Below are 144,179 nucleotides of genomic sequence, written 5' to 3'. Positions count from 1 at the left end.
CCCATCCCTATTTGCTGTCGTCCACTCCCTGGGCTTCTTGGCTGCTGGTCAGCCTCAGAGGTTGCTTAGTTTTAAAATATCCCTGCTTAGATGGCTAATGTTCCGTGGTGGGACGCGTGGATTTTTTTTCCTTCTGATTTATGCTAGGATCAAAAGAAGCTTTAGAGTCTTTCCTGTTGTTATCGACCCATTGAGATCGGCTCTGCAGCCAGAGGCCTCGCTGTGATCCGCCGAACGCCAGGGATTAGCGAAGATTCCACAAGAGATTTGAACAGTACCCAGCGAGTACACCTTGCGTTCGTCTTTGAAAGTATATCATGGACCCAAAGTGGTGTATCACCCACAAATTCTTCCCCCTCCTTTTCTTTCTAAACTTAGGGGAGCAAGGCATTAATTAGTTAAACAGTGGAGCAGCTCAAAGGCTTCTTTTCAGCAGCAATGGCTCACGTGGCTGCTTCTCATATGGACAGGTTGCTGCTGCCAAGTGGGGGTAAGGGCGGGCAGCACTTACAGGGAGTGCTTGTTTAAACAAGGCCAATTTCCAGCCTACTTTGCAATGCAAATACTTTCAAGAGCATCCCGATTGCTCCTCAGAATTAGCTGGAATAAAGACACTTAGGAGGGATGTAGCTTGGTTTGTTTCCAGCCTTTTCTTCTTATGGCTGAAACCAGTTTCTTCAGATTATTATTTGGCTTTGATGTGTTCAGAGTTTATATCATAAGGAAAATCATTTTATTCTACAAGGCAAACAGTTTAAAATGGGAATAATTTAATGTTGTTTTTGTTTCGTTTTAATTTAAAAAATAGTGTCTTTTAAATGGACCTTTTAAAACTGTATGCCCTTGAAACGTTACTTTCGTGTGGCCAATTTCAGGCTTCTTGGGCTCTTGGTCATCATGAAGCCATCCTGCTTGCAGAAGCCTGTGGGAGGCCAACGTGGTCTTAGCATTTCTGTGTCTGTCCAGGTGCGTGCCAAGCCCACAGTAAGCCCTCTTTAAATAACCCCTTTGGTGAATTATTTATGGTGCAATTGAATTCATCTTTTAACCCTAATTCACACCCTAAAATGTTGGTTTGGCCATTTTGCAAATATTTGTCACAAATGAGCGTTTGTCCTGTATTCGTCGGTTAGAAGTTCAACCAAAAAGTGTTACCATGTACTAGATTATATTCTCTGGTTAATTTAACTTATTACTAAATTAATACCCTTACGTATTACTAAGATTGTCAACTTTATGATAGTTCTTCCAGCAGTGATTCTCAAACTCCTAAGTGCAGTGAAGGAGGCACAGCTTTTTTTGTCAAGCTTAGTAATATTTTTAGGTGTACTCCTAAAAAAAAAAAAGCATTCTGGGGCATTTCATTAATTCTTTCGCTCATATATTGACACAAGCATTTTTTTAAACATTTGTAGAAGTTTTTTATTGAGACAAAATTGTACATATTTATGGAGTACATGTCATATTTTGATACATACTTACAATGTGTAATGATTACATCAGGGTAACTGGAATATCCATCACCTCAAACACTTAGCATTTCTTTGTATGGAGAACATTTCAAATTCTCTCTTCTCATTATTTTGAAATATACAATAAATTATTGGTAACCACAGTCACCCTACTTTGCTATCCAAAGCTAGAGCTTACTTTTTTTTTTTTTTTTTTTGAGACAGAGTCTCACTCTGTCACCCAGGCTGGAGTGCAGTGGCGTGATCTTGGCTCACTGCAACCTCCACCTCCCAGGTTCCAGCCATTCTCCTGCCTCAGCCTCCCAAGTTGCTGGGATTACAGGTGTGCACCACCACCCCCAGCTAAATTTTTGGATTTTTAGTAGACATGGGGTTTTACCATGTTGGCCAGGCTGGACTCGAACTCCTGACCTCAGGTGATCTGCCCACCTCAGCCTCCCAAAGTGCTGGGATTACAGGCATGAGCCATGGCATCCAGCCAACTAGAACTTATCCTATCTAACCATATTTTGGGGCCTTTGTTTTTTAATAGAGATAGAGTCTCACTGCATTGCCCAGGCTGGTCTCAAACTCCTGAGCTTAAGCACTCCTCCAGCCTCAGCCTCCCAAAGTGATAGGATTACAGGCATGAGCCACTGCACCTGGCCTAACTGTAGCCATTAACCAAGCTACCAAACTCTCTTCATTCCCATCACCCCCATACCCTTCTCAGACTCTAGTAATTATAATTCTTCTCTCTACCTCCTTAAGATCAACTTTTTAAGCTCCCATATGTGACTAAGAGCATGCAATATTTATCTTTCTGTGCCTGGCTTATTTTACTTATAATGTGCTCCAAGCTCATCCATGGTGCTGCAAATGGCAGGATCTCATTCTTTTTATGGCTTAGTAATATTCCATTGTGTATCTACATCACGTTTTCTTTATCCATTTATCCATTGATGTACACTTAGGTTGATTTCATATCCTGTCTATTGTGAATAGTGGTGCAATAAACAGGGGAGTGCAGCTATCTCTTCAACATACTGATTTCCTTTCTTTTGGGTATATACCCAGCAGTGGGATTGCTGGATCATCTGGTAGTTCTATTTTCAGTGTTTTGAGGAATCTCCATACTGTTCTCCATAGTGGTTGTACTAATTCACATTCTCACCAACAGTGTACAAGGAGTGCTCCCCTTTCTCCACATCCTCACCAGCTCTGTTATATTTTGTCTTTTTGATAATAGCCACTTTAACTGGAGTGAGTAATATCTCATTTTGGTTTTGATTTGCATTTCCTTGAAGATTAGTGATGTTGACCATTTTTTCATATACCACACAGACATTCATTGAGTAGACATCAGCTCTCCCATGAGAAACCCATAATCTAGGGAAACACATAAGCAAATGATTACAAAATAAAGTGATAATGATGGCAATTTTCATAGCTTTTTTATTTATTAAATATCACCATTGGGTTGACTCAGTAGCATCTCATATACCTACCTGATGGGCTGCAGCAGATATTGGCACTCAGACAAGCCAATTTTAGGCATCAGAGCCCTGTATCCGTGGTAGCCTCACCCCTGTGCTGGACGGGAGGCAAGTCGGCTGAGCAGAGGTGCTGGAGGTGTGTGTGGTACCAGGACTGGGCCGCAGGAGCTGCACAGCCTCACAGCACGTTAGCCAATGGCCCCATGCCAACCCCCTTGGCTGGGTTTTCTGGAACAGGTACCTCCTTACCATTCCAAGAAAAAGTCTCCTCCTGTCCCTCAAAAGTGGGGGGCAGGTGATCCAAAAGATCACTAAGCAAATGCCTGTTTGTCCTTTGGAATACTCAACCCTGATCAGTGGTGAATACTCAGTCACCAACTATGTGGAAGAGGCACAACCATGGCAGACAACGGGTATGGAAAGAGCAGGAATTCTTCTAGCAGGAATTCTTATATCAAATGCAATGGTGGCCATGCCCCCAACAGCTCTGCAGTTGGAAAAATGAAGCCTTCAAGTAAGGCCAAAGTCCTACTCTTTGAGGGCAATTCATCTTGGCCAAATCCCTCAGGAGCAGGGCCATGCGGGGGTTACAACTGTTCATGCAACACAACAGATTGGGCTTAAGCTGGCCAGGGCAGTGATGGGCTTGTTATCTTAATTGTAGTTGTCTGTGTCCCAAGAAAATGTTATCAGCTTTTCAGAAAAACTTTCAAGAGACTCGAGCAAGTCAAACCCAAGCTGCCCTCCTTGTCTGCATATCCTGCTCTGTTTTCCCATTTGGGAAATGAAACCAGCAGCAGCTGAGAGGGAGAAGGTTCTACACTCACTGGTTTTCTCCACTCCTACCACTCCCTCCTTCCCCCTCCTCTCTGTCACCCTGAAGAAATCTCCTTCTGGAATAAGGTGTCATTCATCCTTGTCACCTCCAGTATAGTTCTGTCAGATGCAGTGAGGTGCTGGATTTAGATTACAAGAAGCAGGAGGATTCTTGCAAAGAGAGGACAACATTTGCTTGACTATGCCAAGGGTCCCCTTGTCCCCCTGACCAAGAGGGCTTTCATGCTCCCTCAGCTTGACTGAACTTTAGGCAGGATTCTTCCTAACCTCCCTTTTTTTTTTAGAGCATTTCTTGTCATTGTACATTTTTTCTCTGCCCCTTTGAGATGTATGTAAATCTCTTCAAAAGCCTCCTGCCAGTTCTACAATCCAGGAATGTCTTTCTCAAGGACCTGGGAGCCCTCCCTTTGAAATGTAATCATCAAAGGAGATGGCATCCCTGTCTCCCAGTCTTTGTGGAGAGTTTTTGTGGGAGTCTAACTTCAGCAGGACACCTTCCTCCAAGTCATAAAACCATCCCCTGTCAAAAGATAGAAGTTTATTAGCAAACACAAATGGCCTACGACCTCTTCACAACATCCTCTGGCATGTTTCACTAGCCTTTAAAAGCCTTTAAAAACTTTGCACCCTCTGCATCAGCAGCATTGAGTTCACACTGAGTTCTAGTCCCTCTCCCCTGTTGCAATAACTTCGGATAAACTTCCTTGCGTGTTTAACTTTTCCAGGCAAGTAATTTTTTTTCTAATACTAATTAGAAAACTTTGCTTTGATGTCCCCCTCCTTACACCTCCAAAATCTGTCTCATTTCTTTGTAGCATTGGTCCTCAAATTTCAAAAAGCATGTTTTTAAATAACCTGGAGGGCTAGTTAAAACACATTTCTGAGGATGGACGTGGTGGCTCACACCTGTAATCCCAGCACTTTGGGAGGCCGAGGCAGGCGGATCACTTGAGGTCAGGAGTTTGAAACCAGTCTGGCCAACATGGTGCGACCCCGTCTCAATTAAAAATATGAAAATTAGCCGGGCATGGTGGCACGCACCTGTAATCCCAGCTACTCTGGAGGCTAAGGCAGAAGAATCACTTGAATCCAGGAGGCAGAGGTTGCAGTGAGCCAAGATCGCACCACTGCGATGTGATTACCAGCCTGGGCCACAGAGCAAGATTCCATCTCAAAAAACAAACAAACAAACATGTTTCTGAAGCAGGAGGCCTGGGATGGGGCTTCAGAATGACATTTTCAACAAGTTTCCAGATGAATTGTGGCTGGTCTAGAAACCACACCTTTAGAATGACGTTAGCATATTTTTTGCACAGACAATCTTAACTCCCTGAATTCCCTTTAGTTAATGGAGACTCTAGTACACCATCCTGCAGTGGGGCCATTTCCATAGCTGGTGAAGAAATTTTCTTTCCCACAGTCTTCTTCCTCTCTTTTTCATACTTTTCCCTCTTTTGCTTTCTGGCCATACGCCTTCCTTTGCTTTCCTCCCCTTCCACCTCTAACTCACAGCAATGCTCTTCCCTCTTCCAACCAGCCTGTTCCAAAAAAAAAAAAAAAAAAAAGGTCCCCTTTTATTCCTTAGGGTAGCACTTGTTTTTGTTTTTTAACATCCAAATCCTTCTTGGAGCCCCTTCGCATTCTATCTCTGAGGAAGACGGAGGGGGCTTCCCTCATCCTCCCTTGTTACCTAGCAACTTGTCTTCTTCCTGACAAGTCACCACCCTGCCAGGATGCCAGCTGATGCACACACAATAAAGGGAAAGTGAGCGGACACCACCACTCCAGTCCGCTCACAGAGGACCCTCTGCTCATTAGCACTCCGATGAGTGGCTTGCTATGGGCAAGTCCCCCAGACGCCTCTCCCCCAGTAAGCTGGCCACACTGCTCCTCCAGGGATCTCAGAGAGATGGCAGCTTGTCAAGTTCCTGAGTCGCTGGGTATGTACTGGGAATTTCAGATTTAATCCCTAATTACATCCAGCTCATCACCTTTGTAATAGGAGCCATAATCATCTTTTCATTGTTGTCTTTGAGTCACTGGGGCTGTGTGGAACACTATATCCATATTCATGCATGTGTTTTCTATTTTGCTACTACATCCTCTTCCTTAGACTTCAAAATGAAGGGGGATTTTCTTTTCTCCTGCAAAAGCCTTTATGAAAGAAGGTGTTTGCTTAACACTTTCAAGCTTCCCCATTGACATCCTTTGTTCTTTCTCTACACATTCATGAATTAACTACTTTGGGTCCAGCCATGGTAACCAACTTCAATTTGTCACAGAAAATGTAGATGTTTTTAGGTAGGGCTTATATAGTGGAAAAGATATGGACACAAACTCCCTTCCTGGACCAACTGAGGAAGGAAGATTTCTCAACCTCACTTTCTGTAATCCTAAAAGAAACGGTAGAATAGGAAAAGAGGAAAGGAGAGAAAGGTAGAAAGAGAAAAAAATTAACTCCACTCTAAAAAGGCATTCATAGCAATAATACTTATAACAGAGAACAATGGAAAACTACCCAGATGCTTGGCCAGGCGCGGGGGCTCATGCCTGTAAACCCAGCACTTTGGGAGGCTGAGGTGGGTGGATCACGAGGTCAGGCATTCAAGACCAGCCTGGCCAAGATGGTGAAACCCTGTCTCTACTAAAAATACAAAAATTAGCCAGGTGTGGCGGTGCACACCTGTAATCCCAGCTACTCAGGAGGCTGAGGCAGGAGAATTACTTGAACCCAGGAGGTGGAGGTTGCAGTGAGCTGAGATTGCGCCATTGCACTCCAGCCTGGCAACATAGCAAGACTGTGTCCCCACCACCAAAAAAAGAAAGAAAATTACCCAGTTGCCCAATAGGTAAATGGACAATCATTATAGCAATGCAACAGAAGATAATTAGATCAATTTCATAAATGGCAGCCTATGTAAATGGACCATACAAATCACAGAGGTATTTTAATATATATTTAAATATACACAAGCATGCAATGTATAAATATAACTGACATATATTTTAATATAATAGTTTATGGGAAAAGAATCCAATAGAGATTAAACACACTGGTTAGATTCATGCAAAAATACATTAGACTGTTCAGAAAACTTAAGAACAATATGTGAAAAGGTATGAGTAGTATAGAGCTGTGCTGTCCAATATGGTAGCCACTAGCCACATGTGGTTAACTGAGTACTTGAAATGCGGCTAGTCTGAATTGAGATTTAAGTGTAAAACTGGATTTCAAAGATGTACTATTAAAAAATATATATATAAAATATTTCATTAATAATTTTTATGTTGACTCTGTTGAAATGATCTTTTAAATATATCAGATTAAATAAAATACATTGCTAGAGTTAATTCCACTTGTTTCTTTCTACTTTTTAATGTGGTTACCAGAAAATTTTTAATTACATATTAATTAGTGACTTGCTTTGTGGCTTGCATTGTATTTCTATTGAACAGTGCTGGTTTAGAGTTTAATGTTTACTAGTTCTTTTGTTCTACAAAATTACCACAAAACTTCCTGCTTCGTTTGTATTTATGAGGTATATGAGTTGTGGAATGTGGAGTGATTTGAAAGCAATATTTCTGCACAGACCAATTCTAGGGTTGGCTTTTTGCATACTATAATAACTCTAGACAAATCATGGAAATTGTGACTTCCCCAGGAAGATGGGGACTGGGGGGAGTGAAGTATGGAGGAAGGGAAAGGAGGCTTGGAAAGGAAAGGAAGAAGGCCACATACTCCAGAGGCGATAGGATCACTGAAAAAAACTAAATGTGTGGCTTGCAAGAAGAGGTGGTGGCCTCCTTCTAAGATGTCCCTTGTCATTCTGAAGAAGACTTCCTTCCCAAACCAACTCTTTCCCATTGGGCAGTCAGCTTGATCTCTTGAAGTTGAGGAAGGCCCTGCTATTAATTGTCCTAGGAGAAAGAGTATATCCACTGAGCTATGAGTCAATGATCTGTCTTAGGGTGGGATTTATTATTTTCATTATTTGTGTGTTTGATTTTCTTGTTAGAGTTCTTTCCTTAGGACTGTTTGTTGCCCACGGCTTTTAACGAGGTGGATGGGGGTGGTAGTGTGCTGAGCAGAGCAGTGCTGATGCTGACAACAACACCACAGCAAACAGCAAACAGGACATGCAAAGCAGGAGGCAAACTCGTCTTCCCAACTAACATTTAGCTGAGGACTAGTCAGGATGTGTGGCTATTATGTTCTAGTAGCTAGGAGAGTCCCAGCATGTGCTCTTAGAGGCCATTTTGGAGAGGATGAAATAGAGAAACTAGACACATTATTCATCTCAGAGACTCTCTGGACCTGAGAGAGAACAATAACTGTATTCAGGCCTAATCCCTCAGGTGGCTGCCTTGGCGGCCACTCTGTTTACCATGAAAATTGCCCCCCAGATGGAAACCTCTTGAACTTGGAAAAACCTCTTTATTTCCAAACAGAAAAAAAAAAAAAAATCACTATATATTTCTTCTTAAGAAAAAAAAATTGTTATTCAACTACTATGTCCCATTTTCCCAATAAACATTAATTGAACTGCTAGTGGGCACCATTCATCCATTTAACAAATACTGAGCCCCCACTATGTAGCATATAGTGTAAATGAGACCCTAGACTCTGAAAGATCCTGAATTCAAATTTTGGCTCTACTATTTCCTGTCTGAGTGACCACGGAAAATTACTTAATCTCTCTGAGCCTTTCTTCATCTGTAAAGAGGGGAAATAATTAATACAGTGTTGTTCTGAGATTTAAATGAGTTAATACATAAAAAAATACTTTAAAATACATAATAGGCTAAGTGCAGTGCCTCGCGCCTGTAATCCCAGCACTTTGGGAGGCTGAGGCGGGCAGATCACTTGAGGTCAGGAGTTTGAGACCAGCCTGGCCAACATGGTGAAACCCCGCCTCTACTAAAAATACAAAAATTAGCCAAGTGTGGTGGTGCATGCCTGTAATCCCAGCTACTCAGGAGGCTGAGGCACAAGAATCGCTTGAACCCAGGAGGCAGAGTTTGCAGTGAGCCAAGATCATGCCCAGCCTGGGCAACAGAGCGAGACTCTGTCTCAAAAACAAAACAAAACAAAACATGATAAATGCTTACAATGTGGAAAATACTGGCACAGAGTAGGTGCTGTAAAAGTATTTGTGGTTATATGCTAGCTAGTGTCTTAAGGATACAAAGATGAACACAACACAAACTTTGCCCTCAAGGAGACTCCACCTGGTGGCCTTTCATACACACTACTTCACTGAACCTTCACTGCCAGACTGTGAGTTAACATTGTTAATCTGAGGTTCAGACAGATTTTTTTTTTCTTTTTTTGAGGCAGAGTTTCGCTCTTGTTGCCCAGGATGGAGTGCAATGGCACTATCTTGGCTCACCGCAACCTCCGCCTCTCTGGTTCAAGCTGATCTCCTGGGTCAACCTCCCAAGTAGCTGGGATTACAGCCATGCGCCACCACACTCAACTAAATTATTATTATCATTATTATTATTACTATTATTTGTACTTTTAGTAGAGATGTGGTTTCACCAGATTGGTCAGGCTGGTCTCGAACTCCCGACCTCAGGTGATCCACCCACCTCGGCCTCCCAAAGTGCTGGGATTATAGGTGTGAGCCACCACACCCGGCTGGTTCAAACAGATTAAATTATCTGCCTGAGATCACACAAATAATAAATGGCAGGTGTGATTCGGAGCTAGTTTTTCTAACCCTAAGTCCAGGGCTCTTTGCTCAAGAGTATGCTGCCTTTTTAGTCTTCTAGAGGCCGAGTCTTAGCTCAGCCTGTGAAGCAGAAGTCTCTAACCCCAAGAGCCTTAATATAGATATTTTTCTTCTGGCAGTATTAGTTAGGGTGTCTAGGGAAGCAAGTAACAGAAAATCCTAACTTACACATTAAGAAAAATTAATTATCTCACATTTTTACAAAGTCTCAATGTAGGTTGCTGCAAGGTTTGATGCTTTAATGACATCATGAAGGACCCAGATTCATTCCATCTCTCTGCTCTGCATTCCTCAATGTGTCAGCTTTGTGCCAGAGTCACAAGATGGCTACACTCCTCCAGGCATTGCATGCAGATATAACGACATACCCCAAAAGAAGAGAAGACTTCTCCAGAAGCCCCCCAGGGGACCTTCACAGATGGCTTATTAGATCAGAGCCCCTCCTTAAACCAATCACTAAAAAGGAAAATGGAATTGCCATGAGTGGCTCAGCAAAATCATGATTTACCCCTGGATGGGAATCAGGGTCACCTTCAAAGAGCATATGGACATGTGAAGGAGCATAAACACAATCACAATATTGGGGCTCCCACCATCGATCAGTTGCAGAGGCAGTCGACAGTGTCTGCTACAAGTGACATCAAGTAGCATCTATCAAGTGGCATTACTTTAACAAATATTAACAATAGGGTCCTCATCTCAGTTTAGAAGAAAAATCCAAAATCAAAGTAGACTGAAGATAAGGTAAACGGTGATGTTTGCCACACTAGTGGTGAGGTTTTCATAGTTTTGCCCAAACCAGTTTTTATTTTTAGTGCTTGGTTGGGGTCACTGAAACTTCCAGGTTGTCCTAACCTGTTAAAATCTTTTAAAATATTATTTGTGACTGTTTCTCTTTGGACAGTGCTTTTTGTTAATCACAAAAAACAGGGTAGAAGGTAATAACATATGCAAAGGGATGTGTAGCAATCAAAGGGAAATGTTACCCTTCCTAGGAGACAGGATTTATGGGATTCCTGGATCTTTTTTGTGTCTGATTGTTAAGGTCTTGACAGCCTTTCAATTGAGGAATACGGTCGTGTCTGTTAAATTAATTGTAGCTGTTCACTCCACTATATAATTTTACAACATTTCAGCTTCAAATAGAATGGCTTCAATAAACATAAAGCAGACTGACACATCCCAGATTTCTGCAGTTTATTTTACACCAAGAAATTACATTTAGAGATTTCCAGACACATACTATAAATGAAAATTCAACAGGAAGTTTCTTTCATTTCCTCTAGATCTGACCTATATTTCAAAAATATATGAGTGGGCTATAACCAGGAACTTCTTCTCTTGTTCCCATTATTCACACCGTTTTCTGAAGAGTTTTTTTCTCGTCCGCGACTCTAATGGCCATTAAGGGAATTGCAGACATTGGAAGACTATACAACCCTAAGTGAAATGAGTGAAATGATAAATGTTATCCACAAGATGGCCAAATTGTATGGTTCTGGGCTACCTATCTCCATCAGACTAACTAGAAAAGCTAGACCTCCTCATGCTTTTAGCATGAAATAGACAACACTCATCCTTTTCCATTTATACAACCTTAGATTTTGTTTATTTATTTATTTTTGAGATGATGTTTCACTCTTGTTGCCCAGGCTGGAATGCGATGGTGCGATCTCAGCTCACTGCAACCTTTGCCTCCTGAGTTCAAGTGATTCTCCTGCTTCAGCCTCCCGAGTAGCTGGGATTACAAGCGCCTGCCACCATGCCTGGCTAATTTTTTGTATTTTCAGTAGAGACGGGGTTTCATCATGTTGGCCAAGCTGGTCTAGAACTCCTGACCTCAGGTGATCCACCTGCCTCAGCCTCCCAAAGTGCTAGGATTATAGGCGTGAGCCACTGCACCCAGCCAAGCTTAGATGTTTTTAATGTGAGCAGCCATTTGGTAGCTACTTCCACAGATCATATACCACCCATCTAAAAGAAAAATGTGATGATGAATTAGATCCAGTGTATGTAATTTCTATGGTTTGAATGTATGTGTCTCTTTAAAATTGTTAGAGCTTAAATCTTAAGGTGATAGTGTTAAGAGGTGGAGGCCTTTGGCCAGTATGACGGCTCACACCTGTAATCCCAGCACATTGGGAGGCCAAAGCAGGCGGAACATTTGAGGTCAGGAGTTCAAGACCAGCCTGGCCAACATGAGGAAACCCCATCTCTACTAAAAATGCAAAAATTAGCCAGGCATGGTGGCGCATGCCTGTAGTCCCAGCTACTCAGGAGGCTAAGGCAGGAGAACTGCTTCAACCCAGGAGGTGAAGGTTGTAGTGAACCAAGATCCTGCCACTGCACTCCAACCTGAACAACAGAGTGAGACTCCGTCTCAACAACAAAAAAAGAGGTGGGACCTTTAGCAGGTGATTAAGTCATGAAGGCCTCATCCTCGTGAATGAGATTAGTACCCTTCTAAGAAGGCTTGAGGGAACTAGCTAGGCCTTTTGCCCTTCAACCTTCCACCATGTGAGGATGCAGCAACAAAGTATAATGTTGGAAGCAGAGAGCAAGCCCTCACCAGACACCAGACCTGCTGGCACCTTGATCTTGGACTTCCCCAGAACTGTAAGAAATAAATTTCTGTTCTTTATAAATTATCATTACTAAACAAGATCTAGTATAAAAGAACAGCTACGAGAGGTTGAGGTTTTTGTTGTTTGTTTTTATTAGAGATGGTGTATCTCATTATGTTGCCCAGGATGGAGTATGGGGCTTTTCACAAGAGAAATCATCATAGACTGCAGCCTTAAACTCTTGGGCTCCAGTGTTCCTTCCACCCCAGCCTTCCAAGTAGCTGGGATTACAGGTGTGCATCACTGCTGGACTGGAAGATGGCTGCTTTTTAAGGTCTTGGGTATTTCTGCTTAAAATTCAACTAGCCAGGCTCTACGTCAGATAATGTGTAGAACATGGTGTGCGCTAAGACTCATACATAGTCTTGGGTTAAATGAGACGTTGCATGTGAAATCTCTCACAGTGCTCATCATCACATAACAACAACAACAGTAATAACCACCAACACTCATGCAGTCCTTACTACGTCCCAGGCACTCTTCTAAGCACTTTACATATATTAACTCTTTTTTGATACTCAAAACAACTTTATGAAGTGGACTCTACCATCTTATAGGTAAGGAAAGAAAGGCTCAGAGTCATACTATTAAGAAGTGGTGGAGGTTAGATTTGAACCAGGACAGATACTCACTCAATGCTTCTCTACTAAACTTAATATTATTTGAGCTTCAGAAGGATTTCAATGGCTTACTCATGATCTGGGGATCACATTAACCCTAATTCAATTGATTTAAAGCTTGAATTTCAATCTTTAAAACATTTTTATAGTAAGAAATGCATTTTCCTCATAATCCAGTACACAAAATACACAATACAATACTCACCTTCACAATATGAAATGCACAGGCATTTTTTATTCTTTCCTATTCTGTATCTTTTCTTTCAACCTTGTCACAAATAAATTAATTTCTGTAATTTGAAAATCCCTAATAAAAGAATTTTTTTCTCAGCCCAAATGGATATATGGGTCAAACATTGATTGACATGATATACAGAAAAAAAAACCTTCGTAAGAATTACCACTATTGCCTGATTTTTACCTCCCAAAAATAGGCATTAGCATACTAGCAAAATAGTGAATTCATGTCACTCTCTGCAAGCACAAATACCTCTTTCACAATTGTCATAGTCAAAAAACAATTAGTATACATACAGCACCAAAGTTCTGTCCTTGCAGCAAAATCTCACATTACTGTCCTCTATTCAAATGTCACTCAATATATCTAACTTAAGTCAGCTAAATAAAAGAAATTCACTTTTTTATTTTTATTTTTTTGAGATGGAGTCTTGCTCTGTCACCAAACTGAAGTGCAGTAGCGTGATCTCGGCTCACTGTAAACTCCGCCTCCCAGGTTCAAGCAATTCCCCTGCCTCAGCCTTCTGAGTAGCAGGGACTACAGTCACACGCCACCATGCCTGGCTAATTTTTTTTTATATTTTAGTAGAGACAGGGTTTCACCATGTTGGCCAGGATGGTCATGATCTCCTGACCTTGTGATCCGCCCGCCTTGGCCTCCCAAAGTGCTGGGATTACAGGCATGAGCCCCCATGCCCGGCCGCTTTCTTTTCTTCTTTCTTCATTTATTTTTGGCCTTTAAAATTTCTTTTCTTCTTTTTTCCTTTTTTTCTATTTTCCTTTCTTCTTCCTTCTTTTTTTCACTGCAACTGTAATAGATAAAACTTCTTTCTTTTTTTTCACCCTTGAATTCAACAAGTAAGTATTGAGCATCACCCAGACAGGCACATTCTCTGCCCACATGAAGCTTACAATTCCAATGAAAGAATAAAACAAAGTAGGCAGTTAGCTCAGATAGTTATGTATTTTGTTTTTGTTTTTGTTTTGAGATACAGTCTCATTCTGTCACCCAGGCTGGAGTGCAGTGGTGCAATCTTGGCTTATTGCAAACTCCGCTTCCCAGGTTCAAGTGATTCTCCTGCCTCAGCCTCCTGGGTAGCTGGGATTACAGGAGTGCACTGCCACACCTGGCTAATTTTTATATTTTTAGCAGATATGGAGTTTCACCATGTTGGCAAGGCTGGTCTCAAACTCCTGACCTCAAGTGATCTACCCGCCTTGGCCTCCTAAAGTGCTGGGATTACAGGCATGAGCCACCACACCCAGCCTTTATTTTATTTTATTTTTTAGATATTTAGATGTAGATGCCAGTTTAATTCCCTCTTTTTTTATAATTGACACATCAAAATATCTCGAGGTCGGGCATGGTGGCTCACACCTGTAATCCCAGCACATTGGGGGCCAAAACGGGCAGATCACTTGAGGTCAGGAGTTCGAGACCAGCCTGGCCAGCATGGTGAAACCCCATCTCTACTAAAAATACAAAAATCAGTCAGGTGTGGTGGTGCTCGCCTGTAATCCCAGCTACTCGGGAGGCTGAGGCAGGAGAATCACTTGAACCCAGAAGGCGGAGGTTGCAGTGAGCTGAGATGGCACCACTGCACTCAAGCCTGGGTGACAGAGTGAGATTCCATCTAAAAAAATATATATATATATGTGTATATGTATATATGTGTGTGTGTATATATATATGTATATATATGTGTGTATATATGTATATATGTGTATACATATGTATATATGTGTGTATATATGTGTATATATGTGTATATATGTATATATATGTGTATATATATGTGTATGTGTGTGTGTGTGTGTGTATATATATATATATATATATATATATACAGTTCAATACATATTTTATGTTAAGACACCAGGCATCTAAAGTGAAAACAAATACAAAACCCAATATTTCTCATGTATTATTATGCCTTTTTCACTGGAAGAGTTCTGCACAATAATCAAGACCAGAGAAGAAATACATATTTGGCTTTAAAGTAACTTCTCTTCTAGTTCCCTAGGTCAGTTACCTGTGATTGTTTATCTTTTTTTTTTTTCTTTTTTGGTAGAGACGGGGGTCTCACTATGTTGCCCAGGCTGGTCTTGAACTCCTGGCCTCAAGTGATCCTCCCACCTCAGTCTCCCAAAACACTGGGATTACAGGTGTGAGCCACCATGCTCAGCCCTGATTGTTTATCTTGTCCTTGAGTTTTATAGATATCCTTTGGATTGAGTCCACAATACATATAAATCAGATATACTGGAGGCAGCGGGGAGGGACATCTCTGTTTTCACCTAATGTCCAAATAATTGAGACCAAGCTGTATATTATTGGTTACAGTTTTCAGTAACTTGATAATTTAAGTTTGGGTCCTCTGCTTAATAAAAATTCCAAGTAGCCTACAGATGGTACTGTAAGTACAACATCACCCTATAAATAGTAGGTAGCAGATATTATACTGGTGAAAATTTCACTGATAAATTTTTACAACTATAGAAAAAGAGGAATTGGATATGAGCCCAAAAAACCTGCTCTCCTCCTTCAATTGTTGTCCAAATGCCAGGCTCTCAATGAAGCCTGTCTACGTAGACCCACTCCCCGTTCCCCTGCTCTCTTCCTTTTTTTTCCCCATTGTGCTTAACACCTTCTAACATATTTTATGATTAATTTAATATGTTTATATGTTATTATGCTTACTATATTAATATGATTAGTATGTTGATTGTTGGTTGTTTATTATCTTGGCCCCCCACTTCATCCCCACTGGAAAGTAAATCTCCAATAGAACAGGAGTTTTATCTGTTTTGCTTATTGATGTACACCAAGCCCAATAAATGAACACCCTGATTGATTGATTGATTGATTGGATAAATAAACAAAGACTGCATCTATTGACTATCTAGTATAATCCACAGTGCAAAGTAAGGGCTTTGGAATCAAACTGCCTGTGTTCAACTCCCAGTAATTCTATTTATTATAATGCCTCAATGCCCCAGTTTCCTTAACAATAAAATAAGCACAATAATGATACCTAGCTCTCAAAGATGTTGTAAGAGTTAATTAGAATAATTTTCCTGATGCAGCACATAACTAAATTCTCAACAAATGTTAGCTGTAATTAAGTGTGTGCCTGGTCTCTCCACACACCCTATTTAATGCAGGATCCCAACACTGTGCCAGTGGAGTGCCCCGAAGAATTTTATAAGGACTCTTGGCTGATCTGAATAGAACCCCCAATTTGGGGATCCTTGGTAAAACCAGAATAATTAAAGAATGATCTTAGAATCACATGGAATTTTATGGGAAAGTAGGAGGTACTGACTTTTCTTTCCTCCAAATAGCAAAGAATGAATTCACCAATCATCTATCCTACATACTAACTTCCCCAAATAGGGGCTCCAAAGTGAAATTCCTGTAAAGATCAGCAAGAATAAGGTTGTGAATACAAGGATAGGTTCTCTTATAGTAAAAATAAGTTGGTCAAGAGCACATTCCAGAAATATTGTCCTTTCAACTGTAGACAATTAATGAGAAAATCACATGTAACCGGCCATTTTCCATTGACGACGGGTCAATACTAAGAGAACCAAATGCTAATACTGTCCCAGCTATGAACATGCTCAGTGTAGGGGCTGAGTGAAATGGAGAGACTGTAATTATTTGCCAATTTTTTTTTTTTTTTGAGATGGGGGTCTCACTCTGTCGCCCAGGCCAGAGTACAGTGATGGGATCTTGACTCACTGACTGCAGCCTCTACTTCCTGGGCTCAAGTCACCCTCCACCTCAGCCTCCCAAGTAGCTGGGACTACAGGCACATGCCACCATGCCTGGCTAATGTTTACAATTTTTTTGGAGAGACAAAGTCTCTCTGTGTTGTCCAGGCTGATATCAAACTCCTGGACTCAAGTGATCCTCCCAACTTGACCTCCCAAAGTGCTGGGATTACAGGCATGAGCCACCGCACCCAGCCTATTTGCCATTTTATGACAGGTAGGGATACTCACCACCATACTAACAAGGAAGACACTTTGCCAACATTTTAAAGTGTCAGAAATAAGACTTTGTACTTTGTTTTCTGCTGCCTATATTTAAAATAGCCCTTTAAACGCCAAACTTCAGGGTTTCCAGATAAATAACCTGCTCCAATATTTTAAATGTGTTTATAAAACATGAATATGAGTCATTATTCCAATGTTTCACTCCAGTCCCTATATCTCCTTACCAAGAATTGGCACTCTGAGCACGTGGAGAGGCAGACCACCTGTGTTCCCCCGGGAATGTGGATTACTGTGGCTTCATCGTAGCTCACTGGAGGAGAAAGGGCAGACACACTTTGACCAAGAATATCTTGTGTTTATTTCTTTTTTCATTTTCTTTTTTTTTCCCCACTCAATTCCCTCTTCGGAGAAGACCAGGAATTTCATTTCTAGAATTTACTCTGGGCATGTAATCTAAGACAGGTCCAATGAATTGCCCACAAGAATATTTACTAGAACATTATGTATTTTAATTTAAAAAATGGAGACAGCTGGGGGCAGTGGCTAACGTTTGTAATCCCAGCACCTTGGGAGGCCAAGGTGGGCAGATAACTTGAGTCCAGGAGTTTGAAACCAGCCTAGGCGACATGGCAAAACTCTATCTCTACAAAAAATAAAAAATTATCTGGGCCCACTGGCACCCACCTGTAGTCCCAGCTACTCAGGAGGCTGAGGCAGGAGGATTGTTTGAGCCTGGGAGATCAAAGCTGCAATAAGCTAAGATCATGCCACTGCACTCCAGCCCGGGCCACAGAGTGAGACCCTGTCTGAAAAAAAAAAAAAAAAAAAAAAAAGAGAGAGAGAGAGAGACAAACTGATGTTGCGCAATTGGAGATTACATAGATCAGGAGTCAGAAAACTACAGCCCATGGACCAAATCCAGCCTGCCTACCGGTTTTGTAAATAAACTTTTATTGGAACACAGGCCCGTCCATTCACTTATGTATTGCCTATAGCTGCTTTTGGTACAATAGCTGAATTAAGTAGTTGTAATAGAAATCACATCTGTTTCCTATTGCTGCCATAACAAATTACAACAAACTTAGTGGCTTAAATAATACAAATTTATTCTCCTAAAGTTCTGGAGGTCAGATATCCAAAAATCAAGGTGTTGACAGGGCTGCATTCGTCCTGGAGCAACTAGAGATCACCTGCATTCCTTGGCTCTGGGCCCCATCTTCTATCTTCAAAGGAAGTAGCACAGAATCTTACAATTTGTCTCTCTAATCCCTCTGTGTCCCTCTTACAAGGACCCTCGAGATTACACTGTGCCCACCCCGATAATCCAGGATAAACTCTCATCTCAAGATCCCTAATTTACTCACAACTACAAATTCTCATTTGCCATATGAAATAATACATTCTCAGGTTCCAGTGATTAGAATGGGAACATTTTTTGGAGGGCCCATTTTTCAGCCTGCCATACCCTATAACCCCCAAAGCCTAAAACATTTACTATCTGGCTCTTTACAAACATGTTTGCTGATCCCTGCCTTAGACCTTGGGACTGACACATCAGAGCAGTAATACATGGCCTGTAGAAAGAACTGCTCTGCCACGTAAACCCACAAGAGCTCCCCCCTAAGCCAGTCCTCACTGGAAACACTTACCTGTAATTAACTATGAAAAACCTCAAAAACATATTTAGCATTAGAAGAAAATCTAAATTTTCAAAACATAATCAGGGTTGTTTTTGGCTAAACGGTGCCCTTTTTCTTGACTTAGACATCTATTTTTTTTTCTTCTCAATAATATTGGCAGGCATAGCTAATAGCTTAATCAGTATCCATTTTCCTCTTATTTCTTACCAATGCAACCTCAATTTTTAACCAGGTAGCAATATGCCCAGTTTATATTCATCTCTCCAGCCTTGCTTACAACTAGAGATGGCTCTGTGACTCATTTGATCAATGAGTTAAAAGCAGAAATCTGCTGAATGGAGCCTCTGGGAATACTATTGTTTTTATAGCTTAAAAAGAAATGGTGCTGACTCACTCAGTTAATCCCTGCTGCCCTTCACCACATCACACTACCCTGTCCTGCTGCCTGCACTACCCTCTTCTTGCCACTTCTATTCAATATTGTACTGTAGGCTCCAGCCGGGGGAGTTCGGCAAGAAAAATGGAAAAAAAAAAAAGGGCATCCAGTTAGAAAAGAAGAAATAGTTGGCCAGGTGCGGTGGCTCATGCCTGTAATCCCAGCACTTTGGGAGGCCAAGGTGGGAAGATCACCTGAGGTCAGGAGTTCCAGACCAGACTGGCCAACATGGTGAAACCCTGTCTCTACTAAAAATACAAAAATTAGCCGGGTATGGTGGTGCACGCCTGTAATCCCAGCTACTCGGGAGGCTGAGGCAGGAGAATCACTTGAACCCAGGAGGTGGAGGTAGCAGTGAGCTGAGATAACGCGATTACACTCCAACCTGGACGACAAGAGCAAAACTCTGTCTCAAAAAAAAAAAAGACAAAAAAGGAAAGGAAGAAATAGTTACCTCTATTTGCAGATGACATACTCTTGTCTACAGAAAATCCTAAATAATCTGCAAAAAAATTGATTGCAGCTAATAAATGAATTTGGCAAAGTTGCAGGATACAATATGAATATATAAAGATCAATTACATTTCTATACACTCACAATAAATAACTCCCAAATGAAAACAAATCCATTAGCAATAGCATCAAAAAGAATGCTTCTGCTTTACTTGTTTCCAAAGTTCTCACCACTCCCTTTACTCTCTCTGTCTCTCTCTGCCTATCCAACCCCTACACCATAGCCTCCCAGCCTTCTACTTTCCCCGCTTTACACACACACACACACACACACACACACACACACTGAATTTGTATCACAACAGCAAACAGTTTATTGAAAGCATGGATTTGGATTTGGACTGATCTAACTTTGAATCCAAGTTTCGCTTTTTGTTTGCTTGTGTCCATGAGGCATGTACCTAAGCTCTCTAAGCTGTTTCCTTGTCCATAGAAAGGGGATAATAAGAACACCTACCTCATGGGGGTTTTGTGATGTTTAAATTAGATGTATATAAGATGTTTAGCCCAGAACCTGGCACACTGTGTGTTCTCACCTAATGGTGTATAGTAGCTGTGACTGCTGCAACTTGCTAACCACCAGAGATGTTTGTAAAAACAAAACAAAAAACTCATCCTGGACTTGTTTCACTCTGCTGAAGATCAGAGAAGAAGAGACCCTGGCTTACCCATGGGATGGCAAGAATTATATCTGTAAATAATAATAATAATTAATAATAATTCCTTGTTCCAGTAGAAATTTTCCTAGACATAATACTCCAGTGTTAAAGTACTGAACTGTCTTTAGATGCTCTTAGTAAATACATGGTTCTATCAAATCTGTTGTTTCTTTTTACTTTTTTTTTTTTTTTAGACGGAGTCCTGCTTTTGTTGCCCAGGCTGGAGTGCAGTGACGCGATCTCAGCTCACTGCAACCTCTGCCTCCCGGGTTCAAACAATTCTCCTGCCTCAGCCTCCCAAGTAGCTGGGATTACAGGTACATGCCACCATGCCCGGCTAATTTTTGTATTTTTCATAGAGATGGGGTTTCACCATGTTAGCCAGCATGGCCTCAATCTCCTGACCTCATGATCCACCTGCCTTGGCCTCCCAAAGTGCTGGGATTATAGGCATGAGCCACCATGCCTGGCCCAAATTTGTTGTTTCTTAATAAGGAGACTTTTTGGCTTACATATAAAATTATTAAGGGATAGAGCAATAGATACTCTGTGAAAGAGATAATAGGAGCAGGATGTGGCTTGGAAGAAAGAAGGCAAGATATGTGAAATTAATAATGGTCTTCAATAAGGATTTAACAACCTATTATGAAGAGTACAGTGGTCAGTTCTGCTCCATTTCCACTAAAACACAGATGAAGTATGAGGCTTAACTGTGGCATTTAAAGTAGAGATTTAGTCAAGTCTGGATTATACATGCTTAGAAAAGGGAGTCAAGGAATGGATAATGAGGACCATTTTATAATCTAAAACTGCGTTTGGCCTTAAAGTGAAGTCACTGACATTTATTCAGGGAATGTCTTTATGAAAACAACCATATTGATTGTCTTGAAGATTTTTTTTTCTTGTTGCAGTTGCATTCATTAATTGCACAATTGATTAGATCACTCAGTAGATCATTCTTGGTAATTTTTCATGCTAAAGCATCTGGTTAATTAGGTTTTATCACGATTAAAAAAAGAGAAGAAAGAAAGAAAGAAACAGCCCATTCTTAGACTGGTTTGCAGACCACGGTCAGCCAAGGGGCACATTCCTGTATTCATCCCAGCCTCCTGGGACCAGGACTTCTCCACTCGCCTATAAACTGCTCCATCCAGGCTCCTGTCTTTCAGTGAGGATTTGGGCTCTGGCTTTGAACTCTGTCCTCCTCAAGTACCATCAGCATCTTAGGTGACCTGAAGCCTACCTCAAGGACCCATCACACCTGAGTTCCTCACTTCTTTGCTTTTCTTCTCCCCTTCAGCCGCCAATGAGTTAAAAGTACAAATCTGCTGAATGGAGCCTCTGGGAATACTATTGTTTTTATAGCTTAAAAAGAAATAGTGCTGACTCACTCAGTTAATCCCTGCTGCCGTTTACCACATCACACTACCCTGTCCTGCTGCCTGCACTACCCCCTTCTTGCCACTTCTATTCAATGTGGTACTGTAGGTTCCAGCTAGGGGAGTTCAGCAAGAAAAATGAAAAAAAAAAAAAAGAAAAGGGGGGCATCCAATGGACACACCTTAATCTTGTCGTCCCAGATCCGCTCCTCTTCTGAAATCAGAAAACTGAAACTTCTTACCCTTCCAACCAGGCGACTCAGTTACTTCCCAGACACCATCTCCTTGACCCCTGCAGCCCCACCTTGTTTCTTGAGTCAACTCTCCTGATCTCCTGCTTCAAATCTCCACCCTTCAATTCTGTCAGCCCCACCTCACCCTCTCAGCAGATCACCCCAGCCCATCAGAAGAAAACAGATGCTCCCAGAAGAGAAGAAGTGGAACACGTGCCGTCATATCTCTACACTGCTTCCGCCTTCTTCCTTCCCTTCCGTTATGGCAGAGAAAGTCACTCATCCGTCCTAGCTCCTGGACGCTGGACCGCTCCTCAACTCCCTGCTCAGGGGGAGACTAGCTCCTTGTGTTATGTTCAGTCTCTACCTTTCTCTACAGAAAGGCAGGAACCAGGGAGCATTTAAACACATTTGTTTTTTCCCAATTTTGAAAGTAAAATCAAAGCCCCTTGTCAAACCCCCCTCCAAATCCTAAACTGTCTTTTTCCTCTCCATGGAGAGTCGTCTCTTCTCTCCCTCTGCCGCCCTCCCAAGTCCCACGGCAGCTGGGTCTTCATCTCTCCACTGCACCCAGAGCCACACGCTGACCCAGATAAAGCTCAATGCAGTGAACACTCTTGGGTGTGTATCTGTTTTACCTCCAGGCAACTTTTGTTGCTACAGACTACTCCCTGTTCTCTTCCTTTCTGTAATCCAAGTGCTCTCTAGGTCTCATATTCAGTCTCCCTCCTAGACGCCTCCACACTGGAATAATGTGTTTCGTGTTTTTTCTTAGGGCTGTGTCCTGCGTTCTTTTCTCTTCTCGCTCTTCCAGCTCTCACTGGCTGCATTTGTTTCCTCTCGAGGCTTCATTTACAATCTGATGTGTGACAACCTTCAGTCCTTTTACCCTAGAGTAGACTTTTCTCCAGAGCTCCATGTAGCTAACTAACCACTGGACATCGCTTCTTGGAGCCAGCTCCTTCAAACCGCTCAACTCATCCTGTCTCCAGCAAAATCATCCTTAGCCCTTCCTTTCTCCCAACTCACCCTGCAGGTTCCCTTGCTCCTAGTAATAACGCCATTGTTTACCCTGTTGCTCAAGCCACGAAGTTAGGAGTTACTCCTAAAGCCTCCCTCTCTTGACTCCTCAGATCCAATCAATCATCAAGTCTTCAGTTCTCTGCTCTAGATATCTAGCTAGCTATTTCTAATCCCCACCAGCCCTTGCTTTAGTGTAGCAAAACCCTCCTAACTGGTCTCTCTGGTTCCTGCCTGGCTCTTGCACACAGCTTTGAATCTATAAAATGTTAATCCAATTGTGTCCTGCATTCCCTCCCCTTCATCTGAAACCCTCTAAGACTTCTCATGGCCCTTAAGGGAAAAGGCAGCCTCCCAAAGAGGGCTCAGAAGACTCCTGGGGCTCTGCACAATTTGGCCCCCTTACCCAAGCACCGGCCTCACTCCTCTGCACTCTCTGCTGCACTCCACACCTCACTCCAGGGCCTCGTTGCGCTTCCCGCCCTCTCTAGACAGTCCTCCAGTACTCCTCTCCTTTCCCAACTAGGCTAACCCTTACTCAGGCTTCAAGTCTCAGTTTAAATGTCACTTCCACGTGAAGCCCTCTGTATTGCGTGGAATGATGCCCTCTTACTCCTCCCCTCCACAAAAGCTATTCCACATCCGGGCCGGGTGGCTCACACCTGTAATCCTAGCACTTTGGGAGGCTGAAGTGGGTGGATCACTTGATGTCAAGAGTTTGAGACCAGCCTGGCCAACATGGTGAAACCCTATCTCTACTAAAATACAAAAATTAGCCAGGCATGGTAGTGGGTGCCTGTAGTCCCAGCTACTCGGGAGGCTGAGGCAGGAGAATTGCTTGAACCTGGGAGGTGGAGGTTGCAGTGATCTGAGATCGAGCCACTGCACTCCAGCCTGGGTGACAGAGTGAGACTCTATCTCAAAAAACAAAAAAACAAACAAAAAAAATGCTATTCCACATCCTAATCCCTGGAACCTGAGACTATCATCTGATATGGTAAAAGACATGATTAAACTAAAGATCTTGAGAGGAAAAGCTTTTCCTGGAGTGTCTGGGTGGGCCCTGTCTCAGTCTGCTCGAGCTGCTGCAAAAAGTACCACAGATAGTGTGGCTTAAACAACAGAAATGCTTTTCCTCTTGTTTCTGCAGTCTGGAGGTCCAACATCAGGGAGTTGCTGGGACTGGTTTCAGGTGAGGCCCTGCTTCCTGGCTTGCCTTTTCTCTGTGTCCTCACATGGTCTTTCCTCAGTGCTTGTGCAGGGGGAGAGGGAGGTCTCTGGTGTCTTCCTCTTCTTATAAGGGCACCAGTCCTATTGGATTAAGGCCTCACCCTTTTGACCACATTTACCTCTTTTAAGGCCCTGTCTCCAACTACAGTCACACTAGGGGTTAGGGCTTCAACAGATTTGATTTGAGGGGGGCACGATTCAGTCCACAACAAGTCCTAGATACAATCCCATGTATCCTTATCATGTAGACACACGGAGGAGGAGACACAGAGAGAAAAGGAGGCAGTGATGTGACCACAGAGGCAGAGATTGACATGATGCAGCAGCAAGGTGAGAATGCTTGGAGCTGCCCAATAAGGGAGAAGGAAGGACCTGATTCTCTCCTAGGGCCTTCCAGGGGAGTGCCACACCTTACTTCAGACTTCTGGCATCCAGAACTGTGAAAGAGTAACTTTTTGTTGTTTTTAGCCCTCCAGTTTGTGATAATTTGTTACAGAAGCCACAGGAGGCCAACATACTTCCATGACCTCATGGATAAGATTAGGTCCCCTGCCAGCTGCTCCCAAGGTCCCAGTACTGTACTTTCCATAATCCCCACCACACTCAATGTTTAAAGTCAATCTTGACCTGTAGACTTTAAAGTCATGAGGACAGGGACTTTGCCTTTCTTGCACACCACTTCTTCTCCAGGGCTTGGTACATAGTAGGTGCTCAATAAAGATATGTGAGATGGATGAATTCATGAGCTGATATTGAGAAGCTCTTGGCTGGGAGAGTAAATAACCAACTAGCCTATGAAAACAAGCTAGGGAAGTTCCTTCCTGTAGGAGACATTCTCAGTCCTTTGAAATAATTAGGTGAGGTCTTGTCTGCAGACCACAGGAATGACCTTTCAGGGAGTTTTCTAGTCCCTGATACTGTGACCCTGTGGTTTTCAGTTTTCCTAGCAACTTGAGCTTTGGTGCCCTCTGGTGACAGAAATTACTTGTCTCTTGGTCTCTTGTTCTACATCTGTCAAGACTGACACAAACGTAGTTACCTGTTGCTGTATAGAATTTTCTCATTATGGAGAAATTGAATTTTGTCTGTGCAGTTACAAGAAATCTGCTAGAATTGTGTGATTAACCAGTCTGTAAAAGTTTCATAAAGCACATAACCTCCAAAGACCTTACAGATGCCCATTCAAGTGTTTCCTTTTGAATATGAAGATTTTCTGATGAAACACAATGTTTCAGGTTACGTTTGCTACCATACTTTTCTCCTCAAATAGCTATGTTTTTAATGTGAAATTTAATTACCATTTTGAAAACCAACATTGTATTAAGTGGCTGCTTATAATCACTGGAGGCTTACAGTGCTTTCCAACGCCTTTAAACCTTTATTGTGACTGAAAAGCAAGTTGTTAGAAGATTGTGTGTGTGCTGTTTGTAAATGAGAAGTTATGGGTCTGGCTGCCTGTCCGTAAACAGACTTGCTTTATCTCCTGAGCTCGTGCAAATGCTGACAGCTCCACACTCTTCTGATTTTAATTCTGAGTGAGTGAGTTGTGATCCAGACTGTTCCACATGGCAACTGCATGCACAAGTGTGCTAGGCTTCACACCAAAGACGTGTTTCTCAATGTGTCATTTCAAGACGATTTGAGAGGAGGCAGTAAACACAATTTTCTTTCCTCACGGACGACATAATCCTCTTAGCAATAATTTATCATAATTTCTTTGAGCTTCAAAGGGACAAATGGGTTTGTAAATATTTCAGTTTGAGGGTTTTCTGACCCCAACCACTTAGTCAAATAAATAAGTTGCTATTTCCAGGAATTCAACATTCGTTCCCTTAGTAAACTGAAGAATCCCTAATATAATGTAAACAACCACCCTCTCATTTTGTTTGTATATTCTGAGTTTCACTTTCCTATTTATATATCTGTACCTACCCACAAGACACTGATGTCCCCAATCTGCTTCTTACAAAGAGACAGAGTTATGCAGGCTTCACGATGCAACTGCTTCTGGAAAATGCAACTGCGTGCATGGTGAATCTTCAGCTGGTGAGATATTACAGGTTTCTTTTAAAATTTTTTCTAGAGAGAAATGGGTTAAGGAAATAAAGATATTGGAATGGGGCGGGAACGTGACGTGATTATTTTAAAGACTTGGGAGGGAATAGAGTATAATAGTTGAGTATAGCTTCTAGAGTTAGACTGCCTAGGTTTGAAAGCAAACATTGCTATTTGCTAGTTCCGTGCCCTTAAGAAAGTCACTTAAGCCCCTGCACCTCATAGTCCTTACTTGTAAAATGGTGGTAAAGACAGTAGCTATCTTTTAAAGTTGCTGTGAGAATTGAGTGACTCAGTGTTGTAAAGACCCTCGAATAGTGTCTGGCACATAGAAATATAGATATAGTACATATAAAATTATATATATATAAAATATGTACATATATAATAAATATATAAACATATACATACATGTAATATGATATGATATATAAAATATATCATATAATAGATAAGTATATACATATAATAATATGTACATATTTATTTTATATATTTATTATATGTATATATTCATAAGCATATATGTATTTATTTATACTTATATATACATGTATTTATATATACTTATATACATATATATTTATAAATATATGTATTTATATATACTTAAAATGTATATATTTATATATTTTATTATAAATTTATACATATATAAATTATATACAATATATCACATATATAATATATAATTGTTATATGCATATATATGTTTATGTAAATTATATATAAATATGTATATGGGCTGGCGTGGTGGCTTATGCCTGTAATCCTAGCACTTTGAGAGGCTGAGGCAGGTGGATCGTCTGAGGTCAGGAGTTCCAGACCAGCCTGGCCAACATGGTGAAACTCCATCTCTACCAAAAATACAAAAATTAGCCGGGCATAGTGGCACATGCCTGTGATCCCAGCTACTACTCAAGAGGCTGAAGCATGAGAATCACTTGACCCTGGGAGGCAGAGGTTTCAGTGAGCTGAGATTGTGCCACTGAACTCCAGCCTGGGAGACAGAGCGAGGCTGTTTCTCAAAAAAATGTTTATATATATATAAAATCCTTCTCCCTCAGTTACTAAACAGCCTTCCCTGGACCTGACTATCAGCAATGAGAATTACTCTTCTTTGCCCCGTTTCTCTCCTTCTGCCTAAGCCAGAACAATCACTTCTCCTGGAGACAGATTCCTTATGAAAGGACTTTAATTCTGGTCTGGCAGACTGCTTGACATTGGAGTGAATTCTCAAGGCTTATCAAAATCATCTCGTGGAATGATGAGTTGACTTGCACCCACTAAAAAGGGGGCAAATCTCCTTCAAAAGATCATGCCAAAGACTGTGTGGGTACCGGAAAGGCTGTGTGGCAGGGAAAAGGTTTGCTCTAACCTAGAAGCCTGCAAGGTCCCCTCTGCACCCCCAAGCAGGGGGCCCGAGTTCATTATGGCCAGCAAAGCCAACTGACACCACAGGAAACAGAGCTCGTGGGACACCCCATGACATGAAGTTTTCAACCTCATTGCTTCCCCCTGAAGTCAAGTTTAGTTACCTGTGCTGTGCTGGACCAGCCATGAAAGTAATGAGGGAACTGGATCACTCCAGGGAAGCCCAGGTGGAATAATAGGTGTCACTCAAAAGTACAGCCTTCAACTTAAAAAGGAAGGAAATTCTGATACATGCTATGTGGATGAACTTTGAAGGCATGATGCTAAGTGAAATAAGCCAGTCACAAAACAACAAATATTGTATGATTCCATTTATATGAGGTACTTAGACTAGTCACATTTATAGAAACTGAAAATAGAAGGGAGGGTGGTTGCCAAGGGCTAGGGGAAAGAGGGAATGAGGAGTTAGTGTGTAATGGATGTATTTCAGTTTTGCTAGATGAAGAAGTTCTGGAGATTAGTTGAACAATGTGAATGTACTTACTACTGAGTTGCAGACTGAAAAATGGTTAGTATGGGCCAGGCGTGGTGGCTCACACCTATAATCCCAACACTTTGGGAGGCCAAGGTGGGCAGATCACTTGATGTCAGGAGTTCAAGACCAGCCTGGCCAACATGGTGAAACCCATCTCTACTAAAAATACAAAAAAATTAGCCACGCATGGTGGCGCATGCCTGTAATCCCAGCTACACAGGAGGCTGAGGCACGAGAATCGCTTGAACCCAGGAGGCAGAGGTTACAGTGAGCCGAGATCACGTCACTGCACTCCAGCCTGGGCAACAGAGATAGACTGTGTCTCCAAAAAAAAAAAAAAAAGTTAGGATGGTAAATTTAATGTTATGTATACTTTTCCACAATTGTTAATTAATTTTTTAAAGTGCAGCTTTTGATGGCACACGTATCTCTCCCTCTTCGTTGTCTCCAGAAGATGAGAGGGAGCATGAGGCAGCAGATAGGATGCGTCATCTTATTGCATTTATTTCTGTAGACCATGCATTGAGGCTGTCTGACCTTCAATTATTTATTATACAAATATTTACTGAGTTGAGTACTTACTACATGCCAAGCATTGTTCTAGAGGCTGGAGTTACAGCAGTGAACAGAAAAAGATCTCCCCAGTTCCCTAGTCACAGGGATCTCATCTTCTAGCAGGTGGAGAAAAACAATAAATAAATAAGCAAGTAAGATATATGGTATTTATATGGCAATAAGAGCTATGGAGAAAAATAAAGCAAAGAAGGAGGAAGAAGAAGAGTGTTTCAGGGTTGTATTTTTAAATAAGGTGGTCAGGGGAGACCTCACTGAGAGGATGGTATTTGAGTAAGACTTGAATGAGATTAGGGAGTTAGCTATTTAGGTATCTGCAGGAAGAGTGTTTCAGACAAAATAAAAAGTCAGTGCAAAGGCCCTGAGGCAGAAACATGAATGGTGTGTTTAAGGAAAAGCAAAGGGGCCATTGTGGCTGAAAATGTAAGCAGCAGCAGAGAGACAGTCTAAGAAGAGGTTAGAAACATCACAGAAGCAGCCCAGATCATGAAGGTTGAGATGGAGTCTCGCTCTGTCACCTAGGCTGGAGTGCAGTGGCACAATCTCGGCTCACTGCAACTTCTGCCTCCTGGGTTCCAGTGATTCTTCTGCTATACCTCCCGAGTAACTGGGACTACAGGCGCCCACCACCATGCCCAGCTAGGTTTTATTATTATTATTATTAGTAGTAGTAGTAGTAGAAACAGCGTTTCACCATGTTGGCCAGGCTGGTCTCAAACTCCTAACCTCAAGTGATCTGCCCGCCTCAGCCTTCAAAAGTGCTGGGATTACAGGCGTGAGCCACCCTGCCTGGCCCCATTATTTGTAAGACTTTGACTCATACTCTGAGACAGTAACTAGAGGAATCATATGATCCAACTTCCATGTTAAAAGGATCACCAGGGGTTGGAGGTGGGGGTGTCAAGGGCAGGATCAGGAAGACTAGTAGGACTGCAATACTCCAGGCAAGAGATGCTGAGAGCTCAGCCCAAGCAGGTAGCTGTGGAGGTGGTAAGATGTGGGCAGATTCTGGGTATATTTTGAAGATAGGGCCAACAGGATTTACTGAGAGACTGGAGGTAAGGCTCCACAGAAAGAGAAAGAAGAGAAACATTAAAGATGACCGTATCAGTTTCCTGGGGCTGCTGTAACACATCACCACAAACTTGGTGGCTTAAAACAACAGAAACTTATTCTCTCACAGTTCTAAGGCCAGGAAGTCTGAGATTAAGGGGTTCTTGCTTCCAGGGGCTCTAGAGCAGCAGTCCTCATCCTTCCGGGGCCGGTTTTGTGGAAGACCATGTTTCCACGGACACGGGCAGGAGTGCTGGGGGAGAGAGGCAGCAGGGTGGTGGGTGTGTGTGTGGATGGTTTCGGGATGAAACTGCTCCACCTCAGATCATCAAGCATTAGTTAGATTCTCATAAGAGCACGCAACCTAGATCCCTCACGTGTGTGGTTCACAATAGGGTTTGCATTCCCATGAGAATCTAATGGCACTGCTCTGACAGGAGGTGGAGCTCAGGTGGCAATGCTCATGGGGCCGCTCACCTCCTGCTGTGCGGCCCAGTTCCCAACAGGCCATGGACCAGTACCATCGCAGCCCAGAGGTTGCAGACCCCTGCTGTAGAGGATATTCTATTCCTTGTCTCTTCCAGCTTCTGGTGGATCCAGGCGTTCCTTGGCTTGGGGTTACATGACTCTAGTCTCTGCCTTCTCCTCTTTTCTGTGTCACATGTCCCTTGTAAGGACAACTGTCATTGGATTTAGGACCCACCCAGATAATCCAGGATGATTCCACCATGAAATCCTTAACTTCATTAAATCTGCAAAGACCCTTTTCTGGCTTACACAAAAATGCTTCTGTTTGTTTTAAAAGATAAACCAGTTTTGTTTAACTTTGTTTACTGCAGGCACTAGAAGTGCAATTGGCCCTCTTGAAATTTGGGATTATTTAAAAATAAAGGCTGGGAGCAGTGGCTTATGCCTGAAATCCCAGCACTTTGGGAGGCCGAGGCAAGTGGGTCACCTGAGATCAGGAGTTCAAGACCAGCCATGGCCAACATGGCAAAACCCAGTCTCTACTAAAAATACAAAAATTAGCCAGATGTGGTGGCAGTTGCCTATAATCCCAGCTACTTGGGAAGCTGAGGCAGGAGAATTGCTTGAACCTGGGAGGCAGAGGTTGCAGTGAGCTGAGATCGCGCCATTGCACTCCAGCCTGGGTGACAGTGAGACTCCGTCTCAAAAAAAAAAGATCCTTTTTCCAAATCAGGTCATATTCTCAGGGCCTGGCGTTAGGATGTGGACGTACCTTTTTGTGAGCCATGATTCAACTCACTACAATGACTCTTATTTTAAGCTGAGCAACTGTAAAGATGAACTTGCCATTAACTGATATGGAGAAGAATGCCAGTTTGGGAGAGAAGTCCAGGAGCTCGGTGCTGGACATGTCAGGGTTGAGATGCTTGTCTGACATCCAGTGGAGCTGATGAGTGGGCAGCTGGGTGAATAAGCCTGAAGCTTGGGACAGAAGTATGGGTTGGAGATGGAAATATGAAGGTTCCCAGATTGGACAGCATCTAAAGCCACAGACCCATGATCTCAACCAGGGGAGGAGTGTGGACAGAGGAGAAAAACATCAGCGACTGAGCCCTGGGGCACACCAGGATTCAGAGGACCCAGCCAAGAGACTGAGAAGGAGCAGCCGGGGAGAGAGGAGGCAAAACAGCAGAGTGTGAGGTCCTAGAAGGCAAGTGAGGGAACTGCTTTAAGGAGAAAGGAGTGATCAACTCACAGTAGCAAATTTTCAGAACTGGGCATTCAAGTAAAAGTTGAAATTTCCTATGCAGTTTCCTGTAACAAGATTGTGCACTTTTCATGTCACTCCCCTCTTATGATGTGGGAAAGGCAGTGACATCTGCTTAAAATCATCACTAATACCCTTATGTTATAATGAAGCATATTTTCAAAGCGTGTCGTTACCATTTTTATCAGCATAGCTTTTCCGTTGGTTCCATGTTCTATGTCTACAACTCAGAAGGGAAAGAAAGGCACATGTCTCAGCCCCACACGGGGTCAGGAGAGACTGTTGAGACTAGGTCCTGAGCTACTGTTGCCTGGAGTCACACCATTTTCCTAATTTTTAGTTCCTGCGGTAAAAGTCTTGTCCTTAACAGCAGCGGGGGCTGTGTGAGGAAAATCAATCAGGGAAACTGTTTTAAAAGGTTTTAAATGATTACCAGAGCACGGTATAATCACTTCAGGAACCAAGACAACAATTTGACAAGTGAAAAACTCCCCAAATTCCACTGGCTTGCCTGAAAGCCTGTTACAAAAAAACAAACATCTGACAAATCAATCAATCTAGCTTAAACATCCAAACAGAGTGCTTTGTCACTGAGTGAAGGAGAAGCAGCATGAGATGACTGGGTGGATTTTCCACCAAATGGACATCCAGAAGAGACAACTTAAATCCTGAGCTGTTTGGGAGGTTTTTAGTGAATGATAATGAATGGTTAAATTAGAGAACTGAGTGCTAAATCCTGAAGAATAAATATGTTTTGTGGAAATTGTTTTTGTGTCTCTGCAGCCAAAATATCTCAGGCTTCACTCATCTGTGACCACAAATGCGATTGCATCAATATTAATATCCAAATCTCTATGACTCACAGCCTCCACCAGCTTGACTTCAAAATCCCCCTCCCTTAAGTGTATTTGGGAATCCTCAGGGTGTGTACTGTATTTATAGTGTCCCTAAACTTGCATGCCTGGCCAAGAAGGGACTCAGCCCCCACCCCAGAGAAGCCTGTCCAAGCTGATGGCCTCTAGTGGCCTCTCTGCCCACCTGGAGTCACTTGTCCACCTGGGTGCCCACAGGGCTGTGTCTCACATCTGACGCCTGTGGAGCTGGGACTACTCTGAAACTCCACCTAGGAGACAAGCCTCATCTCCCTTGTGAAGTAAGAACACTCCCTGGCTACTCCCAGTTGGAGGGTTGACAACGAAAGGTCTCTTGAGCCTCAAATGTCACAAGCCTTAGTCACAAGCTCTTTCAATTTAGGCACAAAGCCCTTTTTTTTCTCCCCCAGGCATGAAGTCGTGCTGCCTGGGTGGGAAGCAGTTCTGGAAACAGCCCTCTTGCAGCCGTTCTACTTGAGTCTGCCTCACTGACAGCAGGTTCCTCTCTTCCTCAGAAGGCTTCTTACCTCTCAGATATATCAATAGTCGTGAATAGATTGATGGGAGGAGGCTACCACCTAACTTTACTTTCCAGCATCTCTGAGTCTCCACTGTCTCCAGCTGGGATACTTTTTTTAGAAAGTCTTTTGTCTTTTTTAAAATTTTTCATTGATATGTAATCATTGTACATATTTATGGGGTACAACATGATGTTTCAATACATGTATAAATTACGTAGTGGCCAAATCAGGGTAATTAGCATATCCATAACTTTAAACTTTTATCATTTCTATGTTATGAGAACATTCAAAAACCTCTCTTGTAGATATTTTGAAATATACAATACATTATTGTTCATTCTAGCCATCCTACTGTGCAAGAAAAAATTGTATTAAGGATTGAAAATGTTCTGTCTATAATGATAGCCCAGTAGACTATTTTCAATTCTAGCAAAAGACAGAAATTGTAGGGAAATAGAAGCAGCAGTCAAAACCTTTTGGAAGAGATCCTCTGTTCCTGTTCCTCTGCAGGCCTCCATGCTCTCCACCTGAGGGAAAACCCATGGCTTGCTTAGAGCAGAGCTGGGGACACCAGTGGGATTATTCCAGCCTTCACCCAGTCTCCAAGAACCCAAGTAAAGAGAGGGACTCCTTAAGTGGAGACCAGAAGTATTTCTTTCTTCACCCCCAACTCCCTCAGATACACACTATTTGGGTTATTTTGCAGAAAGGAAAGGATTTAGCAATTCAGAGCTTTTCAATAATCGGTCAAATTTACAATAGTAGTGTTAATAAGAAGCAATTTAATTTCTTTGAATATTTACTATGTGCCAGGCACTGTGCTAAACATCACACACACACACACACACACACACACACACACACAATCTCTCTCATTTAATCCACACACCAAGATTATGAAGTAGATTTATTATCCCAATTTTGCAGGGAAGTAAATTGAAGTTCAGAGAATTTTCATCGTCAAGACCGCACAGCTGATAAGTGTTGACTTGAGAAGCCCAACCCAATAGAACTCCAAAGCCTGGGCTTTTAACCCAATACCATATTAGCTCTTCACATTCAGATGTAAATATCAATTCAAACTCTGGCTGGAAAAAGAAAAGCCCTTCACAAAACACTATTTTATTACAAAAAAAATTTTTTTTAGAGATAGGGTCTCACTATGTTGCCCAGGCTAGTCTTGAACTCCTGGGCTCAAGTGATCCTCCTGCCTTGGCCTCTCGAAGGATTGCAAGCACATGTCACTGAGCCTATACATAAAACACAATTTTATTGAGTTCCTGTGGACATTATTGCAGTTTGGTCTGTGTTCCATGAAGACTAGTGTGAGTGAGAAAAACACACATCCTGGGGCAGATCCTTGCAAGTTGTGATGCTAGGAAGCCTTAGGAGATCTCATTTCCCTGAAGCCTCCATATCGCCAATGACTGAAAAACGTGAAGTTGCTTGGCGTACAACTCTCTAGGGAGAGCCATGTATGGTGCAGAGCTCTTCCCAGAAGTCTGGAGGCTCTGGTTTTACTTGATTCAGTGGCTGTGTGTCCTCAGAAAAGTGTTGGTGCCTCCCAAGGCTTCCTCACTCCATATCTAGAAGACCAGGCTGAGGCAGCAGGTGAGGTAATGCTCCCACCGCCCGCCCTGAGGGAATGTGCAGGAGATTGGGCGAGGCTGCTGAGAGAAAGGTTCTATATTGCCAGAGGATAATGCTTTTTATTATTTCAGAAACCAATGAGTTTTGTCTATCAGGCTATCACTCTGCTTCTGTTCATCACCAAGTAATTTCACTAAAAATGAACTCAGAAATGAAAAATAAAATGGCCATTAAAAATTTTATTACTGTACATGCCCAGTGGCTATTTTAAAATAAAATCCCTTTGAAATTTTATTATTTACATTTTTTCCATCAAATGGTTGGGATTGTTTGATGGATTAAATGAAACTCCACTTTCGAATTATGTTGCTTTTTAACTGCCAAAAAAATGAGGTATTCGTTTTTAGCTCTGCTTCTCATCCAAAAGGAACATCAAATTCAAGTCTAGAGAAAAGCAATTGTGACGATTTCCTCCTTTTCTACAACATAATTGTATAAGACTTTTAAATAAATCAGTTCAGTTATTAACCTTCAAGAAATGAGGCAAATGTTAAAAACTAGGATGGCAACCAAGACTCACAAGCACATGGAATCCTTGCAGGAACTGTATGTTGAAGGTTTGTGATAAAATGCACCGACAGAACCAGTTCATTTGCATCGCATTTTATAGGATACTAAGTAGAAAAGCTAGTGTCATAATTTTATTATCCTTGTCCCTCATGCATTCTGCATTATGAATTAATGTAGTAATGCAGCATAGAAATCAGCCTGAAAGGAGTAAACATGAAGCTCAGAGCATCTTACTCTAAGGTACATCAATTCTGTCAACTAAAATTTACATCGTTGTGTTATCTCACTCTCTTGCCATAACCTAATGACATCAGAGGCACTGAATCTGGAAACCCTGAAGTGACAGGACTTGCCTCTGTGCTGCATGTAATACTTAGGAGAAGTAAAAAACTGGAAAGAAAACCCGCCCCTTGGGAAATGGACAGCCAATGGGAGATTGCTTTGGTGATGTCATGCCTTTTCTCTCTGGTGTGTCCTTGGTTAAATAGAAACAAAGATAACAGTAATGTGCTCCAAGAGTTTGTGAATTCCTTCTGCCTGAGCAACTCCTAGCACTTTGCAGTCATCTCATTGATCTCAGGAGGTGAGCATGATCACTATTTAGAGAATGGCAAGGCTTTAAGACGTGGCAACAGGCGAAAGCCCAAAACGACAGATGGGCCATAGCTGCCTCAGAACAGCAACATGACTCTCTCTGTCCCTAGGGTATGCCAGTCTCCCTGGGATGGGTGGCATTACCTGCATTTTTCAGTGACGGTGGGCAAGGACCACTCCAGCTAACAGAGATGGTGGTGACCCTCCAAGAGTGAAGATGGGCTCCAGGGCATGGCTCTAGCATCTAGTTTCACTACCTCCAGTCTCTCCCACCTGAGCCATTCCAGCCTAGCTCCAACAAAGCACAACACTGACCACATCTCTCTCCTGCTACAAATACAGTTCTGGCATCATCGCTGCAATCTTGTCTTTGCAAATTTAGTACCAGCTATTCTCTACCCACACTCCTGCTCCAGCCCAGCCCGACTATTCCCTCACTCACACCTGCGCTTTCCCACCTCTGAGCCTTTTTCACACTGTTCTCTCTGCCTGCAGTGCTCTTCTCTCTCATTTGTATACCAAGTCCTATCCAGTTTGCATGTGACACCATCTTTAATGTGTGTCCCCATCCACTTTTTCCTCCAAGGGAAAAAACCTCTCTTTAGTCTAAAGATGTAAAAAGGTGCAGGATATGGTGCAGTGGTGCTCAAATATTTTTGCTTGTATATTCCTCAAATAATTTTCTTGTAAGACCAGAAATGTGTAAGGACACCAAAATATGTCTCCTTACACATTTTAAATTAACATAAAAATATTTTCATTATCAGTTTAAATAGCTGCAAAATATGTAATTTTTGATGCAGTAGTTTTCAAACTTGAATATGTATCAGAATCACCCGGAGGACTTGTTAAAGCCCACCAGTTCTCAGAGTTTCTGATTCAGTGGGTCTGGGTAGGACCTGAGAATCTAGATTTCTATAAAGTTCCCAAGTGATGTCAAGGCTGCTGGCTCAGGGACCACACTTTGAGAAATGCTTGTCTGGTATATCATAAATATCGACATTTTAAAAATGTCATATCACTCCTTTGAATGTATCCAGTGGAATCTAAAAACCATAGGAATTTGAGAGCCACCATGATTTATTTTTAATAATACAAAAATTGGCCAGGCACGGTGGCTCACGCCTGTAATCTGAGTACTTTGGGAGGCCGAAGCGGGTAGATCACCTGAGGTCAGGAGTTTGAGACCAGCCTGGCCAACATGGTGAAACCTCGTCTCTACTAAAAATACAAAAACTAGCCCGGCATGGTGGGGCACGCCTGTAATCCCAGCTACTCAGGAGGCTGAGGCAGGAGAATCACTTGAACCTGGGAGGCAGAAGTTGCAGTGAGCCTTGATTGCGCCACTGCACTCCAGCCTGGGCAATAAGAGTGAGACTACGTCACAAAATAAATAAATTAATTAATTAAAATAAGCTCTTCTTGACAATAGGAAATTTTATATTCTTTTTTCTTTTTGAACTTTTATTTCTATTCGATTTCTCCAGCAAAATATTATGCTAATATAAGATATTTTACTCACAATTTTATCGATTGCTCTCTCACATATCTCTGCTGCAAATATATATAGAAATTGAAATGGAAATTTATTTAAATCTCCTGTGACTATTAGGCTCTGAGTGTTTAAAAATTTTACTCTGGATTAAGTTATCATGACAATTAGTAGTAGTAGATCATTGGAAAAACTAACATAAGTATATATAAATTTTGTGAAATCATTATTTTAAAAAGTAAAATTTTATTGAAAATATATCTTAATAAGATAGGACTAGTTTTTCTTCCAAATACTTCTTGGTGTGTTTTTTTGTTGGCTTTTTGGTTAATATTTCTAATTACTAGAATGAGACAGGTTTCTATATGAATTCTATTCCTACTTTTATTTTTTATAGACACAAGCAAGGAATATTGTTGACATAAGTAGAAATGAATTTTGCAATTGCAATTTTACTTAATTTTCTGAATGCCTTCCAAGTTCTCAGTCAACAATCACAGTGATCTGACATCCAAAATTATTTTTAAAATGTTGATACTACCAGCTAAAAACTTGATGAGATTCTCCTTTAATACAGTTGAAAGCAGAGAATTAGAAACCACCTGGCTTGCAAAAAGGTCTGTTACCCAAACATTTGAGTCATTGTCTATTTCACTATTAACATCATTATTTCAAATTCTCCTTTGGTTGCTGCACTGGAGGTTTTGCTTTATTTGTTTGCTGGTTTGGGGTTTTTGTTGTTGTTGTTGTTTTCTGCCTTTTTAACTATATAGGACAGGGGTTGGCAAAGTAAGGCCAGTTTGTGCTGATCAAATCCTGCCTAGCTTGCTTTCATGCAGCCCTCAGGTTAAGAATGGTTTTCATATTTTTGGTTTGTTTTTTTTTTAAAGGAAGTACTACTTCTTATTGATCAAATAAATTCTGCTTTCTTATTATCATTATTTTGTATTTGCTCAACGAAAGCTACTTAAAGACTAAGTAAAGAACAGAGTTGGGAGAGGTAAAGTACCAACTTCTTGACCACATGTAAGGAGTTCTTAGACTGGCCCTCCTGTGTGTATAGTTAGGTCTCAATTCACCACCACGATAAGGCCTGCTTTGGCATATACTCTAAACTCAGGGATGATCTCAAAATTATATCTTCTTTTTTTTTTTTTTGAGATGGAGTCTCACTCTGTCACCCAGGCTGGAGTGCAGTGGTGTGATCTCAGCTCACTGCAAGCTCCACCCCCCGGGTTCATGCCATTCTCCTACCTCAGCCTCCCAAGTAGCTGGGACTACAGGCACCCGCCACCACACCTGGCTAATTTTTTTGTATTTTTAGTAGAGACGGGGTTTCACTGTGTTAGCCAGGATGGTCTCGATCTCCTGACCTCGTGATCCACCCACCTCGGCCTCCCAAAGTGCTGGGATTACAGGCGTGAGCCACTGCACCCGGCCTAGCTTTTCATATTTTTGAAAAGATTGTAAAACATGCATGCATGCATCCCCAACACACACAGGAGAGAGCAGGTAGCCCACAAATTCTAAAATATGTACTATCTGGTCCTTTCCAAGTAAAGTTTTCTGACCTCTGATCTAGGATGAGGAAGCCTGGCAGGAGTCAGGAGAGGCGGGGACACACCTTTACTTTGAAAAATGAAAAAATAGGCTTTATAAAAGGCACTGTCTTGATCCCAGCTTCCCATCATGATCAATTTTAGAAGAGTATCCATAGAGGATTAGAATCCGGAAAACAACCCCCTATCTATTGCTGCGTAGCAAACAACCCCAGACTTAGCCTAAAATCATCACTATCATTTACTCTGCTCACAATTCTATAATTTGGGCAGGGCTCAGTGAGCAAAGCTTGTCCCTGTTCCATGTGGCGTCAGGAAGCAAGGCTTGACCAAGGATGGGGAGTCTGACTCAGAGGTGGCTCCATCTCACAGATAGCACATTGTTATCTGCTGCCAACTGGGATCTCAGTCGGGATGGAGGCCAGAGACTCTGGGCCCTGTGCAGAGAAGAATGAAATAGCAAGTCTGACTGCTATCCTTAGAAAGACCTGTTTGCAAAATTGGTCTTTAGCTGGCATTTGGGAATTAGAATTTGGGGAGGGTTCCCACCACCCTATCACCACCCTGTGTTTAAACTACTTCTACCAAAAATGTGGTAGGCAAGGAGTGCCTACATGACTAGCCCATGATAAGAACCTCGGGCACTGTGCCACTAAACCCTTTCCTGATAGACAACAGTTCACACATGTGATTTGATATGGTTTGGCTGTGTCCCCACCCAAATCTCATCTTGAATTGTAGCTCCCATAATTCCCACATGTTGTGAAAGGGACCTGGTGAAAATCATGGGGGCAGTTTCCCCGATACTGTTCTCACAGTAGTGAATAAGTCTCATGAGATCTGATGGCTTTATAAGGGGAAACCCCTTTCACTTGGTTCTCAATCTCTCTTGTCTGCCACCATGTAAGATGTGTCTTTTGCCTTCGTCGTGATTGTGAGGCCTCCCCAGCTACATGAAACTGTGGGTTCACCTCTTTTTCTTTGTAAATTACCCAGTCTCAGGTATGTCTTTATCAGCAGCATGAAAATGGACTAATACATGGTTACAACTGGTTGCTGGAGGGATTAAGTGTGTCCTGTGGGACTGCCTGGGAAAGGACTGTTGAAAGCTTGTGCCTTGTTTCTTCCTGATTTTGCCCTGTGTGCCTTTTCCCTTTGTGGATTTTGCCTTATATAATTGCACTGTAATAAATAAACCACAACCACACAGTCCTGTGAGTCCTCCTAGTGAATCATTAAACTTGGAGTGGTCTTGTGGGCCCCCAACACAGTGCCTTCATATGGTCCCCACAGTGCCTCATGCCTCCCCATGAGGTCTGGGCTTCCTAACTGCATGGTGACTGGGCTCCAAAAGTAAGCATCCTGAGAGACAGCCAGGTGCAAGGTTATGTTATGACCTGTTATGTCCACACCTCAGAAGCCAGGCAGCATTACTCTGCCAACTCTTAGTTGAGATGTTTCACAGAGGCTCACCCAGCATCAAGGGGAAGAGACACGGATTCCTCCTTCCAAGGAGTGAGGCAAGACACCAGAAAAGCAAAAGCAAGTGGATGGGAAATATTGTTTAAGCCATGTTTGGATCATATCCTTAAAACTATCTGTGCCCACATACCCTTTGAAATACCTTTGAATACGTCTGGATTAGATTCCCCAGTTTGAGACCATTGGTACAGGGAATAAAACATTGGTTTTTTTTTTTTTTTTTAGACAGAGTCTTACTCTGTCACCCAGGCTGAAGTGCAATGGCGCGATCTTGGTTCACTGCAACCTCCACCTCCCTGGTTTAAGCGATTCTCCTACCTCAGCCTCCTGAGTAGCTGGAATTACAGGCGTGCGCCATCATGCCTGGCAAATTTTTTTTTTTTTTTTTTGTATTTTTAGTAGAGATGAAGTTTTGCCAAGTTGGCCAGGCTGGTCTCGAACTCCTAACCTCAGGTGATCCGCCCACCTTGACCTCCCAAAGTGCTGGGATTACAGGCACGAGCCACCACACCCGGCCTAAAACACTGGCTTTTGAGTTAGAAATACTGGATTGGAATCCTGGCTCTGTCACTTCCTGTTTATGTGATCTGGAACAGGGTGTCACTTGCTATCCCTAAACTTCAGTGTCCTTTATTATAAATATCTATCTCAAGGTTGTTTGGAGAATTGCATGAAGCTATTTCTGTAAACCTGCCTGCGGGGCAAGGATGAGTACAAATCAGTTTCCCTTTCCGGGTTCCCCACCCCCAGCATTCTATCTTTGACTCTGCTGTAGCACTTATAACCTTGAACTTGGTCTTATAGTTATTTACATATAAGTCTAACCTTCCTTACTAGAGCATAATCTCCTTAAGGGCATCAGCTGGCTCTTCCACTTTCAGTCCCACCACCTGTCCCCCTCCCCACAAACACACACATACACAACTCCTAGCCCCATATCTTAGGCGTTGCAGTCATTTGGCAAATCTGTGAGTGCAAATGTATGAACATTTTCTACTGAGCTCAGTTTAGTGTGGATCACAAAGATTGCACAATCAGGGCTTATTGTCTGGCTCTCTGCCACAAGTCCACCCAAGTCACCACCTTGAGTTGCATTGAGGAGAATGTTAGAGCTGTGTGCTCCCCAGGAGTGCATAAGCATGTGCTCGCATGCTACACAAATGCCCAGTAGAAAGGCCTTGTGGCTCGCTGTTGTTGCCTATGACTGGGAGAAGGTAGAGTGTGTCTGTACCCCTTTAGCCTGTGAGAGGCTGTATGCATCACAGTAAAGCACTGGCTTTGGAGTCAGACAGTACTTCTCTGATCATCGACCTTTTTGTTACCTACCTCTTTACCTAAATGTTCTCTTCTCCCCAGTTCCAGTCTCTCTGTCCCAGTTCTCTTAATTTCCCTCACCAAAGCCTTCAACTTCTCAAATACAGCAAGGACACAAAGTTAGCTCACAGCCGTCAAGAGCTGGTGGCCTTTCGGGGCCCTCAGTGAGCCCTGGATGAGTGGCCCCACAGTAGAGCTTGGAGTAGACCAGCTAGCCAGATGGAGAAAGTGGTGAGAAGCTCAAGCTTGAATTGGGACATACAGACAAAATGTAGCCACTTTGTTTTGTCTATAATTAGTCTGATCTTCTTCCTGAGCTCTGACACTGGATATGTCAGAAGAAAATTTACTTGAGTCCTACCATGTTTAACTCTGTTTCAATCTATTCATTTATGTGGGTCATTTTAGGGCTCAATCTTTCTTGGATAAAAATGTGCACTCCTTCAGACTGACAACTGTTGTAGTTGTGGAAATGTTCTACATCTTGATTGGGGTGATGGTTACACAAGTATGTTTGCCAAAATTCAAACTATACACTTAAAATCTGAGATTTTATTGTATGTAAATATCTCAGTGATGTGATTATAAAAACCAAAAAACAAACTCACTCTTTCAGGTAGCCTTTCCCATCCCTGTGTCTCTTCTAAAATGGCTCCTGGTGTATGGGAAAATGGGCCCCTGTGTCCCTGGCTTGTCTGGAATGGGGAGTCTAGCCAGTTGTCCAACAGAAGAGGAATGAAGAATCCAGCAAGACAAGGAAATGGGTGAGATCCATGTTTGCCTCCCCAGGAGGGAAGACGTAGGGTTTTCCAGCTTGGTGTGATCCAAGTAGCAAAATAGGGCACTTTTCCCCTGGGTCCCAATGTAGCTGTGGTCCAGAGTTCTTTCTTTGTGATCATTCATTCCCTTATTGATGACCATTTTCACCTGTACCACGGCAGGGTAACCAGCCAGTTTAAAGACTTGCTTGGCATCCTTCTGATGTGTTGATTGGTGTATGTGTCTGTGCTTGATTGTTCTCATGGTGCTGGGTGAAGGGTGTGACCCTGGCTTGGTTCTTGTCTCTGGATGCAATCTGCTGGTCTCTAGACAATGTTCCCCTTCCCTCTGGTGCTACTGGCTTCCAGTGCTGAAACTGGCAACTGCTAGTTCAGCAACTCCAAGGCAGGCAATGCAGAAACATGGCGGGTGGGGGGATGGGGAATTCCTCTCTTACCAACCCTGCCTCATTTCAGTTTTTGCTTCAGAAGCTTGGGCTTCTCACCACTTTCTCCATCTGGCTAGCTGGTCTACTGTAAGCCCTACTGTGGGGCCACTCATCCAGGGCTCACAGAGGGCCCCATGGTAAGGCCACCAGCTCTTGATTCAGCTTCCGCACAATGTGGGAACTTAGGACAGCTCAGGAAACCTAACTCAGGGCCTTCCTTCTCCTTACCATACTACTTTACTCTGCTATGGCTGTGTAAAAGACTGAATGGGACAGAGATCTTGTACCAGGAAAGAAACGCCCATTAGTAATTTCCAAGCATGCACACATGTTATAGGTTCTGAGGGCTCAGGAACAGTTGCTTGAGGTCCAGAGTTCGATTATGAAGCTGAGGAATTTACTAATTTATTCATTCTTTGAATATTTCAGTGTCTTTTGCAAGTTGGCACTGTGTGAGTGCTACACTTGGCTCTACAGTGGTTAGCAAATCTGACATAGTCCTCATGGATCTTACATAAGAGGAAAAAACTGACAACCAAATGATCACACAAATGAGTAACTACACAGTATGCAATGCTCCACAAAAGGAGGGTCATGGTGCTATCTTCACGAGAATATAAGCACCACAGTGGTTTTCTTTATTTTGTTCATTGATGTACCTAGAATGGGGCCTCACACATATTAAGTGCTAAATAAGTATTTGTTGAATGAGAATAAATAAATGCATGAAAGCTATGAGATTACTTCTGAGAGGTCGGGGATGAATTCCTGAGGCAGTGTTATTTTGGCTGATGTTAAAGAGAAAAAAAAATTCTTAGTTTGAATTCTGCTAGATAAATTTATATTAACCAAACTCTCAGAGGACTAATTTATACAATAGGAAACATTTATTATTTTATAGTGGAAGATAGATCTGATTTAATATTTCCCTAAAGAATATCTCCCCAAAAATGCCAAGGGGAACTATCTTTGGTATTACTGAAATTCTGAAGAGATGAGCAGTACTTAGAGACCTCTCAGGGAGCCCAATTAATTATCAGAACACTAATTTAGAAGAAGTTTGAATTAGTAAAATGGTAAATAAACAGATTAAAGAGATATTCATACAAGTCATTTATACAACTGACATGAAACCACTTTCCCACTCCGGGCATTTCGGGGCATTCCTGAGTCATCATCACAGCTCTCCCATCTTTGGGTTGTGCTGGGGAATCACCTTGTCCTAGATTATGAGTGAGGAACTGCATTTATATGAAATGCCAGGGCCCTATTATTTTGCTTTTGACTGTCCATTACTTATTCTCATCAGGGCAAGGCAGTTTTCTCCTTCTTGAGCTTGTGCCTATTTTACCTTTCTCCTAGTTCCTGGCATTCTCTCTCTCTCTTTTTTTTTTTTTCTTCCTTGAGATGGAGTCTTGCTCTGTCACCCAGGCTGGAGTGCAATGCTGCAATCTCGGCTCACTGCAACCTCCGCCTCCTGGGTTCAAGCGATTCTCCTGCCTCAGCCTCCCGAGTAGCTGGGATTACAGGCGCATGCCACCACGCCTGGCTAATTTTTTGTGTTTTTAGTAGAGATGGGGTTTCACCCTGTTGGCCAGGCTGGTCTCGAACTCCTGACCTCATGATCTGCCCGCTTTGGCCTCCCGAAGCTGGGATTACAGGTGTAAGCCACCGCGCCCAGCCTGGCATTCTTTTAACTCAAGATCCATGAGGGCTTTCATGTGCCTCTTACAGCAAGACCCCCATGCATCCATCTGCTTTCTCTGGGTAATGTGTCTGTTTCTCTATGGATGTGTGTGTTGTTTCTGTGTGGCTCTCTCAATATCTGCATGAATGGGCATTTAAATGTATGGGTTTAGAGTCTGATTGCAATGTTTTGCCCCTGACTTCACAAGCTCACATGAGCATCAGTCTCACTTGTGAGGCACACTGCCCAGTGGTGGATACATGCAGTACACGTCAGGGTGTGGAAAGTGTGCATACATTGATTTACTATCACAGGTCCTCCAGGGCACTTTGAAGGCTTCTGGCTCTCCTTAAGTGATAATCTGTTTAAACCAAATGAAAGCCAAGTCAAGAGAGAATCTAGAAGGCTGGGCTCCAGTTGGACTCCAGAGAATCCATCATTTGCTGAGCATGGAGAAAAGAAGAGAATGAGTTAATGTGAGTGCTGGCAGATCTCAGAAGAGTATTTTGCTCACTAAAACTGAAAATAGCCTGTGGAAGTAGGACATTTGAGCCGTATGGAAAAGAATTAAATGATATTTTGTAACAAAATGCTGTTAGGAAGGCAGGGGATCTCTACAGCCCCATCTGGATCTATGCACTCTGGATCGAAGGGTCATTTTTAGCTCGTGAAACATAATAAAGCTAATTTCTTAAAAATGAAGATTTCCCCCATCTGCCTTAAAAAAAAAAAAAAGATGTTACTAATCATCTACTTCCATATCAACAATAGAACAACAAATTATTTCCTTCAAGCAGCAATGCTGTGGAACTCTTATGGACACCAAGTTCCCTATAATTTCCCCCACTAGATCTGGGAAGCAAGTATCAACAGAGCAGTAAGGAAAGAGTAAGAAGTTGTGGTTGTCTCAAATGGTCCACCCTAAGGCCAGGCGCAGTGGCTCACACCTGTAATCCCAGCACTTTGGGAGGCCAAAGGGGGCAGATCACTTGAGGTCAGGAGTTTGAGACCAGCTTGGCCAACATGGTGAAACCCTGTCTCTACTAAAACTATAAAAATTAGCCAGGCATGGTGGCATGCACCTGTAATCCTAGCTACTCGAGAGGCTGAGGCAGGATAATCACTTGAACCTGGGAGGCAGAGATTGCAGTGAACTGAGATCACATCACTGCACTCCAGCCTGGGCAACAGAGCCAGACTCCATCTCAAAAAAAAAAAAAAAAAGAAAAGAAAAGAAAAAAGAAAGAAAAATAAAAAGAAAAGGTTCACCCTAAGACCTCCAAGGTCAATATGTCGGCCTCTCAGAACTGCACCCTGTGGCCTTGCCCCTGCCTCTTCTTCCCCTCTGGGATTGGGCTTTGCCTTCTCATGAGTGCTGAATTATCTTAAATTTAACATTTCGTTTTTTAAAAATGCACATTCCTCATGATGTATGGTTAAATCAAGTTTAGCCTAAAGCTTCCTTCTTACATATGTAAGTTCAGCCTAAAGGTTTTTCTGTACATCGTGAACTATAACAATTGGAGGTGTAAACCAACCGTAGCCGACATCTGTGCCACTCACTGAGTTTTGGCCAATCAAATGTAGCCAACTGTTCAAACCATGTTCAAATAAGGCCAACACAGAGCTGTAACCAATTCAGCTCTTTCTGTACCTCACTTCCGTTTCCTATACCTCACTTTCCTTTTGCTGTCTATAAATCTTCTTCCACCATGTGACTGCGATGGAGTCTCTGAATCTGCTGTGATTCTGGGGGCTGCCCAATTAGCAAATCATTCGTTGCTTAATTAAACCCCTTTAAATTTAATTTGACTGATTTTTTTCTCTTTTTTTTTTTTTTTTTTTTTTTTGTTTTTTGAGACAGAGTTTTGCTTTGTCGCCCAGGCTGGAGTGCAATAGTGTGATTTCAGCTCACTGCAGCCTCTGCCTCCCGGGTTCAAGAAATTCTCCTGCCTCAGCCTCCTGAGTAGCTGGGATTACAGGCACCCCCCACCACACCCGGCTAATTTTTTGTATTTTTAGTAGAGACAGGGATTCGCCATGTTGGCCAGGCTGGTCACGAATTCCTTACCTCAGATGATCCACCTGCCTTGGCCTCCCAAAGTGCTGGGATTACAGCCATGAGCCACCGCACCAGGCTGAAGTTTTTCTTTTAGCAGTATTAGTTACCTCCTCCGAGAGAATCATATTACATCAGGGCTGCTGCCAGTCCACATGGGACTTTTGGACAAATTAGAAGAGGTGGCCCTTATGCTTTACTTTCATCTGTTGAAAAATTGTCATAATATACTGATTCTGTTTGAATAAGACCCTTTAGCACCATCTGCAGGAAAATCATCTGTGATGTCTAAGATGTGAACAGGGCTCTCTTAGAGTTAAAATCATGTGGCTTCAAAACCAAACAATTTGGATTCAGCCTCTAGCTCTGCATCTTCCAGCAGCTGACCTTGGGCAAATTGCTTAAGTTTTCTGAGCTCCAGGTTTCCCTATTGGTAAAATGGGAATAATATTTGTAATTATCAAGCTTGTAACCAGGATTAAATGAGATGATGTAAAGCATTTAGCATTATGCTCATCAAATACTATGGGTTGTGGAGAAAGGACAGAAACATACACATTAGCAGTGCTCATGATGTACATTAAAAATAGGGAAAATGAGCAGAGAAGTAGCAGGGTGTTCATTAGGCTCTGAGGCCCATTATCCCTAGAGAGATCCCCCAGCACAGGGCACAGACACACCATGGAAAGATCCCAAGAGAGGGAAACCACCTTTGCAAAAATTGTATCTAAGGAAATTATGATAGTGAAAGAGACCAGGCCTAACCAACTCCATCTTGCTTCTAACCTTTAAGCTGTCCTTGCTCATTCCTGGGCATAGGCCGAACTAACCTTGGGAAGGAATTTAGTTTATGGTTTGATTCTGAAACAAAATTGTTAATAGCCCTTTCCCCACAAGACTCCCTTCTTGCCTGGGGACCCGCCTGCCTTTGCAGGACTAACAAATTAGCTACAAGATTACAAATTACAGTTTAGGGGTCCGGCAGCTTCTGGCTGCAAGAGTCTGAACCTCCTCAAATTGTTCCTGGGAATAACATCACCATCGTAAAACCTTAGATCAGTGCTTGAGAGATTTCGCAGCCGCTTCACTTGATGGGCCAGCTGACACCACCCAGACTGGTAATCTGGCTCAACCAGTTCTGCGATCCCACCCAGGAACAGAAGACGCAAGAAAACCTCACTTCAACCCCCCTATGATTCCATCTCCAACCTGACCAATCAGCACTCCCCATTCCTGAGGCCCTACCCGCCAAATTATCTTTAAAAACTCTGATCCTGGAATGCTCAGGGAGACTGGTTTGAGTAATAATAAAACTCCAGTCTCCCACACAGCTGGCTCTTCATGAATTACTCTTTCTCCATTGCAATTCCTGCCCTGATAAATCAGCTCTGTCTGGACAGCAGGCAAGGTGAACCCCCTGGGCTGTTACAAGAAGGGCTGGGCCCTGTTGTGCTGCACACACACAGAAAGAGAAAAAAGCAGGGTGATATGGTTTGGCTGTGTCCTCACCCAAATCATCTTGAATTGTAATAACCCCCACGTGTCATGGGCGAGGACGGGTGGAGATAACTGAATCATGGGGGCGGTTTCCCCCATATTGTTCTTGTGGTAGTGAATAGGTCTCACAAGATCTGATGGTTTTATAATTGGGAGCTCCCCTGCACAAGCTCTCTTGCCTGCCACCATGTAAGACATGACTTTGCTCCTCATTCATCTTCTGCCATGACTGTGAGGTCCCCAGCCATGTGGAACTGTGAGTCAATTAAACCTCTTGCCTTTATAAATTACCCGATCTAGGGTATGTCTTCATTAGCAGTGTGAGAACTGACTAATACACAGGAGAACATCTAGATAACACTGTAGTGCTGGAGCTTCTCGAGCCAGGAAACAGCTTTGGTAGAAAGGGTAGGCTGCAGAGCTCAGTCTCTGGCATCAGCCTCTTTGTCCCTTTGGCTAACCCAGGCAAGATGCCACCAAAGGGGAGGAAATGAGCCCCTAGTGCCATGTGGATTTTCTCTCCTCTGTGAGAGTCACAGAAGAAAACATGAGGAAACAGAAGCATTTGCTCACCAAGGAATGGGTTGAACTCAGCTTTGCCAGTTTCTATAGCCATGCTGCCTCAACTAACAAGTCAGGCTAGAAATCATTAAACCAGTTTAATTGAAATTAATTCAACATCTCTTAGAGTCATAAATTGAAAAGGACTTCAGAGATAACGAAATTCGAGCCTATATTTGTAAACAAAAGTGAGACTCAAAGTGGGTTATTTATTTGGTGACCAGTACAAAGTGGCAGAGTCAGGACTTGAACTTTTATCTTCCAAATTCCATTTCCTCCTAAATTGCAATGAAGTGCAATTTAACACACAAGTCACAGAGATCCTATTAAAAGGGCTTTATAGCTTTAATCTAAAAACGTCTGAGGAAAAGAAAGTAGCTTCCAGAGCAAACCAAGAGAGCAAGGGAACCTAAAGATGATTGATTAATTTTGTTTAAAACCTTTGACTGCTGGCCAGGCTCGGTGGCTTGCCCCTATAATCCCAGCACTTTGGGAGGCTGAGGTGAGCAGATCAATTGAGGTCAGGAGTTCAAGAGCAGCCTGGCCAATGTGGTGAAGCCCCATCTCTGCTATAAATACAAAAATTAGCCAGATGCAGTGGCACACACCTGTGAGCCCAGCTACCCAGGAGGCTGAGACACAAGAATTGCTTGAACCCGGGAGGCGGAAGTTGCAGTGAGCTGAGATCACACCACTGCACTCCAGCCTGGGTGACAGTGAGTGACTCTGTCTCGAATAAATAAATAAATAAATAAAACCTTTGACTTCCATAAATAACAGGGAAAAACTAGATAATTTAGCAAATAATAAGGAAAACACTATTTATTAAAGCTTATGAGATGTAGTCAATATTTGGTCAAAGAAAAAGTCACAATCTTAAAATCATTTTAGCTTAAGAACAACGAAGGTGAAGGAAGTAATAATCCAACTCAAGAAAAATAGAAAAAGAATATTTTTTAAAATATAAGGAAAATAGAAGGAAGGAACTAAAAATGAAAGAATATAATTCGTTTGAAAACAATGTTCAAGACCAGCCTAGGCAACATGGTGAGACCCCCATCTCTACAGAAAAATTTTAAAAATTAACCAGGCATGGTGGCATGCGCCCATAGCCCTAGCTACTCAGGAGGCTGAGGTAGGAGTATTACTGAAGCCCAGAAGTTCAAGGCTGCAGTGAGCTAGGGTCGCACCACACTCAGGCTGAGCAACAGAATGAGATCCTGAAAGGAAGAAAGAAAGAAAGAAAGAGAGAGAGAGAGAAAGAAAGAAAGGAAGGAAGGAAGGAAGGAAGGAAGGAAGGAAGGAAGGAAAAAGAAAAGAAAAAGAGAGAGAAAGAGAAAGAAAGAGAAAGAAAGAAAGAAAAGAAAGAAACAAAGGAAGGAAGGAGAAAGAGAGAGAAAGAAAAAAGAAAGAAAAAGAAAGAAAGAAAAAGAAAAGAAAGGGCATGAAAGGGAAAGGAAGGAAGAAAGACAAAATCAGTGGGATTGATTGATTGATTGATTGATTGTTGGGAGACAGTTCTCCAAAATCTCTTGGTTTCTGAATACCTCAGGACAGGGGCAGAGGCAGAGGCACTGGCTGCCTTTCTTGTGGACCATCTCTTCAGGGAGGTTTGTATAGCAAACAGCTTTGCAAGACAAAGAGAGGGTCTTTACCCAGAGCCAAGCGCCCAGCTTACTGTCCTTATAAAAGATTCTGGTTCCCTAAATTTAGGACTTAGATTCCTCTCCTGTAACCCACTCTGTGTGCAGACATCATGAGACTTTCATGATGTTAGGTGGAACTGGGGTTAGGGAACTGGCACAAATCTCTCACCTAGGAGACCACTGGCAGACTAACTTGTTAGCTTGCACGTAGGAGAAAAAAAAAATCTCAGGTCCTTTGCAGGTCTTCATATGGATAAAGAAATCCAAGAGCTGGTTCCACTGAGGGGAAAAAAAACAACCAGAAACAATAATAAATAATCCATTAACTGGTCTTGAACAGCACAAGAGGACAGCTTCAACTCCCCATGATTTCATCTCTGACCTGACCAATCAGCACTCCCCACTCCCCACCCACCAAATTATCCTTAAAAACTCTGATCTCCGAATACTCGGGCAGACTGATGTAAGTAATAATAAACAACTCTGGTCTCCCACACAGTCGGTTCTGTGTTAATTACTCTTTCTTTATTGCAATCCCCCTGTCTTGATAAATCAACTCTGTCTAGGCAGTGGGCAAGGTGAACCTATTGGCTGGTTACAGTCTAATTTTAAAAACTAGGGGAAAATACAAATAGATTAACACATATATAGGAAACTATAATTCTTATAAAAGAATTATTTGCACAACTATATGCTGATAGTTTAAAAATCAGAGTGAAATGGATAATTTTTAGGAAAATGTAAAATATCAAAATTCAAGCAAAAAGAAAAACCTGAACCAAAGGTTTTTCTGAACAGGCCAATCTCATCCAATAAACTGAGAGGCCAAAGCTAAGGTCTTGGTCTACTCAGCAGATAAGCCACATTCTTCCAGGGCCCACCCATTCACTTTCCCCTGGCTCTTAATCAAAGATTGAGACAGCCTCTTCAGCCCCCAGGCCCATGCTAGGCTGTGCTCCGAGTTGAAAATGGAGGTCAAGTTTGCCAGCCTTGACTCCAAACACTATAATATCATCATATGACCAAACTAATTGCATTTTTTTCACTAGAGCAAGAAGAAAGAAAAATAAAAAATAATTTTTATTAAATTATGTTGATATATAGTCCTTATGAGTCCTAACCTTTACATTTGGTGAAGTTTTCTTTATTTATAAAATAATACCTTTGCCCTGGAAATGCTGGCTCAGAAGCAACTGATTTTGATTTGACAGTCAGTAAGATCACCAGAAAGAGTCTTTTTGTGCATGTCAGTGCATTCTTTTGGTTTAATCTGCTGCTATATACAAAGACTCTTCCCTGTACAATCCACTTGTTAGAACAGAGCAGTGGGCTGGGCGTGGTGGCTCACACCTGTAATTCCAGCACTTTGGGAGGCTGAGGCAGGTGGATCATTTGAGGTCAGGAGTTTGAGACCAGCTTGTCCAACATGGTGAAACCCCATCTCTACTAAAAATACAAAAACATTAGCCAGGCATGGTGGCACGTGCCTGTAATCCCAGCTGCTCGGGAGGCTGAGATAGGAGAATCGCTTAAACTCAGGAGGCGGAGGTTGCGGTGAGCCGAGATCGCCCCACTGCACTCCAGCCTGGGTGACAGAGCGAGATGCTGTCTCAAAAAATAAAAATAAAAATAAAAAATAGAGCAGTGGTTCTCAAAGTGTGGTCTCTGAACAAGCAGCATCAGCACATTTTTGGGCCATTCGCTACTGTAATGGACTGAATGTCTGTGTCTCCCACAAAATTCATATGACAAAATCGTAATCCTCAAGATGATGATGGTACTAGGAGGTGGGGCCTTTGGGAGGTGATTGGGTTATGAGGGAAGAATTCTCATGAATAGGATCAGTGCCCTTATAAAAGAGGCCCTAGGGAGCTCCCATACCCCTTCTGCCGTGTGAGAACATAGTGAGAAGGCATTGTCTATAAACCAGAAAACAGGCCCTCACCAGGCACCAAATCTGCCAGCACCTTGACCCTAGACATCCCAACCTCCAGAACTGTGCGAAATAAATGTTTGTTGTTTAAGCCACCCCGTCTATGGTACTTTTTTATAGCAGCCCGACTGGCTAAGATACAGGGTGAATCAGGAACTCTGGGGGTGGAGCCCCGCAATCTGTCTTTCAACAAGCACCTCCAGGTGATTCTGAAGCACGCTCGAGTATGATAAGTACTGTAATGAGCTATATTCATGTGATCTCCTTTAGTATCCACCAGAGCCCACTTCCTGTTGGTTGCATCAACCCTACTCAGAAGGAAAAAATTCCATTCCTTTGCAGCCCCCCTCCCGCTATAAATAGTGAACACTTGCTCACCAGCAGCTGGAGTTCCGGCCCATCCTTGCTGGAGCTCTCCAGGCTCTGTGAGGCAGCTGCTGCAGAATACCAATAGCTGAAAGAACAAGGATATTCACATGTGCTGAAAATTTGACAATCTCTTAGGCCTTGCTCAGTAGAGTTATAAGATAGTTTTGCCTTATAGGAAAGCAAGTATTCTGCACCCCCTTTTTTTAAGTGATGGAGCCAATTCACAGCTACGGCTCCCAATTCTAGCTAAATGTGGGATTTAAAGAGGCAGCAAGATCCAAAGCTGAAGCAACAAAACTAGAAGGACCAGAAACTAGAATCCTTTCTCTGTCTCTGTTCCTAGTTCACCATATGACCTTGGGAACATTAGTTAAGCTTTTAATTGTTTAATATTCCTGGATGTGAAATATGAGAGATAATGACCCCTTTTTCCTTTTTCACGGACCAGTATTTAGATTCATTACATGATCTAGAAAAACAGGTTTTAAAAAGAGCCACGGGCAGAGCTGGCCCTTGGTCTAGTCTCTACCCACCTTCTCCCAAACTCAGGGAAAGATTGGGAAGGGCTAGTAATGTAAAGACTCCCTCACTCATACACACACAGGCATGACTTGAGCCATTAACCCAGCACCAAAGTCACCATCAAGACAAATTGGGCACTGCAGCCCTTGGCTTGTCTCTCTGACTTCAGCGGTATGAGGGAGGTATAGGGTGCATTTTCATGATTATCTTACCCTATGTTCACCCTGATCAAAATTTTTCAGCCCAGAATAGGGACACATAGCCTAACAAATTGAGGCAACCTATGGGGAAACTAGGCAGGATTTTTAAAATCAAAGGACATAGATTGCAATCCTCTCACCTCCTGGAAAAATCTCCCAGCACTTGCCCTTCCAAGGGGTCTTGTGATCTGCCTCCACCTGCCTCGCCTTGGGAGCACTTTCAGAACCCAAGCCTTTTCTTTGCTGTTCCTTCATGCATTCCAGGTGCTCAATACGTGTTTGTCTTGTCGAATGAAAGATAAGAGTGTCTGGATGGATTCTTCCCCTTTGAGGGAGTACTTGATGCACATTTTAGCCCACTTTCACCTGCTTGGCTGCATACTACTCTGTGTTAATCCCCACCACAGATGCCTGGGGCCATTGCTTCTCAAGATGTAGGATTTGATCACAATCAGAAGCCTTAGTTGTTGCTCCTACAACCTTCTTTCACATGATAAACCAAGGCTCAGAGAGAAGAAATGACCTGGATCTATACTTTGTCTAGAAAATTCATTGTTAATGCATTAAGTTATTGAGTGACAATTGCTATAATAAAAACTTGGAAATCTTCAGAAGCTAATAATGGATTTGGGATATAAAGGACATCTGGATATTGTCTTTGAGGGATGAGGAGCATACTTGCACACAATTCAGCACTTACCCCTTTGTTACCACAATCAACTAATTCAGCTACAATCACCAAGAGCAAAAGATAACGCTTTTGAAACTAGGGCTGATGCAATTTGGCTCCCACAGACCTGCCTGAGTCCTTTCCAGGACTATAGACCTCCCAAAGCTCCAGGCAAGAGGGAATGTGCCCTCAAGGGTTTCTTAATATGTCCCTCAAGGAACACAGCCAAGACTTTTATAGTTGCTCTTGATCTATTGCTTACTGTGCCAATCAGTTTATGAGGGAGGCCTTGGGTTTTAAGCATCTTTGTGTTGAAGAAGCTGGCATTTGGAGAGGGGCTTTCTGCCCGAGTAGAGGAATCATAATTAGGGAAAGAATTCAAAATTCAAAATGAAGGTGCAGGCAGTGCACAGTGGCTCACGCCTGTAATCCCAGCATTTTGGGCGGCAGAGGAGGGCAGATTACCTGAGGTCAAAAGTTTGAGACCTGCCTGGCCAACATGGTGAAACTCCGTCTCTACTAAAAATACAAAAATTAGCCGGGCATGATGGCTGGTGCCTGTAATCCCAGCTACTCAGGAGGCTGAGGCAGGAGAATCACTTGAACCTGGAAGGCAGAGGTTGCAGTAAGCCAAGATTGTACCACTGCACTCCAGCCTGGGCGACAGAGTGAGACTCTGTCTCTGTCTTAAAAACTAAAAACAATAAAGTTTAAAATGAAGTCTACCCAGCAGGGTGAGCCTGGGCAGAATTCTAAGAGGCAGGAGGCTGTCCTGTCTTTAGCATCTCCCCCTTCTCTGCTTATACTTGCCCTGCATCCTTCACAGAGGCTATGTCTCCTCAACCTCATGCCTACCTAACACCTCAGTGTCCCCCTGGCCTGACTCCATGGTTCTCTCCAGATCCACCTCTGCCTTTGCACCCCAGGCTCTAAACTTAACCTTCTCTCCCAAATGAAAGTTGCTTCTCTTCTGCGTTGATCTCATTTGTGCACAGTAAAGTGTTGCTATTTCAGATCCGCCTATGGTAGATCAGAAAGGCGAGTAGATGGACAGAGACAATACCTCCTCCTTTGATAGCAAAGTGACATTTTTGTCTGTTCAAGTCCCAAAGGCCAGATTCAAATTATACCTTTTCCTCTGCTGATGTAAGTTACAGGCCCACTGTTGTGCCCTTGGAAGGGTATGTGCAGAAGGCCCAAATAAGTGATAGAAATGGTCCCCCAAAGTTCCCCAAACGTTATTCTTCCATGATAATAGCACCATGATTTGCAGACTGTCTACCAGGCATTAGGCACTCCAAATCTCACCACCAGCCTATGAGATGTTATCACCCTCATGTTACAGATGAGAAAACTGAGGCTTAGAGATGTTAGTGTACTAACTGGCTGTTGGTGATAGAGCTTGAATCTGAACCCAGGTCTGCTTGGCTTCAATGAGTAAAACAGGGACTTTGCTCTCTAGTGAAGACCAGGGACCATGAGGATAAATTCTGATGACCATTTGAAATCAAGACCCAGTGAGAGGCTCTGCTGCCAGCTAGAGCAGACAGGAGTGTCGTCTCGTGCTTGTCTGGGTGGAAGGCAGAGAACAGTTCACTGGAAATGAGACAGTTTGTAACATGTTCTTGACAGAGTCCTGCCTGAAAGAATGCTTCCCTCTTTAAACAAAACAAATAATTCGTTTTCAAGTTTACTCACAAACAGAACCAACTTAAGTTTTTGTATCCAAACATTCTTGATAAGTAACAAACTCTTTGGTGATAACATCTTGCAGGGAAGAGACTTTAGACAGCAAAATGTAAAACACTTTTCTTACTTTGGAGAATTTTTGAGAGAAAGAACTGTTACTGTTATGGGTTCAATTGTGTCCAAACCCTAACCCCCAGAACCTCAAAATGTGCTCTCATTTAGAAATACAGGCTTTGGCCAAGCAGAGTGGCTCATGCCTGCAATCCCAGGTGGGAGGACTGCTTGAGGCCAGGAGTTTGAGACCGGCCTGGGCAAGAAAAAATAAGAAATAAAAATTAGCCAGGCATTGTTGCACATGCATCTAGTCCCAGCTACTTGAGAGGCTGAGGTGGGAAGACTGTTTGAGCCTAAGAGTTTGAGGCTGCAGTGAGCCAATCTTGTGCCACTGCAGAAGGAAGGAAGGAAGGAAGGAAGGAAGAAAGGAAGGAAGGAAAGAAGGGAGGGAGGGAGGGAGGGACGGAGGGACGGAGGGAGGGTAGAGAGAGAGGAAGGAAGGAAGGGAGGGAGGGAGACAGAGAGAGAGAGAAAGAAAGAAAGAAGGAAGTAAAGAAAGAAAGAAGGAAGGAAAGAAAGAAGGAAAGAAAGAGCGAGCTTGGGAGATGTAATCAAGTTGAAATCAGATGATTAGGGCGGGCCTTAATCCAATATGACTAGTGTCATATTGCAGAAAGTTAGACACAAAGACCGATGTGCACACAGGAAGGCAATGTAAAGACACAGGAAGAATGTGGTCGTGTGCCGCCAGTGGCTCACGCCTGTAATCCCAGCACTTTGGGAGGCCAAGGTGGGCTGATCACTTGAGGTCAGGAGTTGGAGGCCAGCCTGGCCAACATGGTGAAACCCCGTCTCTATTAAAAATACAAAAATTAGCTGGGCGTGGTGGCATACACTTGCAGTCACAGCTACTCGGGAGGCTGAGGCACGAGAATCGCTTGAACCCGGGAGGCGGAGTTTGCACTGAGCCAAGATCACGCCATTGCACTCCAGCCTGAGTGACAGCAGCGACTCCGTCTCAAAAAAAAAAAAAAAAGAAGAAGAAGAAGAAGATGGAAGATGGCCATGTGACTGAAGTGACACAACTACAAGCCAAGGAAACACTAGAAACTTAGAAGCAAGAAAGGATTCCCCACTATGGGTTTCAGTGGGAGCATGGCCCTGCTGACACCTTGATTTCAGATTTCCAGCCTCTTAACCTGTAAGAAAACACTTTTCCACTATGTAAGTCACTCAGCTTGTGGTACTTTCTTTAGAGCAGCCCTAAGAAACTGATGCAATCACCAACCTAGATTTTAAAATAATAACAACAGAAGCAATAATGGTGTGAAATAACACATGTCCTCATTTAATCCTCTCAATAAACCAGTGAAGTGGGTATTACTATTTTCCTCATTTTAGAAAGAGGCAGGCCGGCACAGCTAAGTAAGGCTGAGAAATTTGCTAAAAAGGGATGGGGCTTTGATTTGACTCTGGGCCACCTGACCTGGAAGCCTTCTATGTTATACTCCTGCTGACACTGTAGAGTAGGCTCCATGGAAAACCTCAACTGCGTGGAAAGGAAACCCACACAACTCCCCAGCCAGGGAGGCCAATATTTATGGCCTTGTCTTATTATTTCAGTTAAAGTAAAATTGTAAGTAGCTACAAAATGTAACTGCTCCAAACACATTACTAAATAAAATGTAAAGTAGTTTTAAATTAGTAATCATCTGGGATTATCTAGACACTGCTTCCCACTATTAGTATAAATTAGTCAATAATTGAGACTCTGTATTTACAATACAGATAATAAAAGAAGTTATGTAAGAAGTGTGACTGTTTTCATTTTTTCCATTTGATAAAACTGAAACGCGGAGAGACAACTGACTTGTCCAGAAGACGTGGCTGCAGTAATAAATCCAGAACTAGAGCCTAGATCTTTTTATCATACTTTTTTTTTTTTTGAGATGGAGTCTCCCTCTGTCACCTAGCCTGGAACGCAGTGGCACAGTCTCGGCTTACTGCAACCTCTGCCTCCTGGGTTCAAGCGAGTCTCCTGCCTCAGCCTCCTGAGTAGCTGAGATTACAGGCGCATGCCACGTCGCCCAGCTAATTTCTGTATTTTTAGTAGAGTCGGGGTTTCACCATGTAGGCCAGGCCAGTCTTGAACTCCTGACCTCAAGTGATACACCCACCTCAGCCTCCCAAAGTGCTGGGATTACAGGTGTGAGCCACTGCGCCAGGCTTTATCATAGTCTTAGTCCAGTATGCTCTGCCTCTTTTAGAAGCAAACTTGTACTGATGTATTCCACATATGCCTTAATGCAAAGAGAGGACATATGTAATACAATTCTTATTTTTCCAGTGAGATTCCCCTTCCCCCAAATTAGCCTAATTGGATATATAAACTATTAGGATGTAGACAAGATTCAAATGTCTATGATATTTCAGAGATTAATTTGGTTGCACATATATATTACTTTTTAATTGACACATAATTGTATATATTTATGGGGGACACAATGATATTTTGATACACATACACCATGCGTAATAATCAACTCAGGGTAATTAGCATACCATAACCTCAAACATTTATCATTTATTTGTGTTGGTGACATTCAAAATCTCTATGATAGTTATGTGAAAATACATAGTAAATTACTGTTAACTATAATCCTACAGTGCTATAAAAAACTGGAACTTATTCCTCCTCTCTAGCTGTAATTTTTTTTTTTTTTTTTTTGAGACAGGGTCTCACTCTGTGACTAAGGCTGGAGTGCAGTGGCATGATCTCAGCTCACAGCAACCTCTGCCTCCCGGGTTGGGGTGATCCTCCTGCCTCAGCCTCCCAAGTAGCTGGTATTACAAGTGTGTGCCACCACACTTGGCTAATTTTTGTATTTTTAGTAGAGATGGGGTTTCGCCACGTTGGCCAGGCTAGTCTTGAACTCCTGACCTTAAGTGATCCACCCACCTTGGCCTTCCAAAGTGCTGGGATTACAGTGTGAGCCACCGCACCCAGCCTCTAGTTGTAATTTTGTATGTTAATCAACCTCTCCCTATTTTCCCGCTTCCTCTACCCTTCCCAACCTCTAGTTACCACTATTCTACTCTCTGCTTCTGTGAGCTCAACGTTTTTAGCTCCCACATAAGAGAGCACGTGATCTTTACCCTTCTGTGGTTGCACATATGTTTAAATCACACATTACATAAAACAATACCTTAAGAAATATAGCTTTTTAGGCCAGGTGTGGTGGCTCATGCCTGTAATCCCAGCACTTTGGGAGACCGAGGCAGGTGGATCACCCGAGGTCAGTAGTTCCAGACCAGCCTGGCCAACATGGCAAAACCCCATCTCTACTAAAAATACAAAAATTAGCCGGAAGTGGTGACCTGTGCCTGTAATATCAGCTACTCGGGAGGCTGAGGCAGGAGAATCACTTGAACCCAGGAGGCGGAGGTTGCAGTGAGCTGAGCTCATGCCACTGCACTCCAGCCTAGGTGACAGTGAGGCACCGTATCAAAAAAAAAAAAAAAAAAAAAGAAATACAGCCTTTTAAACATTCGTATTAACTTATCAGGTACAAATGTAATTTTGCTACATGCATAGAAATATAGCTATCTTCAATCCCACATTTCCTGAAACAATTTTATTCAAACTCTTCACATACATCTTTGACACTAATGTCTTCATCACTAGACCCCCTTTCAGAATCATCCCATATAATTTTCAAGAGCATACTCTTTTTCCTGCCTAAGCACTTAAACATTCCATATAAGACACTCTTGTTGGAAATGTTACCCCATTTTGTAATTTGTCCTCTAAATTTAGATTCGTCATCTAAAATATAACTATTTACTGCTATTGCTTTTAAGTGATATTTAGGAGTTCATTTACTTGACATAAAACACTTAATAATTATGAAGTACTCCTTGCAGGAATAATTCCTAACTGTGTCTTCAATTTCTTTGCTTCCTTCTTTACCAGTTCTTCTGGGGTACTCTTTCTACAAGCTTCCAAAATTAGGCTTGATTTCAGGATAATGGGTCTTTCCCAAATAGAACACTTCCTTATTCAAAATAGGAGAAATTTCAAATTCTGGAAAAAATGTGAGAAATTTTAGAAGACGTCCTCTATAAGGAGATGGCCCCTGCTTTGGGGGCCTTTTAGGAGATAAAAAGCTTTTGCCTCAAAGTAGCAGCACAAAGATCAGATATGGGGGAAAATGCCTGAAATTACCACGTGGTAAACACCAACGAAACTAAAACTGAGCCCATTATTTTTTTAAGATGTAGTATCATGTTTATACTCACATAACCCAGGCAGAAGCTCTCTGAGGAGCTCCATGAGACCCGGGAGCCACCCCCATCACACACTCCAATTTCGGCCTCATGGAAGACTTTCTATAGGTTGACTCCAGCCTCCAGAATTCACTGGGGAGAAGTGTGTGCGTCAGCCCCGCCTGCCCTCTGCATGCTGTGCATCTGCAGGAACGTTCCTCACAGGGGCTCAGACCTGCCCAGGCCCAGCTGCTCCAGGACAGACTCGGCTTTCGTCCACAGCCCTGTCAGATGCAGGACTGTGGCCTGGCCATGACAGCTGGGCTTCCACTCCGCTCTCTGAATCTTCCACACCCCTGACCCTTGCTGCTTCATTCTTCTTTGTTGAAGCTGCTTTTCCCCAAGCACTAATATTCAACATAAACATTTAAATTGTATTTCTTATTCATTTTCCCTGTTGTGTTTCCTAGAATTTAAACGCATTTTGTTTTCTACTTAGCATAGTGGGTTAAATAGGCTTTTGTGGGCTAGTCTGGGAACATTGTTTCCAATGAAAAATGCATTCTGTGTTGGAAACAAACAACATACACAATGAAACTTTTGGAACACAACCTCTTTGTAGAGTGGGGACTGCCTGTCCTGACTCATGTATCAGAATTAAAGTCTGCAAAGGTTCTCTTTTCAAATCTCGGTAGCTTTAAAAAAAACACACACAAAACAAAACAAACAAAAAAAACAATCTGAGATGGAAAGGTAGGAATCTAGCCACATCTGAAAGAACATGAGAAACAGATGTGTTTTTTTGTTTGTTTGTTTTGTTTTGTTTTGTTTTGTTTTGAGACGGAGTCTCATTCTGTTGCCCAGGTTGGAGTGTAGTGGCACCATCTCGGTTCACTGCAACCTCCTCCTCCTGGGTTCAAGCAATTCTCTTGCCTCAGCGTCCTGAGTAGCTGGGATTACAGGTGCCTGCCACCATGCCCAGCTAATTTTTGTATTTTTAGTAGAGACAAGGGTTCACCATGTTGGCCAGGGTGGTCTCGAACTCCTGACTTCAGGTAATCCACCTGCCTCAGCCTCCCAAAGTGCTGGGATTACAGGCATGAGCCACCGCACCCATCGTTTTTTGTTTTTTTAAATCATCCTCTTTCTAATTGGGGGTAGTGGTGGAGGGTGGGGGATGTAGAAATAAAGTGACATAATTGCCCTCTGCCTCCTTAGGAAAACACCAGACCTCTGAGAAGGAGGTGATTAAACCGTTCAGTCACTTGACAAAGATAATCTAATTAATTAATGAAAGGATTTAACACCCATGTCTGGAGCATTTGCAATGTGCTAGACACCCTTCTGCATATGGCGTGACAGCTCTGACATGACAAACAAGGTCTGTGGAGAAACGCAGACTAGGTAACAGAATAAACAAGAATGTGTAAGGTGGTGACAAATGCTATGATGAAAATTAACAAAGGGAAGTATTAAACCAGAGAAGTATTCAATAGAAGTGTGGCTGGGTAGCTACCCTTGTGTGGGTGGCCAGGGAAGACATCTTTGAGGAAGTGACTTTTATGCTAAGACCAAAAACCAGCTAAGAGAAGATAAGGGGAGGGGAATCCCAGGTAAGGAGGAACTGCGAATGCAAAGGCCCTGAGGTAGGACAGAACAAAATGCAAAGGCCCTGAGGTAGGATAGAACAAAACAGTCTCGGCCTCCCAAAGTGCTAGGATTACAGGCATGAGCCACCGCTCCTGGCTACACTGGAAGGCTTTAAGCAGGGCAAAGCCTTATGTGATCTGACTTGAAGGGCCACTCTCCTACCCGTGAAGAACAGGCAAGAGTAGAGGCAGAAGCACAAATGAATTAGATGACAGCGGGGATGCTGCTGGCCACTATGTAGTGTACACCCAACCGTGTGCCTGGAGCTCCTTAAAGCCCTTTATCTGCATTATCCATTAATCCACACAACCTCTCTATAGAGTAATTTCTAGAATTTCCATATTACATATACAGAAAATAAAGTCTAGAAAAGTAATGTGCCTCCAGTTGGTAAGGTTTTTTTTTTTAACAACCTCTTTTTATAACTATATAAGTCAATAATAGTCATCATAAGAAACATTTTTTAATGAGCAAAAAGAAAAAATTAAATCACTTGAGATCACATCATCCTGTGATAATTACTATTAACATTTTGGCTTCTTTTTACTAGATGTTGTTCCATGTAAGTACATTATCTACTGTTCTCAAAAGCATATGATTGCTCGCTTCTACACATTAAATAATTTCTAGATTACGAATGTTTACAATTTTATTATTAATTTTAAGAACACTGCCTACAAGTTCATTTTTTTTTCTTTTAAGTAGAGACAGGATTTTGCCATGTTGCCCAGGCTGGTCTCAAACTCCTGGGTTCAAGTTATCCACCCACCTCCCAAAGTGCTAGTATTATAGGCGTGAGCTACCACTCCTGGCCTACAAGTTCATCTTGAATGACACTATAAAAAAACGGTGGCTCACACCTGTAATCCCAACACTTTGGGAGGCCAAAGTGGGTGAATCACGAGGTCAGGAGTTCAAGACCAGCCTGGCTAAGATGGTGAAACCCTGTCTCTACTAAAAATATACAAAAATTAGCCGGGCGTGGTGGTGGGCACCTATAATCCCAGCTACTTGGGAGGCTGAGGCAGAGAATTGCTTGAACCCGGGAGGCAGAGGTTGCAGTGAGCTGAGATCACGCCACTGCACTCCAGCCTGGGCTACAGAGCAAGACTCTGTCTAAAAAACAAACAAACAAACAACAAAAAAACTGTGGCTGGGTGCAGTGGCTCATGCCTGTAATCCTAGCACTTTGGGAGGCTGAGGTGGGTGGATGGCTTGGGCTCAGAATTTCAAGGCCAGCCTGGGCAACATGGCGAAACCCCATCTATATAAAAAAATTAAAAAATTAGCCAGGTGTAGTGGTGCACACCTGTAGTCCCAGCTACTAAGAGGACACATTTAATCTATGCATATATATATATATATATATATACGTGTGTGTGAGTGTGTGTGTGTGTGTATATATATATGTGTGTGTGTGTGTATATATATATATATATATTTTTTTTTTTGAGACAGAGTCTCGCTGTGTCACCCAGGCTGGAGTGCAGTGGCACAATCTCAGCTCACTGCAATCTCTGCCTCCCGGGTTCAAGCGATTCTTCTGCCTCAGCCTCCCAAGTAGCTGGGACTACAGGTGCACACCACCATGCCCAGCTAATTTTTGTATTTTTAGTAGAGACAGCATTTCACCATGTTGGCCAGGCTGGTCTCGAACTCCTGACCTCTTGATCAGCCTGCCTCAGCCTCCCAAAGTGCTGAGATTACAGGCGTGAGCCACCACGCCTGGCTATGCTTATACATTTTTATAAAGTGTCTGAAAGGGCATATACCAGATTGTTTATCGTAGTTACTGCTGGTTGTTAGGATTTTGAGTGATTTTTACATTTTCTTTTTGATATTCTATTTAATATCTCTCCAATGAATGTTTTTCTTCTAAAATTAATAATGTAAATGATGATTTAAAATTATAGATTAAGACTGGATTTTTAAAAAATTAATGAAGTTCGGCTGGGCTCGGTGGCTCACGCCTATAATTCCAGCACTTTGGGAGGCCGAGCGGGTGGGTCACCTAAGTTCAGGAGTTCGAGACCAGCCTGGCCAACACGTAAAACCCCGTCTCTACTAAAAATACAAAAAAATTAGCCAGGCATGGTATTGGGCACCTGTAATCCCAGCTGCTTGGGAGGCTGAGGCAGGAGAATCGCTTGAACCCAGGAGGTGGACGTTGCACTGAGCTGAGACCGTGCCATTGCACTCCAGCCCGGGCAGCAAGCAAACTCCATCTCAAAAATAAATAAGTAAATAGAAATTAATGAAGTTCTTCAAAAAGCATTTTTCTGTCTTCCATTTCCACAGCTCAAAAGTCATCTGTCAGCTGTAACTTGCTCCTAAGATGGTCATCCTTATCCATGGCCAGCCAGCCTGCTCATGGTGAGCTTGTTTGCACTGGGCCCTCAATGGTAGAAGTTTTTCCTGGCAATATGCTTGCCAAACCTCCTGGAAACCTGTATGTCCAGAAGCATGCTAGGCACTGTGAAGGATGGCACATCTGCTGCAGAGAGAATCTCTGCCCTCCACTCAGCCACCAGAACCAGAAAAACAAACTGAACAACTTGAACCCAAGAAGTATATCATCTCAAATAAGGGATGGGGGTCACTTGGGACACCTCCACAAAAGCATACCCCCAGAGACAAGACCAAAGCTCTCCTCTACCACTAGAGGCCAGCCATGTATACACTTTTGTGATTTTGTCATTTCCCCTGTGATGCAGTTTGGATGTTGTCCCCTGCCAAATCTCATGTTGAAATGTAATCCCCCATATTGGAGGTGGGGCCTGGTGGGAGGTGGTTGGATCATGGGGGTGGATTTCTCATGAATGGTTTAGCACCATCATTCTGGTGCTGTCCTCATGATAGTGAGTGAGTTTTCAAGAGATGTGGTCGTTTAAGTGTGTAGCACCTTCCACCTCTCTCTCTTGCTCCTGCTCTGTCCATGTGACTGCCTGCTCCCCCTTCACCTTCTGCCATGATTGTAAGTTTGCTGAGGCCTCCCCAGAAGCTGAGCAGATGCCATCATGCTTACTGTATAGCCTGCAGAGCCATGATCCAATTAAATCTCTTTTCTTTCTAAATTACCTGGTCTCAGGTATTTCTTTATAGCAATGTGAGAACAGATTAATACACTCCATAAGTCCATCTTGTATGGCACCATAAAATTGATGTAGAGCTTCTTTAAGAACTTTTCCTTTACTCAATAATCTTCTAGAATTATTTCTCCAAAACTGTCCTGTTACTTCCATTTCCTCTATCTGTGCCTTTTCATGGTTTGCACAGCTGTGGTTCCAATCCCACTCTCACTACTTATGTGACTCCAGACAAGTTATTTGAACTCACAGTCTCGGGTTTCCTCATCTATAAATGGAGATCATATTCTGTAAGGTCATTTTCAGGATGAAATGAAATGATGTGACTCAGTCTCCTGGGAAACAGCAGACTGTCTCTAAATGCCATCTCTTGTTGCTTCACCCCTGCCCTCCGATGCCCACCCTCTGAGGAGTCTTGTCACTCTGCATGAAGTGTGAGGTATGGCTGAAGACCCAATGGGCCTTGATTTGAGCCTCATTTGGCCACATTTCAGTTGTGGGATCCTGGGAGAGTCCTTAAACATCTCTGGCCTTGGGGATGAATTATTGTGTGGTGCAAATGAGCTCAGAGATGCCAAACTACATTCCATTCAGGATACATTCCATTCACGATAAACCTTTCCAAATACTTGAAAGGTATATGTCAGCAATAAAAATAGCCCGTTAGATGAAAATGAGCCTATAAACAAGATGACTCTGCTTGGATATAACCAATTCCACAATTCTCAATGCACATTTTCAGAAGGATTATTTTGAAATATTAAGGAAAGTTAGTTGCAGATACTCCAAATTCTATAGGATTGGCGAGAAGGGAGAGATCACTGACTTGCCCCTCTCTCTTATCTTGTCTGCAACTGAGAATGAACCTCACCTGGTTCAAATCACAACCTTTGCCACACCATCTTGGGGGAGAGCACAGAGCAGGGGACACAGGTGAGGTCGAGGTGCCAAGACTTTACAGCTGAGTAATAACCAGGCTCCCTGCTCTGCTGAAGAACTCACACTATCTCAGACTTAAGACATTCCCCAGATGCCAGGTTGGGAAGTGATGCTTATAACTTCAGAAGACCTACTCTCAACTGGCATTTTTCTCCAAGGAGACAGCACAAGGCCTACCACAGGGCTGCTTCCTTTTTGGTCCTCTATCTTGAGCACAGGAGCATTTGAGCAGGGCTCTTTAAATTTGTTTGAAAGACATTCCAAAAGTTGGCCACAGCATCTTTTCCCAAGAATTGATCTATGGACTCAGCAAGGAGGATCAATAAGACGTTAAATGACCTGAAAGGACACGCCAGATCCAAAGAGGCTGCAAGACAGGTCTCCAGCAAATACATACAGGAAGGGCTGGCTTAGCATCAAGCCCCTCCGGGTGAGGGCTGCCTGTAGATTGAGGGTTGTCATTTCAATGCCAGGTCCCAGAAACACTTTAATCAACCTGTCTTTGTTTGTGACTGAGTGAAGAGGACCACATGGATATTTTCATTTCTGGATATTGGATTCAAAGCCAGAGAGTCCCATTTGGAAAATGAAGAGGACACTTTGCTCTCCATCTATGTTATAGTAGATGGAATCTGCATCCTCAAGGTGGTGTTCCGTTGCCTAAGCTATCATAGCAAAGAGCCAACCTCTCCACTCCTGCACAGAATAGAAATATCTTTGAGCTGAGTGCCCAGGAAAACTTGGATGACTGTATCACAGGACAGGCCACGTGGGTCTTAATATGTCTCTGGTCTCTTTCTCAGATATCATGGTAGCCTAAGAAGGTTGGCCCACTGTTGATGGCTTGTGAAGCAGAAATGAGGTGCTTTCCCAAGAACTTGAGAACCAGGTTGCTCTCAGAAAGTTTGACTACCAAAATCTGCACACTCAATGGTTTTGGCTAGAATTCAGTGGGCATAAACCAAGAGAGTGACTCAATTTGTGACTGAAAAGTTTGAGGATTACCTCAAATTCCCATTAAAGTGACTTGGCTGTAATGCCAGGAAGACAGAGAATGTTATTATGACTTAGAAAGTGTAAATCTGCCTAATGGGCTGTATAGGACGCTGTGTGGAGAAACAGGTTTGGAGAAACTAGAGCACGGAGAAAGAAGCTTGAAGCCTCAGAAGCCATAGGGCCATCTAAGCAGAGGTGAGTGGGATGGGTGGGCAGCCTCATTCTTTCAGAACACTGTATCAGGAGTATTTGTCTTGTGGACCACACAACTACTGTCCTTCATTCTACTCCAGATAACTAAGCAAACTTTTGGATAGAATTTGTCTTCTCAAGTGCATTTATTTATATAGAGAGATCTTTTGCCCTGACAATGTGAGTATTCTGATCTGTCCATCATAATTCAGGCATACATCTCAGTCTCTTGGGGTCTAGTTAATGTGAGTCCACTTGAGGAAGGTCAAGAGCTGACCGTTGATGAATGTTATGACATTTGTGGTAAATAGGTCAGCTGGAAATACTCCTCTGCCCATCCTGGATATTGTAGTGTCAAAAGAGTATACCATGTACCTGCCCTCTGCAATGTCTACTTTTGCAGAGGACCAATTGCAGGACTCAATAATCTTAATTTTAGCCTAGTAAAGTAATTTTTCCAAAACAATTAGAGAAAATAATATCTATGAAAACACGTTTGGTTTCGGTGGTGGTTTGTCTTTATTTTTCAAGTTTCTGCAATCCTATTGTTTTTCTAAAGTGATTTCTAAAACAGATGCCCCTTTGAAAACTATTTCCAATTTTTCTTTTTGTGTGTGTTTGTGAGGGTTTTTATTTATTTATTTTTTTTGAGATGGAGTCTCACTCCATGGCCCAGGCTGGAGTGCAGTGCAGTGATGCCATCTCGGCTCATTGCAGCCTCCACCTCCCAGGTTCAAGTGATTCTCCTTCCTCAGCCTCCCAAGTAGCTGGGACTACAGGCATGCACCACCAATTTTTGTATTTTTAGTAGAGACAGGGTTTCACCATGTTGGCCAGGCTGGTCATGAACTCCTGACCTCAGGTGATCCACTTGCCTCTGTCTCCCAAAGCGCTGGAATTACAGGCGTGAGCCACCGTGCCTGGCCTCATTTTCTCTTTTTTTCAATCATTTCACTCAGCAGCTTCACTAGGCCCAAGCCTGACATATGAGTTTTCATATCCCATAATGCAAAAAACCCCAAGAACTCTGTGAAGGAACAATATTGGCCCAGAGTCGACCCAAACAGGGAGATCTGGGCTGCATCTTCCCTCCCCTCCCCACCCCAGAAAGTCTAAATTTAGTTTACTGGATACCCTGCAATGACATTAACATGTTGCAAAAACAAGAATCAAGCAAAAGAGAAAGAGGAAGCTTAATGTGGCATGAGGTATTTTAATACCATGGCAACTGTGGTGTCTTCTCTATTATTTAATTCACTTCCTTAGGTCAGGTTATTCTGCCCTCTCTCTCTTGCACTTCCTGTTGCTGTAATCAAATCAGGTCACCCTGAATCTGTAAGTCTTCTTCCTGACTGCACTCATGTCTATTTCCAGCAGAATGAATTTTCTCCATTTCTTTCTTTGCTCCCTGGACCTTTATTTGGTGCCCTTGATGTCCCTGCTCTTCCCAGTGCTCCACAAGCTGCAAACGCTTCCCTTTCATCCCCATCTCCTCCCCCACCCGTCTCCTCCTCGCTGCTCCTCTCCCAGCCCCTCCCTCCAGCTTCTGCAGTTGTCACTAACACAGTTAGCCACTTGATTAGTGACTCAGTGATTCAGAACCCAGGAACCTTGGTTCTCCTAAAACTTCCATGCTTCCCTCCCTAGAGTCAAGATAAAGGTTCTCCCCTCACCTGCCTGCCCAGATAGAGCCATTAACGTGAGAGGACTTGAGTATTCAGTTTGTTGGAGTTGCCCTGGCTTCTTCCCATTTCCTTTTTATGTGCCTTTTCCTGGGGCTTCTCAGGCTCTATTTACCTTTTCTCCAGAAAAGGTGGACAGAGAAGGTTTGAGCTTCGAATTTATGTAGCCCAACTCTTCATTTACAGATGGGAAAACGAAGGCCCCCACAGAACTGAATTGCCCAGTTGCTTGGCTAGTTCTTGGTGGAACCAAAACAGACAAAGCAAAAACTCCATCAAACTGGCTAATTTGGTGGGAAAAAATCTTGTGAAGGAGTGAGCAGTGCCAAAACGAGACTTGATGATTATTTAAAAGGTCTTTCACTAATTCTATCCTTGTCTTCCTGCTGGCGGTGTAAGCAAGTGATGGAAACCAGAGCCAGGCCAGCAACCATAAAGCTACCAGGGCTTCTGGAGAGGCTCTGATGCGACTTCCTACCGCTGAGGTCTCAGAGGCTCCTCCCTCCCAAATACATGGAGACCCAGAAGACTGCTTGGGTCCCTCCACTCCCTGCCAGCGGGCAGGATGAGGAGTCAGTAACAGCCAACAGTAGTGAATCCCACATAAGTTCCACATTCACTACTTGTTTCACAATTCACTTAGCATGCATAGCAGCGAATTGACAGAATTGTTTCCCCTAAATGTAGGAAGGTGCATAAAATACAAGAAGCTTGTAAAAATATATTTATTGCAAAAGTTATATCAGTCTTGTATGTAAGCACCAGCCTTCTCCAGGGAAAGACAGGGGTGGTAGAATGAATAAAATTAACTCAGTATTTTGACTGCTTGCTGCAATGGAAGAGGGAATTATGTTTCCCAAGCTGGGTATGAAGAGAAGGAATATAGCCTTGGAGGCAATGGAAACTAAGCCAGAGCAGCTTAGAAAAGTCACCCCTCCTCCTGATTCAAGACCAAAGACAGGGAAAAAAAAGTCACTCTCGGTGTGAACATGAAAGCAAGTCTCACCCAGCCTAGATGTTGGATGTCCTGTGTGGTCCCGTTCCTCCCTGGTAGAGCTTGTTCTGTCTCACTGGGATCTGCCAAGTTAGGAGCTGAGCCACACTACTTCTGCTGCTGCTGTTGCTGCTGCACATTGTTTGTGATTAAGAGTTTTATTGATTTTCTAGCCCATGACCACATTGGTGGGGACAGAGTACGACAGGGGAAACTGGTGGAAAGCCAAGTAGAAAGAGAGTTTATGAAATCAGCTCTCAATGAAGAAAACTGTGGGAAAGAATGCGATGGAAGCAGATTTGGGGCCAGTCGATGTGGGAAAGTAGAACAACTCAAAAATGCTCTTCAGATTTGAACTGAAACAAAGCACTTTGCCAAAACATAGGAGGAGAATCCAGTCTGTGAGAAAGACTCAGCACTGTTTATATAAAACAGAATATTCCTATCTGCAAAATCATTGCTGACAATGCTTAACCCACATTCTGTACCAGGCACTGTGTTGTGTTCTAGGACCATAAATAAGAATCAGTCCGTCTAGAGAAGGAGACTCGAAACATACACAACATGATTTGTAAAGATACAAGTGGATCTTAAGAGAGTCATAAAAACATTTTGCCCCAGCTTTGGGCCCAGAGCCAGCAGGAATGAATGGTGGGGGAAGAGGGATGGGACTGTCTCCCTGCTGCTGCCTGCCTCATGTGCAGATCTGGTGAAGGTTCTCTGTAGTTTGACCCCTCATCACTACTGACTTTGCTAGAAAGACCCTGCTCCCTTCCTGTCCCTGCCTCTTGCAGGTCCAGAGGACCCCTGCTTCACTGACGGCGGGGGCCGGGGTTGGGGGGTGCCGTAGGCAGGGTTTCAGGTGTTCTCAAGGTAGTAGGTAGAAAGGGAGCGCTTGACAGTTTGGGTGCTTAGTACAGGCTGGGAAAACCTCACAGCACCAAGGGGACAGTTGGACACTTGCAACATGATTCCTCCCCTCTCCTTCACTCCCACACGTACCCACCCACCATGAAACTGTGTCTTCTGTACGTCTTGAGAGATTTCTTCCAGCCTCCCAGCCCTGCCTCACTGCCTTTGAGTAAGAGAATAAAGTCTTTTTGCTGCTTCCTTCAGCTTTCAGCATTGTTTTTGCCCCTGAAAATCAACTGGAAACTGGGGAAGACGAGTATCTGCTATGTTCTAGTGCACCAGTATAATATGCAAGGGAGGAGGTGATATGTAAAAAGGTTAAATGAGAAAAAATATCATATAATTCAAAACCAGTGAGTGACCGAGCTCAGTAAATGATGGCTTTTTAAAAATCAGATATAAAATCCTGTTTCTGTGTTTCATGTTTGAAAATGATGTAACCTAAAGTGGCTCTTTCATCTTCCACTGCACGTACACCTTCTCTGTTTAGCCTTGGACTCCCAGTATCTGCACTGGAGGACTTTAAGGAGGTCAAACCTAAGCCAAGAGACTTCAGAGAGGTCTAGACTAAGCTAGAGGGTGTCTTGCTTGAGCCAAAGAACCTCAGAGTGCTCTAGCCTAAGCCCCAAGGACCTTATGTCAATGTAGACTAAGCCTCTAATCTGGAGGAATTCAGGCTGGCTGGCTGGGCTCCCAAGACACCTCTGCAGGTGAGCAGCACCAGGACTCAAGTCTCCTAACTTCTGGTCCAGGACCCTCCCCTTTCTAAAACAGTCAAAGGGGCTGAAATTCCTGGAAGTGTGTGGGGCTAATGTCCCTAGCATTGTTCTCTTTTTCATAGAGGAAAAGCTGACTTTAAGAAAGAAGCCGGCAATACTTGACAAAAATATCTACCATTTAAGCACAGAGCCAAAAGCAAGGAGTAGTCTCCTGGGCGCTGGAAGTATTTTGAAATCCCCAAAGTCTCATTCATTGATCAGAAAACAAAATGGAATTACTTTTTTTTTTGCTCCCTCCTCCCCTCCATGCAGTAGCTGTTCTTGGCAGGTGCCCAGAGCGGCACCCGGTAATTCCACGGTACATTGTGTACATTTACATCTGTTTAATCGGCTATTTACAGTCGCCCTTTACCGCCACCTGTAAGAGGCAGCGCCATAACGACACTAAGTGGCCGGGCCGGAAGCCGGGTGCCCAGTGGTTTTCTCCACTTGAGGACGCCTGAATCTGTGAAGTGGTTGGCACTTGGAGAAACAGAGAGACAGCTGGGGACATCACACGTACAGGGCGGGAGGCGCGGGAAAGAGGCGCGCCAGACGGAGGGTCCTTCCTTCCTCGTTAGCTCCACTCGGCGGCTCCTTTTCCATTACCACAGCAGCAAGGAGGAACCTGCCGAGCCTTCGGTGCGGCTTGTTTCCTGCCTGACAGAGAGCCCGCTGCCATTTGGATTTGATGAATTTCTGAATCACCCGAGGGCCTGGCGACCCGAAGGAGGGCGGGGAATGGGGGCGCTGGGGTGGACCCGCCATCCTGCGGAATCCGGGCCAGATAACAGCCCCCGAGCTGGGGAAATCGGCTTGCGGATGTGATGCGGGACCGCGAGGACACCTGCGCTCCCTTGCGTGTCGCACTCGTGCAGCTCCCGGTGGCGAACGGGGTGATGTGGGGGCGAGGGTGAGAGGAAGTCCAGGCGCCAGAGCGTCAGAAACGCTTCCTTAGCTTCCCTGGCACTTTGGAGGCTGTCTCGAGGGAACACGGACAGTGCACGACGGACTTTCAAGTTGCTCCCGGCACAACGGGAGGTCGGGAGCTCGGAGCCCCTACGGGCGGTCCAAGTGTCCGCGAGAAGCCCGCAGCGCCCAGGACCGCGTTGAGCGCTCGGGGCGCGCCAAGCCGCACCTAAGCAAAAGAGAAACGCTGACGGGCCGGAGGCGGGTTGGCTGGGACGCGGAATACGCGCGGCCCCGGAGCGCCTTTCGTTTTAAGGAGCCTTACTTCTGGAAAGGGACAGGGAACTGTCAATCAGCGAGGGAGGGAGCGCACCGGCGCTGGGTGATGTCAGCGGATCAGCTGCTCGATAACAAAGAGAGGGTATTACAGGAGAAAGTTGCAGCAGCGGCAGCGGCCAAGGCGGCACACCGGAGCCTCCGAGGCGAGGGGCAAGTGGGCGAAGGGAGGGGGGACGACGGCTGCTGCCGCAGCAGCTGAAGGCCAAGGAATTGAAAGGGCTGTAGGGGGAGGCAGTGCGAGCCAGCCCCGACTGCTCCTCCTCTTCCTCCTCCTCCTCCAAACTCGCGAGCCCCAGAGCTCGCTCAGCCGCCGGGAGCACCCAGAGGGACGGGAGGCAGCCGCGCAGCCCCGAGCTGGGCAGGGTCCCCAGCCGCCATGGATAGCGACGACGAGATGGTGGAGGAGGCGGTGGAAGGTACAAGCATTTCTCCGGGGCCGGGGGAGGAGGCGCAGAGGGCCTGGAGCGCGGAAGGAGTGGCGGGCTGCGAGCAGCGCGGCGCCGGGCCCCGCGGCCGCCACTGTCCCCTACACGGGTGGCCGGTTTCCCGGCTCGGGCGGGGGCCCGACAGCCACGGTCACGCCGCCGGGAGCGCGCACTGCGCGGCGGGGCGCAGGCCGAGAATGGGGCTCCGCCAGGCCGGGGGCGCTGGAAACGCACGGCCGCTCCATCCCGCCCGGCCACAGCCTGCATCCACCCTCGGAGTTGCGAAACCTGCCCCGCGCTCTGGTCTTTCCGCCTTTGGGCGCGGAGGGTGGGTGCACTCCGCAGGGCAGCCCCTTGAGGCCGGCGGACTCCGCGGAGCAATCCCCTAGCCCAGTTTTGGCCACCCCGATCCCCTCCCGGCCGCCAGCCCTTCCCTTCTGCTGCCTCTGCGCCCCGCGGCGGCCGCGGCCCCGTCCGGGTAGGTCCCCCGGCGCAGCGCACGGGGCCAGACCAGGCACGTGGCAGCCGCGGCCCAGGCGGCAGCTCTTCCGAAAAGATGAAATCATTGTCGGGCGACGGACAAGTCTCCCGACCCGGGACTCGAACGTGCGCCGTCCGGGAGGCGGGCAGCCCTCCCCTCAGCTGCCCCCGAGCGAACTCAGTCAGGCCTCCCCCTCCCCCTTCCTGCTTGGCTGGGATGCAGCCGCCACGCTGTGCAGGCGCGCCGCGAGTCCGCACCGAAATTGCTGGGTGACACTTAACTTTCTGAATTCCATGCCGTTGGCTGTGGGTGATATCACCGCCTCGGTGTCGTGTTTCTCCGCCCCTTCTCTTCTACCGCCCCTCCCCCGACTTTTCTCGCCACTTTGTTTTGCTGAGTTTCTCCACCTTTTTTTTTTTTTTTGCTAGTTCTGAAAAAACGATGTGGGGACGTTATACAATCTCGTTGTTTGTATCATAGGATGTTATGATTTTGTAACAGCGAATACTGGAAAATACTCTTTAGCGTATTTATTTGGTTCCACTACATACAGTACGTCGTGATGTTTTTCAGTGTGGTGTGGTATGATACCAGAATGTTTTAAACTAAGCATGTGAGTAAATAATTTTTAGCTGTTGGTTGAATCCGGTTTCTGTCTGATTTGTATAAACACAAGTTCTGACGAAGGATAAAGAAAAAAAGTGGCGACACTACAAATGCATAAGGATACATGGTTATTGTTACACTAGGGAAAAATCAGTTTTAATGTTTTCATAAACATAACTCCCTTTGCAGTGCTTCTGAGATCTTAAGGGGAGATTAAGCAGACTAATATTTCTGAACTCTTGAAAAGTATCCAATGTAATGCCAATATTAAAACTTATTTCTTCATCTAACTTCGAAGCCAATTAAAGACTGTGGTTTTTGTTAAGAAAATTTTCACCATGTTGTGAACTCACAGAGCTATTTATCTCTCTAATAAATAAAGCCAATGTTGGGGCTTACTGGAGTGAGGCCCAGATACATTGATTGAGTTGATCCACAGGGAGCCTTCTGAGAAGTTAAAAGTTGTTGACTTCTTGTGCCTCCATGTTGTGAAAGATAAAGGAAAAATGATCTCAGATTGTTAGGGCTTGCTCTCTTTCTTCAACGTTTACTTTTACTTGTAAAAATTAAATACAAACCCTTAATTGCTGGTACTGTTCTCCATGTTAAACCACATCCATTCCCCTTTGAAGCTGTTTACAAACATATGTCCAGTTGTCCATAGTCCTCAGGCTCCTTTGCAGACTGTGACCAAGAGCTTTAGAAATGGCAGTATTGTTTTTTGAGACCATCCACTGGATTCGAAAACAGGGAAGTTCATATAAACAGGGATGGTTTTGTTTTATAGGGTAATTATGTACATTATTGTCCAAAATCAGAACCCCCTTGAGAATGAGAGGGCACACTATTAATAATGATGTTGGGGCAGGTAGCTTAAGCCTTGAATGTCTGGGGCAATCTGGGACACATGGTCACTCAGTTGTAGCTAACTAAACAATTAGAGCAGCACAGAATCTTTAAAAACCCCTAGAAGCATCTCAGGCTCTAACTTGCACAATGCCAGGAGTGTGTGTGTGCACATGCAGTAAACTGTACCTGTGCGTGCGCTCTTGTCCAGCCATTCTTGGCCTTTTTAGTGCTGTTTGCAATAGTCTTTACATAACATCTAACGCTTACATAGGGGACTGGTATAAACTGCTTCTGTTCTTTCCCAAAGAGAAGCTAGTCTGAATATCTTAGTGTTTAAGTACCAACTAATCTACCTCTTTCCATAAACAGAGCCTCTGTTCTCAGTAGTTTCATTGTCATAGCTATTATTATCATTGCTATAATTGTTTAGTTCTTATTAAGTGCAGGCTCTGTGCTAAGTGTTTCACAGACATTATCCATTCAGTCTTATTCAGTCTTATGAGGTGGGTACTAATATTATCCTAATTTTACAGAGGCGGGAACTGAGGCATACAGAAGTTAAGGACTAATCCAAGAACACTCAGTGAGGTGGAGAGACTGGCTTGAACCTCCAAAACAGCCCTCCACCAGACCAAACTGTCTTCCTACATTTTTTATTTTTAATGAGTTAGTCAAATTTATGAAACACTTGGTAACTGAGTTTGGAAGCAACAGTTAAATATTATGTCAGTGCCATTTTTTATCAGTGTAACTCTGTAGAGGTTGGTTCTGATAGAGTTCAGTGACTTTCAGAAAAATGTATTTGGGGAGAAAGAACTTAACCTGTGTCCTCTGCAATAGCTATCTTTTTTCTTCTTCATTAGAGATTTACTCTGGGGAAGAAATTAGTCTCTTCAGGATTGAGTTTAAATGTCTTATATATCATGTGCATTTGGTTCTCTGTCAGGGTATGATTGTAACTCTGGGAAAGTTCTGAACTCAGAGTGGACAAATCCCTGAGGTGAGGGGAGTGGCGGAGGCTGTGTCGAGAGAGTGTTCTGTGTACTGTGTTGGCTGTGCTCTTGTGGGAAGAAGGCAGCAAGCCCTGGGCCTCAGAGGACCTCAGAGCTCCACCTGAGCTCTGGTGTGGCTTTTGGAAAACACTTTGAGACACACTGGTTCAGTGAAGAGTGATGTTTAGTTTTCCAGTGTTATTCCCCTGGGCATCTGGAAACAGAAATTTATTACAGCATCTATTTCTTTGTCTACCCATAGATACAAAGATGAATATGATGTGGTCTCTAATATGATTTCAAATAAATATATCTATACAGATGAATTGTGATGGTTGAGAGGAAGTAAAAATTAGTTCCAGCTTAGGGAAGTCAAAGGGGAAAGATTTTCCAGAAGAGGTGCCATAGAGCTGAGTCAGGTTGAGAGGGGAACTTTGTGAGTGAAGACACGGAGGCATGGAATTCTGCGGGTGCACCCAGAGAACAGTCATTTGATTTTGCTGCAACATGGAGCTTACAAGGAGAAAAGTGGAGGGGAAGACAGGGAAAGGAGGCTGGGTAGCAGGCTGAGAGCATGGACTGTGTGCTGGAAGCCATGGAAGCCGTGGGAGCTCTTTAGAAAAGGGAATGACAGGATCAAGGCTCCACTCCGGGAAGATGAACAGGCAGTGGCCAGCAGGACAGTCAGAGGGGCTGACACAGCAGATGAGGTACCTTGAAGTCTCTTTGCAGTGGTCCAGATGCACAGTTATGATGGCAGGAAAAACAGAAGGGCCTGGAAATGTGTAGGAGACATGGAGGAAGAATGATCAAAAAGGAGAAATATCAGAACAAGGGGCCAGAATGAAAATAAGCAGCTCAGTGTTCCACTGCCACAACCCCTTCAAAATATTAAGAATGTTTTTTATTAACACTCCCCCTAATATCAGATTCTACTTGTCTCTGCTAAGAGTGCTTATGCCCTGTATCTAGGGAAAATGCATATGAAGTGTATTTGTAGCACCCTTTCTGTGTGGGCCACACATTAAAATTATGACCCTCACGATTAATAGATGAACCCTTGCCAACAATTACCCTTAAAAAAAAATTATCCAGGTAACAAACTTTCATATGTACCCCCGGATCTAAAATAAAAGTTGAAATAATTTTTTAAAAACCTAAAAAATTAAAAAATTTTAAAAAGATCAAAACATCAAGCTATGTTTTTAAGAGTTGGTGATTGAATGCGTCACCAGGAGGGCATGTTCTTTGCGTTAAACAGAATAAGCTTGACTTTTATTATTGTTGGTTTTTGTTTTTCAATTTATTTATTTATTTAATGAGATGGGGTCTCACTGTATTGCCCAGTCTGGTCTTCTGGGCTCAAGAGATACACCTTGGCTTCCCAAAGTGCTGGGATTACAGGCGTGAGCCACTGCGCCCGGCCTATTAATTGTTGTTTTTTAAAGCAATGTTCTAGTCTACAAAACCAACAGTGTGTGTGTAGGGTCTCTGGTTCTAAGGGAAATACTCACACGCCACTCTCAGATCTCTTGTGAGTAAGCCTGAGACATTAAGCAGCTGGGTGTCTGATCCAGAGGGAATTTACTTTGCTGAGATTGAGATGTACATTGCTGCTTAGAATATAGGCCTGGCTCTTATCAGATTCAGGAAGAAGCTCCCTCAGAAGTAACTAGAGGGGAAAATTGTAACTTTCTATCTGTTCAATAGATAATGACCATAGAATAAAGTGAAAAAGTAGACTTGTGAACTGATACTTTTTTCCTTTCTCTAACTTCTGTAAATATTTAAAATCATGCTACAGACAGATACACAGAACATTAGCTCCGGCAACCTTAAAAACACAGAGCAGTCATTCAAGTTAATTTTCCCTGTTGCTTGGGCCTGGTGTTCACCCTCTGTTCAGTGGGAACTCGCCTGGAAGGCTGTTGGCTGACTTGGCGCATTTTACAAATTGACCTCATGCAGAGCAAGGAGGACTAGTGTTTCCCTTCAAGTTAGATAACACTTGGAAGAGATAGGACTTTGCAACCGGGATATGCTGTTGGAAACCTGGTGGTTCTGTGTGAATGATCGTAACCACAAAGCCTTCTTCCACTTCCCTGCCAGGGACCTGGGGGTTCCTACCTTTTTAGAGGTACCTTCTTACCATCACCAAGGAAGAGTGTGTTCAACTAGTTTGCCAGTGTCTAGAATGGGAATTAAAGGATTTGGAGAAGGGGCTTTCAGTATTCATCAGCACACTCAGTGTGGCAATGTCTCTTGGGCAAGTCTCATAAAGCATTGGTGTCTTCATCTGTAAGATGAGAATATGGGAGACTGTTTTGAGGCTTACATTTGATAACAGGAAAGCATATAACCCAATGCCAGATCATAGTAGATTCATACACTTTTTTTCTCCTCTGTTTATCAGTACCCCTGTGCATTAAATTGACTTACTGACATGACAAAATATTACATGATCTTATTGTCCAAATATTAATGATCTTATTGGCATTTGAAAAAGAGTTATGTCAGACTCTGTTCTAGCACTAATGTTGAAAGAAGATGGAAGAGCACTGCAACCTAGTCTCTTCTCTTTCTCATGGAAAGTCTCCGTTATTGTTTTGGTTGTGGCTGCTGTTTTAGACATAAAGTTCTACTGCTAGGAAAACTACTCCAGGATATTAAATATTCAGAGTGGAAGTCTTGAATGATCACAACCCTTAATCTCTAGTTCCTTTAATTGATCACACCCTAAGGATGTAAAGAAAACAAAACAAGCCAGGAAGGGGCTCCTGCTGTCATCTAATAGATTTCAGAACTCTCTCACAACCAGCAATCTAAAAGCCTTCAGAATGATAGGGAGTGGTCACATGTCCAAGCACCTCCTTAATGTGCAAGGTCACCAGAGTAATGGCCATCATTTGGTAGCTCTCCCCTGTCCTTGTCTCTCCCAAGAGATTAAGACGATGATAGGGCTCCTCTTCATTTGCCTGTTGAAAGGCATTGAGGCCAGGTGTGGTGGTTCTTGCCTGTAATCCCAGCACCCAAAGTGGGTGGACCACTTGAGCTCAGGAGTTTGAGACCAGCCTGGGCAACACAGTGAGACCCTATCTCTATAAAAAAAATTTTTTAATTAGCCGTTTTGGACGCTGAGGTGGGTAGATTGCCTGAGGTCAGAAGTTCGAGACCAGCCTGGCCAATATAGTGAAACCTCATCTCTACTAAAAATACAAAAAAATTAGCTGGGCTTGGGGGCAGGTGCCTGTAATCCCAGCTACTAGGGAGGCTGAGGCAGGACAATTGCTTGCATCTGGGAGGCGGAGGTTGCAGTGAGCCAAGATCGCACCATTGCACTCCATTCTGGACAAAAAGAGTAAAACTCTGTCTCAAAAAAATATTTTTTTTTTAAATTAGCCAGTTGTGGTGATGTCTACCTATAGTCCCAGCTACATTGGAGGCTGAGGCAAAAGGATCACTTGAGCCTACAAGTTGAGGTTACAGTGAACTATGGTCTCATCACTGCACTCCAGCCTGAGTAACAGGGTGAGACCCTGTCTCTAAAAAATAAAGGAAGGAGGAAGAGAAAGAGGGAAGGAGGGAGTGAGGTGAGAAAGGAAGAAAAGGAGGGAAGGAGGGAGGGAGGCAAAGAGGGAGGAAGGAAAGAAGGAAGGAAGGAATAATTCTTCATGGAGTGGAGTTGACATTTTTGTTGTCATCTCAACTGGGATCAGTACTATCCTCCAAGGGCTTACAGTATGTTATATGACACTTTCAACTTTCCCTAATATCTAAATTCTATTGCTGAGGGTGCACCTTCGGTGTTTTATTCAGAAATAGGACAGGGCTGAAGGAAGGTGGAAATTAATTTATATTGGACATTTTTTTCTTAGTGTTCAGATTTATTGTAATTCTCTCAATCTAAAGTGGAATAACAAATTTTATCAAACATAAGCTTTTAAAACTCTGAAATATGTGAACTGTTTTCTATGGTGAAAGCATTTTCAACAAGTTAATAAATGCTCTAGTATGAGGCTAAACTGATTATTTGGATATTAATACCTAAATCAAAAGTAGGACACTGAATTTATATGCCTAAATTTAACTTGATCGCAACAACATTTCACTAAAAAAAGCTCTTAGCAATACACTGAGTGGCTTTTTTTAATGAAAAGAAAAAAGCAAATTTAATTTATTTCAATGAGAGAAATGGCATCAGATATTTAGAAAATAATTGTCCAAGTGATTTCATATGACTCAAATGTCATTGAATTTATGTCATGTACAATTAGTTTTTGAGCGAGAAGAAAGCAATTATGGCCTAGTTCCCTTCTGACCATTAATTTCCTGGGCCTTTCCTCTTTTGTGTTAAGAGGAAGGGATCCATATTGATTATGATTTATTTAAGTAGATGTGTCTTATTGTAAGATGTTCTAGGTAACCCATTGTATACAGAGTCAGATGTAGCAATAAAACACTATAGTTGTTTGCAGCTATTTTATGTTTATGTAATTAATGATACAAATAAAGAGCATATTTATTCTTTTTATTGTTGTTGTTGAGATGGAGTTTCATTCTTGTTGCCCACGCTGGAGTGCAGTGGCACAATCTTGGCTCACTGCAACCTCTGCTTCCTGGGTTCAAGCGATTCTCCTGCCTCAGCCTCCTGAGTAGCTGGGATTACAGATGTCCGCCACCATGCCTGGCTAATTTTTTGTATTTTTAGTAAAGACGGGGTTTCACTGTGTTGGCCAGGCTGGTCTCAAACTCTGGACCTAAGGTGATCCACCCACCTCAGCCTCCGAAAGTGCTGGGATTATAGGCGTGAGCCACCATGCCCGGCCGCATATTTATTCTTTATAAGAGTGTGTACTTACCATCTTTTCCAAGGGCTAATATTCTTTTATCATGTTAGAATAAATTATTTGAGGAGACTAAAGCTTTCATTGTGGTAGTATGGTTTGTGTTTCCTTTTATGTCTGTGAGCCATCTGGAAGCTACATTTCAATGTTTAATGTCCCTGCATTAGACACAGTGTTTAATGTTTTCATACCTTTTCTCTCCATGACCCAGGTTGTTACCCCAAGAAAAAGCCAGTAGAATAACTACTGCCTTCATTTTCACCCACCTCTGCAAAATCAGCTCACCAGAATGATTGGGAAGACACCAATAAGGTGATTCCTGGGTTTTGTAAAACATGTAGATAGTAATGAAAAGCATAAACGTTGACTGTAAATGTCAATATTAAACTATACCAATCTTTGACCTAGGAATAACCAGTGACTTAAAAGTCCATGTAATAACTTCTGCTGATGTTCACAATCCTTGCTTAAATAACCATGTGTATACTCTGGCCCCATTTAAAACACAAGCCCTCTGAGACACAGTGATATATCACAGTATGTGATAAGGTTATTACTAAACATTCAAAGCTGAAAGATTTTGTAAAGTAAACCAGTAGGTTTAAGGTTAAGCTTAAGTTTAAGGTGAGAAGGACTCTGGGTTTCTGTGTTTGTACAATGAGCTCTATAAATCTTAGGGCAATTTTAAAGATATGACTATGTTCCTCGTGTGAATATAACAATAACAGTGAGATTTTCAGACTGGCTAGCAGTCCTCCACATCATATTATAGAATGATATATAAAATCATATTGCATATTTAATGTTCTAGAATTAGATAATTTATTCCAAAGACTGTGTATGTGGCAATTAACTATAAAACTGTGGAATCTCAACCACACTTCAGTTAAGCATGAGAGATTGGAGGCATCAATTCCAAATATGAGGTCTCTCAGGAGAGTACTTGGTAAATTGTGACATGCCCTGCAGATAATATTACTGATAATGACTCTCAGTTCCAGGTAAAAAGCAAGCTTATTTAAAGTTCATATTCTGGAATGTGTCTAAGTCTGTTCTGGACCTATCAGTTCACAAAGTGTACGTAACAATCAATTTGGTACTGCTGGTGCCGATGAGGTGAGAAACCTTTGCACGCTGACTATCCTTTCGTTCCAGGGAGGGGACCCTTTGGCAGCTGGAGGGGAGTTGGGTGGGGGACTTGTCTGGCAGCATCTGAATGCTTAGACGTCAGATGGGAGGAGCACTGAAGATGTTAAGGTTTGCCTTGTGGTTCCCTTTCTCCAGGGCACCTGGACGATGACGGATTACCGCACGGGTTCTGCACAGTCACCTACTCCTCCACAGACAGATTTGAGGGGAACTTTGTTCACGGAGAAAAGAACGGACGGGGGAAGTTCTTCTTCTTTGATGGCAGGTAGCACTCACAGTTTTATTTTGTTCTTTGGGGGTACCGAATTATTTTATGTTAAGGACTAATACAAACGAAAGAATTCAAGTGGAAGTTTTTCTACAATTTATTCAATGGGTAAAATTAACCCCTACCTGTAGGCACTGCTTTGGTGACTGGGGAAGTCACCCTGTGGTTATGGGGAAGTCAGCCTAAGGCTTCTTAGGCTGATGACAGCTCTTGTCATCACTGTCTCCCAGAGTGTGCTTGGCCAAAAGATACCAGATTTGGGGGCCCCCATCTTGCATAAGTTGGTTACATGGTCACCCAATTCTTTGATGGATTTCACTTGATCATTCCGGTAGCGCATCTCCCTGAAGTCACACAAGTGGGGATCGTTTTTGTCAGTGGCCAGTTGCACAGTTCCAGTAAAGTCAGATTCACACTTTTTTCCAAGGGTCACACACACTCTACTGCGTTCAGCACACTCTCCCAGATGTCACGGTCTGGCATCTTAGTACCCCGAAGCAAGATTCTGCCACCTTGTTGGTTCTTCTGCTTCATCGGTTTCTCAGCTTGTTGCCTCTCCTCATGAGATTGATGAAAAAATGCCTGGCAAAGTTCTTCAAAGCCACATCATTGCAGTCCCAGTAATAAGACATAAACAGGTACACACAGGAGGGCAACTCTCTAGACTTCAATTTTTCAAATGCCTGTCTGTGGGATAGTTGGTCTTTTTGTGTGATAATTTAATACTAATGTCAGAACTATGATTTTCCACAGTGTACCTCTAGTTACAGTATTTTTCACAACAGGATTTCTTTTATTTTACTCTCATCCCCTGTCTGAGGACACTGAGAGGGAGAGGCTCCTTACTTGCTTGTGATAGATAGGAATGACTATAGGACGTTTTTCTTTCAAGAAGAGATGGGGTTGCCCAGGCCCAGCTTCCCAACAATGACTTTTAGGCCCTGTCAGCTTCAGGAGCAAAGAGTGACCATGTGAATTTCTCAAGCATTTAGTGGAATTCAGAGCCGCAAAAGGGCTAGCTATTTTCAGACCCGTTGGTTGGGTAAAATGGAAACTGACTTCACCAAAGCAGGTTATAGGATTCTGTAGGATACCGCACCACTTACTAAACTCCTGACATTGGTAATAGGCCAAAGCTTCCTTTGGGAAAGAAAATGTCTAAGCTGACAACTGAAGGGTGATGTCAGGGACTGGTATGTGACCCAGAATCCCTTTTCTGTAGGCAAAGTGCGTTGCTTTAAAGGGGGTAACATTTCTCAGGCTCTCAATGATCCGATGCAATGAGGGGTGAGAAGAGCAATAAAAACCCTCTAAATAACTTTTGTAAAATTTCGTTTTAATTATAATTCCAACCTTCATTTTCCCGTTGCCCCCAACCCCACCTGTTTGTAAAGCAGAGTTTTGCTTACAAACTGTAAATTTTAAATTGTCAGATATTTTATTTCCTTTCTTTTGGGTGGATACTTGAGTGCCACAGAGGCCCATTTCAGTATGTTGGTATTGGCCTGGGCATGTTGGCTCACATCTGTAATCCCAGCACTTTGGGAGGCTGAGGTAGGAGGACTGTTTGAGCCCGGGAATTTGAGAACTGACCAGGGCGACATAGTGAGACCCTGTCTCTGCCACCAGGTGTAGAGACCTTGGGACCTGTGGTCCCAGCTGCTGGGGAGCTGAGGCAGGAAGATTGCTTGAGCACTCCAGCCTGGGTGACAGAGCAAGACCCTGTTTCAAAAAAAAAAAAGTTGGTATCACTGCTTTTCTTTCCTATGACTCCTTTAACCTATGCAGAGGGAAACTTTTCCTGCCCCATTTCCACTGCAATTTTTTTATAGCTCTTTTTTCTGAAAAGTGTCACTTTTAACCTTATTCTGCAAATTTTTTTATTCATTCAACAAGTACATATTTATGTAAATGTCTCCTTCATCTCCAAGGACAGAGGTTTCCTTGAGGGCAGAATCTGTGTCTATTACATCTTTTATGCTTCATAGCACTTTCTCTTAATTTGATACTAAAAAGAAGTCCTTGCTAAGTGAGAGTGGGAGCTGAAAGAGAGGGTAGAATTCACCCAGAACACCCCCCACCCTCCCCCCCACACACACACAAACACACACACACACACACTTTAAATCTGGTAGTTTGATGATGATAGCCAGTAACTGATTGACTCTTTGGGAAAACAGTCCAGCAGATTTGTTTGAATTTGGTGTTGGCTACCTGCTTGCTTTATGGGGCTGATACACAGAGTACTGATGGGCTAGACTAAAATTCTGAACCAGTGTGCCGAGAATGAGCTACTCGTTAGCTTCAAGATGCTGATCCCCTCAGCCCTAGGGTAAGATAGCAAAGTGGGGCCTGAGACTTCCTGGGCACCTGTCTTCTCATATCCAGCTAGTAACTTCTAGCCCCAAACAGCTTCATCCGCTTACCCCAGTGTGTCAGACAAATGCATTAATTTGCAGGTGTGTCATGATATGAACAAGCTGAAGCACCAGGCCAAGTTGCAGCACTAGCCCAGTAACTATCTATAGGCTAGAAATACATTCATTGATTTTTTTTTCCTTTTGAGGCATGAATTCACCATTCTTTTTATTTTATTTTATTTTATTTTATTTTATTTTATTTTATTTTATTTTATTTTATTTTAGATGGGTTCTCACTCCGTTGCCCAGGCTGGAGTGCAGTGCCGTGATCACAGCTCACTGCAGCCTCAACCTCCCTGGACTCAGGTGATCCTCCCACCTCAGCTTCCTGAGTAGCTGTGACTACAGGTGCATGCCACCACACCAGGCTAATTTGTTTTGTATTTTTTATAGAGATGGAGTTTTGCCATGTTGCCCAGGCTGGTCTCAAACTCCTGAGCTCAAGTGATCCACCCGCCTCAGCCTCTCAAGTGCTGGGGTTACAGGCGTGAGCCATTGTGCCCAGCCTAACCAATTCACTAATTTTTGTTTGTTTGTTTGTTTGTTTTGTTTTGTTTTGTTTTTTGAGACAGAGTCTCGCTCTGTCGCCCAGGGTGGAGTGCAGTGGCGCGATCTCGGCTCACTGCAAGCTCCGCCTCCTGGGTTCACGCCATTCTCCTGCCTCAGCCTCCCAACTAGCTGGGACTACAGGCGCCCGCCACCACGCCCAGCTAATTTTTTGTATTTTTAGTAGAGACGGGGTTTCACCGTGTTAGCCAAGATGGTCTCGATCTCCTGACCTCGTGATCCACCCGCCTCGGCCTCCCAAAGTGCTGGGATTACAGGCGTGAGCCACCGCGCCCGGCCTGTTTGTTTGTTTGAGATGGAGTCTTGCTCTGTCTCCCAGGCTGGAGTGCAGTGGCGCGATCTTGGCTCACTGCAGGCTCCGCCTCCTGGGTTCACGCCATTCTCCTGCCTCAGCCTCCTGCGTAGCTGGGACTACAGGCACCCACCACCCTGCCCGGCCATTTTTTTTTTTTTTTTTTTTTGTATTTTTTTAGTAGAGACGGGGTTTCACCTTGTTAGCCAGGATGGTCTCGATCTCCTGACCTCGTGATCCGCCCGCCTTGGCCTTCCAAAGTGCTGGGATTACGGGTGTGAGCCACTACACCCACCCAATTCACTAATTTTTATATCTACCACTCAAACACCTGTGGAGATGTTGATTAAATAGAATCAAGGAAAAATAGTGTTAGCGAGGACCTCAAGAGATTATCTTGGTTATCTTCAGATAGATGGGAGTTAATACCTTAAGGGGAAAATGTCAGTATCATTGGTTTTATTACACATGATGGAACAGTGTGGTGACAGGATCTCAAAAGGTCATTCTCATCTTCTTAAACCCAAATACTGATCATGTTACGAGACATCTGCTAAAAGGATTTGCTGTAAAAATTAGTAAGAGAGTCTTACAACTGAATAAAAGGTCAAGAATCTACCAGGGTTTTCTAAGGCAGATGTGGGATTTGATTATGGATAAGTCAGTTGTTTCTACATGAAGCAGTTTTTATTTATATTTGTCTATTACTTTTTCTCCCTGTTCCCACCCCCGGCTTTTAGAGCTTGATATATTGGGTAAAATTAAGTGGGAATGCTTTGCCTTTATTGTCAGTCATCAACCTTTGGTTTGGAAAAATTCCTTAAAAAAGGCTGACAGTAGGTTTTGAATAACAAGCGAGGAGACAAAAACTTTGTATTGAAGAAAGTTGTTGAAACCTGTTATGCTGGTTTGTGTCCCCATCAAAGAGTTTGTCTGAAATTGTGGGAACCCATGTTCTGACAAGGAAAGAGACAAGGAAAATCACAGTGTAGTAACGGAAGACTTGGCCTAAATATTCTAATTTTATATGAAAACTGAACCCCAGAATATGATTTATGAGAAGTATCCAAACAAATATAAACATATCAAGAAAATTATAGAATCAGTGTTTCCCTTGACATCGAATGAGATAAATCTGAATAAGAATTTCAAATATCCAGATAACTAGGAAAAATAGCCCTGTGAAATTTTAAAACCGAATTTGTAAATAGAAGCAGAATATTTTATTTTATTTTTAAATTGCAAACATAACAAATGCTTAGTGGAATAAAACAAAACTTCAAGAAATTCAGAAATGTGAAAGTGCTCCCCCCCGCTTTTTTTTAACCCCAACCCATGCCATAGAAGTAATTACTATTGGCAGAGAATTTGCACATCTTAACTAAACATATTCAAGGTAAAATATAGAAATAGCCATTTTTAAAGTTTTATTTTAATTGACACATAATTCTACATTTTTCTGGGGTAAAGTGTGATTTTGATACATAAACACATTGTGTAATGACCAATCAGGGTAATTAGCATATCCATCACCTCAAAGATTCATCATTTCTTTCTGGTAAGAACATTCAAAATCCCTTCTTCTAGCTATTTTGAAGTATACAGTGTATTACTGTTGACCGTAGTCACCCTGTTATGTAATAGAACACCAGAACTTATTCTTGCTATCTAACTGTAACTTTGTACCTGTTGACCAACCTCTCCCCATCCTTCCCTCCTGCCTTCTACTCCCCAGCCTCTGTTAACCACTGTTCTGTTCTCTACTTCTGTAAGATCAGCTTTTTCAGATTCCCCACATACAAATGAGATCATGCAGTATTTGTCCTTTTGTGCTTGGCTTATTTCACTTTACATGATGTCCTCTAGGATCATTCATATTGTCACAAATGACAGGATTTCGTTTTGTTTTTATGCTGAATAGTATACCATTGTGTACGTATATACCACATTTTCTTTATCCATTCATCTGTTAATGGAAACTTGGATTGATTTCATATCTTGGCTGTTGTGAATAGTGCAATAAACATGGGAGTACAGATACCTCTTCAACATATGGAAGAAATAGCTATCTATTTCTAAATCAGTTTAAATAGCAAAAATGTACATTGTTTACCTGTTCACAACTGTCTCAGATTCAGAATGTTTGCTAGTTTTGAGATCATAATACTTAGTCTTTTCTTCATTATATGACAAAATGTGGAAGAGAAAAGCTAAGTTACTACAACCAGCTTATTAAGTCAGAAACCTAAAATCAGAATACTCATGCTTTACCAGACGGTTTGCCCTACAATAGGAATGAATGAGAACATAACCTTATTTTAAAAATTGTTTTTAAAGCAGCTATTGTGTCCATTCCCGCCTCCTCTATTAAAAGGGAAGAAGAAATTATCCTGAGATTCAGTAACTGGGACTTCTTTACATCCACTCTGGTCCCGAGATAAAGGAATTTATGCAGCGTGGTGACAGGAATCTTGAGGCTTTGTTGTTGTGGATCTGGAGTCTGTCTGGCACCAGTGGATTTGCTGGAGTACCATGGGGTGTGATGAAAACGTGTAGTGTTCAGAATACTTTGATACACACATCTCTAATTTTTATACTAACCCTCGATTCTGGATGTTTATTTTCATGTATCTTTCTTTAATTGTTCTATTTTGACCATGATTTATGAACCTAAAGGCAAGACTTTTCACAATCCTAGAATGGTGAACAAGAAGGAGATATTTCTTCAGATTGGCTTTGCGGGGGCTATGGAATATTAGGGTCATGTGGTTTTTAGCCTAATTATGAGGTGGAGATTAGGTCATTCATTCAGCTTTATTTGTTTATATTGTTGATGCCTCTCCTTCACATGCCAATTTGATTTTAAAGGATTTACTACTCCATGGCTTCTTTCTCCTGTGCCCAAGTCCTTTTCTGATGTTGCTTGGCTACATTTGCCAAAAGGGCTCCGTGTAATTTATCACTGGCCAAATAACCTAAGCAAGGTCACCTGTCTGATGAGCCACTGAGAAAGGATGGCATTCTCCAGGTGTCAAGTCTATGCAGGATTTCTTGTGTTTAGTTTTCAGAAAGTGCTTGATCACAATTCAGAGAAATTGGAGTTGGATCGGACTTCTGAAGTCATGCATTCCAACCTCCCACATGCGGCAAAAGTTTCTTTTGTGTTCCTGACGGTCCTCTAGCTTTTGTTGGAACCAGACCCAGCAAATATATTCATCTGTATTCCAACAAACAGTTCTGATTGAGGCCAAAAATTTTTGTGACATGCAAGAAGAGAGTGCAAATGAAATGGGTAACATTGGATAACTACCATTTCTTCAACACTGGACACGTGGTCTTCATAACAATCTGGGAGGTGGGTTTTATAATCCCATTTGACATACGAAGAAACTAAGGCACAGAGTGGCTAAATAACTTGCCCCAGGTGACCTAGTTAAAAATGATTGGAGCTGAGACTCACACCAAGGCGAATTCAATTCTAGAACCAACCCTCTTTTTCACTACATCTGCTACCATCTTCCAACTTGAAACAGGGAAATAGCTGTGGGCCTGACTGCCTTTCTTCCATTCTTTAATTTTCCTTGAAGTTACTCATCAGCCATAGTTGTGAAATGTTAAAAGGAGTTCTGGAGTGAATTCAGTTATGTTCTTGTAGGGGCCTTAACAACTTGGGAAGAGCTTGGAAGATTGACAGAAGGTTTTCCTGAGGAATCAATTCAGAAGAATTCTGTTCTAGCTATTTGGCCTCCCTGAACTTCCATTTACTTAATTTGTAAAATGGAGATAATTATACCTGCTTTTCAGGATTGCTGTGATTGAATGAGAAAACCTGTAAAGACCCTTAAAGTGTAGGACACTCAGAAGGTGCTTAGGGGAAAAGATGGATTATTTTATCATTGTTGTTGTTACTATTATTATTAATTAATAATTATTAGGAGAGTGTCTTAGTTTGGGCTGCTATAACAAATTCCATAGACTGGGTGGCTTAGACAACAGAAATTTATTTCTCACAGTTCTGGAGGGTGTGAAGTCCAAGATCAGGGCACCGGTACACTTTGTGTCTGTCGAGGGCCCACTTCCTGGTTTGTAGATGTCCATCTTCTCCTGATATCCTCACATGGTGGAAAGTAAAGGGAGAGAAAACAAGCTTTCTAATGTCTTTTTATAAGGGCATTAATCCCATTCAAGAGGGCTCTGCCCTTGGGACCACATTACCTCTCAAAGGCCCCACCTTTTAATACCATCCTATTGGGTGTTAGGAGTTCAACACAGGAATTTGGGGAGATACAAACATTTAGTCCGTTGCAGAAAGTTTTCTTGAGGTTTGTTTTTAGAAAGCAAAACTAAATTTCATTATTCACTCTTCAAATACTTTACTGTTACTTTGAGGCTTTGTGATAATTAGATCTATAGTAGACTCATAGATCTTTTCTTAAAGGATAGAAAAAGAAAACCTTCAAAGATAGACAGTACATTATATTATATGGAAGCATTAGAGTTCTCCATCAAACTTGCTCCAACACCTTGGGAGAAGTTGAAGTTTCTGGCTGGAAATAGTTCTAGCAGATGGGTTGGATCTCCTTGTTGCTGCTCTTTGCTTAGTTTGCAGTGTTTCAAAAGATAATATATATTGCCATATAAAATAATTCCTAAAATAATGTATATACTAAGGGTCACAATTCAATTTGGTTAGAGATGGGAGTTTAAGGAGTGATTATTCATTTTTTAAATTTCGTCTCAGTTATTGTATTGCTATGGCTGACAAAAGGAAGGGAACACAGTGGAAGGAAGGGAACAGAATTTAGTCCCCAGGAGGCGGAAAGTCCAAAACCTAGACCCCAGAACCATGAAGAAAAGCCAAAACTGTTAAGTCTCTAAGAACAGTTTTCTATATTCAAATACTAACAGGAATTTTTAATGAAAATACAGCAATATCTGAATAAAATGCAGATATGTAAGTCTAGGAAAACAACTATAAAATTTCTCCATTTCTTTGTAAGTTAGATTTTTTAACTGATTTCTCGAAATTTAACTCTTAAGTACAAGAGTTGGATAAAACAGGCAAAATTGATCTATGTGCAGAAAAAGAAATTTAATTAAAATTTATGTTTTAATTTCCTCAACATTTTCCAGTTGTTTGATTCAGATGATGGTACCAGAAAAATCAAACAATTGCAAGACCATTTTTGTAATTTCTTAACATACTAAAGAATTTGCCAAGATGTTGAAAGGAACTTTAAGAAAATACAAGTTAAGCATGTTAAGAATATTATGTATAGTATGATCCCATTTTTATTAAAATAACAAAAACAGAAGGTAGGAAAATGCATGGTATAGAAATGAAAAGAGTGGTCAGGAGCGGTGGCTCACACCTGTAATCCTAGCACAGGCTGAGGCGGGTGGATCACTTGAGGTCAGGAGTTCGAGACCAGCTTAGCCAACATGGTGAAACGCCATCTCTACTAAAAATACAAACATTAACCAGGCTTGGTGGCACATACCTGTAATCCCAGCTACTCAGGAGGCTGAGGCAGGAGAATCGCTTGAACCCAGGAGGTGGAGGTTGCAGCGAGCCGAGATTGCACCACTGTATTCCAGCCTAGGCGACAGCAAGACTTCATCTTTAAAAAAAAGAAATGAAAAAGTCTTAAATACCGTATGTGAAATTGGGGAAGAGGACTGAGAATTTCTACTTTCTGCATCTTAGTATTGCTTGAATTGCTTTTTATGTGTTTGTTTTACAATGAACACATATTGCTTTTTTTTAGAGGCATTTATTTTCTTCTAGTCAATTGGATCACTCATAAATTACTGCAGATAGGAATTTTTCTTGCTTGTTCTTTAAAAATAGATTTAATGCAGTTTTATAAATTTCTTTCAGTGTTTCATAACTGTTTCTTTGATGATGCTTTTTTTTATGATGCTTTTTAAACCCAGTTTTTTAGTAGAAAGCTTGCCATCATACACATGAATATGCATGTTTAATAATAATAGCTGTTCTTTATTTAAGCAATCACTATGTGCCAGACCATATTCTAAGCATTTGATATATATTAACCCATTTAACCGTTATAACAACACTCTGAGTAGTCCAGTTTACAAATGAAGAAATGAAGCAAAGGAAGTTTAAGAAACTTTCCTCACGTACAGCCTGTATGCATATCGAATTCATATAAGAATGCTCCCTGCACTTGAATAACACTGTTATGTTCCTTCTCAATCTTCTCTTCTCAATGCAAAATGATCCCAGTTTCCATTTCTATTCTTTTGCTTAGGAATTATCAACATGAAATTTATATGTTGGGGGGGATACGTGGATGCATATTTCCTAATTTGTTCCCATAAAGGGCTTACAATCTAGTTAGAGAAATAGGACACATAAATTTAACATCAATAAAGACATGGAGTGTTCTGTAATAGTACATGCCTAGGCTCTGATGAATAATGTGCATGGCAGGGCTGCCAAGATCAGGATAGATTTACTTTGTAGGAAAACAAGGTTCCCCGCGGATGATGAGTAGGCTCTGTTTAACACAGTGACCGGCAGACTTGCTCTGAAACCCAGCTCTCAATCCAGTTTCACCAAGAAACATTAGAAGGCTATTTCTATGTACCCACTTTTCAAATATGACCCGATATTAACATTTTAATGGATACAAGTCTTGCTCTGTTGCCCAGGTTAGAGGGCAGTGGTGCAGCCAGGCACGGTGGCTCACACCTGTAATCCCAGCACTTTGGGAGGCCGAGGTGGGCAGATCACTTGAGGTCAGGAGTTCGAGAACAGCCTGACCAACATGAAGAAACCCCGTCTCTACTAAAAATACAAAATTAGCCGGGCGTCTTGGCACATGCCTGTAATCCCAGCTATTTGGGAGGCTGAGGCAGGAGAATCACTTGAACCTAGGAGGCAGAGGTTGCAGTGAGCCAAGATTGTGCCGTTGCACTCCAGCCTGGGCAACAAGAGTGAAACTCCATCTCAAAAAAATAAAAAATAAAAAAGATTGCAGTGGTGCAATCTCGGCTCACTGCAACCTCTGCCTCCTGGGCTCAAGTGATTCTCGTGCCTCAGCCTTTCGAGTAGCTGTGGTTACAGGTGCCTGCCACCATGTCCGGCTAATTTTTATACTTTTAGTAGCGACAGGGTTTCACCATGTTGGCCAGGCTAGTTTCAAATTCCTGACCTCAGGTGATCCTCCTGCCTCGGCCTCCAAAGGGCTGGGATTACAGGCGTGAACCACCATGCCCAGTCTATTTTTTTTTTAAGACAGAGTCTCGCTGTCACCCAGGCTGGAGTGCAGTGGCACAATTTCAGCTCACTGCAACCTCTGCCTCCTGGGTTCAAGTGATTCTTGCGCCTCACCCTCCTGAGTAGCTGTGATTACAAGCATGTGCTAGCACCCCTGGCTAATTTTTGTATTTTTAGTAGAGCTGGGGTTTCACCATGTTGGCCAGGCTAGTCTTAAACTCCTGGCCTCAAGCGATCCACCTACCTTGGCCTCCCAAAGTGCTGGGATTACAGTCATGAGCCACTGCACCCATTGGCTTCTTTCTTTTTTGATTGAAAAATTCCAGAGATTTCAGAGTATTCATTATTAGTCCATGATTATTTTTGTTTTCAGTGAAGAAAAAAGAAAAGAAAAAAAATCATAACTTTTTTTCCCCCTGGCTGGCCTTAAGGATTTTAAAAGTTTGCTCACATATGCTTTATGGAAAGCAAGGAAAAATATAGTGTGGAAGCTAAGCTAAATAAAGGTCAGTGAGTAAACTTTCGATATGAGCAGAGCTTTTTAGAGCAGGGATTAGCAAACTTTTTCTGTGTGTGGTGAGAGTAAAATCAAGGCTCTGTGGGCCACATACGGTCTCTGCTGCAGCAGTTCAACACTGCTGTTGTAGTATGAAAGCAGCCATAGATGATGTAGAAAGGAACATGCATGGCTTTGTTCCAGTAAAACTTTATTTACAAAAACAGTCGGCAGGCCATAGTTTGCCAGCCTCCTCTGGAAAGAACAGTTAGAGAGAAAGGTAGTGCCTTGAATGCCAGTCTAAGAAACGTATATTTTATTTCCTCAATGACAGAGGATTTTAAAAACATCACTTTTATCACCCTGGAGAACCCAGTTTATGTGTATAATATGCCCTCTTTTGTCATCAGATTTCATCTAACTTACTATTAAAAGTTGCCAAGAAAGCTAAGCTGTGGCCTCAAGCAGATGGCTGAAAAAATAACGCAGTAAGATTTGCTTTCCAATGCCTTAAGAATTTGCATTTGTGTACTTTGAGTCAGTTGGGCTAAGAGGGAAATAGCAGTTTGTTCTTCGTACTCTGATAGATGGGACGATGGGCTCCATGGGTAAGGGAGGTTAGGACAAGCCACTGAATACAGTTGGGGGAAATGTCTGCAAGTCCATATTATTTTTTGTCTGATTTGCAAGACCTGTGTCTTGTAGATTTGATCATAACCCTGAGAACTATTGGCAGACTAGTCTGTCAGGGAGTAATATTCTACCCAAACTCACACAGGAACATTTTGAATGCTGCTGAGAGTCCAAAGTCAATAGGGTTGCCAGGATGAGCAAATAAAAATCTAGTTAAATCCAGGACACCCAGTTAAATTGGAATTTGCTCAACAAAAAAATGTAAGTATAATTATATCCCATTCACTATTTGGGACATTCATAAACTAAAAAATTATTTGTTGTTTATCTGAAATTCAAACTTAGCTGGGAATCCTGTATTATACCTGGCAATCCTAAAAATGAAGATAAATGAATAGTTTCTTGCACTACATAAATTACATCATTATGTCACTTGATTAGTACCCTTCACCAATGATTTTTTTTAATTGTGGGAGTCTAATGACAGTTGAATCTCATTACTTCCAACCTCACTGTTTTAGAATTTTGATTATTTATGCAAGAGCTATGCTAAAGTGCACTTTATTCTCTTCATGAATTTAGGAAGCCTATTTGTCATTGATAGTACAAATAAAACTGAAAGAAAACTATTTATCTCCTTGGGAGACTACAAATAGTATAATTACCTTTTAACCAGAAGCTATCATTATTTAGAATCTACTTTTCATTTAATAATTATAGATCATTCACAGTTGTTCATTGAAATAAGTCAAGACTTTACCAGACAGAGTCAGGTGCAGCCACCTAAGTCCTGATGGCCTGCTTTGCGTCCCATCTGCTCCAGTTCACAGTGTGTCTTGCCAGTATCTCCTATACCATTGTGTTTGTTTTGTTCCTTATCTGCTCTAGAGCCTCACACAATGCTTGCTACTGAGAAGGCACACTGTAAATGTTGACTAGTTGTGGCTGGGAGGCCAAGTTGGGTGGATCCCTTGAGCCCAGGAGTTCGAGACCAACCTACATAACATGACAAAACCTCATCTCTACAAAAAAAAAAACAAAAATTAACCAGGTGTGGTGACACATACCTGTGGTCCCAGCTACTTGGGAGGCTGAGGTGGGAGGATGACTTGAGCCCCAGGAGGTCGAGGCTGCAGTGAGTCATGATCATGCCACTGCACTCCAGCCTGGGCAATAGAGCAAGATCCTCTCTCGAAAAAAAAAATTTACTAGTTGAATTAATGAATAAATACTCTCTGCCTATGTTAAAATAATCAAGCTGTCTTTGTTTCAAAATTTTCTTACATTTTAAATTTTAAAAATAATTTGAGTTGGTCTTTCCCTATTCCAAATTTTAGTACTTAAAGGGGATTTTGGGTAGTTTCATTGCATGGGGCCTTTCAGAGGATAACAATGAAAACATGTTCCTGAACTTGCAAATATATATTACAAGGAGAGAGATGGAGAAGTGCTGGTAAAATCACGTGAGCATCCGTGTGAGCTTTCTTCTGGTATAGGACCATGGGTCTCAAACTATCAGGATGCTAATGATATCAGCAGGGTGGAGCATTCAGTCTTCCTTACTTGCCTCTACTGGCCATGATCATGGATGTATGTATATACATAGATATACATACATACATACATAGATATATAGATATACTTAAATAAATCCCCATATGTCTTCCAAGGAGATGGAAGGGATTTCATTTGACTGGATACCAATTACGGCTATTACTGATAAATAATACATTAGTGACTTGAAACAAATGTGTAGACATTCACACACTTTAAGCCACATTTCTGTCATTAGAGATTACTATATACAAGCCATCTGAAAGACCCTTGAGAACTACCAGTGAATTCTGGAGCACTCTTGAGGGAAATTAGACATGAATGGTTTGCGTGTGGAACAGGTAACACCAGAATTTCTATTGCCTGAAAACATACTCAAGTGAACTTGTTCTCAGTTTCCATCAGTAGCTTTTTTCTTCTCTATTTTCTCCAGCAGAGTAAAAGGATTCCCAGGAACCATGAGATTGGATATTAAATCTCCATCTTTCTTCTCAGTCTTACCCACGTCCATGAAGCATCTTTTCCTAGCAGTCGATGATAATTTAGGAGGCTGCGCTGAATCCATGTCAGGGCTGACACAGCTGGGCATGCAGTTCCTTGAATATGATCCTTTCTTCTAAGAGACTCGAGTCATGGTCTGACTATTCCTTTTTGTTTTTCCTTTCCTCACAGCACCCTGGAGGGGTATTATGTGGATGATGCCTTGCAGGGCCAGGGAGTTTACACTTATGAAGATGGGGGAGTTCTCCAGGGCACGTATGTAGACGGAGAGCTGAACGGTCCAGCCCAGGAATATGACACAGATGGGAGACTGATCTTCAAGGGGCAGTATAAAGATAACATTCGTCATGGAGTGTGCTGGATATATTACCCAGTAAGCCGTGTGACTGTTCACTCTGCCGGAAAGTAACATACTGTGACTCTTCACAATGAAGAGTAAAATGTATTCTGTGTTAGAGCTTGGGAGCTGTGAAACCTGAGAGTCACCACAGCTGACGCCAAGAGTTTATGAGGCATGCCCTCTCACTGTTACTCACTTGTTTGGCCCTTGAATCCATTATTAATTATTTTTCAGCGTTGTTTTGGAAAGGAGTAATTAATCATGATTAAAACAAATTGAGACAAATTGGTTTTATTATATCACTAATAAAGGCAAAATATATTGCTTTTAATTATTTTGGCACATAGAGGGAGATAGTGGAAAATTTCATTGTTGCTATTAGTTTTATTCCCTGTTTCTCATATGTAAAAACCAGTCCAGCAATTTTTAATCTGGGGGAGCTTACTGCACTGTTGTTACTTGATTCTACAATTCCACTAACTGCTTTTTAAGGTATTTTATGGTTTATATTGTTTAAATTAAGGTGATTAAAATTAACTTGCCTTTGAGTATTTGATAGCATTTTATGATATTTCTGGAGTCTATTAAAGTAAAAAGATATGGCAGAACCCATGGTTGGAAATTAATGCTCTAATTTTTGTTTGCATTTCAAATGTCCCATCTGTTGTTACTGAATTTCCAGAAAATGTTTCAGAAAATACACCTTAGAAAACACTTTATCTTTATTTTATTTTATTTTATTTTTTATTTATTGAGACAGGGTCTTGTTCTGTTGCCCAGGCTGGAGTGCAGTGGCACGATCTTGGCTCACTACAACCTCCATCTCCCAGACTCAAGCCATCTTCCCACCTCAGCCTCCTTAGTAGCTGGGATTACAGGCCTATGTCATCACATCTGGCTAATATTTTTGTGTTTTCTTTTTAGAGACAGGGTTTCTCTAAAACCTAGTCTCAAACTCCTGGGCTCAAGCAATCCACCTGCCTTGGCCTCCTGAAATGCTGAAATTACAGGCATGAGCCATTGCACCTGGCTAGAAAATATTTTGCTTAATATTTTATTTTGTTCATAAGTCAAAATACTCTTTTTCTGTTTTGAGACAGAGTCTCGCTCTGTTGCCCAGGATGAGGTGCAGTGGTGCCATGTCGGCTTACTGCAACCTCCGCCTCCTGGGTTCAAGTGATTCTTCTGCCTCAGCCTCCCAAGTAGCTGGGATTGCAGGCACAGGCCACCACGCCCGGCTAATTTTTTTGTATTTTTAGTAAAGATGGGGTTTCACCATGTTGACCAGGCACTGGTCTCAAACTCCCAACCTCAGATGATTTCCTTGCCTCGGCCTCCCAAAGTGCTGGGATTACAGGTGTGAGCCACCACACCAAGCTGAAAACATATTTTTTACTCTGAAACCTTATGATTAAAAAGTGCTAATAAAAAGAAATGATCAGTTACATATATAACAAGAAAAGTAACCCCAGCTAAATCCACTTACACATCATTGTTCTTAAAAAATAAGTTATAATCTAGGAATAGGGCATAAGAAAAGAATGTTGTAAAACATTTTCTAAGAATTGCTAAAGCGTTTAAATATCCTCTTGGTAGGATCCGTGATAGATCAAAAGTTGTAACATGTACTGCTTAGGAGAAGAGAAGCAGAAAGATCAGAAGCGCTGGAGGTGCTGCCCAGGGTAGGAGGACCGAAACCTGGCCTCGTGAGTAGCCAGGGTGGGCATCTTGCTGCCCAGTGCTGGGGCGCTGCTGATGTGACAGTGCATCTTGAAGTCAGGGGAAGTGGAACTCTCTACATAGAGATGAGTATAGGAAGCAGGCAAAGTGTTGGATTACCAGATTCTCCTACTACCTGTCATTTTACTTGTGACATAGTCAATTAAAGTCCCTAGATGGGATCAAAGGTGCGCCAAGATTGGTGAATGGATTGGCCTCGCTCAACATGGTTGCATTTTGAAAACCAAAAATATAGCTACGTTTTAACCTTTAGCCTTGATTATCATATTAAATCTCAAAGAAGACTCTGCCTTAGGAAGGAGCATTGGTGAGCAGAAAAGCAGCCTTTGTCCTTTTAACCCCTACCCAGGGTGTCAGTAGGTGTCAGACCCTGGCTGCTCACCAGTCAAATGAACGATTTCTCCCCCCACAAGGAGGAGCCAGTGAGCAGAGGAGAGAAAGCAGCCGTTTCTTTCCCCACACTCCCTGATACCTGATACAGCAGAGGAGGAAATTTCTGTAACGGGCCATAGCAGGAACAAGGGGAGAAAAAAGTGATGATTTTCCCTACAGTCCATATTTGTAAGCTCACCCTAAGGACAGTGTATTTCTTTCAAAAATTTACCTTGAAAAAGTTTTTCATATAAGGTTTTTAATTAAAAATATATAACTCCTTTTGGAAATGAAAGAAGAATTTCTACTTTATCATTCTGGACAAATAAATTCACTCCCTCTGAAACCAGAAATTTAAACATTTAAGGGGAAAGGTGTGAGACCCTGGAAAGACAGACTTCTGTTTTAAATAAATAGTAATGTTATCTTATGTTAGTCATGGAGTATAAGAAGCACAAATGCTCTTATACCCTTCCATTCAATAATCATCACTAAAAGCCTGAAGGCAGATCTTGCAGGAAGTATCATCTCCATTTATGCTCAATTATTAAGAATTAACTTGAAGAGAAGAAAGAGCAATGACTATATCCCTAGTGCACTTTCTATCCATTAAAAATGCTGCTAAGTATTTTTCTTTCTATTTTAAATTTACATCCCTTTTCCTAGAAGGCAAAAAAAAAAAAGGCAGCATTTGGGATCACTCAAAAGTCATCCTACATCATTGACTTTGAGTAGCTAGCTGTTCCTAGATCCTCAAGTTGGAGAAATTAACCAAGCTTTTAAAAGATGTCATGGCATTACTATTGTTAAATCAAACTCCCTAAGGTCTTAAATTTTCAAAGTTATACCATGAGGACCTTCTGGATGGAAAAAAAAAAAAGAAAGAAAGAAACATCTCTGGCACCCTAGCTTAAATTATTCATTACTTTTTGGTAACCCTGTTCAATTTAAAAAGTGTTTAAGAATCACCTACTGTGTCCCTACCACTTATCAAGGTATAGAATTATATGATAGCCTCTGCCCTAAAGTACTCAATGACCCCTAGCAATGAAGTAAATGAAAGAGTTAAGCATGAAGCTAAGTGCGCTGCTCTGCTAAAAGGAGGCAAGAGGGAGCACGAAATAGAGTGGGAAGAAAGAATTGAGATGGGAGTGGAATTTAGTTGATCTTTTTTCACTTTTCCTTCTAATTCCAAAAAAGGTGATGGTATAGGAGTCTCAGAAAGGCAGTGTCCAGACATCCTTTTGTTTGCCTCTGAAAAAGTGCAGATAACTCTCTTTACTTGTGTACACTAAATTAATTCTTAAGTACATTTGAACTGAATATTTTCCTAACACACTAGAAATCCAAAATTTAATATTGAGAAGGGAGATCTTATGAATAGTGGGTAGGAGTGTCTTGCTAAAGATCGTCATCATATTTGATTTTGGCCAAAAATAACACTTAGTTACATTTCCTTTAAATATTGGTAATTGATGTTACAAATATCAAAGAAACATTATTTATTTCTTAGTAAACCAAGATGGAGTATCAGTAACTTGTCCCGGATTACAAACTGCAACGGAATTTCCCACTCTCTAAATCAGGCATACATGCCCCAAATGCGTATGACTTTCTAGCAGTATATTTGTATGGAGCTGGATGAGGAGCTATGCATCATGTTTTTCTTACCCAGGTGAAAAGCTCTGGGTTCCTAAACTGTTATTATCCCTACTGGTACTATATTAATAATGGGAGTGCAGAAGAGAAATTTCTTGGGACTCATGTCCTAGACATACTATATATAATATTTTCTGGTTTTTGGTTTCTCCCATCAGGATGGAGGAAGCCTTGTAGGAGAAGTAAATGAAGATGGGGAGATGACTGGAGAGAAGATAGCCTATGTGTACCCTGATGAGAGGACCGCACTTTATGGGAAATTTATTGATGGAGAGATGATAGAAGGCAAACTGGCTACCCTTACGTCCACTGAAGAAGGGAGGCCTCACTTTGAACTGATGCCTGGAAGTAAGTTGAATCTGCTTCAGATGGGTTGCTCCAATTCCAAAGCAGGTTGTTAGGGCTGATTTGAGACAAGCTTTTTTTCTTTTCCTCTCTGTATAGTTCTCTTTAATCGTGTTTATTAGTCAGGTTTTATTGCATAACAGACACTGCACCTCCCCGGTGGTTTACAACAGCAACCACAGCTCTGCCGAGCAGCTGTACTCCAGCTGGCTGAGGCTGGGCTTAGGGGGCCAGGCCAGACTTGAGGCTTCTGGTCAGGTTTGAGTCAGCTCTCTTTGTCTTAATTCTGGGGCCTAATCTGAAGGGACAATGGCAATGTGGGGCAAGATTTTCCCACAATGGATCACAGAAGTGTCAGAGCATAAGCAGATACCTGTGATGCCTTTTGAAACCTCACCTTGGAACTGACATGGTGGCACTTTACTCACTTTTCACTGGTCAAAGCAAGTCACGTGGCCAAGCCAGACATCAGTGAGACAGGGAAATTACACCATACACATTAGTGGGAGATACTGAAAAGTCATGTGACAAAGGGCCTAGGTATATAATTCTCATATAGGGAGGGAATAAATGACAGCAGTAATTCAACTGATTTCAAATGGTTATCTCTCCAAAAAACTGTACTATGATAATAAAGAACCAAATCAAGTAGATCTCTAAACTGTAAAGTTGATTGAGCCTGAGCTGTGACTGGAAAATATAAATGCATATTGGCGTCTCCAGCCCAACATCTTGCGTGGAGCACAATGTATGAGTGAACCCAATGGAATCCATATTTGAAAAAAGTATTATTTTCCTTTTAGAAGTACACATGTCACACTAAACATTTTTTCTGAGTATAAAATTACTAAGTGTAGAAAATCTGGAAAATATACAAAGAAAAATCAAGATTTTGCATTTTGAGTGGCACAGCTTAAGAAAGCTATTTGAATTGGTCTGATTCCCTGAAAACAATATATGCATGTATTTCTGATCCAGGTTTGGTTATAGGGAGAAAAAAATAGAAAAGACAATAAATCTGGGCATTAATAGGCTTAAATAGTATTTAGTTATTTGGGATCTGAAGAAGAATCTCCAAAGGAAGCTTGTCCAAAAGTGGAAAATTTAGCATTTATATTTAGGTCCAATTTGGGTTGCTTTAAATGTCTTTTTTGTTTTTTTAAGTTAAAAATGGAGACAGTCTAAATGCAATGTGGGATTCTGGATTGGATCCTGGAAGAGAAAAAGGACATTAGTGGAAAAACTGGTGAAATCTAAATAAAGTCTAGCGTTTTGTACATAGTAATGTATCTGTGTTGGTTTCTTAATTTTGACAAATGTACCATGCACTGTAAGAAGTTAACATTAGCAGAAACAGTGAGGATGCTCTGTGCTTTCTTTGCGACTTTTCTGTATACAGTCATGGGCCCATAACAACTGTGGTACCATAAGATTATGCCATATTTTTGTTTTTATTTCATTTTATTTTTTAAGGGACAGGATTTCCCTCTGTTGCCCAGACTGGAGTGGACTGGTGTTATCATAGCCCACTGCAGCCTTGAGCTCCTGAGCTCAAGCAATCCTCCTGCCTCAGCCTCCCCAGTAGCTAAGACTACAGGCATGCACCACAATGCCCAGCTAAATATTTTTAAATTTTTTTGTAGAAACAGGGTCTTGCTGTATTGCTCAGGCTGGTCTCAAACTCCTGGCCTCAAGCAATCTTCCTGCCTCAGACTCTCATAGTGCTGGGATTACAGACATAAACTACTGCACCCAGCTAAGATTATATCATATTTTTACTGCATCTTTTCTATGTATAGATATGTTTAGATACACAAATCCTTCCCATTAGGTTACTGTTGTCTATGATATTCCCTATAGTAACAAGCTGTACAGGTTTGGAGCCTAGGAGCAATAGGCTGTACCATTTATTAATAGCCTAGGTGTGTAGTCGGCTATACCATCTAGGTTTGTGTGAGTACACTCTCTGATGTTTGCGTAATGACCAACTCGCCTCACGACACATTTCTCAGAATGTATCCCCTTCATTAAGTGATGCATGTCGTATATTTGAAATTACTCCAAAATGAAAAGTTTATTTTTTTAAAAAAAAGGAAGCAGTAATCTTTGAACTACAAACTGTGATATCTATGCCCTTGATCTATGTTCTGAAAGGAGACACTGTTATAATATTTAGAAATGAGGAGGCTCGAAACAAGGGAGGATCCCAATGGGTGATGCCAATTTTAAAACTTCAGAAGTAGCAGCATTTTTAGTGGCAGTTGCCTAAACTTAAGAATCACCTAATTTGAGACCTAGCTCTAACATTTACTATATTATCCTTGGGCAAGTTATTTATTTTTTCAGAACCTCTTTCCTCATTACCAAATGTGGATATTAGCACCTACCATAAAACACTGTAATGAAAGTTGTTATTACATTCTTCTTGCTATAAATAAGAAACAGTAGGCCAGGGCTGGTGGCTCACAGCTGTAATCCTAGCACTTTGGGAGGCTGAGCCAGGTGGATCACTTGAGCCCAGAAGTTCAAGATCAGCCTAGGCAGCATGGTAAGATCCTGTCTCTCCTAAAAAATACAAAAAAAAAAAAAAATTAGCTGGGCATAGTGGCATGTGTCTGTAATCTCAGCTACTTGGGAGACTGATGTGGGAGGATCACGTGAGCTCAGGAAGTCAGGGCTGCAGTGAGCTGAGTGCACTGCACTCCAGCCTGGGCGACAGGAGTGAGACCCTGTCTTTAAAAAAAAAAAAAAAAAATTGTTGAGAGTGAGAATTCTAAAGGGAATTATTATTTTTTTAGAATTTCTGGTTGCTTTAGCTGGGTGTGGTAGTGTGTGCCTACAGTCCCAGCTACTCAGGAGGCTGAGGCACAAGAACCTCTTGAACCTGGGAAGTGGAGGTTGCAGTGAGCCAAGATAGCACCACTGCACTACAGCCTGGGTGACACAGAGACTCTGTCTCAAAAAACAAACAAAGAAACAAACAAAAAAAAAACAAAAAGCAACAACAACAACAAAAATAACTTCTGGTTGCAAATAAACATTCACTTCAAATTAACTTAAGGCAGAAAAGAAAGGGGGGATTTATTGGCAAGATTCCTGCAGACCTCAGGTGTTTTGAAATGTTGAATAGTTTGAGCCTCAAAAGGGCCAGGAACTGTGGCTGCACTGGCACTCTGAAGATCCTATAGACCGATCTTTAGTCTAATGTTCTGCCATGTTTGTGTCTCTCCTCTGCCCCTTCCAGTTATAATTATTGACCTGCTGACTGGCCACTGGGTTAGGGGGTACAGGGTCCTGTGACTGTAGGGTCCAATGGTCGGGGAAGGGGAGAAATTAATGCAAATATCTCACATAAAACACTCCTTGACCTGTCGCCTCACCAGCTTCTCCATTTCTCTGTGTGCTTTTGTAACCACAAACTACCTCTAGTTCTCTACTTACTTCCTGTGGAGTTTCTCACCTATGCCACTGCTTCTCACCTGATCAGCCCTACTCCACATAGTAACTGCTTTCCTTGGCTAATTCCTACGCCATCTTTAAGGCTTAACTCACTTTTTATAATGAATGTTTGTCCATTGAATAAATGAATTCTAGTCAAAGGGCATAGCATACTATAGAGGGAAGGAGGGAAAGTAAAGGATGTGTAAAATCTGTAAAAGTAAAGGATGTGCCTGCAGCCTGGGCATGTCTAAGGGAGCAGAAGAAGAGACAGTAGGCATTGGAAGAGATAGTGTGCACTCCCTGAAAGCAGCAACAGAAGTTAATCCTTTTTGTATCTACACAGTCCCTAGTGTTGTACATGTAGTTGGCACTCAGTAAATTTGTCATAAAAATTTTAGTCTAAGGAGCTAGATGGAATTCATAGGAAAATTTCCACTCAATGAACATACATTCCACGCACAATTTTGGTTATTTATAAAAAGTGGCAGCTGGGCACAGCAGCTCACGCCTGTAATACCCGCACTTTGGGAGGCTGAGCCAGGTGGATCACTAGAGGTCAGGAGTTCGAGACCAGCCTGGCCAACAGGGCGAAACCCCATCTCTACTGAAAATACAAAAATTAGCCAGGCATGGTAACAGGCACCTGTAATCCCAGCTGCTTGGGAGGCTGAGGCAGGAGAATCGCTTGAACCTGGGAGGCGGAGGTTGCAGTGAGCTGAGATCATGCCATTGCTCTCCAGCCTGAGTGACAGAGCAAGACTGTCTCAAAAGAAAAAAAAAAAGTGGGGGACGGTGGTTTAAATGCTTTTCGTGGATTGCTTGGTGGTCTGTTACCACTTTGCTCTCAGATTCAATCCATTCATCATTCTGTCACTGCCCGCTATTATTGCAAGAGGCTGCTGCCCCTTGCGGCCTGCATTTTTCAGGCTCTTGTGCGTCTGGCTTCTGTCTGAGTTTGGCCAAAGGGAGGCCACTGGCTGGCTGGGGACAAAGCAGGAGAAGGCAGCAGGAAGAAGCCCTCTCTGTGTCAACCAGCATCTCCAGCAGTGGCCCCATCACCTCCTGATTCCATCTCCCATGAGGAAGGCCCAGGCTAGTTCCAACTACCCCAGCTCCAGAGCTCCAGGAGCAGCACTGTGCCCTCTGTCCCTCCAGCCTCCAGTGGCAGCTTCCTGCTCTTGCCAGTGTCTGGGCTCTTCACGGCTCCATCTGGCTTGTCAGCATTCCATCCCCTGTATGACCAATTCCCTGAACTGAATTCTCTTTGAAACACTCAAATGGTCTGTTCTGTTGTGGACACTGACTGATTTGGATTGGTTTCTGACTTTTAGTTTGAGGTATTCATTGGGGTTTTGGTTGTACAAAAAAAGCCACTCACAAACAAACAGAAAGAGGACCTAGTAACCATTGGTAACTACTGAAGAATTGCTTAATGGGATTATGAGTTTTCCTTCAGTGTATATAATCATTTGCTTTGCAGGAGTAAGCCCTCTGATTCTAAATCTTGTTTCTTTACCTATCAGTCTTCAGAGCATCTATCTTCAGTGCTGTCTGTGAGGATTCTCTAAGGCTAATCCTTCACAGAGAGCCAGTGTTCCTTCTAGGGTGGTTGTGTGCCTTGATTTCTAGAGTAAATTACTAATTGGCTTCTGAACCACCGTAATAGAAAGGAGATTACTTTGTTAATGCTTTATCAAAAGCAGTGCTGTTCTCCTTAATTCTGGTGAGGCAGAATTTTATTCTTAGTGAAGGAGACAACTGCCAGTGTTCAGTTGTTGGATTCTGTAGACTGTATCTGTAATGAAGAAAACCACCAGAAAAATTTAAAACCATCATCCAATTTGATCTGAGCCAAGAGATCTCAGAATTTCATGACAAAGCATTTTATTGATTCCCAAGCATCCTTTAAGTCATTTTAATAAGGAAAATTCAAGAGTGAATTGGAATGTTAAGAGATGCATCTGATGGCTGTTCATGAAGGCCTGAAAATAAAACTGAAGCGTAAATCTAAAATGTATCCATTTAAATTGAAGAACTTCATTCTAGTTGGTATAACTTGATTAAGATTTTTCGTTTTTTAACTCTTCGTTGTCCCATGAATAGAGAGAAGTGTTATAAATGCTCTTCCCTAACTCTGCACCTATACTGGTATTTTTGTTTGCTTTTCAGATTCAGTGTACCACTTTGATAAGTCTACTTCATCTTGCATTTCTACCAATGCTCTTCTTCCAGATCCTTATGAATCAGAAAGGTAATTTCCTCCTTGGGGTTTTAATTGCACTGTTTATGTGAGGTTAAATAAGCCTAATGGTAGGAACTTATGCGCCTCTTTGGCTCTCTGCCCAGGCTGGGTTCCAGCTCAGACCAAGCTCCTCATTAAAGTGTCCTTTTCCTTTGCAAACCCTCAAATAAATATTTCTATATTCTGAGGAAGAGTGTTTTTATTCTTATGTAGAATCTGACCCTGTAAGAGAGTTTCCTCACCCATAAATCACAGAACAGCTTGTGTGTCTGTCCTAGAGTAAAACCTCCAGGTAGAAAGAGCAGTTGAGGCCGGGCATGGTGGCTCATGCCTGTAGTCCCAGCATTTTGGGAGACCAAGGCGGGCGGATCACTTGAGGTCAGGAGTTCAAGACCAGCCTGGCCAACATGGTGAAACCCCATCTCTACTAAAAATACAAAAATTAGCTGGGTGTCATGGCGTATGCCTGTAATCCCAGCTACTCGGGAGGCTGAGGCACAAGAATTGCTTCAACCTGGGAGGCAGAGGTTATGGTGAGCCGAGATCATGCCACTGCACTCCAGCCTGGGCAACAGAGCAAGACTCCATCTAAAAAGAAAAAAAAAAAAAAAAAAAAGAGCAGCTGGGCCAGGCAGCCAGCTGTGTCCTGGCCGAGCATTCCCGTTCTTAGGGTCTGTGCTGCAGTCACATGCTGGCCCTCTAGGGGAACATTTCATGCTCTTTAAAGCTCTAGCCTGTGCACACAGGATGCCTCCATTTCATCTTAGTCCAGCTGAGGTGTTCTGGAACACAAGACAATTTCTTTTTTCACAAGCAGAAGACAAGAGTGAAACAAAGAAAGTATAAGAGGCATAAAAACATTCTAGCTTATAAATGACAAGTTTCTGGTTTGTAAGCCCACTCTCAGAGGGTCACATCCTGTTCTACTTCATGTCTTATTTATGAGAATGGCTAAACTCTAGCTCTTGAGTCTTGATGTGGCTTTTTCTGGTACCCTCTCTGGGATTCTTCTTATTCCTTAGCAACAGATCTGTTTATGAATAAGCGTACTATCTGAAATTGGTTTTCTCTTTGCCTCGTGTTTTGTAAGCATGGCTTACCTCCCATTCAGTTTCTGTTCCCATCTGAGAAATAGGCCTCTTCCTCCATTCAACTGACAGGGCTGACCCCACAATGTCACAATGATGAATGGACTCTTTTTTGACATGAGGCTCTGGCCCAGTTACAAAGGGAAGGGTTTAGCTTCTTTGTTAGCTCCGAAACACAAGACCATAGCCATACGTGTTAGTCTTTTCTGTTATTATTGTTGTGATGAGGCTGCATAATGATGCCCTCAGAACTTTCAGTGGTTTACAGAATCAAACATTTTGTTTTACACCGTAGTTCTGTAGGTTGGCTGAGGTTCAGCCACTTTTGACTGGAATCAGCTAAGCTCAGCTGGCCTAGGCTGGACTCCAGGTTTCAAGTTGGGTTCAAGTCTGTTTCACATGTTTTCTTTACAAGAGAAACAGGGAGCAACAGCCAGCCCCCTAGGGCATATTCTTCTAGTGGAGACAGTGAAAAGTCTGGAGGAGGCCAGCAGAAATTTGCCCCAGCCCTTCACACCTGAGACTTGCCTGCAGCCACTTCTGCCCATGTTCTACCAGCAAAGCAGATCAGATGTCCAAACGAGAAGTCAGTAGGGCAGGATGTATCCTCCACCCACCCTGAGGGAGTCACTACAAGGTCACGTGGCAAAGTGGCAGGATGTATATAATTCTATCACAGCGAAGAAGTAAAGAGTTGAAAGCAATAAATCAGTCTTCCAGTTCATGAATAAGCATAAGAGCCATGTAACTAAAATTACAGATGATCAGTTCCTGTAGGGTCATTCCATCCCAGCGTCTGGTTAAATCCAGTTCCATAATTATGAGCGCTTTTTTCTTTTTTTTTTAAGACAGAGTCTTGCTCTTGTCGTCCAGACTGGAGTGCAATGGTGCGATTTCAGCTCACTGCAATCTCCACCGCCTGAGTTCAAGTGATTCTCCTGCCTCAGCCTCCCGAGTAACTGGGATTACAGGCACCCGCCACCACACCCAGCTATTTTTTGTATTTTTAGTAGAGATGGGGTTTCACCATGTTGGCCAGGGTGCTCTTGAACTCCTGACCTCAGGTAATCCACCCGCCTCAGCCTCCCAAAGTGCTGGCATTACAGGCATCAGCTACCATGCCTGACCAGCTGTTTTCTTATAAACCAGTGGTTGGCAAACTTTTTCTGTAAAGGGCCACATAGTAAATATTTTAGGCTTTGCAAGCCATATAATATCTGTTGCAACTACTCAATTCTGCCTTTGTAGAGCTAAAGCAGTCATAGGCAATACTAAGCAAATGGGTATGGCTGTGTCCCAATAAAACTTTACTTACAAAAATGAGCAGCAGCCAGATTGGACCCTCAGGCCATAGTTAACTGACCCCTGTTATGAACCCTTTTGCTGGGAAATGCTTATTGGATATGTCTTATTAATTGTTTGTCACTATTGCTTATAGAAGATACATCTTGAGGCTTAACTAAAACAGCCTCCTTTCCCTCCCATCTAACACTGACAAACTTAGATACAGCTTTAATTAACTTTGAAAAAATGTTTACTTGTCCAGTAAGACAGTGAAAATTGTCATCAACTAAAAACATAAAATTCTTCCAAAAAATACCTCATATCAAGCACTGAGCATCTTTATGAAAATATAATGATAATTTCTATATTAGAAAGCAAATTTTAAACACCACTCTTAAAAGAGACATAACTACCGTTTGTTTAATTTCCAATGCCAAAATATTGTGGTTTAACTTTTTCTTCCTCCCTCCCTTCTTAGTTGGGTTATGAATTGACATTTTGGAATCAGTAGCCTTAATGATATTTTGGCAGTTGATTAAGGAATGACATATTAAGCTGAAAAGGTCACTATTCAACTCTTTTTTCAATTTAGGGTTTATGTTGCTGAATCTCTCATTTCCAGTGCTGGAGAAGGACTTTTTTCAAAGGTAGCTGTGGGACCTAATACTGTTATGTCTTTTTATAATGGAGTTCGAATTACACACCAAGAGGTGAGTGGGGCTGACAGTGGAAAATCAACTTTGTTGGTTAAAGGGCTTTGCTTCAAACAAAATCCCTTTACCTTAGTACTCGCTAGAAAGTTAAAGAAACAGATTGGCTTTTTTGTAAAATTGATTGGACATTTTCCTCCTCTTTATTTTAAGCCTTAATACGATTTTTTAAAAAGTTCCACAGCTATTTTATAGAGAGTGGGGTAATGCCATCAATAAGACAGTAATTGGTATATTAGACTGTACCAATGTCTTAAAAATTGAGATCCAATCAGACTCTGTAAATAACTAACTCATGACCTTGGGTGGGGTGCTTTATAGGAAGGCCCCCTACATCTTCTTGTGCAAAAGCCATGCTATACTATATCCTACATTTTGTCAGGAAGAGTTCTTTTGTCAAAAAAATTAAAAACAAAATGTTAAAGAGTTGAATCACCTCTTACCTTTAAGATACAATCTTTGATATATTTCAAAGGCTTCATATATGTTTTCTGTTTTTGTTTCTTCACTTTACAGTTAATTTCCCTAAGTGTCTGCCTAAGGGCAAAAGTTCAATGTTTTTAGCACAGCTTATGCGCCCCTTCCTTGTCTGACTTATATTACGTGTATGGGACCTTAAGCTTATGGCTAATATTCCACATTTATATTCACCTTTGCATTTATTCCTATGGAACAGTAAGAGGGAAAATGCTGTGAAATAATAATAAAGTTATTACACTTTCAAAGCAGTTGCACAGGCAAAAGAGGGCGACGTATTCAAACTGCACTATGGTCTGTCAGACTACGTCCCATGCAAAGGCCAGACTTCTGTCAGCAATCCAGAGAAATTCAGCATACAAAGGGTGACTTTGGGATATTGATATATGAATTACTTACTCATTTTACAGATAGGGAAACAGAAGCCTAGAGAGATTACACAACTTGCTTAAAGTCAAAAATACAGCGAATAGCAGAGTTCAAGTAGGATTTCAAGCTGCAGAATCTGGCTTTGTGCTGAACCTCAATATGCTCTATTGTATAAATGAATGTGACACCCTTCTTGCCCTAATGAAATTTAGATTCTGTTGGAGAGATAAGAAAAATACACAACTAATGGCAGCCTAAGGTAGATGGTACCAAGTGCCACATATCGGTATCACATGACTGGTTTTGAATATTAAGGTCCATGAGGCTTTTTTTCCACTTTTGATCACTGCTGTATCCCCTGCACCTAGAACAGTGCCCGGCACATGGTACCACTTAGTAAACATCAGTTGAGGGACTATCACATATGAATAAAAGCACAATTACAACTTAATAGTGGGGGAAATGGTATACCTTGAGAGTCAACAGTTTTGTATGAAAATGTCATCCTGTTGGCTTCAAAAGGCTGGGCTGCTGTCATCACCAGCTCCTGGGGTGAGTTGGTCAGGAGTGGTTTGGAGAAGGGAAGCCTGATTGTTACACTGTTAGTAACCCCTGTTGTAGATAAGAAGGCATGCTGGTAATCGATGGCTGCCTCCTGGTCACAGTGATTTCCCACCTGTAACAAAGGTGGGGGACTTTCCTAGAGTACATTCTTGCATCCCTTACATTTCTGGTTCCATTTGTGTTCTTACTTTGTTTTTTTTCTTTTGCCTCCTCTTCTTTATCTACTTTTAATGCAAGCTATCCAGTTATATTTGTGTGTGTATTCATCAGGGACTTTAAATCCTTTTTTTTCATATAGAACAAGGAAAAATGAATAAATAGTAAGTCGAGCTGCCTGGCACTGACCACACATGTCATTTGCACTCTCAGTGTGTGGAGACATGCCTTGTTTTGTTTTGTTTTATTTCATTTTGTAGTGCTCAAACCTTGAAGTTTTGGCTGAGTGTGGTGGCTCACACCTGTAATCCCAACACTTTGGGAGGCCGAGGTGGGCAGATCATCTGAGGTCAGGAGTTCGAGACCAGCCTGGCCAACATGGTGAAACCCCGTCTCTACAAAAAATACAAAAACTAGCCAGGCATGGTGGTGCACACCTGTAATTCCAGCTACTCAGGAGGCTGAGGCACAAGAGTCGCTTGAACCTGGGAGGCAGAGGTTGTGGTGAGCCAAGATCACGCTACTTGCGCTCCAGCCTAGGTGACGGAGTGAGACCCTGTCTCAAAAACAAAAATAATAATAAGATAAATGAGTTAATATCTCTGATGTCCTTTGACCTTTGGGGAGAAAGGTCCTCCCTCTCTAAGGCTCGCTTTCTTGTTTCCTGCAGGTTGACAGCAGGGACTGGGCCCTTAATGGGAACACCCTCTCCCTTGATGAAGAAACGGTCATTGATGTGCCTGAGCCCTATAACCACGTATCCAAGTACTGTGCCTCCTTGGGACACAAGGCAAATCACTCCTTCACTCCAAACTGCATCTACGATGTGTAAGTATTACGCAGAGCTGCTGGGGCGGATCTATGCCTCAGGGCCCTGAGACAGAGGAGGGCAGTAAAAGGTGTTATTCTGCCTCAGATAAAGGCTGCTTCATCTGAATAACCAGGGTCCTCTGCCATCGGCCTCAGGGTTATGACTTGAAACTCAAAATCTAAACAGCCTCAATCTGTGGCTTTGGCAATCTAAGAAATGGAAAGTGCTTTGAAGAGGAGAAATGGTATGGAAATAGTATACCACACCAAGGGGTTGCTGTTTTATAGCTGCTTTTTTTGTCCTTCAGTTTTCTCGTTCTGGACAATTAAAGATAGTGTTATTTGAAATAATAGTAAAAATTTAAATTACTCTGCACAGTGCAGAAGATGAAGGAGCCCTTTTTTTTTTTTTTTTTTTTTTTTTTTTTGAGATGGATTTTCCTTCTTGATGCCCAGGCTGGAGTGCAATGGCGAGATCTCAGCTCACCGCAACCTCTGCCTCCCAGGTTCAAGCGATTCTCCTGCCTCAGCCTCCCAAGTAGCTGGGATTACAGGCATGCGCCACCGCACCCCGCTAAATTTTGTATTTTTAGTAGAGATGGGTTTTCATCATGTCAGTCAGGCTGATCTGGAACTTCTGACCTCAGGTGATCCACCCGCCTCGGCCTCCCAAAGTATTGGGATTACAGGCGTGAGCCACCGCGCCCGGCCGGGAGCCCTTTTATGATGTGAAAGAAAGAAGGAAAATAAAGTCCTAAGCCTAGGGCATGACATCTCAGCGTTGGAAAAGACCTATAAAATCAGAGTCCCTATTATTTGATACTAAAAAGGAATGAAGTACTGACATATTCTACAACATGGATGAGAATTGTAGACACTATGCTAAGTGAAAGAATGTATGATTCCATTTATATGAAATGTCCAAAATGTAGGAAATCCACAGAGATAGAAAGTAGATTCGTGGTTCCCTAGGGCTGGGGAGGGGTGATGAGGAGTGTGTGCTAATGGGTATGGGATCTCACTGCGATCTCATTTTGGACTGATTAAAATGTTCTAAGGCGGGTGTTATAAAATTAGATGATGGTGATGGTTGCCGAATTTTGTATGTATTTGTGATATTCAGTGGTTGAAAGGCCACCGAATTATCTACTTCAAAAGGTAAATATATATAAAGGAGTACATATATTTATACTCTGTATATAAATTATATATTAACAAAGCTGTTTTTTTTTTTAAATCAAATAATCCTCTTAGAGTTTGAGCCTTCTCTTCCATCTGCTCATTGAACCTCTTCTTGGAAACCTCCATTGGTGTGGAGCTTACATTATCCACAAAGGTCCAGACAAATAGACAAATGAAATAGACATTACAAAATTAGCTTCTGGGCTCCAATGACTAGAAAATTCTTTTTCATTGTTTTTTTTTTTTTTTTTTTTTGAGACAGAGTCTCGCTCAGTCTCCCAAGCTGGAGTGCAATGGTGAGATCTCGGCTCACTGCAACCTCTGCCTCCCAGGTTCAAGCAATTCTCCCACCTCAGCCTCCCGAATAGCTGGGATTACAGGCACCTGCCATTATGCATGGCTAATTGTTGTATTTTTGTAGAGATGGGGTTTCACCATGTTGGCCAGGCTGGTCTTGAACTCCTGACCTCAGGGGATCCACCCACCTCGGCCTCCCAAAGTGCTAGGATTACAGGTGTGAGCCACTGCCCCCGGCCTAGAAAGTTCTTTATAATAAGCCCAAATGGGTTTCCCTGAAATATTCAGCCCTTGGCTCTAATTGTCTCCCTTTTTTTCCTGTGTCCCATGTCAGACTCTCTTTTACATGGTAGCCCTACAAACACTTTAGTAGTTTTTACATGACCCCTGAACGTGTTCTTCCCAAAGCCAAACATCTCTGACTGTGCTCTAGAGGATATAATTGGGATTCTTTGTGCCATCATCGTTGCTCTCCTTAGCTTGGCCTGAGAATGCCAGTTCTTCCTGGGAGCCAGTGAGCTGCCTGCAACCTTTTCTGTTCAGTTATAGCTTGCAGTCCCTCGGTCATCTTGCTTGTTAGCATAAGCAGAATCAGATCATGTGCATTTAATCTGTAGGCAAATTGCCAGGATTTGGAGGTTCCTCAAGAATGTCCATCCCTGCATCCTTGAAATGGCTTAAAAATTTTCCTGGCAACGACTTGCTCTCCTTGGCAGCCCTTAACAAGCACTGAAGCTACAACTTCTGTTTAAAGGACGGGTAGAAATGGCAAAGGACATGTGTCATGTGAAATGAAACTGACACTGTGATTAACTCCAAGGCTTTCATGGCCAGGGTGAATTAGGCCAAAGCGTCATTCCAAGCTGCACACAGCTTAACAACAACCCTTTAAAGGGGTGGTAACAAACAATCATAAATGCTACTTAAGACTACTCCTTTAAAACAAACCAGGTTGTTGATTTCATTGCAAGGACATGATTTTTCTCACCAAAAGGAAGACAGCACAGGAGACAAGAGAAGATTTCATTTGTACAAAACCAAGTCCCTGTACTCTGCAGGTTTTCATTTTGCTTATTGTTGTTTGTCAGTTTGTTTGCAAGCAAGCCCAGGGTGACCAAATCTTAGTTATTTGGGGTAATGAGAAGACTACTTGAATAATAACCAAATATGAAATTCAGATACCAATTTATGGTATTCATTTGTTTCAAAAATCATTGGTATTGATATGTACCCTTTTTTTTTTTTTTTTTTGAGGTGGAGTTTTGCTCTTGTTGCCCAGGCTAGAGGTGCAATGGTGCGATCTCAGCTCACTGTAACCTCCACCTCCCAGGTTCAAGTGGTTATCCTGCCTCAGCCTCCCAAGTAGCTGGGATTACAGGCATGCGCCACCACGCCTGGCTGATTTTTGTATTTTTAGTAGAGACGGGTTTATGCCATGTTGGTAAGGGTGGCCTCAAACTCCTTACCTCACGTGATCCACCTGCCTCGGCGTCCCGAAGTGCTGGGATTACAGGTGTGGGCCACCATGCCTGGCCCTGATATGTACACTTTAACATAAACAAAACACTTCCATAAGCTGTTTGAAACGCAATCTAGTACAAAATGCCAAATGGACAAATAGATAAGAGCTGCTTTCCTAGACAACCTGTAGACAAGAGGCTAAGCCACTTGGCACAGAGGTTTGGTTTGACTGCTAATCATGTAGCTCACATTTATAGACCACTCACTACGGGCTGGTGCTGTGCTAGATGCTCTTCATGCATTGTCTCATTCAGTCCTCCCAGTAACTCAGTGAGGCCACTGCTATCACCATCGAGATCACAGACAGGAAAAGCAGGTCTCCAAGGCAGAGCAGTTAAGGCTCTTAACCACTGTGCCTTTGGGTCATCTTCAACAATCAACACCTGAAATTGAACTCTTTCTTTTCAGTCTGTCTGTTATCTACACTCTGAAAACGATGATGATAATGAACAGGAAAATGAAAATAAAAGAGGATTATAAGAGAAGCTTTAGGCCTGGAAATTCAACACAGGGTCTGTTTTTTGTTTTTTTTTTCAGTGTACCAGAGGTTAACCAACCTGTATTTCAGGAACATTTTTTTTAGTGAAATATGTTAATTTACTTTAATTTTTTTTTCTGAGATGGGGTCTCTGTCATCCAAACTGGAGTGCAGTGGCATAATGTCAGCTCACTGCAACCTCTGCCTCCCAGTCTCGAGCGATCCTCCCACCTTAGCCTCCCAAGTAGCTGGTACCAACAGGTGCGCACCACCCCTGGCTAATTTTTTGTATTTTTGGTAGAGGTGGGGTTTCACCATGTTGCCCAGGCTAGTCTTGAACTCCCGAGCTCAGGTGATCTATCCGCCTCAGCCTCCCAAAGTGGTGGGATTACAGGCATGGGCCACTGCACCCAGCCAAGTGAAATATTTTAATTTAAGCAACGAGTTGTGATTTTCATAAGGAATTCCTGAATCCACAGTCCACGCATCTCCTTTGTGGTGGAGTACAGGCTGATAACTCTGTTCACTTTTGTGTTCACACATGCATGCTCACAGGCAGGCAGTAACCAATATTAGTTGAATCCTACTTTGTGCCAGGCACTGTATAAGGTGCTTTCTATATGTGACCCCATTTTGTCATGACAAAGACCCTATGGGATAACTATTACTAGTATTATCATGATTTTACAGATGAGGAAATTGAGATTCAGAGATATAAGGTGAACTTTCCAAGAGGATGCAGTAAAAATGTGTTGAATCAGGACTCACACCAAAGTCTTCTGACACCAAGTGTCCTTTCCGCAAAACATGATATGATACCCAAGAGGGTGGACATAGAGGCCCCTTTGGTGTGAGGTAAAGGTTGTTCCTTTTTACTCCACATAAAAGAAGTCCCAAAGCTACAGACATGCCCATTCCTCCACCACTGATAGAAGGAACCAGCCAAGTACTTACTATCATGCCCCAAGCACCAATCTTTTTTTTTTTTTTTTTTTTTTTTTTTTGTGAGACAAAGTCTCACTCTCTCATCCAGGCTGGAGTGCAGTGGAGCAATCTCAGCTCACTGCAATCTCCACCTCTTGGGTCCAAGCGATTCTCGTGCTTCAGCCTCCCAAGTAGCTGGGATTACAGGTGTGCGCCACCACACCCAGCTAATTTTTGCATTTTTGGTAGAGATGGGGTTTCACCACGTTGGCCAGGCTGGTCTCCAACTCCTGACCTCGAGTGATCCACCCCCCTCAGCCTCCCAAAGTGCTGGGATTACAGATGTGAGCCACCATGTCCAGCCGCCAAGCACTAATCTAACTTAGGGCCTGGAACGTTCTCCTTTGCTGTCTCACCAACCTTTTGTGCAAAATATGACTATAAACTGGGCACAGTGGCTCACACCTGTAATCCCAGCACTTTAGAAGGCCAAGGTGGGCCAATCACTTGAGGCCAGGAGTTCAAGACCAGCCTGGCCAACATAGCAAAACCCTGTCTGTACTAAAAATACAAAAAATCTTCTGGCCATGGTAGCGCACAACTGTAATCCCAGCTGCTTGGGAGGCTGAGACATGAGAATTGCTGGAACCTGGAAGGTGGAAGTTGCAGTGAGCCAAGATCATGCCACTGCACTCCAGCCTGGGCAACAGAGCAAGACTCTGTCTCAAAAAAAAAAAAAAAAAGAATAAGAAAAAAAAAGACTCTAAATGAATGAGATTGATTTGACCAGATGCATATAAAAATAAAGCTGATTTCTTCTGGCCATGCCTTACATATATCCATTTCAGCAGCTGTTAGGTGAGCTAAGTCTATTTATTGCTTATTTATCTGCCTGTTCTGCAGGGAGCTGTGCAGATGAACAGGATTGGGAGCCTTCGGCAAATGAACATAGCCATAGTGTTAACCTCGTTTCTGGTCCCAAGAGGACTTGTTGTAGGAAGGAGATACTGCTCCCTTCATAGGATGCTTCACAGGGAAATACTAAATAAACAGGTTGGCAGAGAGGTCTAGACTTCCCTCTTGGGAAGAAATCTTCATCTACTTTCATGCTAGAAAATAATATTTCCTCTCTATGTATAGGGTGGAATACAGAGTTTTTGCCTTTGAAAATGCACAGGGCTCTTTCTTACAACTCCAAAAGCACTCTGGTGAAGCTTTCTCCCTGAGATACAGCCAGGTAATCTGATGCTGCTGGCCAGACAAGCTCAAATGCTGGCGGGCTGCACTGGATCTGATTTCTCATTAACGACAGATTTTTGTTGTTGATCATGATTGTTGGTTTATAAATGCAAGGTGCCAAATATGCTTTAAAAAACAGAGCAGTGCTTTTCAAACTTTAATACACCAGTGGATCACCTGGGGCTGTCGCTAAAATGCAGATTCCAATCCAGCAGGTCTGGGATGGGGCCGAGATGCTCCATGTCTAATGAGCTCTCGGGTGAAACTGATGCTGGGTGACCATGCTTTGGGCACATACCAGGTGTGCCCAGGGAAGAGTGCCTGGGGGTGATTCCTGTATCAGCCCCTCCCTAGCCTTTGCTTCCAACCTCCTGGTCTGGCCCGGGAATGACTGTGTGCATCTTGACGTTTAGGTTTGTCCACCCCCGTTTTGGGCCCATCAAATGCATCCGCACCCTGAGAGCAGTGGAGGCCGATGAAGAGCTCACCGTTGCCTATGGCTATGACCACAGCCCCCCCGGGAAGAGTGGGCCTGAAGCCCCTGAGTGGTACCAGGTGGAGCTGAAGGCCTTCCAGGCCACCCAGCAAAAGTGAAAGGCCTGGCTTTGGGGTTCAGAGACCTGGAATAGAAACTTGGATCTATGCACTACGTTTATCTGACAATGGGACAACCAGGGACTGCTCATGCTGTGACGTCACATCCTCTCACCATGCGTTAGCAACGACTTTCTCGCATACTAACTAGGTTTGACTGTATTACTCATACCAGATTTAAAATTAGCTAGCCTTGCAACAACGTCCTACTGAGAGGTATTGTCGAGCATTTGACATAAGACAGCGTGATGTTCTTTGGTGGTTCAAGTCTAAATCTGTACCACATTCGGAGATGCCAAATGATTAGACTGAAACAGGGAAACGGGGTTTTTCAGTCATTTTTAGTCAGTGGTTTTTCCATAGTGCTTTTTTCCTATGGCCAGTGCAAATTGTGTTAGCACACTTGCATATGTGCCGTATTAAGGGTTGACAATTACTACATCTTTATTCTCTAAATGTAGTATAATTTGCCTTTTAACCTTTGATCTGTATCTTGCAATAGAATGGCTTTGTTTTTTTTCTTAGTAAATAGAAGCCCACTTCTAAAGTCATTTCACCCCTCAGCCCTATTCTCTTTCTTAGATACCCTTTACAAGAGAAAACTTCCAAATGGATTTTTGCATCAATAGCAGTGTGTAGGTCTCTCTGGTTCTTTCTATATCATCATTTTATTATTATGTCCTAATATAAAGTACTGGCTCATAGGGCCAGGGTATTATTATAGAATATTATTCTCGCATGTAAACAAAGATATCTTTGCTTTAAGATGTGAGAAGAAATGAATTTACTTTGTTTGCATTAAGTTATGGAAGAGTTGTAATATATACTTTAAGAAAGAAGAGAAGAAAACTAGTATTTCTAAGCGGTAACTATGGCAATTTTGCAATATTTTCAGTAGTGCTAGTAATTTTTTCCTCCTTGAGTACACATTAAATGTACATAACATAGCGCGGTCAGGCTTGTGGCACAGTGCATTGAATTCAAAAGTCAAATAGCAAATTTGAATTCTAACAGAATTCAAAAAAAAATTTTTTTTAGTCAGTACTACTAAGGCAGACACACTGATTACTAGGTACGAATCAAACCTTGATGCTAAAACTCTTCATCATTGTAATTTCAAAGCACTTACCTGCTTCAAAACATTGTAAACTAAGACTGAACACCTGTATAGTTTAAAAGCAACACTATCAATAGCATTTCAGCCATTTTGCCAGCCATGTGTAATCACAACTGCAGAAATAAGGAGAAAACCCCTGTTTTTTTAGTTTAGCTAATTAGATCTGTAACATCACTGGGATTGCTCTGAATGAATTCTGAGAGTTTTGTTTTTTATAAGCACCCTCACCACATGCCATAGCTTTGTCTCTTTTAGACACCTCGATGCAGCGGCTGGAAGGACTGGAGAGCGGCTGTTGTGCTGATCTGCAGCTGTCAGCTGTGATTCCTGTCACCTGAGTCAGTTTGGTCTGGAAAGCTAAGGCCTTCCAAGCTGTAGCAGATAGTGAGCTCCAGCTGATGAGAGAAGGCTTCAGTGGAAGAAGAGTGAGGACATAGGCAGAAGGAAGTTTGCTATTTCTTGTCAGTTGCACATTGCTTTATGAAGACTACAACAAAAGTGCTTAATCCCAGGCTGCTCATGACTTTCATTTCAGGTGGCCCTTGGGCACATTGACAGAGTTGCCCTTCCCTTCTTTGCAACGCCAGGCTTCCTAGAGCACCCGGTTGCATGCTTTGCAGCTAGGTGGCAGTGGTTTCAGGGAGATCCAGTTGGATCCCTGCTTGAAAGCTTAAGCCAATGGTTCACCCATGAGAGGAAGTTGTCAGTGCTTCCAGGAAGATTGCCCACCAAAGGAACTGAATAGAGTTTTTAGATTTAAAGGCACCAGGATAGGGCCACTCTTACTCTGTAGAAAGAGACCGTTCTATACACTGTGACAGATGGGCCAGGGCCTCTGGACTTGCATTCTGATAGGTGCTTTAATTTAAATGTGCCCAAAGGGAGTGACTGTCTTCAGGAGAAAGATGGCTTGCATTAACCTCGATCAAGTGGGTTGTGCAGCCAGGTCAGGGAATGCGGTCAGGGAGAGGATAGTGCTGGTCATGCCCCCGATGCAGCTATGCTCTGAATGATTTCATTCCTGAGAGTGATAGCATTCTGGTCCTGGCTGCAGTGGGGTACAATTTACGTCCTAAGGGGGGGCTACTTTAATTATCCCATTCAAATGGAATTTTTTTCAAAATTGGATAAAAGGAATTGAAGAGTTGTAAGTAGTGATTAGTCTGCTAATCAGTTCTTCAGATGAGATATTGAATGGTAACACTCTGAGCTTAAAACTCAGCAGTGTGTCTGAGACCTCCACGCAAATCAGAGGAAGCAATGCATCCACGCTGAGCCTCACCGTGTCTTCATACTCTCTGTGTGTTCTTTCTCCGGTCGGCTCTCTTTCCTCTTCTCTCTGCATATGTGAGAACGCCTGGGCGTCCTGGGTAACAGCAGCCCCAGCTGCCCTCTCCTGTTCCCTGTTCCAAGTCCCCTGCACTGACCTTTCTTGAGTCTCTCTGGCTCTGTGCATGTCTTTGGGACCCTCCTCATCTGGCTTTTCCTCTGTGTGTGCCTCTCTGTTTGCTTATGTCTCTGGCTCTGTCTTCCCCACCCCCCCCCCCCCACACATACTCCCAAATGTAAGGCTCCGTGGCAAGTTGGAATCAGAGTGGGGCTTGAGATTCACTGAGTTCTGTAGGTAGGGAAAGAAGTCAAGGGAGTGGAGGTTCTATAAGGAATTAACAGCTGAGGACGGAAGGGTTTGTTTCCTGTTTGAACCTAAACGCAAGTGGAAAAGAATACTCAGAATGTATTTTTCTACTTTACATCTGCTGGGGAAGGAAATATGTCAGGAAGCCGCTGCATCTGGTCATTTCATCGCATCAGAATCACAGCAGACGTCGAAGATTCCATGTGGTGGGGAATAAAGAAATAACTTTATGCTCTCCTGAAAAACAGCGGGAGCCTATGTGTGTGTGCGACACTAATCTCAAGGAGATTCACTCAGAGCTGTCTCAGTCCAACTCCTGCATGACCAGATCTTCCCTTAGCATCTTTTCTGTGATGAAATATTATCTTGTGTTAGAGTTAGGAATAGGAACTAACCTGTAGGAGCATGTCCCCAAATGGACATTTGAATGGACTAACAAAAACAACTGGAAAGACTGAATTTCTGACACAAAGAAATGATGAGATCAAAAAGAAAGCAGTGAGGAGTTCTTGAGTCTTGTAGTACCTATTCTTATTTTAACTTGCTTCATCCTTGATCTACCTGAGACACTAAGAAGGAAATTAGTTTTCCAAGAGCTCTTTGAACCTGTCTAGGGCTGTAGTTAAACCTGTTTGCCCTATGGGGGTTCTTCACACTCGAAAAACTATTTCCTTATCACCAACGACCCACCCAGAAAGGCCAATGAGGCCAAATGTAACCATTTTTAACATTTAAATATAACTATTAAAATTGCATTAATTGTGAACAGTGAATTAAAGGGTTGTCTTCTCCGGGAGACAGTATGTGGCACTTTTTGTAAATTTCATTTAATATATAAAAATTTAAATCACTCACTGCAACATGCATTTAAAATCTTCCAAGAAGGTAGAGGTATCGTTTTCCGTTTTGCTTTGTTTTAAAACAGTTGCCTCAAGCTTCTGTCTTAAGAGTAGTGACTTAGAATCCAGATATCTTTTGTTTTAGAAAAACAAGCAAAACTATGTTGCAAGACTGACAGTTGTAATGTTTATTTGCCACAGATCAAAGGTTCACAAAGTATATCAAATTTACATCTACTTGGGGTACCTTGATAGATTATCATTGTTTTTCTTTTATCTTTCCCTTCAGGAATTTGGAAACTCGTTGTCACTTTTTTTAATTTTAAAAATACTAAATTGTAATAGTTTTCTTTTGCCAAATGTGTGCGTACATATTCAAAGCAATGAAACTATTTCAAGCCATACAACCACAGGGGTGGGAACCCTTTTCACAAATTTTAATGTGTTTGTATGTAAATAGATGTTTGTATGAAATATTTTCATGATAGAATGAATATATTTAAATGAAGTTGAATTATTCCAGTGCTACTTAAACACATTACAAAAATTTTGGTGAGAATTATCTGAGTCTATTGAGATGTAATGCAGATCAATTTTGATTTTTAAAAATCAAAAGCCTACAATAACTCTGACTCTCAGCAACTTCCTCGGCGTTGTTGCACCTGACGTGGAGAGAGCTCGTAGGCTTCCCCAGTGCCTCAGCCGCTTCCTGGTGGAAGTTAGGTGCTAATGGAGGTGTGTTCACCTTTTAGTGATATCACTGCAGGCCTTTGAGGGGCCTGAGAGTGAATCAGAGGCATTAGAGACACCGGTGCAGTTATCTGGAGCACAATTTCTTTGCAGGGCAGCAGAATCAGAAGCCAGACTTGGCCATGTGAACCTCGAAACTCAGTTTCCCGGCCGCCATCAACCGCCACCCTTACTGCCTAGTCACACACGTCAGGGAGGCTGCCCTCAGTGGAGTTGGGGTTCAGACCCCAGGGTGGGACTTCACAGTTTTGCCAGCAATCTCTACCTTCTGACTTCCGCCTCGCAGAGAGGAAGGAGAAGGGAGCATCTGGCAAGGGGCCCATTTCTCAGCACAGTACATTTCCTGTCTCAGCTCTGGAAGACTATGCACCCAAGCACCAAACTTCCAACCAGAGAGAGAGACGTCCTCCGATAACAAAAATCCTTGCTTCCTCTGTCTGTGACTTTACACACAGTTGTTCAAAGTTTTTAAATATCAAGAGTCAATCACATCCCTAGGACATACCTCCCAACTCTCCTGACTCTTATGTTATTGAAAAAACAAACAAACAAAAACTCCTTTATGATGATATTCAACTTGACTGGGGTTTTTTTTCCACTTTGGTCCTGGATATAATGAAATGATACATATTAGGATAAATTTTCACTGTGTATAGTAGCAATACGAACACACATGCCAATGTATCAACATATCTACTTGGTTACATTTTGGTTTATGATAATTAACCTTGATTCATGTATTGGGAAGCTACAGGGACTACGTAATACCTGCTTATCACATAGGAAAATTATGACCATGATTCTGAGCTCCCTTCTTCAAAAGTTTCCTCCTGGGTGTCCTATGTTCTCTCTTTATCCTGAAATACATTTATTAGTTTGTGAGGTATGTTGAAGAAGTAGAAGCCAGGGGTATGCTTTCAGCATTTATTGCAACCAAAAGTTAACCCCATCACAGTTAACGAGCATCTTTGGTCTCTTGTGGAATTTAAACTAAAACTATGAGCCTTATTCAATATCTATAATTCTATGATTTTTTTAAATTATGGGAAATTAATGAAAGATGTTTACATGAATAATGTTTGCCCTTACTGTGTTATGAATGAGTTTTTTGTAGTGTGTCTGGGTGCATGATGCAAGAGAGTAGGAAAAATGTTTCTGAAACAAAACTTGACAAATATTTGTAATGAAAGTAAATTTAAAGATTGCTATAATTGCGCTATAGAAACAATGCAAGTATTAAACAAAATATACAATCATCTGTCGTTGTCTTCCTTTGGTCATCTAGGTTAGAAAAGCAATAATGGTTTTCTTATAATGTGTCTACCTGTATATTTAAATTACTAAGTGAACTTTACATTTTAAGTTGTTTTAAAATATTAGCCATTTATCATTTTCAGAGCATTCTAGTAAGAGCTGAGGATTTGATATGATTCCACATACACCCATAAATCCAGAAGGATTAGCCACACCAACAGAAAGCGTCGGATTGAATACATACATGGTAAGGGTATGGAATGCAAATGAGATGATCAGGGCAAATAGCTGAAAGACAGGAAACTTCAATTCATGATTTAAAGAAAATACAGAAATTTTGTTAGACGTTGTGGTAGATTTTGGCAGTCTGAGGATGAGTCTGAGCTGAGAACCCTGGCAATCCCTTATTCCTGCCCTAATCACAGTCAACATTTCCGTTTTTTTTTTAATCTGAGATGAAGTCTCACTCTGTCACCCAGGCTGGAGTGCAGTGGTGCAATCTTGGCTCACTGCAGCCTCCACCTCCAGGATTCAAGCGATTCTCCTGCCTCAGCCTCCCAAGTAGCTGGGATTACAGGCGCTTACCACCACACTCAGCTCATTTTTGTATTTTTAGTAAAGACGGGGTTTCACCATGTTGGCCAGGCTGGTCTTGAACTCCTGACCTCAAGTGATCCGCCTGCCTTGGCCTCCCAAAGTGCTGGGATTACAGGCATGAGTCACCGTGCCCAGCCAGTCAACATTTGTAAAGCACAAAAGCCAGTGACAAAGGGAGTCAACATAGTACCTCATTATTAGCTGGGCCTTCTGCCCAGGACCCCAAAGAAGTGAATTCTAGGAAGTTTGGCAGGGCTAAACAAGGCACAGTTAGGCCTCAAACTGAAGCAGGCCATGAGATCTCCTGCTTTATTTTACCTCCCTCAGTTGCCCAATCCTTGATTTTATCACACTTCCTTCCATGGAAGGAAGGAAACAGAAACGAGTGAGATGACTGGGTCCAAACTGATGTTGGATCAGCTTTTCCACCTGCACAGACACATTCACATGCTAGATCTTTCAGGCAAGGCTTCACCCTCTAACACACATGGGTCAAATCACAATATTAATATTCTTCCTCCTTGTGGGAAAGGGGAATACTGGATGAAAAATTTAATACAGACTGAGGGAAGCTTAAGAAGCTAACCTTGAAAGTGAAAGATTGGGCAACTTTCATGGGTTAAGATGATTGATTTGGGCCCAAATGTTGTAGAATGAGGCAATGTGAAAATTAAGACAAAATTATGTTAGACCAAATTAGTAACCATCCCAGCTATACTAATGGGATGGTTACCAATATCTGCCTTTGGGTTTAAATGTTTGGAATCATTCAGACTGCTAGTTTATATTTAATGTGAAATTGTTTCAGCAGTCATCTCTAGAACTAGGTAACAGCTATCGAAGGACTTTATGCTGTAGTTTCATTTAGTTTCAATTCAGCATCTGACTGATTTGGGATTGTTCAATAAGAAGGCTCTAGTTGAAAAATAAGAGGAAGAAGAAGAAATTCCGTTCCTCCTCTTGAAGCTGAAAAAAAGAGAAAAAACAGAAAAGGGGTTTCTGCTCCAAAAGTATTTCAGAAAATGACTGTTACCTTGCAGATAGATAGATAGACAGATAGACAGATAGATCATGGTAATTCCCTCACAACATAGTGGTTTGCTTGGTAAATGTGTTTTTCCTTAAGTTTTGTTTATTTACAAAAACCAAAAGCCAGGGTTTTGAATTTAGAGCTTCACTTCTTATAATGTACATGGAAAAAGATTAATGGATCCATCTAGATTGCTACCAAATTTTTACTTCTGTAAGTATCAGAATGCTTCCAGTTTCAAGAAACATCAAAGCTCAACTCAATATGGCCTAAGTAATAAAGAAGGTTTATTATCTCACATAACAAGAAGTGCTGAGTGGCCCTACAGTTAATTCAGCAGCTCCACCAAGTTCTTCCATCTTTCCGCTCTGCCATTCTCAGCTTGTCTGCTTTGCCTTCAGGGGCTAGCTCCCTCACAGCCACAACATGGCTGCCCAGGTTCCAGCCATCACAGCCAATTTGGCCCCATCCAATAGATGAAAAGGAAAGTCTCTTCTATGGCCTCTATCACTGAGGAAACTAAGCCAATCACTGGCAATGGCTACAGGGGCACTATGATTATCTGAGTGAAGCATATGGCTGTGTGGCCTGAACCAGTTTGGGGCTCTCCCAGCAAGTAGGAAAGGGAAATGATAGTTGGGTTGACCACTTATAGTGTCTGCCTCATCTGCATCATGAGTTTTGTTTTCTTATTTTCCTCAGAGAAGAAGGGAGGTTAGTCTCTTCAAATAAATTAAATAAATGGATTTTTAAAAATAATTCAAATCAATTTAGAGAATTTATCAGGGGGGCTGTAGAGGGGTGTTTACAAAGATATATTTATCTAGAGTTTATCAGGCAGTTTTAAGTGTTTTAGATTATTCATTTAATCTTTTCAACAACCATATGATATAGGTACTGTTACCACACCATTTTACAGAAAGAAAAACTGAGGCATAGAGAGGTTAAGGCACATGGTCGCAGAAGTAGAAAGCCGTAGAGGCAGAGTCTGAAGCCGGGCAGCTGGGCTCCTGGCTGCTCTCCTAACCATACTTATGGGAGCTCTCTCTCCAGCCCTTCTCTCCGCTTGCTCTCCATGGGTTAAGGCCAACCTTTAGTATCCTGTGTCTTCCTTTCCCTTGATCATCATCCACTTAGCCTACCAATCAACTGATCTCTTTGACTGGGTCCCTCTTTGATCCAATCCATGCAACACACAGACCAGCTTCTTTTTTTTTTTTTTTTTCTGAGACAGAGTCTCACTCTGTCGCCCATACTGGAGTGCAGTGACGCAATCTCAGCTCACTGCAACCTCCGCCTCCCAGGTTCAAGCAATTCTCCTGCCTCAGGCTCCCAAGTAGCTGGGACTACAGGAGCATGCCGCCAAGCCCGGCTAACTTTTTGTATTTTGGTAGAGACGGGGTTTCACCGCCCAGTCTGGTCTGAACTCCTGAGCTCAGGAAATCCGCCCACCTCAGTCTCCCAAAATGTTAGGATTACAGGCGTGAGCCACCACCCCCGGCAAGACCAGCTTCTTATAATTTTATTCTCAGCCAATTTCTATCCTGATCCCGAACTTCCACCTCCTCTGCCTGGGTTTCCAGCATAGCTTCTCCATCCCATCTCATTTCTCATTCTTTGCCTCCACCATGTGAAGCATCCTCTGTGATGGGGTTTCCCTCTTCCCGCCTCTGCTTCTCTTTTCCTGCCTCTCTGCTGTGGAAGAGGGAGGGTTGTGTGGTGGAAAGGACTTGGGATCTGGAGTCAGACTGGTTTCATCCGGCTTTGCCACTGTCTGTGTGACGCTGGGCTTTCGACTACTCTCTGGCAAATAAGGATTTGCTGTGGGGTTCAGAAGACTGTTTTCATGTCCTCTCTCCCTCTTCCTTCCTGTGCTCCACCCACACCCACCCCCTTGCAGTCCAGGAGAGCCAGGCTTGCCCCGCTCTTGGGCATGTCTTTCTCCCAGAGAGCCACAGGCTCTGCCCTCATGCCCTTCAAGTCTTTGCAGCATGAGGACTTCATTGACCACCCCACTTAAACTGCAACATTCTCCTCCCCCAGCATTCCGAGGCCACTTTACCCTCCTTTATTTTTCACCATGCTTCTCATTACCTTCTAGCATACCGTAGAACTTAGTTATATTATGTTGATTGTTTATTGTCTTTCTCCTCCCTCTAGACTAGACAGGGATTTTAGTTTGTTTTATTCACTAACGTATCCTTAACATTTGATACACAGTAAGCACTCAATAAATACTCGTAGAGTGAGTGCATGAATGAGAGATTGTAATGATTAGGAGAACTGGGTAATCGTCTTGGGTTGAAATCCCAGCCTTGCAATTTCTAGCTGTGTGACATAACTTCTTTGTGCCTCAGTTTTTTCTATTTGTAAAATTAAACTGTGATGATAACTGGGGGAAAAAAAGATTGAGTTTTGACCCATGGATTGAGCTCACTAACTTTGCTCCGCCTGCTCTGGGATGCCACCTTTCCAGGCATAGCCACAGCTTGCCTCCTTCCAAGCAGTCGCCTGTGAAGAGCCCCTGCCCCAGGAAGCCTGGCCTGACTCTTCGGGACCTGCCCTGTCTCCGCTGCCCTGCCACACGTGGATGGACACTGCCAGACCATTATTGTGTGTTCTCGATTGTTTAATGAGTGAAGCATCTAGCTGGCCTCTCCCTTAGATGACAGGCTTTGCGGGGATCACTAGGCATATCTTCCTGGATGTGCACAAAGCACTTTCTAGGCGTGTGATGTGGAAGTGACTGAACTAGAGTACTTTTATTTATTTATTTATTTATTTGGGGTTTTTTTTGAGTACCTTTTTAAAAAATATATTTCTATAGCTTTTGGGGTACAAGTGGTTTTTTGTTACATGGAGTAATTATCCAGTGGTGAATTCTGAAATTTTAGTGCACCTGTCACCTGAGTAATGTACATTGTACCTAATATGTAGATTTTTATCCCTAGCTCCCTCCCACCCTCCCCCTTCTGAGTCTCTGAAGTCCATTATGTCACTCTGAATGCCTCTGTGTACTCATAGCTTAGCTCCCACTTATAAGTGAAAACATAACGGGTTTTGGTTTTTCATTCCTTGGTTACTTCACTTAGAATAATGGCCTCCAGCTTCATCCAAGTTCAGCACGAATTTCTTAAGCTTTACCACATAGCAGTCCCTCTTCTGGGCCATTAGCAAATCAGCAGTGAATAAAAACAAAATCCTTGCCTTTGTGGAGCTTGCATTTTAGTGAGGGAAATGGATAAGAAGCAAGTAAATGACTGTATGTGCCTGGGTACGTGGTATGGGACAAAGAGAGGAGAATAAAGAGGGTGAGGAGGTGTGCAGGGCCAAGAGCGGTGCTATTTTTTTGTGGGGGAAGGTCAGGGAAGACCTCATTTCCTGAGGGAGAGAACAAATTATGGAGTTTCCAGGGGAAACATTTCAGGCTGAGGGGTGCCGCAGACAGCCACGACCTGAGGTAGGAATGCTCAGGGAAGCGCAGGAGGCCAGGGGACCGGCCAGTGGGGAGAGAAGAGAATCAAATTCTACAGGGGCCCCGAAAACTATTTCAAGGACTTTGTTTTAAACTCAGAGTGCGAGGTGCAGTGGTGCAGCCAGTCACGGTGGCTCATGCCTGTAATCCCAGCACTTTGGGAGGCTGAGGTGGGCAGATCATCTGAGGTCAGGAGTTTGAGACCAGCCTTGCCAACATGGCAAAACCCCGTCTCTACTGATAATACAAAAATTAGCCGGGCGTGGTGGTGCATGCCTGTAATCCCATCTACTCAGGAGGCTGAGGCAGGAGAATCGCTTGAACCTGGGAGGCGGAGGTTGCAGTGAGCCAAGATGGCACCACAGCACTCCAGCCTGGACGACAGAGCAAGACTCCGTCTCAAAAAAACAAAACAAACAAACAAAAACCACCAGCTTTCTTAAACTTAGTTTACTACAGGTTCTGAAAATGCTTTTGAAATTGTAATTGCTGTTAGCCCTTTCATTGGAGGGATCTCAACAGAAGAATGACAAGATCTTCCTCCCACGTGTAAAAGGATCACTCAGGCTGTTGCACTGAGAATAGGCTGGAGTGGGAGTAGGGACCCAGGTGGAAGCAGGGGGTTCATGATGATGGTGGGCAGGACAGAGGGGCCATGGTGAGAAGTGGTTGAACTGGTGTGCATCACAGGAAGAAACAGTAGAATGTGCTGAGATATGGCATTAGGCATTTCACTGATTATTCAGGAATGGTGATGCCAACAGATCAGGAGACAAATGCCGCTCTCAAAAATTTGCTGAAAAATCAACTCAAAATCAAAAGGCAGATTAATTGGAGAAAAAGTACATACATTTATTTAATGTGTATACACAAGAGCCTTTAGAATGATGATCCAAAGATATAGGGGAAATTGGCCATTTTTATACTTAGGTTCAATGAGGTATGAAATATGTTTGGACAAAAAGGGCATGAGCTAATGCTAACAGGCTGAGTGGGAAAACCTAGCAAAACCTCTCTGTCTAGATTCTTCCTGGCCTCTCTGAGCATGCATTCCTTTCTTCTGGGTATGGGGCAGGGTTGTCAGAACCCAGTGGGTTCTTCTTGCCCACTGCCCTGAAAACAAAAAAACAGTGCACTGAGAACAGCAGATGTTGCAGCGAAGAAAGAATTTAATGATCACAGGGCCAGCCAAGCAGGAAGACAGGAGAAATTTCTGAAATCTCCCTTCCCAAGAATTTAGAGGCTGGGGTTTTTAAGGGTACTTTGGTGGGAAGGGGGCTGGGAAACTGAAAGGATTGATTGGCTGTGGATAAAATCACAGGGGTGTCTAAACTGTCTTCATGCAGCTGAATCAGTTCCTGGGAGGGGGGGTCTTGGGACCAGGTGGCATCTCTGGGTCTGCTGAAATGCTAAATCTGAAAAATTTCTCAAAGACCGATTCTTCAGGTTTCACAGTAGTAATGTTATCTACAGGAGTAGTTGGGGAAGTTATAAATCTTGTGACTCTGGGGCAGTTAGCAACTTACAGAAAAACAAGCTCGGCAATGGCAGGTCATTGTTTAACTCAGCCTATGCTTTAGCAAAGTTCAAGCCTCTACCATAATTCTAACCTTGTGTCCTCTTAGTCTTTACAAATTCGATTTCCATTTTTGAACAAGGAAGGGACCAGTTCAAGGAAAGGACTATTATGGCCTCCACACAAGAATGAGGACAAGCAAGTTAACCTGGTAGAAGCAAGATAGTCAGTTATGTCAGATTTCTCTGACTATAATTTTGCAAAGGCAGCTTTAGTGCCCTTTCTGGAATGGGGTCTTCTGACTATAGTCAAACAAGGTAGGTCAGAAAATTTTTTTCTTTTTGAGACAGAGTCTTGCTTTGTTGCTCAGGTGGGAGTGCAGTGGTGCAATTTCGGCTCACTGCAACCCCTGCCTCCTGGGTTCAAACAATTATCATGCCTAATTTTTGTATTTGTAGTAGAGACAGGATTTCACCATGTTGGCCAGGCTGGTCTCCAACTCCTGGCCTCAAGAGATCCGCCCACCTTGGCCTCCCAAAGTGCTGGGATTACAGGCATGAGATAATTTCTTTATGGTCAGTTTTTACACAGAAAGGCAGAGGGAAAGTTAGAGTGATATTTTTAGGTTTTATGGCTGGCTTTGGGGAAAAATAGTTCTGGTTGGCAGGATCTGCCTTGGGGTCTATAGGCAGCCTCTGGGAAGGATGGGACTCAGAGACAGAAGGGCAGGAGAAAGTCAGAGAAAAATCTTTGCTCCTGAAGCTGCCTCTGAGGCCTTCATTTCTGGATATTGTCTTCTGAACCCCAAAAATAGTTTGTTATTCACAGTTCCCAAGAGGAGGGGGCACACCATGTTACAGGGGCCACATGGGGAAGCACCAGGATCAAGTAGGAGGTAGATGGAGTGAAGAGAAAACGTGGACAAGAGCCTGTATTGTGGTGTCTGCAGGAAGAAATGGAGAGGCAGTCAGCAGGCCTGGGATTGGCTAGCTTGAATAACTTCAGTAGATTCTGGGGTGTACCGGCTGTCTTTAGTTGTCTGGTACCTGACCCTGGGGTAATGGTGGCTTGGAGTGGAAGAGGCCTAAGAAGGAAGTGGTTGTAGGCACAGAGGCTGATTTGGTTAGGTTGCATGTGAAAGGTGCCAGGCCTTTGCTATCTCTAGGAATCAGCTAGCCCTGGGGTGGGGGCAGTCCCTCCAGAGCCCACAAGGCCCTAGATGTCAAAGCGTCAGCATTAAAAGACATGCTTTAATATAATAGGAAGTAAGGAATCAGGGATGAACTCCGCAGTTTTTGATCTGAGCAACTGAAAGAATGAAGTAATCACTTAGTGCAAATAACGGTCACCACTGATGATACTGATGGTCTTACCGTAAATCTCCTGCACTTTCCCAGTTTTCATTTCTATTTCCAAAACAACCCATTAATTTCTTCATGGTCCAGCTCCCTCTTGTGGTGAGGATTTATTCTCATACTGTTTCTGACATGCTGTAAAACAAACACCTCTAGGGAAAGGATGATTTAACACATTTTTTAAATCCCAGCACTTTGGGAGGCCGAGGCGGGTGGATCACCTGAGCTCAGGAGTTTAAGACCAGCCTGGCCAACATGGTGAAAACCCATCTCTACTAAAAATACAAAAATTAGCCGGGCGTGGTGGCAGGCGCCGCCTGTAATCCCAGCTACTCGGGAGGCTGAGGCAGGAGAATCGCTTGAACCCAGGAGGCGGAGGTTGCAGTGAGCCGAGATGGCGCAACTGCACTCCAGCCTGCGGAGCAAGAGAGAGATTTCGTCTAAAAAAAAACCAAAAAAACAAAAAAACAAAAAAAAAAAATGAAAACTCAGTTGATGTTCTTTCCTATCATCAGGTTGAACTTTGATTAGCTAAATTAAGACACCACTTCCAGGGCTTTTTAAATTTTTTTATTTTTTATTTTATTTTTTTTGAGAAGGAGTTTCGCTCTTGTTGCCCAGGCTGGAGTTTAGTAATGGCGCAATCTCGGCTCTCTGCAACCTCCGCCTCCCGTGTTTAAGCGATTCTCCTACCTCAGCCTCCCGAGTAGCTGGGATTACAGGCGCCTGCCACCATGCCCATCTAATTTTTGTATTTTTAGTAGAGACAGTGTTTCACCATGTTAGTCAGGCTGGTCTGGAACTCCCAACCTTGGGTGATTCGCCCACCTCAGCCCCCAAAGTGCTGGGATTACAGGCCTGAGCCACCGCACCCGGACTTTATTTTTAAATGAGCCCAAATTTCAAGAGGGCTAATAGCACTTCTGGCGCCTACAGTAAACAAAGTTGAAGAAAACTGGTTTATCTTTTAAAACAAACAGAAGCATTTCTGTGTCATACAGGTCTTTAAAATCTCTCTCTGCCTGGAGCACAGTTATCTGTAAAACACGAGTTATAAGATCATTAGTACTGGCTGGGCATTATAGGCGTAAGCCACTGTGCTTGGCCTCTGAAATTTCTTTATATATCAGAATTATTATAGCACTCGGACTCTGTGTGTGTGCGTGTGTGTGTGTGTGTGTGTGTGTGTGTACAGGAACACAACTTATCTAAGTAAGATTTACAGAACCTATAGCTATGTGGAACACAGCCAGAAACCTGAGACTGAGTGACTTCTGAGCAGTCAATAGCTATTTCAGTTCATGCACTTTACTCTGTGCATGAGTAAAGAACAACCATAACACAGTCCCCGTGGAACATCAGGTTCCAGCCTTAGAGCCTCTGACCCAGTGAAAAGTCAGAGCCAGCAAAAGAGAGGATGGAGAAGATTTAGAAAAATGCAGCTGGGTTTCTAAAAGTCTCCTTTCTGGCTTTTCAGCACCATGGCTTGAGATCTATGTACCTTAATAATCTCTGAAAACGTTCTCAGCCAGTTGCTTCTCCAATTTCAGTGGCCAGAAGAATCACCTGGGAATGTGTAAAAGAAGCAGATTTGGGGCTCCACTCCCAAAGATCCCACATCTGGATCAAGTGCCCTGGGTAGAACACAGAAAAGCTGGCATTCCTCTTTACAGTGCAGCCCAAGGGTTGATGCTCATAATGATGTTCGTGAGTAATTAAGAAAAGATAAAAGCGAATGGAATGTACTCTGCCTAATGATAATGGCAATTGTCAGAACATAGGCTTCCCTCAAGAACTCAAAATCGCACTCTGGGAGCCATTTTAAGATCTGAAAAGAGATACCTAATAAGTTGTGCCAGAGAAATCAATAAATAAAGTCACCAGAGGGGGGAAAAAGACCCTCAAACCAGCAGGACATGATTAGATAAAATATCTTTTAAAACAATCAGGATATTTGGAATTTTCTTCAGGCTAATATGGGAGATAAGGGAAGTGAAGTGTGGGTGTAGATAAAACCAGACTGGCCACATGTGGATAAGGATTTCAGCTGGGTGATGAGTACGAGTTCATGATCTTATATGTGTGTTTTTATATGTTTTTGAAATCTCCACAATAAAAAATTACAAAAAAATTTTAAACCCAGGTTATTAGGTATAAACGTACCAAAAAAACAGTGTCACAGAGGCAAACATTACCTAACTCTGCCCAAGCAATCATGCTCCTTGAATTTTCTGGCCCCACTGGCAACTAATCCCTATTATAAAGTGAATGTATCAGAGATCATTAAACATTACGTTTATATAACTGAAAACTCCCTGATATGGTTTGGATCTGTGTCCCCACCCAAATCTCATCTTGAATTGTAATTCCCATATGTGGTGGGAGGGATCTGATGGGAGGTAACTGGATCATGGGGGCGTTTTCCCCCATGCTGTTCTCATGATATTGAGGGAGTTCTCATGAGACCTGATGGTTTAAAAGTGGCAGCTTCCCCTGCTCTCTTTCTCCTGCTGCCTTGTGAAGAACATGCCTGCTTCCTCTTTGCCTTTTGCTGTGATTGTAAGTTTCCTGAGGCCTCCCCAGCCATGCAGAACTGTGAGTCAATTAAGCCTCTTTCCTTTATAAATTACCCAGTCTCCGGTAGTATCTTTAAGGCAGTGTGGAAATGGACTAACACACTGCCCCTGGTTCTGATTTCCTACTCACTAAGCAATTCTCTGATTGCTGAGGAAAATTTTCCAAGGTAATGAATGTGTCCTGATATAACCTCTAAAAGAAGACAGCCAGGTGACTAAACACCCCATCAGCTTGTGGTTGCCTTCCTTGAATTCCTGGAGAAACAATAGCTGTAATTTATTGAATGACTTACTCTGCAGCAAGCGCTGAACTGGGTACTTTTCATTAGTTAATTCATTTAATTTTCACAGTAGAAATGATATTACTTGGAGATATTTCCATCCAAACTGGTTAAAGGAAAAAAGTACAAAAGAATGAATGAAAGAGATTGTGCATTAATCTGGAAAAATATGTCCATTTTAAATACTTACTGCTTAAAATCTATAATGTCATATTCTGGCTATAGTGCCATTACGTATAATGTTTACATATTTATCTCACAAGATTAAACACTGTTTTTCTAAGTAGAATTTCATGTGCACTCCCCAGCTCATTAAAAAGAATTCTAGTTTCCCATTTAAGATAATATTGTAGTAAATCTGCTTAACCAAGCTCTTTATAAACTCATATTGTCATAATCTATGAAAGTGAGTGAACTGCGAGGATGCTGCTGTTAACCACTCCATGCTGTAGAATCAGAATTCCTGAATTCCATAGGCATAAGGCATGTGCCTGTCCAATATCCAGTATCAATTTATGTATGAGACATTGATAATACTGAACTTCTGTGTCTATGTTGATATCATCTCTAGCCTTACAAACACAGAATTCTAATACTTTTCCCATACTCCAGTGGAATGTCTTTCATATCCCCTGGGGTACATGCTCTACACTTTATCATTCTGCTTGGTGGAACAATATTTCCTAGTGTAACAAAAGACACTGTTTATTGATTTATTTTTCCTCCCATATTTTAGAAAGCTCCTGTCCATTCTAAAGTTAGGTTCAATAACCTAGCATCCTCCCAGCGCCTGTTTAGTCATAATAATTGCTCAGGTATGCTGGATATTGAAGACAGAGTTGAAAGAATGGTTCACCAGTAGACACAGCAGGACATGTGTGACCAGGATCAGTTCATTGCAGGGCCTAGAATAATGAAAGGTAGTGAGAGAGTACATTCAATCTGAGATGAAAAGATCTGGACTCAAGCCCTTGCTCTATTACCTATGATCTTTGTGCTCTTTAACCATCCTCCCCCTTTATAGATTAATCAAATAAGACTTGCCTGGTCTATTTCACAGGCTTGTTTCAGATACAGTGCAGATGACCCTAGTGGCAGATACTGTGGATTGCCCACCCAAAAGACATTCACAAGCCATTTTCCCCTTGTCTTCCTGTGCCTAAAATAATTACATTCCAAGGATCTCTTGCAGCTAAGGCTGGCCACCAGATTCAGTTTTGGCCAACGAGAGGTCAGGCAAGGGAGGCAGGCAGTCACTGAGTGAGCCTCCAGAAAAGTTATGTACAAGAAATAGAGTCCATTGGCATGCTGCCTTCATTGCTTACCCTCCAACCCACTTTTCACAAAGCAATCAGAGTAATGTAAAACAGTAAAGCAGCCAGCCACAGCGGCTTACACCTGTAATTTCAGCACTCTGGGAGGCCAAGGTGGGTGGATCACTTGAGCCCAGGAGTTCGAGACCAGCCTGGGCAACATAGCAAAACCCCGTCTCTACAAAAAATACAAAAAGTAGCCAGGCCTGGTGGTGCATGCCTGTAGTCCCAGCTACTCGAGAGGCTGAGGTGAGAGGATCACTTAAGCACAGGAAGGCAAGGCTGCAGTGAGCTGTGATTGTGCCACTGCACTCCAGCCTTAGGCAACAGAGTGAGACCCTGTCTCAAAAAAAAAAAAAAAAGTAAAGTACATCTTGCCATCACCCTGCTGAAACACTTCAATGGCTTTCCATTGCAGCTAGAATAAAATCCAAGCTATTTACAATGGACTGGCTCCTGCTCCCTCTCCAGTATCATTCAGTCCGTTCTCCCCCACCCACTGTACTCCAGCCAGACCTTCTGTTCCTCAAACTTGCCAAGCGTTTTCCTGGATCCAGGCCTTTATACCTGCTGATTACTCTGCCTGTTTGCCTCTAGCTCTTTGCCTAGCTTCTCTCTGTCACCCTTCAGCCCTTGACTCACACCGCCCTCATCAGAGGTGCCCTCCTTGACCGTCATGTCTCAGAAGGCCTCCTCGACTTACCTGCTGTCTTACCACCCAGATTGTTTCATTGTTATCCCTAATCCACAGTTATTTTGTGTATTTGTTATTCTTCTGTCTTCTAACACTGTAATATAAGCATCACTGGGGAACAGCCTTTGCCTGTCTTGTTTATTGCTACATCCTTAGTCCCTTACACAGTGCCTGAAACATAAGGGATGCTTGTTTAATATTTATAAAATAAAGAATGAACTTTCCCTATGAATCTCCATCTCCTATTTATTCCTCTTCATCAAAGGAAATGCAAGGCTAAACACGAGTGCATAATGGGAATAACAAGTGTTAACACAGGATTTGTGTGATGGGTGGATGACTTCCAGGAAAAAGCAATCAGAGGAGCCAATTTGGTGGTAAAAAAGGAAAGAAAAAGGAAGGAAGGAAGGAAGGAAGGAAGGAAGGAAGGAAGGAAGGAAGGAAGGAAGGAAAGGAAGGAAGGAAGAAAGAAAGAAAAAGAAAGAAAGAGAGAAAGAGAAAGAAAGAGGGAGGAAGGGAGGGAGGGAAGGGGGCAATTGTGATTGGATGAGAGCAGAAAGTAGCGGAAAAAGCTGTGTCTGCATTATCAACCAATAGCAATTTGGATTGCCACAGCTACAGACACCTCAGGAGGTCTTGGAAGAAGGCATGTGGAGGAGAAGGCAGCCTAATCAAGGTGACATACCTGCTTCCTGCAAATTCAAAATCACATGCTGGGGTGAGGTGGCTCTCACTGTCCATATGAATTTCCATTTCTTTTCACTTCCTTTCTTTACCCACCTTCTCTATTCTACCTCCGCCTGCTACAATTCATCTCCTTTAAGGTTCCCTGTATTGGATAAATTTTAACCCAAGCATTAGGCAGCAAACGTTTCTGAGAGGATCAGAGGCTGCAGAATCAGACAAGCCTGGCTTTAAATTCTTGCTGTATTCCATTGCTCTATTCCTTCTAGCAATACTATTTTAGTAAAGTTAACTTCCCTAAGAGAAGCAATAATACCTGTCTCATAAAGGTTATTGTGAAGATTAAATGAGATACTGTATTAAGAACTTGCCCCAGTATGGAGTGGAGTAATAAAGTTATATAACTTCAAAACAAGCAGGGTGAGGCTGGGGAGGAGAGGGGTGGTTAATAAGAAAAAGAAAAAAAAAACAGTATTTGTTAAAAACCTACAGGAGACATCATATTTAATGGTGAAATGTCAAAAGCATTCTACTTTAGATAAAGAACAAGACATGGATGTCAGCTGTCACCTCTCTTGTTTAATAACATGCTGGACATCTTGCCCAGTGCAATAAAACAAGAGAAATGTAAAAAATATAGGAGGTGGAAAGAATGAAAAAAACTATTTTTGTTTGAAGGTGATATAATTTTTGTAGAACACCAAAAAGAATCTCCAATAATTAGGATTAATAAATGTTTCACTTGGTTCTTCAATCCAAAATTAATATATAAAAATTGGCCAGGCACAGTGGCTCACACCTATAATCCCAGCACTTTGGGAAGACAAGACAAGAGAATCGCTTGAGGCCAGGAGTTCCAGACCAGCCTGGCCAACATGGTGAAACCCTGTCTCTACTAAAAACACAAAAATTAGCGGGGCGTGGTGGCACACACCTGTAATCTGAGCTACTCGGGAGGCTGAGGCACAAGAATCGCTTGAACACTGCAGAGATCGTACGTAGTGAGACGAGACAAGATCACACCACTGTACTCTGGCCTGGGCGACAGAGCAAAACTGTCTCAAAAAAAAGAATTCAATCAATCAAACTCTTTAAGAAGAAAATTATAAAACTTCACTGAAAGACATTAAAGAGGCAGGGGATGGTGGCTCATACCTCTAACCCCAACACTCTGGGAGGCAGAGGTGGGAGGATTGTTTGAGCCCAGGAGTTTGCAACCAGCCTGGGCAATATAGCAAGACCCTGTTTCTACAAAAAGTAAAAAAAAAAAAAATTAGCCAGTCATGGTGGGGTGCACTGATAGTCCCAGCTACTTGGAATGCTAAGCCAGGAAGATTACTTGAGCCCAGGAGTTCAAGTCTGCAATAAGCTATGATTAGGCCACTGCACTCGACAGAGTGAGACCCTGTCTCAAAAAGAAAGAAAGACTTAAAGAAAACCTAAATAAATGGAAAGATTTACCATATTCTTGGCCAGGAAAACTCAACATTGTTAAGATATTGATTCTCCTAAGTGGACTGATAAATTCAAAGCATTCCAATCAAAATCCCAACATTGTTTTTTATTTGATGAGTTAAATCTAAAATTTAGGTAAACAACAAAGGCCCAAGAATTACCAAAACTGAGGATGAAGAGCAAGATGTGGGACTTGACCTACCAAATATCAAGATAGAAAGCTTTAGGAATTAAGGACATGTAGTACCGGCCCAGAAACAGACAAATAGGCCAATTAAATGAAATAGCCCAGAAACAGACCCAGGCATATATGGAGCCTTCATTGATGATAGAGTGGTCACTATCGTTCAATAGGGAAAAAGTGGGTGACTTAATAAATGGTGTCAGGACAATTAGATATTCATATAAAAAAATACAAAATTAGATCCTCAATTCATACTATATAAAAATCAATTATATGTGGATTAAAGACTTCATTTTTTAATGTGAAAAATACAGCTATAGAACATTTAGAATAACATACAGATGGAACAGTTTTTTTACTTCAGAGTAAGAAAAATGTTATTAAACAAGACACAAAAGCACACACCATAAATAAAATTATCAATAAATTCAGTTGTATTAAAATTAAGAACATCTGTTCTGGCCAGTTGTGGTGGCTCACGCCTGTAATCCCAGCACTTTGGGAGGCTGAGGCAGGTGGATCACCTGAGGTCAGGAGTTCGACACCAGCCTGGCCAACATGGAGAAACCCCATCTCTACTAAAAATACAAAAACTATCTAGGTATGGTGGCGGGCATCTGTAATCCCAGCTACTTGGGAGGCTGAGGCAGGAGAATCGCTTGAACCCAGGAGGCGGAGGTTGCAGTAAGACAAGATCACACCACTGCACTCCAGCCTGGGCAACAGAGTGAGACTCCGTCTCAAAAAAAAAAAAAAAAAAATCCGTTCTTTGAAAGACACTGTAAAAAGAGTGAAGAGACAATCTATAAATGGAGAGAAGATATTTGCCTCACATATGATTGGTGAAGGAATCATATCCAGAACATATAGAACTTTTACAAATCAGTAAGAAAAAGACAAAGAACCCAACAGAAAAATAAAAGGCCTGACAAGAAATTCAAGAAAACAAAGACATTACCAGAAATTAACAAATAAATGAAAAGTTGCTCATTAGTAAACAGAAAAATACAAACTAAAATCATTAGAATCCATTTTACTCTCACTAGATTAACAAAACATCATTTAGTTGGATAATATCAAGTGTTGTGAAGTCCTGCCTCAGGACCTTTGCACATGCTGCCTCCTTGAGCTGGAATACTCTACCTTTACATCTTAGCAGGGCTTGTTCCTTCACTTCATTCAGATCTGGTTCAGTTGTTACCCTACTAAGAGGCTTTTTCTGACCATAATATCCAAATAATGCCCTTCAGCCTCCAACATTCTGTAGCCTGTTACCTGCTTTATTATCGTTTTCAAAGCACTTGTTAACATTTTGCTACATTTATTCTCTGTGTGTGTGTGTGTGTGTGTGTGTATGTACACATAAGGATTCACACACATTTGTTATTATTATTTTGCAGAACCTTTTGAAAGTAGGTAGCTGACATACTAAGTGATTTTCAGATGGCGAACACTTTGGGGAAAAGGATGATTATGTAGAAAACAAATAACATTCAAATAGAGCATACTGACTGTGAAGAGGTGGAGATTATTATAAATCTTCAAGACTACTGTAAGCAGAATTAAGGAAATTAGTTCCCCCTCACCGTATAGTTATTGTTATTTTGCAGAACATTCTAAAAGCAGGTTGTTGACATCAGGACACTTCACCCCTAAATACTTCCATATGTATCTCCTAATACTATTATCACAAGTAAGACAATTGACAATCATTCCCTAATACCATCTAACACGCAGCCAGTATTCAAATTTCCAAGTACTCCTTTTAGAGGTCATAATCATATCAATTATATTGAAATGCACCCGTGGTACCCTAAGGTTTTTCAGAAAATTTTTTAAAAGATAATTTTACTTCTGAAATAATTTAGCTACAATCAAACCACTTAATTTGCAATCAGTTATAGTTTCTTAGCAAGCATAGTACATGCTTGGGAACTCTTTTGAAGGAAAATAATCTAATCCACTTTGTTGGATTGAAGGAAAATAATCTAATCCAATTGTTTTCAAATATAATTACATTATATTTTTATGAATACTAACATTTTATCAACTACTAATGTTAGCATTAATTTTTAGTTTGCAGATATTTAATTAAATGCTCTTTAATTCTGTTTTATTCATTTTTATTTTCATATTTTGGGGTCAATTCTTTTTTTTTTCAGGTCTCAAAAATTTTTATAGGCCATCTGAAAGCTCCTTGGTCCTAGGCATGGTACAGAAGCTGCCTGTAGAGGCCTTGCTGAGGACAGGAGATAGCTTTCAGTGCATGGCGTCTGAAATAGAAACTGACTTAAACCCAGCACTTTCTCCCCACTAAGGCAGCTTCTGTGGTTCAAGTTCTAAAAACTGGATGGGCAGTGAGAAGTCCTGAGGCTCAGAGGGGAAGAAAGAGAGAAAGGTGAAAGCGGTTTCTGGGAGACATCGCTTTTCTGCCTGTGTAGCTTTTTAATGTGTCATTCATGGTGGAAATCGTCTTTGAGAAGGTAACAGGACATCTTCTGAGCAAAACTGGTCAGAAACTCCAGACTGAGGCCCGTCGTTTGGAGAATCTGCTGACTTGTTTTGTTTTGTTTTGTTTCTGCTAAGGAGTATATCTGAAATTGAGGGTATTTAATTAGAAATCATTCAAGGCCATATAAGGTTCTGGCTGCAGTAATTTGGGGATAATGAGAGATAATATAAAATACAACAGGAAGTACAGAAGTTTGTATTAGAAACTAGTTTGTCAATTGCAGAATGAAGTCCTCCTTATGTTTCTAAGAGGATTTAATTGGTATAAGTCAATCTGATAATAAGTAAGTGTCTTAAGGCTTAAAAGGGAGCAGGTATTATCATCCCCACTTTGCAGGTGAAAAACTGAGGCTGAGAGAGAGTTTCAGCTGTTTGTAGGAGTCTTGGCTGAGATGCAGCTGGCAGAACTGGATCTTGTTTGCTATCATGGTACAAGAGAAAGAGATGAGGAATTCAGTATTTTAAGTTCATTGTATTTTTTAAATTCAGAAATGCAGATTTGTTTTCTTTTTCTTTTTTCTTTTTTTTTTTTTGAGACAGAGTCTTGCTCTGTCACCCAGGCTGGAATGCAGAGGCACGATCTTGGCTCACTGCAACCTCTGACTCCCTGGTTCAAGCTATTCTCTTGCCTCAGCCTCCTGAGTAGCTGGGATTACAGGCACGCACCACCACACCCAGCTAATTTTTGTATTTTTAGTAGAGATGAGGTTTCATCATGTTGGCCAGGATGGTCTCAATCTCCTGACCTCGTGATCCGCCTGCCTCAGCCTCCCAAATGCAGCTTTGTTTTCTTAAGCGTAGCAGAGACATTACAAGTAAAGTGACTTTTAATTTTTTACTATCATGTAACAAAACTCTCAGAAGACACATATTCTAGGCAAAGTCTTAGTGCAATTTGGCCACAGCACCATGCTAGGCATAAATTGCTCATTTTCACAAACCATGACTCACCCATCATGTCAGGAACATTTTCCTCTTGTAAAGCTCTTGGAGCCAAATTGTTAAAGAATCAAGAGGAACACTTCAGGATATGAGTGATTTTCAAATGGCAAACACTTTGGGGAAGAGAATTATTTTGTAGGAAACAAGTGACATTCAGTTACAAGATACTAACCACAAAGATGTGGAGACTATTCAACCTAATGAAGGCCACTATAAGCAGAATTAACAAGGCTAGGTGCTCCTTTTCCCCACAAGAATACTCTAGGGGGACTGGAGCAAAGGGAAGATGCTTAGTATAATATAAATCCTCAAGCAGTGGCTCCTGTCTCTGCCTCTTCCCACACAGCAAAGAGGCCATGAAGCCATGGAGCCACAAAGCTGAAGAAGACACGACTGTCCCTCCGTAAAGGGCTGTTGTACAGACCACTGACACTCTTTAGATCACACCCTTGTCAGAAAAAGTGTTTCAGCAAGCACTTCCAATGCATGTTCATTGGTTCACCGAAAATTATAATCACAAACCATACTAGCTAGTAGATTAAGAAACATTTACAAAATAGAAATTTAAAAGGATGAGGATGAAATAAATAATTTTTTAAATAATTTGTATTTCTTTTCACTTACCAGTCAAAAAAAAAAAAAAAAAACACCTGTTTATTCACAGATACCCAGCCTATTTTATTGATAATATTTTCTTTTTCTTTTTTTTGAGGCAGAGTCTCACTCTGTTGCCCAGGCTGGAGTGCAGTGGCACTATCTCAGCTCACTGCAACCTCTGCTTCCCGGGTTCAAGCGATTCTCCTGCCTCAGCCTCCCGAGTAGCTGGGATTACAGGCATGTGCCATCATACCTGGCTAATTTTTGTATTTTTAGTAGAGACAGGGTTTCACCATGTTGGCCAGGCTGGTCTTGAACTCCAGACCTCAGGTAGTCCTCCCACCTCAGCCTCCCAAAGTGCTGGGATGACAGGCGTGAGCCACTGCACCCCTGCACCCATCCAATAATATTTTTCAAAGTCATTTTTTGAAATTAAATATGCTTCATTATTTTGAAAGTTTTGATTTACTACTTCATGATGAAGCAAGGTGAAGGTTGTTTCTAAATGCAGTTTATGTTGATGCTTGCATTTAATAACTATCAATGGTGAAAACAAACGACTTTACAAAGATCCTCAGATCCAAAACGAACAAAAGCATCGTCAGCCAGGCTTGTTAAACCCTGATCCAGAGTTTTCAATTCCACCTACCAGCTATGCAGAAGGTGGTATGTTTATACTGAAGTTTAACTTCAGTATAAAGTTATGCAGAAGTTTATACTGGAATTCACTTGCTAGATTGCCATCTCCCTAAATTGCTCTTGCAAACCGATTAAACATTATATTTATATTTTTAACGAAAAGATCCAAAGCCTAGTCTTAGTTTGGAAGAATTTTAAACAGGATGGAAAATTCTAACTCTTAAATGCTTGAGTAGGAGAATTTTTATAGGTGTCACAGACTAGAAAAAAAACACACATCAGATGGAAACATTTCCAAACATCCACTAGGAAGAGATAGATGGTTTATCTAAAAATAACTATTAAGGTAGCATATTCCTTAGCATGAAATATATTTCAAACACTAGCCATCCTGGCTAACACGGTGAAACCCCGTCTCTACTAAAAATACAAAAAAATTAGCCGGGCGTGGAGGTGGGCGCCTGTAGTCCTAGCTACTCGGGAGGCTGAGGCAGGAGAATGGTGTGAACCCGGGAGGCAGAGCTCGCAGTGAGCAGAGATTGCACCACTGCACTCCAGCCTGGGCGACAGAGCGAGACTCCGCCTCAAAAAAAAAAAAAAAGAAAGAAAGAAAGAAAGAAAGAAAGAAATGGTCAACAATTTGGATCGGTTATCTGTGGGAAAAAAAACGTGTAGCACATTTTTTAAGTTTAGTAAGTCTTTTAATTACTCCGTCATGAGATAAACAGTGGACCATCCAAATAGTACAAAACATTTTCATAGTCACCTCTGATAGTTTGTAGAAAGGTCCACAGGTTTTCTGACGGGCTTCTCATTCACAGAATTTACATCTCCTCCCCTTAAAACCAAGCAAGATTTTGCGATTGCTGTTCTACATGGATACAGAGTGACCTTCGAGCTGAGTTAGAAAACGCCCCAGGGCTTGTGCAGGTTTATCTTGCGCCACTTAACTCTCGGTGCTTGCAGCCACCATGTAAGAAGTCCTGCTACCTTGAGGCTGCCATACGGAGCAGCACAGAGAAAGAGAGAGCGAGAGATGCCCGAGGAGTGCCGGCTGCTCTGCCCCAGCTGCTGCATATTCTTCACCTGGACTTCAGATGACGGCAACCTCAGGAGAGACCTCCAGCCTGCACTGCCTGCACACTCCTGACTTGCCACAGCGGCGAGACAACCAATAATTGTGGTCTTATCTACTCAGTTTTGGGGAAGCTTGTTACACAACACTAGATACTACACATATATTATTTCATTCTCACAATAACCCCGTGGGTTAGTGTCAGCCCTTTTTAAAAATGAGGAAATTGAAGCATGGAGAGGTTTGACTTTTAGAA

The 144,179-nt window shown here is 42.4% G+C and overlaps 1 protein-coding gene across 2 annotated transcripts; it reads left to right on the top strand.

Moving 5' to 3' along the window:
• Positions 1–71,533: 71,533 nt before the first annotated feature.
• Positions 71,534–123,001, top strand: SETD7 (SET domain containing 7, histone lysine methyltransferase). Of its 2 annotated transcripts, XM_004040406.5 has the most exons (8): positions 71,534–72,664; positions 81,730–81,859; positions 95,743–95,944; positions 99,841–100,030; positions 105,638–105,719; positions 108,675–108,792; positions 111,029–111,186; positions 117,223–123,001. In XM_004040406.5, the coding sequence occupies exons 1-8, from the start codon at positions 72,625–72,627 to the stop codon at positions 117,401–117,403; spliced, it is 1,101 nt and encodes a 366-aa protein (XP_004040454.2). In that variant the 5' UTR covers positions 71,534–72,624; the 3' UTR covers positions 117,404–123,001. The 2 variants fall into 2 exon arrangements, with proteins under 2 accessions (XP_004040454.2, XP_063561624.1); XM_063705554.1 differs by lacking the exons at positions 71,534–72,664; positions 81,730–81,859 and adding an exon at positions 84,416–84,588.
• Positions 123,002–144,179: the final 21,178 nt, after the last annotated feature.

This window comes from Gorilla gorilla, chromosome 3 (assembly GCF_029281585.2).
Source record: "Gorilla gorilla gorilla isolate KB3781 chromosome 3, NHGRI_mGorGor1-v2.1_pri, whole genome shotgun sequence".
Classification (NCBI taxonomy): Eukaryota; Metazoa; Chordata; class Mammalia; order Primates; family Hominidae; genus Gorilla; species Gorilla gorilla.
The sequence above is the reverse complement of the archived record's forward strand: the minus strand, read 5'-3'. Positions and strand labels throughout refer to the sequence as shown.

Excerpts from the sequence above, each read along its gene's own strand:
- SETD7 (XM_004040406.5), top strand. The coding sequence starts at position 72,625 with ATGGATAGCGACGACGAGATGGTGGAGGAGGCGGTGGAAG. Across the intron at positions 100,031-105,637 it reads CTTTGAACTGATGCCTGGAA|ATTCAGTGTACCACTTTGAT; the intron begins GTAAGTTGAATC and ends TTTGCTTTTCAG. Across the intron at positions 105,720-108,674 it reads GATCCTTATGAATCAGAAAG|GGTTTATGTTGCTGAATCTC; the intron begins GTAATTTCCTCC and ends TTTTCAATTTAG.